This window comes from Diplotaxodon limnothrissa, linkage group LG9 (assembly GCF_057381915.1).
Source record: "Diplotaxodon limnothrissa isolate DT_005_m linkage group LG9, D_limnothrissa_male_GT1.1, whole genome shotgun sequence".
Classification (NCBI taxonomy): Eukaryota; Metazoa; Chordata; class Actinopteri; order Cichliformes; family Cichlidae; genus Diplotaxodon; species Diplotaxodon limnothrissa.
Genome location: NC_140604.1, coordinates 18,754,345 through 18,884,848, shown reverse-complemented (window position 1 = coordinate 18,884,848; position 130,504 = coordinate 18,754,345). Strand labels below are relative to the sequence as shown.

General features: G+C 40.8%; 1 protein-coding gene across 2 annotated transcripts; it reads right to left on the bottom strand.

The window, feature by feature from the left end:
- Nucleotides 1-28,311: 28,311 nt before the first annotated feature.
- On the bottom strand, nt 28,312-125,008 carry gpr158a (G protein-coupled receptor 158a). 2 transcript variants are annotated; one of them, XM_085362815.1, is made up of 11 exons: nt 123,830-125,008; nt 100,435-100,540; nt 77,219-77,321; nt 73,007-73,233; nt 67,779-67,847; nt 46,450-46,559; nt 43,531-43,769; nt 36,882-37,020; nt 32,528-32,633; nt 30,614-30,934; nt 28,312-30,138 (listed from the first exon to the last, which is right to left on the bottom strand). In XM_085362815.1, exons 1-11 carry the CDS (start codon nt 124,705-124,707, stop codon nt 28,312-28,314), a joined length of 4,125 nt encoding a protein of 1,374 aa, XP_085218941.1. In that variant the 5' UTR covers nt 124,708-125,008. The 2 variants fall into 2 exon arrangements, with proteins under 2 accessions (XP_085218941.1, XP_085218940.1); XM_085362814.1 differs by having other exon boundaries at nt 30,788-30,934.
- Between the last annotated feature and the right edge of the window lie 5,496 nt (nt 125,009-130,504).

The window sequence follows — 130,504 nt, the reverse complement described above, 5'->3', positions numbered from 1 at the left end:
AAATGTGATTTCCGACTTTTCTCCTTAGTGCTTTCCCTCAGTTTTCAGATGTAATGTGTAGAAAGAGCATTTTTCTTTTTTGATTTGTTTTCAATGCAAATGTTTTAGGACACTGGGCCAAAGTGCCAAAGAGAAAATGTCTAGTGTCAGCAAAAACTACTCGTATATGACGTTAAAATGATTAAATTCCACAAGGTATTACATGCAGAAATATTCCATCGAATTGTCAAAATCTGTAAAGCCCACTGACTCTGCCAGCAGTCCTGTGAAAAACTAAGCCCTTCCTTACAACTTCCATAGGAATTAAGAGGGTAAGTAGCAGCTAGGTGCTGCTAACTATATGCACGTGATTAACTGATCATCAGCAAGTGCAAGCACTTCTTTAAAAGCAAAGGTTTTGGCAGTTTCCTGGTCTGGAGCAGTCAGGTGTGTGTTAACACAATGCCACAATCTTACCAGCAGTTGATGACCCTGCAAATTCACTCCAAAGTCTGACCTAAGAGCTACATTTCTACAGGCCTCAGTTAGCACATTCAATGTTTAAGTTGATGACAATACAATTAGAAAAAGTTGGACCTGGGCTACAAGTAGTACCAAAGTATTCCAGAGTTAAATGTGACATCATTTATCTGATAGCTAAAAGGTCGGCTGAAATTGGATCAGGTAACAAGGTGAAGGTCCCAAGCACAGAAGCAAAAAAAGACACGCAGCAAGGCATTGCAATGTCCCCGTCAAAGTCCAGACCTCAACCTTATTGAAATGCTGCCACAGGAACTCACATGAATGTCCACAATCTCAACGAACTGAAGCAATGTCATATAGAAGAGTGAGCTAAAATTCAACAATAACAAAGCAACAGACTGATAATGTCAGACAAAAACTATTAATTCAATTCATTTGTGCTCCTTTAAGCAGTTCTTTAAGTTACTGATGCATGAACTATCCCAAATAACTGCCATTTCCATTTCAGTCTGCACCAGATTTAGGGGGGTTTAGTTATTTATTGTTTTGAAACTGAATCTGTATATTCTGTATTTGTTCCGTTGGGAGCAGCGCTCCGGTTCTGAGGCTGGGAAAAAGTCATTATTGTTGGTCTTCATATAACATTTGTTGTAAATAAAATTGATGTGAAATAGTACTATGTTTATCCTTTACAGGAACTAAAAATATGCCCCTAATCTGACACATAAGCTGTGAAACTTATTGCAAGTGCTGCTTGAAATGAAGCAGTTCCTTTAGATGTTGTTTCTCAAAGTTACAGTTCCTTCCAGGGTGAGTAATGGCAACAGGGCTGGGGGATAAAAGAGATAGGGTTGAAGCAGTTTATGTTATAGGCTGTGATCTGAACGTGAAGGTGTTTGCAAGCATCTACTCTTGTGAATGCATGACAACTAGAGCTGAAAGAATTTGCTGTCAGCTTTCACAAAAAATCTCTTATGTGTATATAGACAACTTGTTTTAGCTTCTTTTTCTTTACTTTTCTCATGCTAATGGGCATAAATATAAGGAAATATAAGATGCAAACATGCCACATTCATTCACAGTTTCCAGACTTGTCAAATAAAACTTTACAATAAACAAAACAAACAACAGAAACAACTATAAATAGTAACTTGATAAATACAAGAACAACGAGTCTGCTCCTTTATTGCCACTGCTAAGCTACGCCAATATTTAGTATCTTTACTGGTAGCACAGTTTGTCCAAATGTAGGGAACCCATAAGACACTGGTGGCACTGGTATCAATCTCCCTGTCAGTTTTGTGTTTAATTAATTTAAACGTAGTTTGTCAAGTCCATGTAAAAGCTCTAAAACCACATGGCTGCACTTTAAATGATCATAACCCAAAATATTGTGTTTCTCATTATAAAATGAGAATGACTTGCTACTCAAAAAATTTAAAATAGTTCTCTTTGAAGGTGATCCTACTGAATTGGTGTTTCTTCTGTTAATGACCAGGCAGTGAAAAACAAATAACTATCCATCCACCCGCTTATCCTTTTCAGGACTGCGGGGGGCGCTGGAGCCTATCCCAGCTGTCATAGGGCGAGAGGCGGGGTACACCCTGGACAAGTTGCCCGCCTGTCGCAGGGCTAACACATAGAGACACAGACAACCATTCGTACTCACATTCACTCCCGACATTTTGGTTTAAATTATTGTCATTTTGTATAACAGTGTTTGGGTGGCACTGGGATGTTCTGCCCTGGCTCCACCCATGCATAGGTCAATTACCCGGGCTTGTCCTCTCACACCTGTGCTTCCGGGATGTTTTCCATCAAGGAAGCACATTTAGGAGCTAGTGTGGCAATAGATCTCTGCCTGACCATACTATCCTCATGCGAGTAATTTTCTTGCCTTCTGTCTGCATGTTATCCTTGAGTAACCTATGTCTTTGTTCTCTAGCTTCGACCTGCACTCCAGTCTGAAAAGACCTGTTTGGCTTGGGAGGCCCGCACCTCAGAACATTAACGAAGCAGTGTGGGATCATACTGACAGAGAACAAAACAAAAGGTGCCAACATCCATAAAAGAGCTTTGAATGTGCTTCAAGAAGTCTGGAGAACTATTACTTAATACTGCTTAAAGAAATACCAAGAAAGCTTTCCTAAGAGAGTTCAGACTATGTTGAAGAACAAAGGAGATCATACCAATATTGACTTGTTAGGTTGTTAGAAGAAACTCTGTTTTTACCTTATATACTGTATTTCTATGAGTTTTCAAATACTTCACTAAATTGTTGCACCTATTTCTAGAAGAAATCTATAAAAAAGAAGAGTAGCTTAAGACAATGTTACTGCACATTACAGCACAAAGGAGATCATTAATACAAAGTACAAATAAAAGGGGCCCAAATAAGGAGCCTTGGAGGATTCCTGCAGAACATTTAAGGTAAGGAGGCTTGAGATTGCTAGTACATATACATTGCTTCCTATGGGCCAAATCTGATTTACATCACATTCTTCATGAAAATTGAAAAGTATTGTTGCATCACTCGAAATCACTTCTCTTCACATTTAAACCAAACAGGTAGTTAATGATGAGGGACAGTTGTTGGCGGTTTAATGGGAAAATATTGACCGTAAGACAATACCACTCAAAACCTCGTAAAGGCCCATTTCAGCTGGTTTACTTCAAATGTGAATCAATTGGTGGAAACGCACTCAATGGCACAAACCAGCAAGAAACTTTGCCAGTATACTCATACTGACCCCAATTGCTCATACTTTTCTTTTTATGACCTGAACAGTGTTTACAATTTACACAAATGAATACTAAAAAGCAATAATATTGAGATATTTGGTGTTTGGCACTGATCATTTCCTTCTGTTTTTGTCTATGACCTTTACCAGTGAGTAAATACAACATTACACCTGAACTGTGGACTGCCAGTTACACATCATATCACATGTCTCTTTCTCCATTCTTGTTAAAGTCACGATATCTGAACTTTTATCGGTTTTAAATGCACAATCTGAATCTAAATTCCTCTACCCTGAAGCACACATCATTTCGTGCTCCAACTTCTGCAAGGGACTCGATTTTACTCCCAGATAATAAATCAATAAACCTGTTTTGTAACCCAGACTGTCTCCTCCGCTGACGGGGGAAAAAGCCTTTTGTGAGAGCTGGAGTTATCCATTTAGCTCCCACTGTAGCAAAGCCCACTCAAAATAAGTTGTACTATCAGGCTGACTCACATCGCCTTTCAGGCCGTGACTGCAAATGTGCTCTTTGTCTCCTCGTGCAGAATTCCCCTAGGCTTCCCGTGAGTGGAGGTGTGCAGTGTGGAGTGGCTGTATTGTCATGGAGGCAGTGATTAAGTAGTCTCAGCCTGATTATGTAACTAATTCAGTACTACAGTAGTGTGGATTAAATCCCCTGACTGCTCTCATTTAGTCTGAAACATCTTTTGATTAAACACAGAGGAAATACAGCAGAAATAATAATTAAATGCTTCTGACTTTATTTTCTTTTCCTTGTTTTATTCATTGTTGATCCACAGCTGTAGCAGCAGCTATGTTAACTCTGTTTTTGTTGTTATGTGGGTCTTACAGAGCTTTAGAGCATCACAAGACCTGCCTTTATATGTGCAACAATGGCTACTGAACATTTTGTATTTCTACAGTCATATGGACTGTGGCTACAAGAGCCTCCACACCATTGGTAAGACTTTATGTAACTTTATCCAAAAGTAGCTGAAGAGATTGAGGTAAGCAGCAGTTTGTGGTATACATAGAGAAAAGCAATCACATAGCAATCACACAGCTTTTGAAAACCATGTTTTTAACTCCAACACATCTTGTGCCTCATAATCACACACAATTTTAATACCTTAAATCACGTCTCAAACTCAAGCCTTGAGGGCCAAATTTTTCCCTTTTCAGATTTCAGCCTGGCCTTTAGGTTCTCAATTAATTTTTGCCCATCCTGCTGTGGCTGTGGTTGAATTAAGGGAGGGAGTCCTCTCCACTGCAGCTGCAAGCTAACACGCTAGCTAACATGAAATGGATCCAAAAAGAAAAGGTGATGGTTAAAGCCTCGATTATACTTTCCACATATGCAAGGTCGACTAAGGTCCGTGCAGATGTCCTCATACCTGCCTGGTTTTTCTGACCACGTGGACTTGCTTGCAGACAACTTACATTGCATGTCATTGGTACAATAACTAACGAGCTACGCGTGTGTCCTAGGTGACAGACTTCCAGGTGCCTTTAAAGAAATATAACAGGACCGGCGAGATGTCTGTGTCCATGTCATCAATGCAATATATCAAGGTCTAACGCCAGATTTCTTCAAGACAGAGCTTTAAACAAGGCCTAAGTATCTGCTTGCAATAATGTTTTGTGAAGATAATTATTTTAAAAGAGCTGGGAATTGAATCAATGTGTAGGGAAAGGAAGCTTTAGAAAGTGGCTAAACTATAAAAAGGTATGAAGTTACCACTGAATGTCCTGTTTGGAGTCGAATTTCAAAGTGATGAAGGCAAATTTCATCATAGGAGAGGAAATGATATGATGAGAGAGGGGGAACAGAAAAACTACCAAGCTCACTTGCAGTTTTTATGAATTTATTTGAGTGATTGTGAATTCTACATTATTTATGTAAAAAGGGCCCTCTAAAATGGGTCTGCTGCTCATGGTGACACATGAAGATACTGCAATCCTGAACATGTCTTTTATCCCATCAATAGTAGGAAATAAAAAATAGCGCAGTGGTTGTCAGGTACACCTGTTAATGGAAAATCAGCCTTGATGAGCAAATCATAAGGAGGTCAAAAGATATCAAAGAATGGTAAACTCACTGGCTCTTCTAAGCTCCTGGAGCACTCAAAGCACTTCATTCATACAAGCACCTTTTTTTTCTCTATGTTCAAGTGCTGTTTTCTATCCAACATCCACACTCCGATGAACAGAGGTGAGTATCTTGCCCAAGGACACTTTGGCATGTAGACTGAAGCAGGCAGGGGTCAAATCACCAACCATCTGATTAGTAGATGCCCTGCTCTACCTCCTGAGCCACAGCCAGGAATCATTTTAGGCTCATGTGATGATCCGAGTTGTGATAAAAGGTTTGACATTTTCAGATTTCCAAGTTTACTACGGCAGTCTTAAGTTAAAGGATCGCTGGTGACAGCTGTAATTGTGACAAATTTAGGTGCAAGGTTAATTTGGTGTCCAGGACTCTGTGTTCCCTGCTAATCAATGGAGGAGTCTTAATCACGTAAATTTGCCTGTGTAGTCAAAGAAAGGTTTAGTGGGAAGCATCTGCTGATGGAGAAGTCGCCTCAGGCACCATAGCATTCTGGTTCACAACTGGTTGAGGTCAAGGATATTCACACCAAACGGTGGTCTTATCTCACTACCTCAGGGTTCACATAATAGGTCAAATATCACACTTGTTTTGGTGATTTCTGACAGTGGTGCCAGCAGCTGTAATCCTGCATTCACTGTGCTTACTTTTAAGAGTTTGTAACTATTGGCCTGCATTCTTTACTCGTTCTTTAAAGTGTTTGATATTCACTTTGGCTAGCGTTAATCTTGTTAAAATGACATTAACGCCATAACCGCATTAACGTGGCAAATCTCCGTTAGCGAGTTAGCACGGCGTCAGCGTTAGCGCGGTTAGCTCTATCTAACGGAGATTTGGTGCGTTAATGCAGTTATGGCGTTAATGTCATTTTAACGAGATTAACGCTGACAGCGCTAGTTATGATACAAATACATTTGAAGGCTGATGATTGAGGTTGACGTCACTTTATCACGTAACCTATGTGGTGCCTAATTATATTTCATTTTGTTTTTTGGGGGGTTTATTTTGTGTCTTAGCAACATTTTACAAAAAATACTATGAATTGCACTTTTTAAAATTATGATTTAATTTACTGAAGAAAAAAAAAATCTATCCGGCCCTGTGTGAAAAAATATTTTATGATGGCGTTGCACCAGCAAAGTAAAAGCAACTTTTGAAAAGGAAAAATAAGGGGAATAAATCTCTTTGTCTTGACCACTGTGGGCGGTGGTGGTAAAGCTACGTTTTGTTATATGTGCGTTTTTCTTTGTCTTACTATAGCCAATCATTGCAGAATGGCGCACATAGTCACATATTTCCTGCACGCATGAGTAAGAGTGAGTGACTAACAGTGTGTGAATGAGCTCACATTGGTCCCTGAGAGAGGCCGCCTCGTTCCCATCAATCAGTTGCCTGCATTCTACCTGGAGGCAGAAAACAGTGAAGACAAAGCACACTTACCTTCTGGAAATTGCTGTAATTGAGTGATTAAGACTGATGACGTCAAATGAAAGCCTGAATGAGCGCTCATTCACAAACAAACGGTATGTGGGTGACTCACCAGCATCCTGGCCTTGGGCTTTGTGCATGGCATCTGCATTCGTGCGGTAGCAGCTCCTGGTGAAAGACAGCGCCATGATTTAGAGTCAAACAGGCAGCGTTTGCACCTTTTCTACAATCAGAACAGAATATTGGATGAGTGGACCCGTGTTTGTCCTTTCCACACCAAGGGCATGTTTCTGTTGCCTACACTTGTGCATAAACCATGCCGGCGTTGTGATCGCTGCCATCATCGTACTCATAATCACTGTGGGGATGAGCCGTGTAATAATAAAAAACAATTTTACTGAGATGATTATCACGTAGATCTTTAACTCCATTACTGTACATCACTTACATCCAGGGTTCACTGTCATACAAACACAGGAAGAAGACTTATGTTTTTATCCCTGCTGTCCACTCACCCCTCTGCCTGCTGGACTCTGTTTAACGTGCAGATTTCCCCTGCCCTTTATAAATCAGATCACAACATCGCATCAACTTACAACTTAATATGATCACTACTCTGGAATCAGATAACAGTATACTTAAGGGACAAAGGCAAATGTAATTTTATTAATATTTTATAATTCCTGCTAACAGAGATTTTTTTCCATAGAATTCAATAATTTCTTTTAAAAAAAATGCCACAAAATCTTTTGTTTCTCTGCCAGATTTAAGAAGTTAAAGCTTAACATACTGCAATGTACTATAAATGGTTAAGATACATATTAACTCTATATGATGGAAAATTTCTTTGTTACAGCAATGAAAAATGTATTTAAACATAACCCATTACAAACTATGTTAAATAAGAAGAATAGTATATAGTTAATAAAATAAACCCATAACAATATGAGTGCTTTTAGTGGAGATAGCATCTGAATTTCAGGAGCGGGACCGCTCCTCCTTCACGCCCCCTCCGGCCTCAGGCTATAAAAACCCTCCTTCTCCAATACCTGCTGTTCTCATTTTCATGCCCCACCCTGCCCACCCTTTTTCTTTCCACTCTTCTCCTGTCCTCTCCTCTCTTCCTTTCCTCTCTTCCTTTCTCGTTAGTACATGGGGGGCCCTTCAAGGCCTTCCCCAAACCGCAGCACTTTTCACACTCCTCATCACTCATCGTTACCAAAGATGTGGTCCCTGCTAGTGAAATCAGATTTTTTGATAACTTTATTTGACAAATCAAGATGTTTGTGTGGACATATACTTTAACAATAGTTAGCTAGCTAACTAAAATTATTATCACACATTTATGCAAAGGTAGGACTTATCTTTTTTTTTTTTTAATAAAAGTTAACTTTTTTCCTTGAGTATTTTTTTTTTTTTTTTTACCCTGTTCATAAAGTCCATTCATTTGTCTGTGGTTCCCTGTTCAGCTATGGTTTCTTACTTCCTATTTTATTTTGCTACTTACCTGTCTATACTAATGATTGTCACTGTACTGCAGGGGTGTCAAACTCCAGGCCTCGAGGGCCGGTGTCCTGCAGGTTTGAGAGCTCACCCTGGGTCACCACACCTGAATCAAATGATTAGTTCATTACCAGGCCTCTGGAGAACTTCAAGACATGTTGAATAGGTGATTTAGCCATTTAAATCAGCTGTGATGGATCAACAACACATCTAAAACCTGCAGGACACCGGCCCTCGAGGCCTGGAGTTCGACACCTGTGTTGTACTGCCTGTATTGGCTTGTGCTGTGTTTGATTTGACTTCCCCTTCTCACATAATCTGATTAAAAGCTCAAACTAATCATGTGATCAGTTTAATCTGTACTCAGGTGTTTCTACTTTCCTCATTACCTTGTCTGTCTTTTCAAGCGTCTGGTACCCCAGGTGCTGACAATCACGCATCTGGCCTGATTGATGCTTGATTAACAGCACCTGTGAGCATGGCCTTTGCTACAGCAGTTGTTGTGTGCTCCTGGCATGCCACATTTGACTTATGTGGTTTGGGGACTTAGCACAGGGCAACTTCAAGCTGGTGTGCTGCAAATTCAAGTTGCAGCATTTTTTGGACCTATACTGGAGTCCTAGTATATAGAAGTAGTACAGTATAGATATTTATTTGTGCCTTTGAAGCTCAGGAACAGTTCAAACTGTTCTATGAATTTTGTTTCATAGAACATGGACGTCAGTTCACCTAAATATATATATTTTTTATTGTTCTGCCTTGAGACTGCCACATTTGGGCCTTTCTGGTACAAGTATAACAGTCCATACCTTTCCTATACCAGTAAGACAGCGGTTAATGAGGTTTGTTTGCCAAAGAGCTTTACAGGTTAAGATTATACCGGCAACGTGATTTGTGGCCAAACTGGCCACTCATGAACCAAAATACCTGCCTTCAGAGAAGAGTGCCCGGTTGTTTCAGGTGAAATTAAATACATCCAATCAACAAACAGAGTGAAAAGTGGGCAATGAATAACACACACATGAGCACACACACACGTAGGCCTACAGGACTCCAGCATAAAAATACAAACACTGTGTTCGCAGCTGGAGTGTGTCTGTCCAAATAACAGGAGCAAGAAGGGGAATTTCTCAGAGAAACAGCCTCCTCAGGGCTGAAGGCCTTCCCTAATTGGGAGAGAGGTGTCATCGACCCCCAGCAGTTAATCATGGCACTGTGAGGAGAGAACTGCAGACACGGAGGACTCATCGTTTCTCCCCCCCCCTGCAAGACATCGTGAGTGCTTGCACAGTGTGCTGGGGAAACTCTCAGCTCCTTGTTACGTCTGCCAGGACGATAGCTTACACAGGTTCAAATAATTGTCTCGAGTATGTGGGATAATTACTGTAAAGCTATTTTCTGCTGGGCCATGTCTCTCTACTATCACTCAACTTGGATAAGCAGATATAATTTGGCTGATAAATGTCTAATAAACTCTAGATGTTGGGGAGGACTCCAGAGATTGACAGCATCTTGGGTTTCAGTAATAATAGCATTGATTGGCAATGTTTCTATTTATACTGTATATCATCCTGAACCAAAGCCATTATGTTACATTAGTCATCCGATTTCAGAGATGAGCCAGAACTGGTCTCATCCTGTCAGCTGGGGGAGATAAATTGCCTATTAGCCCTCTGGGTTTATGATAATTTTGTACAATCAATCATAGTGTATGAATAGGTGTCAAATAGAGACTCATCTAACTGGAATAATAAAAGGCTGTATTCATACAGAGTGTCTATTTGTTTTCCCCTGAAATGTGTGCTTATGAGTTGTTCGCTTATACTTTTTAAAAAAATTTTTAAATCAGGGCAGCAAATCTTTCATTGGTTATTAGTGTGTAAAATTAGTACCTGGCCTTTTAAGTGTTCTTGGAGTGCGACTGGACGTTTTAGACTCCTCTCTCCTGTCATTTTTTTCTCTCTTAGACTGGTGACTGGTAGCAACACGTCACAACAAAAGAGGAAAATGTGACACGTAATTTGTGCTTTGCTAGCATGGTCGCAGTAGAGGTAATGAGATGAGAAAGGGTTTTAACTGATTGTGGTGAGATGGGGCAATTTGGAAGCTATTCTGACGAGTGAACAGATATACTGAGCTGGGACTTTCTGCTCTCAGGATTATCTGCAACTGAATTCATCTAGAAAGCAATCGTTCTCTGCTAGGGTGAATTGAGATGCTCAGCCAGCCATAAAACACACAAATAAAGATACAAACTTTGCTTAATTCACTGTAAATATGTCCAGCATGAGGTGATCTGGAGCTACACAGCTTTATGAAATTGATCACTTATTGCAAAATACTGTATAACTTGTTTTTATGGTGTAATTATAGAGTCATTATTCTTGGCATGCATGACAGACTACATGCCTGCTACCAGTCAGTCAGTGCTTAATGGCTTTATATTCAGAAAAAGGTGGCAGGCACTGTAAAAACAAAAACAAACAAACAAAAAAACAGTGTTTGCAGCAATTAAAATCCACTCCCTGTATATAAAAGATGTAAACATTTATGGGCCTGAAAGGTGAAGCGAATGTGAAAGTTAGACCTGCATTCCTTCTAGTGGCCAGCAGAGGGGTGTCTCATCTGGTTGCATATGAAAGTGTGATTGCTTTGATGACTACGGGAAAAGATCCATTTCCTCACTTGATTTATAAACTCAGGTTTTATGCCTGTCATATTTTATGCCTCTCTAATATTATTTTATGTTTATTTTGTAAATGAGGGTCATTATTGGAAAATAATAGATGATAAATCAGAGTTTACTGTAGGAAAGGAGTAGACAATTCATTTTTCCAAGGTATCCCATTAAAAAACTGGTAGGTTTAAAATTAACTTGAACAGTCCCAGTTTTTCCATGTGGCCCTTTGGGGAAATCAATCCCCCAAACCCCTGCTTTGGGTCATGGCTAACTCGTGATTGATCATTTGCTATTGCATGGCAGTGTGGTGTCTTTTTATTTTAATTTCTCTGTTCTAATATCAGATATTTACTCTGTCACAATCTGCACTGGCACATTTTCAGCCCTAACAACCTACATGTAGGGAGTATTATGATGTAGTAGATTGCCTGTCAGTAGCAATCCCAGGCCAGCCTCTGTAATTTGTATCTACAATGGCAATTTTTAGTCTGGTTTGCCTCCGCTGACTGCCTACCTGTTGCCTATCATGCCTACTGAATGAATAAAGTCTGCTTTTATCCTTCACCTCCCCGTCTGCTGAGCCCACTTAGTAAAGAATTATTTTGCAAAGTGTCCAACCCACAGTCTGACATCCCTCCTCCACCTCCTTGTTGGTATTTGTGTGGTTGGTTTGATTCTCTGGCTCAGGAGAGAACAAGCAGATTAGAAGATATCACGAGCTGCTCAGACCTCTGGCTTCTGTATTTTCTAACCTTTCCATGTCTCTCTTCTGCCTTTCAGGCACCTATAAGTTGATTTCAGGTGACGTGCGTCCGCTCAGCCACTCACTGTATTCATTATTGACCTTAATGACTGATCTAACCCCTTAACATTCACCCTTCTTTTTATCCAAAAAGACTAAAAGCTTGGCGGCTTTTTGTTTGTTGGACTCTCACAGTAAAAATAATGTGCATCGGTGATTCAAAAAGTAACTTGTGTGGTCCTCAACACAGAAAATCTATAAAACTACAGAAATGGGCTCTAGTTAGCTGTGGTTGTGGTATCTTTAAAAATGTTTGCACCATTTAAATGTTATAGTCTTGTGTACCAAAATCATTGGATTTTAAATCTGCTGATACTTTTCAAAACATAGCCACAGAATTTTCAATTACTGTAAATTTAAGGGTCACTTTGAATAAATTTTAGGTTCAATTTATCATTTTAGTTCAGTACTGATTAATATGTGACTCCTTTATTTGTCATTTACTTCAGGTTGGTGAATCCTATAAAAAACAAACAAACCAAAGGACAACTTTGTGTCCACAGACGAATGGGGAAACACACAGAGAAACACAGGAACACGAACACTGGTACAAATACTGAGGGAAGACCGCATTTTTCATACATAATAATATAGAGGTTTTGGTAGATTTAGTTTGACACTATTAAAAACACATGGCCTTTTTGGCTCAGTATAAATGCAAACACGGAGTATTTCTCCATAAGTTTAACACATCATGCCAGGAATGAAACATGACAGAACTTAACTGATGAAGGAAATGAAAGAATCTGGTTACAGGACACAGTGTTACCCTCAAATCCAAAGCCTAAGAATTGTGTCACTGGTTTTATAATCATAAGCTATTTCGATGAGTGTAAAATAAAGCATTTTCAGAGGTACTGCCAACCTGCTCAGACATAATCTTTAAGAAAAGGTTTTACAAAAAAAAAAAAAAAAAAAAGCTCTGTGTGCCAAATAAATGAACAATAAAAGAAAAATCTAACCTTAAGAGTGCATCAGGGATCTGCGAGAGTTAAAAGGTCCTTTTCGGGTACATGTTTTGGGATGTATGCAGATGACATCAGTCCTCCAGAGATGTGTCATCATGTGTAAAGAGCTGATCTGTGAGCGTAATAGAGCAGAGTTACATTAGCTTCAAGGTTTTAATGCTCTTTGTTTCCACTTGTTTGCCTCAGCAGCAGTCACATCAGGGCATTTTTTTAAAATAACTGAATGACCCATTCATTACATACACAAGTAATTCAATCGTGATTGTGCACCTGAATGCTGAATTGTCTGTTAAAGCGTCGATTATTTCCCAGTCCTCCTCCCTCTGGGTGTGGAGGTGGTAGTAGTGGTGTTGGCGGCAGCAGCAGAGGAGCGTAACAGGAACGCTCTGTGAGTCATGAGTGCTTACATGAACCAGGGCCTCCTCCAGTGATGAAACCACCATTGAAGCTTGTAACGCTGTGTGGGAGTCCAGACCAGAGGACAGAGGCTTGTGGGTGTGTACTACTGGCTGGGGTCTCCAGCTTATCAAACATCCAGCTGACTGCTGAAATAAATCAGACTCCACGTTAAATAAAACAAAACCAAAGTGTCAGAAAATCCAAAAAGCTCAGAGGTACATTTACCCACTGAAACTCAATAACAAGATTCAAATCCTATCTCAATTCAAAGGTCACTGACCACTCTTGTTAAGGACATTAATGGGGGGCTTTTTTTCTCACTGTTGGTCCCACATTTGTATTCTTGGAGTTTATAGAGAAGCAATGCAAGATTTATGGCTGTAAATAATCTTTATTTATCTTATACTGGGTCTTGTTGCCGCCCTTAGTTCCTCTCCCTTAAGCCATCTTTATCTTAATTGGGTGCTCCACACAAACAGACGGTTTAAACAGCATGTGCTCACAGGATATCATCATACATACATGTCCAACAGTAAAAAATGATTTAGAGCTGTATGAAGTATTATGGAGCGGTATTTCACTCATCTGCCTTCACACAGATGAACTCGAGTATCCTAATTTAGCCCTTAATCCACAGGGTTTAATTTCATGTTGGCCCACACTCGGAAGCTATAACAGCCTCAACTCTTCTAGGAAGGCTTTTTTACAAGATTTAGAAGTGTGCTCATAGGAATTTTTAACCATTTTTCCAGAAGTGCACTTGTGAGGTCAGACACTGATGTTGGATGAGGAGGCCTGGCTCGCAATTCCCACCCTGATTCATTCCAAAGGTGTTCTGTTGGGTTGAGGTCAGGTCTTTGTGCAGGCCAGTCAAGTTCTTCTAGACCCAACTCACAAATCCATTTCCATGTCCTGCTTTATGTACTGATCCACTCTACTCATCCCCAAACTGTTCCCACAAAGTTGGGAAACATGAAATTATCTAAGATTTCTTGGTATGCTGAAGCATTAACAGTTCCTTTCACTTGAACTGAGGAGCCAAGCCCAACGCCTGAACCCACACCATAATCCGGCACCACAGTACCACGCTGGAATTCACTGGGCCCCTGAGACCAACCCATTCTGCCACAAATAATTGTAGAAGCAGTCTGCATGCCTAGACTCTTGTTTGTTTGTTTTTAAAACCTGTGGCAATGGAAGTGATTGGAACACCTGGATTTGATGATTTGGATAGGTGAGTCAATACTTTTGGCAATACAATGTATGTTGTCCTGATTATTTGAAACAGAACAGTATATACATGACAGAAAATACCATATGATAATAGGTCCACTTGGGGTTACCACAATGGAGCACCTTTCTCCATTTCACCCTATACCTAGTATCCTCCTCTGTCACACCAACCCTCCTAATGTCCTCCTTCACTACATCCACAAATCTTCTTCTTTTCTTTCTGGCACTTCCATATTCAACATCCTTCATCCAATAGATCCACTATCCTTCCTTGCACAAACCACCTCAAGCTTGCCTCTTTAACTTTGTCACAAAACTGCCCAACCTGAGCTGTCCCTCTGATCTACTCATTCCCAATTCTGTCCACTGTGGTCATAAATGCTTTAAAATTTTGTTAGGACAGGGAGAACACAGGAGGGTCTTGCCCACGTTCAGGCGCAGGCACCCCTTGTTGAGCCAACCACTCAGACTTTGTGCATTTAAATGACAAAATATATCCTTTATCCTTCACATCTGAATATTGTCTCATTTCTGAAAGCAGTTTGTCTGGGCAGCAGTGAGACAAAGTCATTAATTTACCAGTGAAAAATAAATGGTGAAGTCAAACTCTCCTCTTAAATTGTGTCTGTACTACATGAAGTTCAGTGTCGTTTCAAACTTTTTAATAGGTAACAGTTTGTGTGATTTTATACAGGAATAATGATCACAAAGTCAAGCTCCAAGTCTGGTTTGAGCTTAGACAGGTTTAAAGTCGACAAACTCTTAACTGGACTTACATTGTCACAAACTGAAAGCAGGGACTCAAGCGCAGAGCAGGTTGACGTATCAGAACACGATTTATTTACACACCAGTGCAATACTATATACAGTGACGGGAAAAGTCCAGGGTTCCAGGGGATTAGGGGAAGGCTCTCTCTTTCTCTCTCACGCTCGCTCACGTCCTCACATCCGACTCACACACGTCCGTACCGCGGGGAGGTCACAGGTCCGGGAAGATAAACTGGAATAGGGAAGGGAGAAATCACTCACAAATCACGAAGGTAGGGCGTAAAGGTATAAGACCAAAAGAAAGACTAACGTCAGTAGCTCAATCATCCAGCGATGAGAGGATCTGTGACCCAGCCTCAAATAGTAGATCGGTAATCAGCTGATCGCCAACAGCTGTGTGAGCCAAGGGTGGGAGCCAGCTGTGAGCTCCGCTCAGGCAGAGAGGTAGGGGAGAGAGAGAAAAAGCAAAAACACAAGTGTAGTCTTGTGAGGCCGGCTGGGCAGGCACAGGGACCATGACATACATTTTTTTAGATTTCAGAATATATAAAAGTTTTAAATTAACCTCCTAGGACCTGGTGTCCACATATGTGGACATCACATTTTGGGTTATTTAGACCAAAATACTCAATTTTGCTCAATTTTGCCTGATATCCATTTACGAGGACATTATACTATCAAAATATTAAACGAATATCCTCATATGTGCCTCTTATTTTTCATAAAATCAAAAATAAGGTAAAAAAAAAAATCTGGTAATTCTTTGTTTTTACATTTATCGGGCCCCAATATGCCCAAATATCAAAGAGAAATGAAAAATGCATGCCGTGGAAGAGTTTGGGTCTTAGGAGGTTAATCCAAAATGACGTCCTTCTGTGGTCATGAGCTACAGTAGAGAAAAACCAGATGCTTGCAGCTGTAATTATGTTGTACACATTTTGTGTTTCCACACGCATCTCCCACATTGCTCTCCCCCCACGCATGCACCCCCCTCTTTGTGAGTCATGAGTGCACCACAAGACACGATATGTCCTCAGTGTATTTCCCCCTCCCACTACCCACCACCCCCACCCTCCCTCCGACCCTCCCTCAGCTGTTCCTGCGTCTGAAAGATGGATGAGTCAGCAGCAGAGTATACTTTGGCTTGTGCCAAGCCATCATCTTCCGCTCATCTCCCGTCTCGCCTCCTCTCAGCCGCCGTCCATCTCTACACGCATGCCCCTGCCACGAAAGGCTGTGATTCATGTGCTGTTCACTGTCTATACATAACAGACAACTTAGCAAAGAACCAGTTTTAAGTTATGTTTTCAGATGCTTTGTTAAAGAAATTATAAAAAAAATAATACATTATAATCTTCTTGTGACAAGCTGCTAGTAACAGAGTCTATGAAAAATGCCAAAGGTAACAGTTTGGCAGGCATTAAATAGTATTGTTGCAATAACATCAGCAATGTGATTCCCAAAGAACTATTAGCTTTAAAACTCGTGTCCTTAAAATATTTGAGGAAACTGAAAATAAGTGGCAACAGGTCCTATAGAGGGACAAATCCAAATGTGAGAATTGAATTGGTTCATGCTGTTCTGAGGCACTGTGCAGGGCAACTAGGAAGTGTGTTCCGGACTCTATTTCAACACTCAATTGACAGTCACACCGTCCCCCAGCTGTGGAAACACTCGACAGTCATCCCCATCTCCAAAAGAAACAACCCAAAGTCTCTGAATGATCTTCGTCCTGTGGCCCTCACCTCCCTGGTGATGAAGGCCATGGAGAAGATCATAAAACAGCACATTGTAAGAACAACTGACCCCCTGATGGACCCGTTCCAGTTTGCTTACCGTGCACGCAGAGGTGTCGATGATGCAAAAATCTTCATCTTGGACCCCATCCACAAACATCTGGAGCTCCCTGACTCCTCCGACAGACTTCTGTTTGCTGATTTCTCATCAGCGTTCAACACTCTGCAGCCTCATATCCTGGCCACTAAGCTTTCCACCCAATTTCACCGGAATGATCAGCTAATACTGTGGATATTGGACTTTTTGACCAACAGGACTCAGAAAGTTCGGGTGAACAACTCTCTTTCTGGTCTCCGTTCCATCTCCACTGGCTCCCCCCAGGGCTGTGGGCTCTCCCCCCTGCTTTTCATCCTCTCCACTGATGACTGCAGATCCACACAGCCCAACTGTCAGCTGGTTCAATATGCTCACAACACAGTTCTCCTGTCACTGCTGTCAGGCCCCTCACAACACCATGGGCCCGCTCTGCAGGAGTTTGTAGAGTGGTGTGACAGCTCCAAACTTGAACTGAACGTGAGCAAAACCAAAGAGATGGTGGTGACCTTCTCCAGTAGGCAGAGGGATCTGGCTGCTTCAGTCACCACCACCATCCACGGGAAGCCAGTGGAGGTAGTTGAGGAGTACAAATACCTGGGAACCATCTTTCACAACCTCCTGAAATTCTCTGCCAACACAGAGGAGATTCTCAGGAGGTGCCACCAATGGCTATACCTCCTTAGGAAACTCAACTCCTTTGGAGTCAGCACACCCATCAAGACGACTTTTTACTATGCCTTCCTGGAAAGCATCATGACCTTCTCCATCACCTGCTGGCTCCACTCCCTCAGCGTTCAGAACAGGAACAGACTGCAGCACACTGCATCAGTGTGCTCTAAAATCATTGGCCTGCCTGTCAGAGCCCAAAGACAGGTAGCCAAAATCATCAATGACCATTTCAATGGCTCCCCTCTGGGCGACTCCTCCGCTGCATTTCCTGCAGGACTGAGAGGAGGAGAGCCACCTTTGTCCCCAAAGCCACTCTGCTTTTTAACTCCAGCCGATAAGACCATCTCCCACACCAGAAACATAAACTACTCTACACTCTTTTTATACTACCGACACTTTATTCACTTTTAGTCACTGTTATATGTTAATTGCCCCTTGGGGATAAATAAAGTATTTCTGATTCTGATTCAGGAAGAAGTCAGGAGAGAGGGTAATGAGGGAAATGGAAACACCTAGGGAGACACAGCTGACACAAATGAACATGACGCCACCCGGGAAGTAAAACAAAACACCTTGAATGCAAGAGTTTCAAAATAAAACAGGAAACATGGAGAGACGTAGACATGATAACACAAGCTTGACAACATGAAACACAAAGACAAGAAATACATGACAGACTAACACAGGCAACAGGAAAAGACTCACAAACACAGAGACATAGGTGCAACATAACCTAGACTAAAACTCAACTAAACTCTAACTAATAATAACACAAGAACCTGTTATCACAACTTAATATAATTCCAATGAAACACGAGGAATCAAAAATACAAAATAAACTCAAAATGCTGGGTCACACACTCAGCCCCTGACAATAGCTTTCTACTGTTGCTAACAATAAGAATAAACAAACAGAAAAGAAAGAAAATATGAGTACCTGAAACCACGATGAAAAAAATATAATAACACTGTAGGTAAAAGTGTTAAAAAAAGAATCTAGGTACAGAAAAGCTCATTATCTCAACATGTGCATTCAATATTTTTTAGGTTATCCTCGGATGACTCAAACTGCTTTCTAACCATAATTAATATTAAATGGAGCATCAAGTTCCATTTATCCAGTATCAGCACATCACAGGTTATTTATCATAATTAGTTCTTTTCTGCTCTAATGTTTCTCAATTTTAGTTCCCTGTAGCAGCCTGTATTGATCTTGTATTTATTAGAAAGGCTCTGCAAATGCTCTTTAAAGAGCAGTCAATGCTTAGCCTTTTGCACTGATATCTGACTGCATCTCGTCTTATGGGATGTTCAAAACTGTTGTAGTCTAGAGTCAGCCCTCATTTCTTCCATATTTTGCTTCCATACAGCCAGAGTTCTCCATCCTTTGTGAACATAAAAGTTTCTATGCACATTGGCTTTCTCTCACTTTTAGTCCAGTGCTTGCAACGGATCATTTCAGAGGATTTTTGTTTTGTTTACTAAGCCACTTAACCTTGACCTATGAATCATTCAAGCATAATAAATGCACCGAACTAAAGAGATGAACCTGTGTCGTGTCTACACATAACAGTCAACTTAGCAAATAACTTTTAATGGTATCTTAAGGCACTTTGTTACCAGCAGCCTGTTACAAAGACACATGATTTAGTCCCATTTCTTCAGTCGAATCTATGAAAAATGCCTAAGATAACACAACTGGAAAGGCAGTATTTTTGCACGAGGTGATAAAGAGTTACTAGCTGAAAACCTTGTGCATTTTTGCATGGTGCACAGCATATCCCTAAAAACTGTAAAATAAATAAATAAATAAGTAAATTGGACAGTTTAGTTTAGGACAAAAGAAGAAGTGGGAGGCCTAAAAAATATCTACAGCAGATCTGAAAGTATCAGAAAGTCATGTCCTTAAGAAATCCACTAAAGACCTCAAAGGGCCTGATTGTTGCATCTGGCCTTTCAGCTGATCCATCTGCTGTTTACTGAAGACTCATCAGAAATAGTCTCAGTAGTAGGTTGGCCCAAGAGTTAAGAAGCCATTCTTAAGGAAGAAAAGCTCGAGATATATAAAATTACAAAAGAACTGGACTGAAAATATTATGTTGTTATGTATCTTATTGTGAGATTTTCGGTTCAGATCATTGTCAGTGTGCACAAAGGAAGTCAGGAGAGACGTATCATCGGTAACCATGAGTGTGTACATCCTATAAAACATGGTGGAGACTCTGTCCTGGTTTGGGGCTGTATTTTAATAAGTGGTGTTGGGGGATTTTGTCAAAACTGAATTTTAAACACACCAAAGCACTGCCAAATTTTTTGATTCCCCATGTAATATCATCTGGAAAGCATTTAACTGCAATGGCTTCATTTTCCTGCAAGACAATGATCCCAAACACACTGCCATTGCAGTAAAAGCAGACCTTGGTGGAAAAAACAGACAATAGAACACTATTAGTCATTGACTGACCTCCCCAGAGGCCAGACCTCAAAATTAAAGCAGTATAGGATCATCTTGACAGAGAACAGAACAGAAGGCAGAGGACATCCAAGAACCATTCCTGAAGACTCATTACAATTGTACATAATCTGTTTAGCCTTATATACTGTATTTGCATGTGCATGTGCATATACACACTTGATATTTCATTGAATGCTATGATTTTATGTTGCTTTAAACTAGTGCTGTCAAAATTATCGCGTTAATTGTTAAGATCAACGCGAAATGTTTAATGCATTAAAAAAATTTAACGCTGATTTTGTTTTTTTATTAATTTCCTGTAATCTAAGACCTTTAAATTCATGAGCACCTCTGGAGGAGGGGGCAACAGTGTGCTATGCTGGCGTTTGGCCTGACAGAAATGATTAGAAGAAGAAGAAGAAGTGACACCATGCTACTATCTAGCTAACACTAGCTAACACACGCAAGCATGGACGAGGGCGGACTTTTGGGTGGAAAGTTTCTCTTTAAGAAGTTGCCTGATGGCTTGTTGGACAAAACGAGAGTAAGATGCACAATTTGCAACGCTGAATTCAAGTACCACAGAAGCAGTTCATCACTGGCGTATCACCTGAGAGCAAAACACCCAACTGAATCCACCTCTACGGGACCTCGCCAGTCTACGCTTCAGGAGTATGGTGCTTGTGGACGAATAACAAAAAATGTGAGAGAAAAGGTAACCAATTCCTTGGTTGTTTGGATAGCTAAAAACTGCCGACCAGTTAGCATAGTAGAAGATGATTAGGGTTGCCAACCGTCCCTTAAAATACGGAATCGTCCCGTATTTCGAAACAAAAGTACACGTCCCGTATTGAGCTAATAAGGGACGCACTTTGTCCCGTAATACAGTGAGAATCAAAAGTAGTCTATAACTTTTAATGGAATTAACGCTTTGTTTGAAAACATAATTCCCAGCCCCTCTCCTGCTTTGTGACCAATGAGCTGACAGCACACTTACGAGTATGACAATTCAGATTACCACTCATCTCATTGGTCGAGGAAAGGTCGCTTACGGAGAAAATACCGGAAGACAACAAATGACCACAACAAGAAGCATGGCCAACAGGGAAACAAACGCAGACACTGCGGTGCAAGTCTCGGACGACAGTAAACCTAAAGCTGGGCAGACACTGTGCAATTTTTTTCAGTCACGTTATTCAGCTCCTGCTCAAACTGCACGATTGACTCGCAGTTGGTAGGTCACGATGCAGGTCTCACACTATACCGCCCGATGCTCTGATGCGACCTGAGTGCTCACACTGTGCCTCCATAAAATGAAGGTTATAACAGAAAGTCTGTCGCGCTCTCTCTCTCCGTCTTACACTCACACAGACACACCACCACCATCAACTTTGCTAAATTGCTAATGAAAAACATTGATCAGGCAGCTGTGAATGAGCAGCAGTGTAAATCCAACTATTTTCACGGTTGTTGTGGTCGTGATAATTTTGTGATGCCACATCGAAAAGGCTCGGATGAGCTTTCCAAAGTTCTACAAGTTGTGCCTCCATCGCTTGTGTCCAGATCACAGGCTGCACAGCCGTGCTGCTCCATCTTTTACACCAACGTTTACGTGTTTGCGCGCGAGCAGTGTGAGCGGCTGTGGTGAGACCCTCACGAGCGATTGATGATCGGGAGCTGGTCGTGAGGTGTTAATCACTTCTCGTTACCCCACGTATACTACACGATGCACGATGAAGGCCAAAATCGGTCTGATCACTCAAAAAATCGGCTCAAAATGGGCCTAAAACCGCACAGTGTGAGCCCAGCATTAGAGCAGCAATGTTTGTTCCCCTCAGACAAAGGGAAGAATGGGAAAAGGAAAACACCTGGCTGGAAAAAGTTAATATGGGCATGTGCAGTGAATATCAGCGCTATGTGGCCAGAAGTGTGATAATATAATTTATTTTGTGTAATAAACAACTGCAAGAATAGATGATTACAACAAATAGATGACTAATACATAAAAGTAATACATAGATGAATAATGATGATGAGTTATGATGCGTAATCATGGGAGCAAGTGGGTTTACAAACAGTAGCAGCTGATTAGCATTAGAAAAGCTGAAATAATACCTCAGCTGAAGCCAATTGTACTAAATGCACTAAATGTGCACTGTTACAAGAATATTTTTCTTTCTATAGTTTTCTATTATTTTAAGTTAAGCAGGACAGAGTTCTTTTAAAGAAAGATTTACTTATATTCTCAAAAGTTAAGCATGACAGGCTTCTGTTTAAGAAGGAGACCTGTTTTATCGTGTTAATGTTGTCATTTTGAGCTAAAAATAAATGGCTAAATGATCATTTGTTTCACATGTGTTCATATCACAAAGAATACACATCTACTTAAATCAAATTCAAGTCAAATGGTTAAAAAAATAATTTCACACACAAAAAAAGAGCTAGAAAATTCACCACACTGGGAAGGGTGAAGACAATTGGGTCGCCCGGCCCTGGCCACGAGGTGTCCCTTATTTATTTTTCAGGGAGTTGGCAACCCTAAAGATGATGGACTGAGAGAAGTCATTCGTGCTGCATCAGGAGATGAGTGTTACAATCTGCCCTCGAGAGGAACCATTGTGTCGAGACTGCACACTTTGTATGGGGACCAGAGGGCTCAGCAGTCCAGCAAGCTTGTGCAAGTAAGGAATGTCGCTCTCACCGGAGACCACTGGACTTCGGTGAACAACGATAATTACTTAAAATATAAAGAATAAAAAAATGTAATTGGAGCCAGGCTATTAATAAAGTAATTGAGATTAATCGCAATTAATAACAGAAAATTGTGAGATTAGTTAGTTAATTTTTTTTAATCTATTGACAGCACTACTTTAAACAGTATTAACAGAGCAGGTTTTCCCTTTGGCTTGGGTATGAAATAATTTCACCTTGGCGGATAATTATCTCAGAATAGGAAAATAACAGCACTCAGTTTTTCTTCAGGGGTCTGGAGTCAGCATTTGATATAATCTTCTGTGTCCTGCTTCGTGTAGAGAATGTCCATTGATCTTCATCCAAAAAGACCACAATGAGCCATAAAAGCATTTCAGGGCAGTCGCCAAGAAGCACATACTCTAAAGTGGTTATGATGCACAAGGTCGTTAAATGCTGGACTTTCTCCAACTGTATGTCTGCACAAAGAATAAGCAAATCAATCTGAGACAGGCATGATTATAAGCAGAAATGCATCACGGGACTGTCTTCCTGTAGGATCTGAAGCATTGTAGTGGAAACAGAGGAGAACGCACAGTTAATTTTCATATAAATATTTATTGCAGAGGAGGTATCTTTTATGTACATGCTATCACAATATAACACAATATAAATCTACCAAATATTCCCATATATTGATGCTATAAGCTTGTCATAGAGCAATAGTTATAACAAGCACAATACAGTGGGTTAGAGACAGTATCACTCACTATACAACTTGTAACAGTCCATAAAAGATCAATTTTTTCTTTTCTTTATTTATTTTTTTGTTCTATCAAGGGCAGTGAAACATCGGTCCTACTAATTTCTTGAATTCATGCAGAAGCCACAAGAGCAAGATTTACGACGTTACAGCGTTGAGTAGTAGTAGTAGTAGCGATAGTAGTAGTTGTATTTGCCTTTGTGTGACTTTGTTTGGTCACAAGAAATAGAAGTCAGGTTTAAATGAAAGCAGCTAACCAACAAAAATGCACCATGGTAGAGACGACCCAATTGGAGGACAAAGAAGCTACGGGACATGGCGTGGTACAAGAACAATGGTCTTGGATTTTCACACCCGGGTAAATGGCTGAGGTTCAAATACTCACAGACTCATTGATGAATTCCAGAGAGACGGACAGTAACAAACACTTGGTTATGTATCACACTGTTTAATACGCATACAGCTATGGACTGGCAGAACTGAGAATTCCTGCAGCAAGCACGCTATTGTAAATTAAAAAAGTAGACTCAAAGTTACATAAAACAGTGACTTCATTTAGTGCTGGGATGTTGCACTGTCATTTTTTGGGGTTTAGTTTTAAAATCAACATAAATGACACCATAAAAATTCCTTCTGTTGTTAAAAATGCTAACATATTGCTTGTTTTTGGTTCTTTTTCTTTTTGGGATTAAATTCAACCAAAATCATGGAGCCTCTATTCGCTCCATTTCACTTTGAAATATGAAAACAAACACATCTTTCCATTTTGAAATAACTTTCCTACAGTGACAGTAAAAGAGGCAGCAGGTTATTCTTCTCCCGAGTTCAGTGAAAATGGCAGTGACTCCAAAGTTAGGTTTAAATAAAGAAGGGGCTTTTCAAATGTCGCTGTACTCATGCAATAAAATCCTGACTCAGATGATAGATGACGCTTAACATCTGGTTCATAAAGATCACAAGGATCCATCAAAGGATTGCAATCAATCAGTGCTCTCTGACACCTCCCACAGGCTGGAGGTGGAGGTAATTCTCAGAAAATGATATCAGTTGCTGGATTGTTTTCATTTGAGTTGTGCCAAAGAAATTTAGTAATTCAAGAAAACTCACCGATGGGTACTGGCCTGAATCATAGTCATTACCAACCCCTAATGGGTTCTGAGGAAATTGACATGAACACAGACAATTACAATCAGTAATTCTCACAAGATACCACAATGCACTGTGGATGCTTTACTGACACACAACTGCAAATATAAATGCAGGTATTTTTTTCACTTTGATAGTTTATGGTGACTATTTAGACATTTTGATACAAAACACGGCACATCTCAAAACCTTTAAAAGATTTAGTCAGATTATTATTTGATAACTACCATGCTAAGTTTAATTATGAACTTATTAGGTTGATAAACAAATGGGGGTTCAGTCTGATTTGTATTTAAGTTGAAATGACGCCTAATATGGAGATGCAAAGAAAAACTGCAGCAGTGCTTAACCTTTAAATATAAAAGGTCACACTATTGTCAGTATTTCACATCATTCAATGACAGTTCCTTTATCCAGTTAATAAAAACTTGGATTTTATTTTGGAAGTTATGGCCACTGTTTCTATCATTTAGATAGGATCATACTTGATGAACCTTCATTCATCCCTGTCTGTGTCCAGAGTTTCCTACATTGCAGATTTCAGACTTGATGCTTAATCTGCACTAGACCATAAACTTTGAAACACTATATAAGTAAATAAAAGATGGATGTGAACAACATGACATCACTGATGAAGAGTTGAGTTTGGCATTTCGGCTGCTGTTGGGATTTCTTCTATTTTTTGGAGCCAGAAAGAACCACATGTGGAAGTGAGGATGAAGGTATAAGTCATCAACTTACCTTAACTAACCCAACCTGGTACTAGCGAGCAAAGTCCTGGAAATATTCTTCAGAGACTTTGGTTCATAGTGGCATGATCACACAGTTGCTGTAGATCCATAATGTGAATCTCACCACTGGAAGGTGCGCTATTGGATTAAGGTTTGGTGGAGGCCATTTGAGTACAGTGAACTTAACGTAATGTTCAAGAAACCATTTGAGATGATTTGAGGTTTGCGTTAGCCTACGGGGAGCAGCTATCGGACAATGGGTACGCTGTGATCATAAAAGGATCAGCAACAATACTGGGGTAGGCTGTGGCATTTAAACGGTGATGAATTTGTATTAGAGGCCTACATCCCCCAAGCTATTACAACACCACCAGCATCACCCTGAACCACTGATACAGAGTTGAACCATGCTTTTGTGTTGTTAACTCCAGCTTCTAACTCTACCATGCAAATGTTGGAGCAGAAATTGAGGCTTCTTAGACCAGAGGGAATATTTTTCCAGTCTTCTATTGTCCAGTTCTGGTGAGTCAATGTGAAATAGGCTCAGTTTCTTGTTCTTAGCTGACAGAAATAGCATCTAGGACAGGCTTCTCCAGCTATAGGTCATCGGCTTCAAGGTTAAGAGATGCTCTTCTGCATACGTTGCTTGTAACAAGTGGTTATAAGTATTTTTCTTTCTTTCCTATCAATTCCAAGTAGTTTGGCCATTCTCCTCCGACTTCTCACATCAAAAATGTCATTTTTGCCCAGAGAACTGCCATTCACCGGATATTTTTCTCTGTTTTTGGACCATTCTCTGTAAACTCTAGAGTGGGAATGTGAGAAAATATAAACAAATCAGCAGTTTCTGAAATATTCATCCCAGCTCATCTGACAACCACAATCATACTACGTTCAGTCACTTAAATCACAGATTTTTCCCATTCTAAACTTCCCTATTAGCAGGTCTTTTTGACCATGACCATGTGACTGACTAAGTCAAGATTTGCGCTAATGAACAGTGAACAGTTGAGTGTAAACAAAAACATACCAGCACTCACACTCATTACAACTGTTGTACAGACCTCTTGCATAGACTCTTAGTACATTGAAATGCATCATAATCTATAATATTTGTCAGATCACTCGCACACTGTAAAGTTGGGCATTTTCAATATTCTCAAGGGATTGACTGACTTAAACATAGTGGGCTCAAGTGCAGTGTAGCACACAAGTGTAGCTAACAAAGTCATCTATCGCTGCAAGATCCAGAAAAAGTAGCTATGTCTATGAAAAACGAGGTCCCAGAGGCACAGCAGCATTTCAGGCAGCTCATTTCTTTAACTAAAGGTTACTTTCTGTTGCTACAGCATGGATCTCCACATTTTCGATATTTATGCTAACTGCCCTTGCTGACATGACCCAAAAGCGATTAGTGTCTCCTTCATTTTCAAACAGGGTGTCTTTTGCTTTTAGGCCATTACATTAGACTATAATCTACAGATGCATAGCATGTTAATTTGTTTAATTTTGATGGATGATTATCCAGACTAAGTAATAACTTCCAGACAGTTTTAGCTAAGCCAGAAGTCTCCTTAAAAACCTGTGGGACTATCTGGCAAATTTTAGTGGCCACAACTACTAGACAGAACCCAAGTTTTAATTACCCAGAATGCTTCTGTTATTGTGTAAGAGAAGTTGCTTTCCTTTTTTTTACGTTGAGGCAGTAGGATGGTAAACACAAAGGCAAGAACAGATCTTCTGCAAATTTTTCTGCATCTCATTTGTCCTTTAAATATTGCATCCTCAGGCACACACTTACTCACATTTGGTGCAAGACGAAGATCCAAGCTGGATTCATACACAAAGCTGGTGCAAATAACTTTTCCTTCACTACTTTTGACATATGTGAACATATCTGACACATTCATGTTAACGCTGCTCTCAAATATCACCCTTTAGCTTTTGAAACTATAAAACAGGGTCTCAAAAAAGTGAACTGAAAACAACATTATAGATTTGCCAACACATTAACTGTTTTAGTAGACAAACCGGTAGGCTTCATCTACTCTCGATACCTGGCTGTGCATGCTGTTTATATAATTCACCATCACAAAATGCTGAAGAAGAAGACACTCGCTTCTCTTCAGACTGATACAAGACAATGCTAGTTAGATAGGCACATACAGTACATCTCCGCAGACTTGGAAGCATTTTAATCTGCTGAGAACTACAATTAAATAGATCTAAACAAAAAACAAACAAACAAAACATGTCTGAGTTTGGTCAGTGTGTTATATCGTGTGTGATATCATGCCATGTGGTTAAAAATAAGAAGACAAAATGTACAAGTTGGACATAACCTGTCCTCAGTTCTTAATTTGTGAAATTGGCTAAAGTGCTATAGACTGATTTCTTTCCTACGCCAAGGACAAAAACTAATAAATTAACTTTAGAGCTTCGAGACCTGCATCCCTCTTTGCAACTGTTCACTTGTTCTTTGGCTTTCACTTTCCCTGTTATGCAATTCAACCTTAATTTTATACTTTCTTGTTTATACACATCAATATTTGTCTCTACAGTCTCGTCCAAGAACTAATCATAGCAAAAAAAAAGTAAGAACAGCTGACATGGTGAACATGGATGTTTAACATTGCTTATGAAGTGAAAAGACTGAATTAAAAGTTGCATAATTAGTCTACAATTTCTCTTCAGGAGTGCCCTGTAATAATCTGGAATGCTCATCATGACTTTTTTTTTTTTGTAGATTTCACTTTTTTCCAAAATAGATAAAACAGGAACAAAACCTTGGAAAGGAAGGCAACTTGTGGATCAACTTTGCTTCCAAGTCACCGTACTAATAGTAAAAGGTGATATTTAACGATTTCAAAGTGGAAAAAAAGTATACATCAATAATTATAATATATCAGTGGTCCATTAAGGTTGAGTGTCATGCTTTCTTGCTCGACGTACTATCCTCAAAGTCCCAGGGACAAACATCTGCCTTTTTAGCAGCACCTACAGGCCCCCCTTTAGGAGTTGGTTTGCTCTGTTTCACTGCAGAAGAACTTTTGTCTGTATCCGTTTTTTCCTCAAAATCCCACGGACAGACTTCCGCCTGCTTTTCTTTGGCTGCTCCAACATTAGCGCTTTTCCTTTTTTCTACCAGCAGCATTTCCTGGTGACTCTCTACATCCCACGGGCAGACCTCGGCCATTTTTTGCTGGCCGACATGTTTCTCTGAAGATTTACTCTTGTCCTTCACCTTTGTTCTGCTTTTCTCATCATCAGTGTCTTTTGATTTTTCTTGGTCAACTGTTCTTGTGAAAGGGGGCCCTTTCTTTTTAGAAGGGGACTCCTTGGTTTTGGGTGCTTGTGAGGGGCTGGGTATCCTCTCTGAATTTGGAGCAGCTGCACTGTTGTCGAATTCCCATGGACAGACGTCGACTTTTGATATTAGTGGCTGGAGTGATCCTTTAGGTGGATCTCTCACATCCATTGGAGAGGTTCCCTTTTTCTGCTTTGTCACGTCTGGTGAGTGAGCTGACTCTGTTGGTTTTTTCAGCTCTTCGAAGTCCCAGGGACAAACATCTGCCCGATGTGTTCTGGAGCTTTCAACTGAAGAGGGAGGCTGCTGGGCTTTAGACTGAGACATCGATTGCTTCGATGGTTCCGCTTGACTGGCTTGAATCTCACCTCTGTCTTCCCATGGGCACACCTCTGCTCGAATAGCCGATGACCTCTGAATCTCCTTTGGGTGCCTGCCACTGGATGGAGAATGATCAGAACCTTTCTGCTTCTGAGACTTGGCTCCTTTCGTGCTACCTCCATGAACAGTTGTGGTTTCCTTTGGTGCAATAGATACATGCTTTTGAACCTTATTTTCAGATGGAGTTGGGAGATCTTCCACCTCCCAGGGGCATACTTCTGAGAGATCATAGAGGTCTTTTCCCTTAATGGGGTCGGAGCAGATTGTCGGTTGGCTGCCACTAACTGGCTGTTTCATGATTATGCCTTTTGTGGTGCTTTGTTTGTACTCGACTGACTGGCTGATAATCATCTTGAGTTGGCATTCATTTTCTGGCTCTACATTTGCCTTTGTGTCTTTGCTCTTTGGCTGACTCTTCTTATTGCTTTCCTCTGTACCCTGGGTCTTTCCAGTCAAGCCCAAAGTCTTCTCTTTGGCACTAGCAATGACACTGAGGGACTTCTGCAGCATGGAGGCTCTAGGATGAATTGGTTTCTTGTCTGCAGAGAGATTATGGGCGCTTGCTGACTTGCATACCAAGGGAACTGATTCTGTAGATTCACTGGGGGCGTTTATGTTCTCACTGGATGTCTTCTTGACCAGCTTCTTGCCCATAAGTGTATCCAGGAGGGACCCTTCAGCTGTGTTCTCATCAATCTTATCATTTACAGTGCTGCTGGAGTCCTCATTCTGGTCCCGGACGTGATCATAGCTACTGTGTGACTTCTTCAGGGAGAACACCTTGTTCTTCAGTGTCTCTTCCTTCGCTGGTTTTGCTGGGTGAGTCGTATCCAAGGGGGTTTTCTTCAGCATGGAGATGCTGTTACGATTGCTGCCATGCTCTCCCGCCTCCTTCTCTTCACGGCTGCACTGGCGATGCACAGACTCGGGAATCTCTGTGATGCGCCTCATCAGCGAGCGACCTAACCCTTTCTTAGAGCTTCGCTTTTTCTGGAAATGAGGGTTGTTTGCTAGCATCTTCTTCCTTTTGTAAATCTCCAACTGGGAGTACAGTTTCTTCAGCTCTTCCTACACATCAATGATAAGACAGATACAAAGTTATAAGTCTTTTTTTAAAGACATTAACCTGGCTAAATAAAGAAAACAAACAAACAAAGGTCGCGCTCAAACACTGCTACAGAAAAGCACACAATCTGCTGCACAGAAAGCATGCAGTACTACCTAATGACACATGACTACAAACAGTTTTTAAATAATGCATTACAGAGTATCACATGCTGAAAAAAAGCAAAGACGGGACAGTTTAGGACAGCATCAAATAAGAAAACGGAGTGTCTTTTAGTGTTAGGTCTGAAACAGCCTCTAAGCTCAGATCCTGAATCAGTTGGATTTCAATCTGCATTTCCCTCCGTGACAGTGAATGCTCTCAAACACCGGATGTCACCATAAAACCCCCTCTTCTACATTATAGGCTTAAGGTACCCAAATATTTTGGTAGAGAGACTTCTTCAGCTCTAACAGACAAACAGATATCTCTGCTCACGTTGGCACGTTTTTCCCAAAGGCTGTCGCAAGACCTTATGCCACAGCCATTAATAGAATTGAGATGGCCCATTTCGTCTGGTGTCTGCAATAAAAAACTGCCATGGCTCAGTATTTTTGGAGGATTCAAAAGGTGCACAATGGAAATGTAAAAGTTGGTGGAAACACCCCTCACCCTGATGTCCTCAGGGTCCAGGCTGTGCTCGCTCCATGCTGACGTTATGCTGCTGTTGAGGTACGATCCAGAGCGACCCATGTCCAACTCGTCCTCATAGGCCTCAGACGCGATATCATCTCTCATGTGGGTGCCAGCAAACAGGAACTGATGGAGGGCGGTAAAATTGGTCAACACTGATTGTTTCCATTACATTTCTTAAGCAAGGAAAAGCAAACAATGCAGAAATCACAATATACATATATAGCTTACTTACTTAACCTAACATTATTTAAGAAGATGGAAACAGTTCTTTAGTGCATTACTATGTATTTACGTGTCTATATAGCAAATATAAAACATTATATTTTACTGATGAAAATAAAGACCACCATGAAAGATAATTAATAAAATAAAAAGTAAGAATAAAAACAACAATAATAACAATATCTTAAATTGGAAATGCCTAAATCCTGGACAGCATCGAATACCAAAGGAGCTAAATTACAAGTAAAGCAGCATGTAAGCACAGGCTACATATGAAAGGTGAAGCCAATGGAGAAGTGCTTTAAATCTGGGCCAGTGGGGGCAAGTTGAATGGCCAAGTTAAGGCAATTTACTCATATACAGTAGAACATTTAAATGAAACTTAAGTGCTGCACAGATTCTTCTTCTTCTTTCCTTCCCTTAGGGGTGTCCACAGGGAATTGTGGACCCTATTTCTAGTGTCCTCCTCTATCACATCACCCCTCTGCATTTCCTGACTGCCAGATCCATGTTCACCATCCAATAATCCACTATTTCTCCTCTGCACAAACCTCTAACTTTGTCTCCAAACTGCTCAACTTGAGCTGTCTGTCTGATGTAGTCATTTCTAATTATGTCCCAATGAAAGTCTCAACATCTCCAGCTCTGCCTCCTGTTTTTGTCAGTGCCAATGTCAATGCCATGAAACATACATCATAGCATTCTCACTACTGTTTTGTAAACCTTCCCTGTCACTCTTGCTGCTGCTATCCCTCAGACATAAATCACCCCCAACACTTTTTGGAGCTTAAACTTGAATTAATAAGAACTTTAAGGCTAACTGACCTAGGGAGCATGACATCTAAAACTGGAAATAAGCCCAACAGATACTCAGAGTGCTTACTGCTGATTTGTTCTATGAGTACACACTATTTTAGGCCCCAGTCACATAAGTCAAGAGACCAGTCAGCGACTCCATAGCAACCTTTGGAAAAATGCATATACCCCAGCTGGTTGCCGAGTGGTTGCTGCACCAAAAACCTTGCGATTTCATTGGTCGCTAGCAGTTTGCCAAAATTGACCACAGTTTGCATGCAAGACACTGACTCATCTATGGCAATCTGTTAGCGACCAAAGCAATCACAAGCAGGTTTTTATTACAACACAAAGTAAAAAGTAAAATAACCTCCAGTAACTACTCACTACCTGGTTGGTGAATATACTTTTTCACCCTAGCGACTTTTTTAGGGCAACCTCATAGACTAAATCTATACAAGTTGCTACACTGTGAGCATGGAGGGGTGCTTGTGATTCAGAGCTTCTGAAACTGAGGTCTCACAGTGATGGTTCACAAACTACAATTATTATTGTAGGGTCTTTACTTTGCAATATAAAGCGTCATGAGGCGACTGTTGTTGGGATTTGACGTTATATAAATAAACTTAAATTCAATTAGATACTACACCCATCTTTTCCATACATTTGTGAATGTATTGCATACATTGAAATGGTTACCTTAGGAATGAGTAGAAGACCCAGGGTGACAGTGACAGTTAGGTGAGTGTGGGTGAAGAACAGGAGCAGCATCCAGTCTGGATGCAGCTCAGGAGCGAGAGTGAACCTGTAAAAATAAAGACAGACATCCAGATGTGAAGCTGATGTTAGTCAATATCATTGACTGCCGATAGGATTTCAGTTTCTTATATTCTGATATCTATAAAGCTGTTCAGCATCACTATTCAACCTGCTAAATCTCATCACATAAACCAGGAAAGTATTTGGACACAAAGACACGTCTTTATTATAGTTCATCAACTTTAAAGTGTTCATTCACTAACTGAAGTGAAACCTGCATCAAAGCTCTTGGATACAGATGGATGTGGAAGAGAAAGCTACCACCAGTGCAGCAGATTTAGCAGCAGTGTCTGTCTAGTCGTCAAATGCACTCCTGCAGTGTTCTACTTGGGTGATCCTCGTGCCAGCAAGGACACAATATTTTCCTCATCCGCTCAATTGGATTCACAATAAAAAGGAGTGACCTTCATCTGGTCAAAAGATTCAGTCTATGTGTACATCAGACGGGAACACACTAGGCTAGCTGTGCTGCAGCAGTTGGAGGAAAATAAGATAATTACCATCTGAAACAACAGTGGTGAGAGGAGTAGCTCCAGCCTGTTATTTAGAACGAACTAACAGGCTTTCAGCACAGTGAGACCTCGTGTGCACTAAGGATATGAAGGCATGTCTTGTTAGATGCTAATTCCACCACTGGAGAGCCTCTAACAAGCAAATGTCATGTAGCAGGCTCATTACGCTGCTGAGGTTGGCAAATGGCTAATTAACAAACAGTTACTGTGGTAATAGCTGTGAGGCATGAATGAAGGCAAACGTCCAGCATATGAAATGTCTCGAAGCTTTGAAGTCTTCTCTCCTTCGTGTTTTGTGATGAGTTTGTGTGCAGATGAGGATTTAATAACTCTGGCATGCTGTTTCCTCTCAGCCAGCAGCATTTCACTGAGCGATCTCCACCACTCCTACGACTCCAGCGGTTTCATTCCAGCATCCCATTTACCTGGACCTGGCTTATACCTGAAGATGACCACAGCCAACACGGAAGCCTGAGCTTTAACTGGTCACTATGGGATCAAATAGCAGGTTCTTCATGCAACATAAATGGATGGCGGTTGCCTTTAACTAGCCCCGGTGCACACTGGAGCCCCAGGTGGCAACCAGACGGAATTAACCCACCACACCAGGCAGTTCTCCAGTTTATTAAGGACCTCATCTGGCCATTTTCTGCAGAGGAAAGCCTCACAACAATGCTCGAGAGGCTCGTTAAAAGAACTGGCCAAGCAATCACAAGAGCCAGATGTTCAAAAAGACATCAGAACACTTAAAAACTCGCATTTCTTCCAGTAAACTATCGATCATGCACAATTTATTGGTAATGAACGATAATAAAGCTACCAATAGTTCAAGTAATTGATGCTGTCTTAGAAAAAAAAAATCACCCTGACATGGTTCATTAGTGAATAATGTGATGTAGCTGAGCTCTCAATTAGGGCGGCTCGAGCTAGGAGCGGCTGTGGCAGTGTCAGCTGAAACATCTCATTTATTAAAACTGCACATTGCAGCTACTTGACGTGTAGACTGGAGGGAGAGGGCTGATTTCACTATGATCAAAATTAACTACGAGCTGAACAGAACAGTTGAGCTAGCGTACACGGAAATCAGGCGATCTACTGGAGGATATAAACATCAAAATGACAACCTGAAGACAGACTATGATATTAAATATGGAGCCAGTACGTACTGGGAATTTTGCAAATTTAAGTGACAACATTTGCATGCTGAACACAATGTATCTATTAGTAACTATGCTTAGAGCGCTATGTGGGTGGATTCGAGCCTTACTGTTATTCCAGTGTTAAGGTTCTGATTTTTGTGTTTGTTAAACTTGGACTTTGCTTTTGTTTCCTTTATTATTCCATTTACGTGTGCACACAGAAAGGTCCTGAGCTGGATTTGAACCCAACACCTTTTAGCTGTGAGGCAAAAGTGACACAGACTGCCATCCAAATAAAACAGACAAAACAAACAAAAAAACCCACTTCTTTATCTTAAATAAAAGTGTCTCTTTTTCTTTTAACTGATCCTGTCAGTTATGTTACTGTCAGTTATCATCAGTGTTAGTCATAAAATAAAAGTTGGAGCGTATTTCAAGACAGAGGATTATTACCCAAAGAATCTCTAAATTCAGTATTGTATGGGGTATAACAGAATATAATTTGTGATGCTCAAAGTGTTTTGGTAAAAATTCTAGACAAATTTATTACATAAATAAATAGAAAATCAGTTTAAAAAGTTTTCAGTTTGGATATAGCATTATAACAGATGATGTAAGCTGTAGGCTTCTTACAGTATAGCACAGGTGGGGGAGTTTACTGCAAAAAACTGTCTGTGATGAGTCAGAAAACACAGCCTGACTGTGCAAACAGCACAGGTGTACCTGCGTATCTGCTGATACTTAAATGTCCACCTTTAACAAGTCTCACTGGACCCCAGAGTAGAGCCTTCCCAGTTTCATTTCAAGACAAGCTTATGCTTCTTCCTGCTCCTTTTTGAACATGAACGTTATTTGGAGTTGTGGTTGCTCGTTTTCCTTTTGTTTTGCTTTGTTCATTTGTCTCTTTTAATTCTATTTTGTTGTACTTTTTCAACATGTTCAAAATAAAGATTCAATCAATCAATCAAGACACCTCACAGATTTTTCTATCACACCACTGTATTCTTGGTTTGCATTTTGGGTTATTTTTGTTAAATAAATAGATTTTGCTCGGTTTCAGCCCTCTTCTCTTCAACTCTCTGTAGCTTTAAATTATTTGAGCTGCTGCTGCCCATTTCCAGAAGAGGGCAGTACCTTTCCTGCCATTACCACAAACAACCTGAACCAAAAATGCAGCAGAATAATTAAATTCTGTGCCGTAACCTCAAAGTGTCTGAGAAGAGCTGCTGGTTTATACCAGGTCTGTACATATGTACCAAGAATCTGAACAGACTGACTACTTTACACAAAGCAAAAATGTTCTTATGCAGTACTGATAACATATAAGAAATTTCTAGCTGATTAAACAACCTTTCCCTCACTAGTCTGCACCACAAATACCAGCTGGTTGAGTAAATAATTACTATTTTACTCATGTGCAATAGTTAACTGTTCTCAGATGCTACACAGCAGTATGTGATTTAGAAAATGAACAGTTGTATGCAGGCTGTGAGAGAACAAGCTAGTGTATAATCACTGGAGTAATGTGCCATGAAGTACAGCACAGGCGCGTGGATGCTAACCTGCAAAGAAAGGAACACTTGGCAAACTAATCTGACATCATGAGTATGATGATTTGCAGTACAAAGTGCCGCACTGTTGAGTGACATTTAAAATATGATTTGATTATTAAAGAATGTAATTAACAGTTTCAAGTGGTTTCTAAATATAAGCACTGTTTACACAGCCAATTTTTATCCTCATCCATTAGATTAGGCTACATGTTTAATGTCTTTCGTACTATTGCTGGTCTGCTGGCTACCAAATGCAAAGCAAACTTTCCCCCTGAGCTAAGGGTGGTCCACACACGGAGCGATGTGGTGATCAGAGAACATAAAATGCCAAAGATGTTCAGCAACTTCAAGCGATAATAGGAGAAGTGAGTGGGCATGAGCAAATGCAGCAAATACCAACAATGGCGACCCCCACATATGTTGATCGACATATGAGGGGGTGGCAAATAAATTAGAAGGTTACCTAGGCAACTGAGGGCTGAATTGTCCAAAAGCAACCAACCATTGAATGACCAACAGGATGAGGAGGCATGTAACTGATAGCTGGAAAATTTGCCATTTTGCACACCTTCAAGGCTTCATCTATTTTTCCCGTCTCTGCATAAAAGTGAGCTGTGGAGCTCCGTTTCTAATTGTCATCATGGGTTTTTGCTTTGCAACATGATGCAAATTTGAGTTGAAAAATTTTAACCTGCGCAAATGCGGCTTCGCCTCTGTTTGCATTGCCCAGTGTGAATTTGCATCAAATCACCTCATGGGATTGAAAACATGTTCGCAGTTTGAAGGTTTTCAGACTTTCTGATTTCTGTCATGTCATTTCCTTAAGATTCATTCTAGCTTACTCGATGTGCTATAACCAAGAGACTATGTTGGCAGTTCACTGACCTTATAAACAAACTATTTATCTCATATAACTTTTACTAATTTTCTGGTACGATGCAATAATACGATAGAATATATTTGCATTTTTTTTTTAAATTCAACAAAAAAAACCTCATGGTGCCAAATCACTAGGAGGAGGAGCTCTTACCTGATGATGTAGAATATAGCTGACAGCACAAGCTCATTATGAACAGCGATGGCCATGTAGCGAGGCTCGTGGAAGGCCGACGGCACAGTCCTCACGGCGTAACACAGATAGACCGCCCACAGCAGGAAGAGGAACTCGGCTGGGAAGCGAAAAAACAAAAAACAAGCTGTAAACACAGCGAATGCTCTGGCCAAGAAATCATTTCAATGCGGCACACGCTCCTTACATGGGCACCAACCAACCAGCCACTTCACACTCCAGCGCACACATGGAGCTGCCACAGATGGTTGTAAAACACACGTATACAGGAAAGTGGCCTGCTCGACAGACTCATTTGCAACAGCTGTGGTTGTATTCTCAGGGCATTAAATGAGTCCCCGTGCACCTCCGCGGCAGCCTCACATAAGGTTTCCAAGGTATCCAGCTCCGCAACTGTAAACACACCAGGTTGCTGCCTGTGAGGGCAAGTGAATCATGTTTCCTTACAATAGGAACAACAATCACTGCAAAGTGACTCATTACTGTAAACGCCTCCCTGTCTGTTGGACTTCTTTTTTTAAATAATTAGATCTCAAACTTTTATTTTTGTAAGTAAAACTATTTACTCGAGACAACAATAGAAATAAATTTGTTTTCTCCGTTCCTTGAAATAAAATAGCGAGTGAGAGCAACGAGGGAAATCTAACTCTTTTTTAATGGTCTATTCAGAGCATTTGTAAATTATTTATCAGTAGTTCCAGCATATTAATCCTTCAAAATGGGCAGATTTGTTCATTTTTTTGTACTTGATTTTTTTTTTTTTACAGCGTTAAACAAAAAATGTTTCTGGTACGTTACCAACTAAAAGACTTCACTCACAAGTTTAGCTACCTCAAAGCCTTTTCTTTCTTTTTTTTAACCATATATTCTGTTATAGAATATAACTTCTATAGAATAACTTTCTTTTTTTGTAATCTATCATGAACCTCCATACAGTTTAGAGTGGGCTTTGTGAAACCGATTATACAGAGGATTTGCAGACAAAGAACTGCTAACCCAATGACATTAACTCATCCCTGTGTATGAACACTTCTAGTGAAACTGGGACCATTTTCCTTCAAAATAAAAGCTGCACCTTTTAAACTTCTACTTTGATGGGGAGCCTTCTCCATTTCCAGTTTGCGTTGCACTTTTGCTAACTACAATCACTTGGGTAGTAGTTAGCAAGTATTTGCAGCCAAGCTGTTCGTCGCAAATTACAGGTGACCAAGGCAACCTACTAGCAACCAAAGCAATCATAATGAGCTTCTTAGTGCAGCATATCATATTCAATATGTTGAATAACGTGCACGCATGATATCACATGAAGAAAAAGAAATCTCTCTAGGTTGTATGGTGCAATATTTTTAAAAAATACTTACTACTCACTACTCATGTACTAATTTCTATAGTGTTTCTGTGTTCTATGATATTTAACCTTGCCATGGGTGTCACAAGAAACTAACTCGCACCAGCATGTGATTTACAAGAGAGGCTGTGTGAGGGATGAGGAAGAGGAGTGTGCAAAAGAAGTGTGTTCTCTTACCATGACTGCTGATAACTGCTTTTTTACTGTTTTCATGTTTATAAAGTTAGACTGCACAAGATTAATACAAGAATCTCAGTGTGCCTGTACTGTCCTCTACCTCTGCACATGCGAGCACATGATAACAACTACTGAAAGTGCAGTTTTGCTGCATGCTTGGGTCTTAACAATTCGTCTTTATTCGATAGGAGTTCATTTTTTATGGGATTGTTTCTGCGCAGAAACACAGCAGAGCAGAAAATACTACAATTATATCTCTTGCTGCGAGCAAATGCAGGTGTGGATTTCTAAATCTGAAAGTGTCATGGTCCTGGGCCGTGTTGGCCCAGTATTCTTAGTTCTCTTGTATTTTTGTATTCAGTTCCCTGTTTAGGTTCTGTTTCCTGAGTTGCCCTGTTATGTGGTTCCCTGTGTGCTTTCCCTTTGTGACTCTCACCCCCTGTGTGCCCCTCTATGTATTCATGAGCCCTTGTCCCCTTTCGTGTTTTATTCCATGTTTTCCCCAGCCTGTTATGTCTGTGCTCTCTCCTCCTGTCTGAACCTCTGTACTTCCTGTTTTACTTTGACAGTCTCTCGTCAGTATGCGTCATGTTGTGTTCACTCCTGCCCTGTCTCGTTATGATTATCTGTGTCAGCTGTGTTCCCCGTGTGCTCCCACTTCCCTCGTTAACCCTCTGTGTATTTATGTCTGCGTCTCCCTCAGTTCTGTGTCGTAGTCTCCCTCATGCTGCGTGGATTTCCCTGTGTCTCTCTCCAAGTATTAGTTTATTGTGCCCAGTTTAAGTTTTGTATTTTCCTGTCATCTTGTCAGCAATAAAGCTGCCTTTTGAGTTCATCCCTTGAGTCCGTGAGTTTTGCGATTGGGTCCTCATCCTGCCTGCCACACAGCCGACCATGACAGAAGACTACGACCAGTAATGGACCCAGCAAACTCCGTTCGGAACCGGCAGCGTGCAAACTCCGCCTTCCCTAACGAGAGGAGAAGGCAGGAGGCTCGGCACGCCCGGGAGCACGAGTCTGCCTTTCATGGGACTCTATGGGCGCTAGGTGGGCCGCGCAGCGTCCAAATGGCAAAGGCTGCTGCTTTTTCCCCACACCGCCCCACGGTAAGAAGAGTTGGAGGAGTCAGCCTATCGCCTGCCACAACTCCTCCGGCATTTTCGACTTCTGGTTCGCCTCTCCGGTCGCCGCCCACGTCCCGCGCAAAGAAGAGGGTTACTCGGCGGTCGGGGAGTGGTTTTGAGCCGACGACAAACGGCCTTACCCCGCTGCAGGCTTTTGCGCTCTACCTGGGACTTCCGCGCTCAGAGCTGCACAAGCTCCCTGTCTCTCCGGCGCAGCCTGGTTCGTCATCGGCTCAGCCAGCCGACATCACCGAAGTGCCTGCGCCCACTGCCTCGGGAACTCACGGCACAGTTCCCGGGAAAACACGACGCTCACGCCGTCGCCACGCTAAAGCTACTGAGCAAGCTCCGGTGGTGAGTGAATCTGACTGCTTTTTCCATGCGAGTTCCAAGCCCGACCGTCTCGGACAGTATTCGTTTTCTGAGTCCGCTGTTTTTCACGTCCGTAACTCACCAGAGAAGAACAAAAAGGTTGAATATGACTGTGTTTCTAGGCCTCATACTGTTTCTACGTTCGCCTCCGCTTCTATTACGCACGAGACTGACTTCATCACCACTCTAGAGACTGCTGTTCATGCTAAATTAAAGAATCCTGGCACTATAAGCCCCGTGCGCGTCATCCCTGAGGCCATTAACTCTGGGTCTGTTAATTCTGGTCCTGCAGTGCCTACCCTCACGCCCGTGTTTGAGAGCGACTATGTTTCCTTTGCTCCTCCCAGGTCAGCAGCAATTAACTCACAGACAGATTATTTCACCGTAGAGAAGCAAAAGACCGTTTTTGAGCCGCATACTTGTGAACAGCACTGTGAAGTTAACAGTTCTGCGGTCTCTGTACCTGCTGAGTGTGAGACTGTGAGTGGTGTGTCTCCACTCCTGGACTATGCTGCTCCCCAACCTGTATATTTAGAAACGGTCTGTGTGAATGCTCCTGTGTCCATAACGGATCCCTTTGTGCCCGGTATTGCAGACTCTGACTCTGCTAAACCTGGATCTTCCTGTGCAATGACTGTTTTAGAGACTGCTACTCCTAAGATGGACAGCTTAAGGCCTACAGAGTCGCTAGGAGTGGCCCGCCATGAATCTCTGTTCGCTAACACTGTTTCTAGCTCCACTAACTCTGTTTTCCCTGTGTCTGTTTCTGCTCCTGAGCTCAGCTCTCCCGCTTCAGTTTCTGTAACCAAGGCAGCGTGGGCCCAGCCTTCCCTAGCTCCCGTATCAGTTCTTCGGGAGAGGGTAGCTGAGGTCCAGCTGGTCCCTGCTTCTGTTCCCAGACTGGCAGAGGCTCCTATCATCCCGACACCCGTACCTGCTCCTCGGGTGGGGTTGATGGACACCCAGACTTTGCCTGCTCCTGTTCCGGTTCCCCGGGTGAGGTCAGCCGTGACCCTGCCGACTCCTGCACCCGTCTCAGTTCCTCGGGTGGGAGCGACAGAGGTCCAGCTAGCTCCTGCACCTACACCAGCCCCCAGGGTAAAGGCAGCCAGAGCCCAGCTCGTCCCTGCACCCGTATCTGTTCCTCGGGTGGGGATGGCTGGTGTTCGGCCAGGCCCAGCACCCATTCCTGTTCCCCGGAGGAGAGCAGCCCAGAGCCAGACACCTAATCTACCACAAGCGCAACTCCCACTACAACTGGCATTGCTGTCCATAACTCAGTCAGTGGCTCAGTTATTAGCACAGTTTCCTGTTTTGTCACCAGTTCAGTCTTTAGCACAGTTAACGGCTCCATTACCCACTCAGTCATCCGCTCTGTTACCACCTCAGTGTCTTACTCCATTGCCTGTTCAGTTAACGGCTCAGTCATTATTAGCTCTGTCATTACCTCTGTCACCAGCTCAGTTCATAGCACAGCAACCCGCTCAGACACTGCCAACCTCAGCTGGAAGCCTTTGTGAGCTTTCTCCGCCAGCTGAGGACTGCGTGGTGCTGACAAACTTTGGACAGACTGTTTGCCCTGCACAGCCCCAGCCGTTGCATCCTAAGCCGACTGCGTGCCCTGTGCAGCTACAGTTAGCGTCCCCTCAGCCAAAAGTCTCTACACCTGCTGGCTCTGCATCCGTCTCCGCTGGGGGTTCAGGGGAACCCCTCCAGCCGCTCCTCGTCTCCGCTGGGGGTTCAGGAGAACCCCTCCAGCCGCTCCTCGTCTCCGCTGGGGGTTCAGGTCAGCCCGGCCAGCACCTCCTCGTCTCCGCTGGAGGGTCCGAGGGGCCCGTTCGGACGTGGTCTGGTCCGGCCTCTGCATCAGCTGCACCCACGCCCGGTCCGGCCTCTGCATCGCCTTCAACGTCGCCCGGTCCGGCTTCGGTCTCTGCTTCTGCTCTGCCTGCTGCGGCTCCGGCCTGTGCTTCGCCTGGTCCTGCCTCGCCTGGTCCTGCCTCGCCTGGTCCTGCCTCGCCTGGTCCTGCCTCGTCTGGTCCTGTGCCCACCAGGCCATGGCCAGCATGCCTAACACTGGAGAGCCGCCGCTGCATTCCATGCAGCCGGCCCCCTGAACTGTTTCCACGTCGTCGCCGTTGCCTTCCGCACGGCCGGCCCCCTGAACTGCACTGTGTTTTGGGTTGTTTTTCTTGGGCTCCGGTGTTTGCTGTGCTCCTTTGTTTTCTGTTCCGTGCCCTCCGTCCTGGGCCCCCGCCGCCCGCCCTGGGTCGTTTTCTGTTTGGTTTTTTGTTTTCCTGTGTTTGGGCTGTCTGGAGCCAGCCCTTAAGGGGGGGGTGGTGTCATGGTCCTGGGCCGTGTTGGCCCAGTATTCTTAGTTCTCTTGTATTTTTGTATTCAGTTCCCTGTTTAGGTTCTGTTTCCTGAGTTGCCCTGTTATGTGGTTCCCTGTGTGCTTTCCCTTTGTGACTCTCACCCCCTGTGTGCCCCTCTATGTATTCATGAGCCCTTGTCCCCTTTCGTGTTTTATTCCATGTTTTCCCCAGCCTGTTATGTCTGTGTTCTCCCCGTGCTCTCTCCTCCTGTCTGAACCTCTGTACTTCCTGTTTTACTTTGACAGTCTCTCGTCAGTATGCGTCATGTTGTGTTCACTCCTGCCCTGTCTCGTTATGATTATCTGTGTCAGCTGTGTTCCCCGTGTGCTCCCACTTCCCTCGTTAACCCTCTGTGTATTTATGTCTGCGTCTCCCTCAGTTCTGTGTCGTAGTCTCCCTCATGCTGCGTGGATTTCCCTGTGTCTCTCTCCAAGTATTAGTTTATTGTGCCCAGTTTAAGTTTTGTATTTTCCTGTCATCTTGTCAGCAATAAAGCTGCCTTTTGAGTTCATCCCTTGAGTCCGTGAGTTTTGCGATTGGGTCCTCATCCTGCCTGCCACACAGCCGACCATGACAGAAAGATTTATTGCATCTCTGTGGGTGTAAATTATAAGCTGCATTCAGGTGGCATCAGAGTTGCCCCGCACTTCCATATTGCCAACCTATTTTTACCTTCTAATAAACAGAATGAAAATGTGTCCTCAGTATACAGTAGCGCAGCATGGCGGCCCGGCTGGGGGTCCATCTGTTTTCCCAGAACTCTAAAACGACCACAGCGCTCTCTCATGAAGCCTGAGTCAGCAGACATACACCAGCATGCAGACTTGCTCAAAGTGAGATGCTGCTCTCAAAGCATCTTTGATTTCTCATCTGTCTTCATCTGCTGCTGGTTGCCCTTCCCCTCCTGTGTACAACACAGGAAAGCATCCAAAAGCGTAGCACCAGTAGAGAGGATTAATGTCTTCTTTTGGGAAACATTTCCAAATGTACATGGAAGGGAGTTGTCTTAATCATCCAGCTTCACCCCATCACTCATTCTTCCCTCATCTCACTTTCAACTCCCATCGCTATCATGCCTAACAAATCACTTCTTAATTTCACGTGTCCATCAAGTAACCCACGTTTCCTCACCACACTTACCCACATGCAGAGTGCAGCACACTTAAATCTACTCACAGCGCCCTGCAGAGGCAGAGGGCAGTAACGGTACTTACCAACAGCCATCATATAGTCCCAGCGATCCAGGAGGCACATGCTGAACTGCAGCCCATTGGGCGTGTAGCCCACCTCGATGAGAGCCAACTTCCTGTCCGGGTTCTGACAGACAGCAGATGTCCAAGCCACCAGGAACCAGCAGACGATGAGCAGAATGATGCCCAGCAGACGTAGCACTCGCCAGCTGGTCATATAGGGGATCCTCTGGGCTGTACGGGACAGGAACACCTTCAGCACCCTGTGGAGGGAGAAGCTCACATTGAGACTGTTTCACAAAGTTTCATGTAAGCCTGTCGTCATTTCAAGTAAACAGAGTATCCATGAGAGGGAAATACCTCTACACTCAGTGTGCCTTGAGTGTATTTATCTTTTTATTTCCCATATCTGCTAGAATTTGAAACCTTCTACATGCAAAAGCTTTAAGCAAAAAATACATCACAGCTGCTTTACACACTGGTTTATTAGTCTATGGCAATATTAGTATCGGAAAAATATTGCTTCCACAATATGACATAAATACTTAACAGAAAACTAGTATTTCAATTTTCATAGACTCTTATTAAGCTTTATAGCAGCCATTCCCAAAGTCAAGAGTGCTGCGGCCCACTTAAAAACCAGAAAATCCCAAGGGGCCCACTCATTCTTAAATCTTCACTTTAATCAAAATGCAAGAGAAAGTGATGTATTTCCTTGAAAAGTTTCATTCCAAAAAACATAAACAACGCAGGCTGTTAAGGCTATAAATTGTTGATGCTACTTGGGTGTATGCAAAGTGTTTAGGTCAGTGTGTGACCCATCTTCCTCCTTGGACACGAACTTCACTCACCTGTGCCAATAGCAGTCACTGAACTGAAACTCTCTGCTGTGCTATTGCAGCCTTTCAAAGGATTTTTATTGTGTGCTGCTGTGTCCAAACAAACATGCTGAAAACGCCGACGTCAACTCTGTGATCAAAAGTGGGCCTGGCAAAAAATTAACCGTGATGGTGGATGCTGATGTAAAATATTAGTCTAGTCATGCTGTCTCTTGCGAAATGAGAAGTATACGTCATATTACTTTTTTTATATGGATGAATTTACCTTTATTAGCACCATTTCCTGTGAACTGGCTCCAACATGCTCAGAATCGATGATTTTCTCGACCATATTAGTTCATGAAATTTAACCAAAACAGTTTATCTGCCTTAAACTTACTAAACATAACAAAAAGAGCTGAGTAGGGTTGAGCGATAGGACGAATATATCAACTATCGACGATAGGCTAAGGCCATTGGTGATCGTTTTTACAAGGTCGATTTATTTATTTATTTGCCCATGAGTAAGTTTGCTAATAATGATGGAGCTAATAGAAGCAGTCAACAGAAAAAAAAATAATAGCACTGTTTTAACAGCACCCTTTTTCATCTGCGAGCAAATGCACGCTCCTAAATTCTGTGCGTGTTGATGGAGCTGCAGAAGTTGGTGATAGCCTTGCATACTCAGCCGCATGGTGGACACGTACACGCTTATGCAAGTTAGTCGTGTTTGAGTACTTTGTTCACACTATACGTCTGCACAAGCGGCACACCGCTTTGGTTACATCCTTAGGTTTACCTCTTTCATCCCAAATTGGCAACTTTATACTTTTTTTAGTGCTGTCAGCATAATCACGACTAACGCGATTAACAATTAACCCATCTGGAGCACAGACAGAGTCAAAGTCCCTGAAATGTCTCTGTCAACGCATTTCAGGCAGTTTGTCCAAAGTTTGTTCATTCTGCACTCCAGATGGTTTAAGCGCGTTAAAATTTTTAATCGTGATGACCACATTAACACTGACATCCCTAATTCTTTGGGGAAATTAGTTCATCCATGTTTGGCCTTCTGTGTTGTAAACAGCAAATCAGTCCGTGCATGATTACATTGCTCCGCCCATCAAAAAGTCTGCGCATACGCGAATATATCGTCGATCGACGATTATTGGACTGACGACTGTCGGTTGGAAATTTTTTACATATCACCCAACCCTAGAGCTGAGTGATCAGAAAAGAAAAAAACAAAGCAAACTTATTGTTTGTCACCTCACTAAATGGGTGAAATTTTACACTATTTATTAAAAAATGCTAATATGTTGCAAACTTATTTAAGGGCTTTGGTTTAAAAGAAAGTGTGCCTTGAGGTATGATTAAATGACATGTCAAGACTTTTTCCTGACTTCCTGCAAAGCAGCGCAGCAGAAAAAAACTGCTAGCCATCACATTTGCAGCACTTATTCCACCTGCCAAATCCACAGACTGTGGAACATGAGTTAAACTCTGCTCAAACACATCACCGGCATAGCTATTCTTAGGCTCTGCCCTTCACGCACATTGATGAAGTGTCCACTGCTCTCTCCACTAATGAGCCCCCCATCAAAAATTGATCTGTGCAATATGTTAACTTGCACCTCTAAGGGTGAACTGGGCCCCGGCTCGTGTTAGCCACATCCTCTTAATCAGTATCTCCATTAGCGCATTTTGACAGATTCACCTGACAAAAAAAGGCCCACAAATGAAGAATTTCATCACTGTCACTTTAAATACAGTGGACCACCCTGTCTCATTAACAGCTATTCACAGCTGGAGAACTCCCCCCCAACACCACTCCACTGCATCCTCTGGCGATGCTTTCTGTCCCTGAGTTCTGCTTTTGTCTTTTTCTCAGCAACTGTCATTCAGGACTTTGTTAAATATGGAGCTCATTTGGGGCCAATGCGCTCCGTGTTTTCTTAATTACTTTACCACTTAATGAGGCAGTATAGCCTGGTGATGAAGTAGCTGAAAAACACGCTGCCTTGACACATCACAGGACTCTTTATCAAAGGATTAAGAGGTCAGGTGTAATATAATCTGATAAGTGCTTCCAGGGATGGATAACAGTGTCGAACTGTGGGTGAAGTACCTGTACAACTTAAGAGTCAGCATCCCGTAGACGGTAGCGAAACCCAGCAGTCGAACCCAACGCAGAAGGATGCAACGGAAAACACTGGGCTGGAAGTAGAGAATCCCAACCTGGAAGAGGACAGAAGAAGCATTAAACAACAAAGGTCGTGAAAAGAAACTGAAAAATAAATAAATAAATAAATAAATAAAAGAGCCACCCAACTGTGAGTGTTTTTTCTATCTAAATGATAATGGGCCCTCTTTCCCTGGGAAATTACATTTAAATTCGTGGGAAGCTGCTGCCTCATTGTGCTCTCAGTGGACGTCTCTATAAACAGTAAAGTAATCTTATTTAAATGTTGGTTTTCTCCAACTGTTCTCCTTTGGTGTCGCACAAGTGAATGAGTGGGTTTATGCAGTTTAGTTTACTGTACATCCTATCGCACATTAAGTCCCTCTATAATCAGTTACTTGCTTTGTTTCACCACAGAATCTACTCAGGAAGCTATTTTGCTTGTGTTCTCTAAACCTTTTCTACTTCCTCTGCCACCTTTCATCCATCAAAGGGAATTTAAAATACAGCAAAAGTGACCATCAGTGTGTATCGCATACACTTGGACTTACTTCTAGGACTCTCAAGGATCAAAAGTTTTGACCGTACTAAAATTACTATGGCTAAACAGCTGCTGAGCTTGCTTCTCAATAATGAAAAAGTAACATTTGTTGAGCACTTTTCTAGTCTGATTGAGCACTAAAAAGTACCTAACAGATACAATATGTACAACAGCTGCAGAAACAACAAAAGGTTTGCTCCACTAAAAGGTATAAGATAGCTTTCTTAGAACAATACTTTAAAAAGCTTGTTGGTGTACGGCAAAACTATGTGCCAATGATCAGGTTCCCTTGATGGAAAAATAACTAAATAAATAAAAACTTCAGAAGGTTTATGGTCCAGGTATGTTGATATACAACCTATTCAAGAAGGGGCAGTGTCAAACAGAACAATAAGTGGACACGACCACCAAAAATGAAATCCAGAGGAAATGATGTGCTCACAGTTGCTATGAGACAGTAAAGCATAGTAACTAACTAAACGAATATATAACAAAGATATAAAATATAACAAAATAACTACAAATAGCTGAAATTATAAATATTCTAGTATTATTAAATATGCATGCAGTGTTACTGTATATGCATATCGTAAAATTAAATATGCATACTTGACTTACCATATTGTCAGCACCCTGTGAAGCCCAGTAAGTAAAGGAGCTTAAGCTCGCGGTTACATCCAGTAACTACTATTTTATTATTATTTTCACTGTATATTTTTCCCTTTGACACATTTTAAGGGTATGACCACTCATTTGTAATTATCTTACAAGCTTTATTAACAACCATAACAAGAACAATGTTGACACTGCATATCAAGGCTGAAAATTCCCTCCACATTGTACATGGATTGACCCCAACCATAACCTTTTGAGAAATGTCACTAAAAGATTTAAAAAAATCAAACCAAACCAAACACATAACACAAAGGAACCAAGCTAATAAATTAATAATGCTAATAATTTAATAACTCAATAGAAGATTACTTAAAACACTGATTATATTTGAATCTTGTGATTTGCCAGACATCGTTTTATGAGCAAGATAAAGCAGTGTGTGTGTGTGTTATATGTGCATTCAGCGCTCTATCTCATTTATAAATAATTATTTCAGCTTGGCCAACCTTTGGTAAAAGTTTGAGCTAAACTTTGACCAGGCTGGAATTGGTTGTCACTACTTTTTAGTGTAATTTTTAATTTTCAAGTGAAAAACAAAATGAAAGAGACTATATTGAGGGCCGGTATGAATATCACAGTGTTGTTGGTGATTTGATGAATTTAATGTCTAGCTCTTCCAGTCTGGCGGAATGAAACTCATCCAGGAATAGTCTCCCAATCTTTAGGGATTTAAATCCGCATTCCTCTCTTTAGTGCATTGTTTGAACTCCAACAACAGTGACTCAGCTCAGATAATCTTTGAAAGAAACCTTCTGTTAACAGGATAACATCATAATGAGTGACTGACGCTTACCGCTTCGCTCCTAAAATGCCTCACACACATCGTCAGGGTTCAGCCGGTGCTTTGATATTGTTGCGAGCATACAAGTAAACAACCCTTACACTACAATGATTGCATAATAGAGCAATTAGGAATGAAAAACAACTGACATGTTCTGCACATAGTGTCTCAGATATAACACTCAATGAATAAATGTCTAAGAAAGAAACAGGTAGAGAAATTTCTAATAATTAGCATTATTTTCTCCAATAATTATAACTATAGTACAATTAATAGTAGTACTACTGATGCTGCCACTATTACGGGAGGTGAAACCATTTTGGTAGAGTCATTTTCATGAGAAATTTACCTTTTATACATCAAAGAGAAAATCCATGAACTGAATTAGTCATAACAGTAAAGTGCAGTGAAAGCTTGCCCTTGAGACACAGAGCGCATCCTCCTATGTTACATCTTCACGAGTAGATTCTTCTACAAGGACCTGAGCATGCTAAACAGTGCCCATCCATGCTGGTAAAAAAACGCTGATGGTCTTCCAAAGACATAAAAAGAGCCAGAACAAACAGAGAGAAAAAAGAAACAAACATCTGAGGCGACGTAATTATCTGTCCGTTGCAGATGTGCAGAGATTTCCCCTGCGGGATTGTTAATGTTAATCGGATTAGCTGAGGCATTAATACGTTCCCTCAGGCAGCGGCGAAGACGCAGGCATGTGGATATTTTTGCTCACTAGGTTCGAGTCAGTTAAGGGACACAGAGGACCCCACGGGAGGAACGGTGGCCCACATCTTCATCAGCTCACAGAGTCTGGAAGACCAACTGGAGAAACTTCTGATTCAAACAAAGCATGAACAGTTTGACTCGATTTTGCAAAAGGAACGTTGTGCTGAGGAAATAAAGACTTAAAGAGTGCTGAGCTGTTCATTTTCAATACATACAAGGTGCTTAATACTATGTCTACTGTCAATATGTTTTTTAAAAGCCTTTTTTTTAAACAGGTGGGATTAACATAAATATCTAAACGATGTGTGACTGCTCCTCAATGCGTTACCTTTTTCACAAAATAAAGAGCAGAGGAACAGGAGCTGATAAAAAGATAGCCAGGCTGCCGCCGAGCAACTTGCTGACGCACGTTTGGCTCCACGGGGACAGGAGAGGGCACAGGAACAGGAGTAAAAATGCACAATGGGAAAACACAGCTCAGGACTCCCTTTTAGATAAACTACCAAATAGCATCTGAATCTCCATCACGTGCCAGTTTTAAGACTGGTGTTGTTTGTGATGAGACGGAAACGGGGAGGTGTTATCCGCCACATTCTTCCCTTGAGGGCTGGCTTTAAATGATCTGAATAAGCTGTCATAAAAAACTTTTTTTACACATTTAGCAGTCTGAGCTTCTCTTTTAATGGTGCGATCTCACCTCTGGTTATTTTAATGGCTCACAACAAGAAACAAAAAGTGATGGATATGTACAAACATTTAAGACATCCTTTTCATCCTTCTCTCCTGCAGTCGTGAATTGGATAATGGATGGATGGTGTGTCGTGTTCATCTTACTACAGTTCGAATGACAGATGATGAAGACATTAAAAGGTAATACCAAATCATTTTGATGATCGCTGCTGATACAAACATGGTGGAGAGGTCTAGTTCAATGACTTCAATGACTTCTGGCTTCATCGTACTTCCTTTGACTAACTTTCAAAGTGGTCACACCCATTACTAAAGTATCTTTTTGGATGATTTATCCAATTAAAAATAAGAAAACAAACAAAAAAACTACTGGTAGTGGTTGATGCTGTTTAATGCTGTCTAGCTCAACATTTTGAGGACTTCCTTTTGGAGCCACCCTCATGTGGCCATTTAAGGAACTGCACTTTTTGATGCTTCTCACTTGGCTTCATTTTTCAGCCTCAGAGGTGGTCACTTGTCCACACGTGTCTTCAAAAATTCTCAGACCAAAAGGCAAAAATAAGTCGCTATTGTCAGACATTACCATGACCCTCAGGTTTCATGATGATCTGCAGAAATTACACAATCAATTTATGCTGGCACAGTACTTCCCATCAGTAAGGTTTCTGGGAAGTTACTGGCCCCGATCCTCAGACAGGTTTCTCTTAATGTTAGTGGGTATAAAGAGTAAGATCAGTTTCTGCCCTCCTTCTCTTTTGAAACCTTCCATTAATAATCGATGTTAAGTGCTGGGAATACTGGATTCAGCGTTGTGGGGAGGGGAAGGAAAAGGATCAAATGTTATTGGTGAATATGTGTGTGTGTGTATGGTGTATATGCATGCAAGTGAGGTACAGTATACCTATCTAATGGACATCAATATCAAGGAGACAATTATGAACTAATATCAAGCCTCTATCTCAGCCCCATTTGCCTTGTCGTTTGCTTACAACATAGCAAAGGCTTCAGCTGAGCTGAGCAGTCCACTTTCCAGTTTTACTTTTTTCATTTCTTGAATCTCATCCTATTGCTATTTGAGATTTTAAAAAGTGCTAGTTCTTCTGTCAGTTTGCATGCAACAGATTTTGCAACTAGTAGTGAAGACATTTAGATAACGTAGTTTTTGTTTTGTTTTGCTTTCAGGCAGGTAGGTGAATATGTCCCAGCTGGATAAACGCCTAGATCAAGGGTCAGCAACCTTTCACACCCAAAGAGCCATTTGGACCCGGTTTCCACGCAAACGAAAACACTGGGAGCCGCAAATACTTTTTGACATCTAAAATGAAGATAACACTGTATATATTGTTTTTTACCTTTATGCTTTTTGTGAACAACTAAGGTGTGTTGCTTATGAAATCCATGAAGTGCTACAAAGAAAGTTACATTTTATTTATGTAATTAACACATTTTGAACTCTTAAAGAAATATAACCAAAGGAAAGACACCCAGCTGAACTAAAATGATCCATGTAGCAAACAAAAACTGTTGTGAGCCGCCACCCTTATATTGCCTTTGGGCTTTTGGAGCCTTGACCTGACTTTTAAAAAATAATTGGAAAAAAGCACTATGCTGCTAAAAGATGAAAAATAGATATTTGCAAAATTCTGCCTAAATATGTATTTTACCTGGTTAATGTGTGTGGTGGGGCGTGGTCTACAGAGCCGCTGCAGGGGAGGCGGACGCACCTGAGCGGCACCCGCAATCACGCCTCGCCGCCTTAACGTCTGTGCTATCTATGCTGTTGTTGGTGTGTGTCGGGCTGTGAGCTGCAAAGCTACAGCCGGCTGTATGCGTACAGCAACTGTGTGTGAAAAGGGGTCAATAAAGAGATTCTGAAAAGCGTGTTCATGGAAACATCGTCGGGTCTGCCGTGATATGTTTACAATGGGACTTCTGCTCCTGAACCTCTGTGCACAGCGTCTGCAAATCGGGGCTTTTATCTTTACGCAGGACTGTAAGCTGTCATCTGTGAGGCGTGAGCGGTGTTTGTTTTTAACATAGTTCACGGTGGAGAATAGCTGCTGACATAATGTGGATCCGAAGGTCCATAATTGGCCTACCTGGGGTTGAAAGTCTCGATAAATGCACGGCGGGTACACCGGCTTCCGCAAGTGTGATGCTTATTTTGAGCGATGAAAAAATAATAGAATATATTTGTATTTTTATATTTCAATATCACAATAATCTTCCAATTTAGAACTACAAGTTAAAAAAGAGAACTAACATAAATAAAATACACTTCAGCTAAATACTTCTAATTTATTTTCCCAAACCACACGGAGCCGCACTATAAGGACTAAAGAGCCGCATGCCACAGGTTGCCGACCCCTGGCCTAGATGATGAAGTTTTATCTGCTGGCCTGGTCTCCAGGCTCTGCAGACACCTGACTTATCACAACCTGGTTCTGCACCTGCTCTCTAAAACAAAGTCTTATCATGTGGAAGCTACAACACAACACAAAGTGTTATACAGACATATACCTGAGATGAGCTTTCATATGCAAATATAAATATTTGAAGTTGTAAAAATGCACAACTGAATATTTTTAAGAGTTCTGGAATCTTCTATGTCACTGAATTTTGACTTAAATTACAAAAATCTAAAATAATTTGCTGCTACCTTTTTTAAACAACAAATATTCTTGTTATGTGTTATTATCCTGTTAACCAATTAATAATAACTAGGAGCAGTTGGATATTATGGGACATACACATATGCTTGCTTACTAGTTTGGTCACATAAGTAGTATGTAAAAAAAAACAATAACAAAAAAACAAAAAAAACAAAAACAATGGTAGTGTCAACAGCTAATGCACTGAGCTGCTGCCACTGGAATGGCTGATTGAATAGTTGAATTACTGAGCAGTTCAACAGGTTTACTTTTCTGTGCATTTTGTACCAGTGGGTCAAGCATCTCTTTGACATTTTCCTTTTCAGATGAGCCACAGTACTAGCTACATATCCAGCATTGCACTAAGTGAGGATGTACAACTATTAACAAAATAATCAACTTCTGTCGGAGTAAAGTTTAAGTAGCTGATTCCCACTCTGCTGGTACATGACATGAAAGAAAACAACCATGGAGGAATCGCTTCCATAGTTCAGTTATAGCATTTCCAGAAACAAAGGCATCTACTGTATTGAAATTTATTTGCTAGTGTTTTGTAATATAAAACATTGTAAATCTGAATGTTATTAAAATACTCAGACAAAAGAGAGTTTTTAGGGATTAATGTTAAATGTTAAGTTTCTATGTTATATGTCAGGACAAGTTATTGCAATTTTATTGCAGTGTTGAGGCTGTCATATTCTTCATAAAGATGAGTGTTAATATTACCCAGAATAATTACTTAATCTAAACTGAACAAGTAAATCAGATTTAAAAAAAAAAGTCTGAGAAGTTGAAAAGTCTTACCTACACGGTATTTTTGAAAACACAGCTTTTTCTATCCGTTTGGGCCTTTTGTCCACACGTAAACGGCGTTTTGGATTACTGAAAATGGAGATTTTTAAAAACTCCTGCCAGGGTGGAGATTTTCGAAAAACTCAGTTTATGCGTTTACACGTGGACGAGGAAAACTGAGATTTAGTCACGCAACGTCAAAGCTGTGCGCCTTTTTTGACGCTGTCCTTCGTCACGTTATTGTTTACCTGAGATGAATTTCTACAATGGCGGATATAGACAAAATACTGTTGCTGATAATCTTAGAGATCTTAGAGATATTTTTTCAGAAATGGGATTTGGGATTTTTTTTTAAACGAAAAGGAAAAAAATCTCAGTTTTCCAAAATACCTGTGTATGTTTGGACGTAGCCTTAGTAAGGGCAAGGTATGGAACGCCAGGACTGCCATAATGAATTAATTAAATACACCATTAAATAATTAATTAAATGTGGCAATAATTAATTAAAATTGGAATTAATTAATTAAATAAATAGTTATGACACATGTAATTAATTAATTATTGACACATTTAATTAATTATTTATGTATTTCACATTTTAATTAATTATTGACACATTTCATTAATTATTGACACATTTAATTAATTATTTAATGATATATTTATTTATTTCATTTTGGCAGTCCTGACGCCTGGCTCTCATCATGAAATAATTTTATCTGTCAGCCTCACCCATCAAACTCAGGGGGCGGGGTTAACGCTGATCGAGTCAAAACCATTGCTTTGGCCTGGTGGCCATTGTTTCTAGCACACAACAACCGGCATGTGGAAGCTAACAGAACTGAGCTTTGAAAAACCCTGTTTGTGTGTTACCAAATACCGTTTTAATATTTTTTTAGCCGAGAATGTAGTGGTTTAATCTTCATGTGTCTGATCGGTTTGTCAAGATACAGCCTCTTTGCAAAAGTGCTTCGATGATTTCGGAGATGTCGTCCCAGTCTCACGGCAAAGCGTGGGATAGACCCGCTCGCCTCGCAAGCAATCCCACCGACAAAGCGCAGGCCCCGGTACACAGCTGTAGTAACCCCCGCTGACTTCTTTTACTGAGGTTATATTTATCGATGTTTTATTTCCTGATGTTCTTATGTGTCCTACGTGTTTCAGTCGCCAATTCTGAATTATAACTAACATTAAAAACATGTTTAAGGAGGAGAGAGAGCAAATAAATCTGTTTAACATCTGATCTTTGGGTTTTTGTTCAGTAATCAGCGTGACCTGTGTATAAACACATAAAAGAGATAACGTTGGTGTTTCCGTCATGTAGTAACTGCTGGCTTTAACTGTACAAAGGTTGTTCGACACTATGAAACACATACAGACTTCATGATGTTCGGCTAATATTTTTATTGTGAATATTAATCATGCTGACCTCGCTCTGTACACCACGCAGCGAGGTCAGCATATCCACGATATCCTCAGCTCCATGAGTTAACACAAAGTTTCCCAGCTGACTATCTAACTGCCAACTATTCCAGAGACGTGAAAATATACAGCATAAAGAAAAGTGTAAGAGACTCAGCAGCAGATTAGAATAACAGTTATACATTTAATAAATCACCAAATGAATCCAAGAAACGAGCAAACCTGTTCCGACAATTTGAATTTGTATTCCCTCAGCTGCAGACTCGCTGTTGTTTAAATGTTTGAAAAGGAAGATTAGATATAAAAAACGTCAAACATAGACTCAGTCTGCCTTCACATTTGATATGAGGCCAGCACGTATAGTGGCCTCAGCAGGCTATTACTGAAATACACGTGCTATATCATAAACTATGATATAAACAGGGAGGTCCTATTAACATGTTTAGTTTTAAAGGACACCTTCCTGCCTTTAGTCTCATTCATGAGCAGTATTAGTTTTCTTCTAACATCCAGAAGTCTGCACAATGTGTTTCATAGTTTGTAACAAGCCTTTGACAGGTAAACATAACATGACCGAAAAAGAAAAAAAAAAAGAAAAAAAAAAGAGAGAGAGTGTTGACATAAGAAGAGAAAATTCTCTCAATTATGGAGACAGACAAATGGTTCATTTATGTTTGATGTGTGTTTATTCCTCCCTAAATATCGTCGGTGAAGTTCGCCATGCATGTCAGATTTTCCTGCGCATTTTTATACCTCTGCCAACAGAGAGAGAAAAAAAATCACATTCTAACAGACAGCTGGTGCTTAGAATACAGTTGAATAACTATTAAAAAACAGATGATATTTAGATGATAGTTCAGTCTAACAAATGTGCCAGTGAACCATTAAACGTCTGTGAAACTATGCAGTTATGAAACGTAACTTTAACCTCAGCCAAACCGATTTGCTCAGTTGTAAATAAAACAGCGAAGTAAACGTGACCCGACAGACAGAACCTGAGTGAATGAAGTCCAGCGTTTAACCACTGAGAGCTAAAACTCAGCTGAGGTTTGAAAGCTGTGTGCCGGTGATTGGACATCAGCCGCTGATAAAGCTGTTCGCCTATAAAGTGCTCTGTAAGGAAACGAGCTCCAGCAGCTCTGCGCTCGGGGAAAACACTATATTTACTTATCTTGTGCAGAAAAATGCGCTGACATTGCGTTATATCGAGCACCGGCTGCCCAGTTAAACTGTGACTATCACCAGGTAACTAGGCGTGTTTCTTGAATTAGCAGCAGGTGTTAAACAGCTGACAGATGAGGAGGAGGATGCATGCAGGTAAACTGAGGGTCTGCTGAGCTGATCGCTGGTTTCGTGAGAAAAATGTCAGCTCGTTCTTTATGTTACAGAAGCACAGAGACACAAGACCAGGCGGAAAGAGACGATCGTTCGGTGAAAATGAGAATCTGCGAATGCAACATGTGGAACACGGAGAGTGGAATATGTAAACAAACCGGTTAACGTAACCCCCTCGGTGCACTCTGCATGCTAACTGTTAGCAGAGCTATTGAAATCTCTGAAAACATCTGAGCACTTTTGCAAACATGTTCTATGTTGACAACCTGACCAGACATACGTCGCGACATTCGCGGCTAAAACACTGTTAAAAGTGTAGCTGGTGACAGAAAAACGGGGTATTTTAAAACTACACCACCACCATTGCTGCTTGTGATTTGATCTGCATTCTGGGATAACTGGCTGCCCCAAGTCTACACAAGCAATCGATTTTCTAGGATCGATCTGTTTTGACTTACTTTGCACGGCAACCAATCAAATGTTAGAGAAGCTGCATGGGCAGCGTTAACCCCGCCCCCTGAGTTTGATGGGTGAGGCTGACAGATAAAATTATTTCATGACGAGAGCCAGGCGTCAGGACTGCCAAAATGAAATAAATAAATATATCATTAAATAATTAATTAAATGTGTCAATAATTAATTAAAATGTGAAATACATAAATAATTAATTAAATGTGTCAATAATTAATTAAAATGTGAAATACATAAATAATTAATTAAATGTGTCAATAATTAATTAAAATGTGAAATACATAAATAATTAATTAAATGTGTCAATAATTAATTAATTACATGTGTCATAACTATTTATTTAATTAATTAATTCCAATTTTAATTAATTATTGCCACATTTAATTAATTATTTAATGGTGTATTTAATTAATTCATTATGGCAGTCCTGGCGTTCCATAGCAAGGCAGATGATTCACAACAACTACTAAAACAGTTTTTTGAGTTTTTCACTTACGGTGGACGAGGTTATGGGTCTGCTTTTGAAATGAATTGGAAGAGAGCAACCTTATGGTCAATGCACTGTGTTTATTTGGATTACCTTTTGGTGCAGTTGAGGATATCTATATTTTATTCTTTCTTTTCCACTTAAATGTTGATGGTATGACATTTAGCACATTTCTCCTAAAAGCCAATTTAGAAAATTATAATGATTAAATAGAAAAATGATAAGAACTGACAATAGAAACAGGCATGGGACGAAATATATGATATATTATTATATATTATATCTATGTTGAACTAAGAAGATCTATGTTGAACAGTAAGGAGCAATGGGAGACTGAAAGTGCAGACAAACATGACACAAGCAAGACTCACTCACTCACCCACTTAGTGATTCAATCAACACTCAGTCACTTAATTTGCGGTTATCTCTCATTCCTAATCATCTCTCATTTCAGCACCCACCAGCTGGCTTCCACACTGAGATTCACTGGGTTGGTTACCCACCAGAAAGTGTCCCTGTTGATAGGACTGTGACGCAAGCCGGCCAGCTGTGGTGTGAGCATCAGCTTTCCAGGGAGCTATTGTGATGTTGGCTACTTTAACATTCTTTGAAGTTTTGTTATGTGTCACCGTTTAAAAGCTGCAGATAGTCTGTGTGATATTTGTTCTTCAATAAAATCCAAAGAATTTAACAAAGGATTTGAACTCACGTGTGAGGTTAACTTTTGCAAAAGGGGCTATAATTTGGGGTTAAACGGGAAGAATGTCTTGTTATTTTGAGTAGAAAAAACGCAATAGGAGAAAATGAATCTGCAGGTTAGAAACTACTTGAGAAGTCTTGTTAAAATGAGACAAAAACAACATTATTATGTAATATGTCATTACTACCATTTGTACAGGTTACTGTACAATAGGTTTTGTGGTACTCGGGTTTTGCTTTTGGATATTTAGACCTTAATGTGACCTTAACTGAAGAAGTCAGTTTTATCCTGTAAATGTAAACAGAACCTGTCATAGCAAACTTTTAACACAAACTTTAGCACTTTTCATTCCCCGAAGGCTTCATGTAAGAATGGCTGTACACCCACAACAAAAATATGACACCCAAACTAGATGCGCCACAGAGTGTAACAAAAATCATTTAGTGCTAGGACGCTTTGGATAATTAGCTCTCGCTGCAGGGCAAAAAAGAGATATTCAGCAAATAACACTTAAAAAAGGAAGTGGATGGATTCTTTTATCAGACTAATGCAGTTAGAAGAAGCACTCCGAGAAGCAGCAGTGTGTAATTAAGTTGTTATGTGCAGACAATAAAAATGCAAATGCATAGGTGCAGGGTGTTTGGTGCAAAAGGTGAAAGCTTTAGGGATAGATCCACCTTCTTGTGAAGGTCAGGATGCCACAGGATATTGATCGCAGGGGACGACAGACCTCTCCCTTTGTGCCATTAAATCAGTATACTGCTTTCACTAAAGAGCAGAGAGCAAAAATTAACTGTGGTCTGTTTTCTTATGTTTTTAAAATCCTCTGTCTTCACAAAATAATGGCTGCTTAAATGCAGAGACAAAATTATTAGTGAGCTGAGTTCTTATGAAGCATTTAGAGGAAGTTTTCAGGTTATAGGGCAATGAGCTAAAAGACACTAAGGTGCTCTGTACCTCACAGTAACTCACACAGTCAACCAACTAAATGATCACCATTTTTCCTGAATGAATGTCTTTTGTCCTTTCTTCCTCCCTTCACCCCCAACTGCTCACGGCAGATGGCCGCCCCTCCTTGAGCCTGGTTCTGCCAGTGGTTTCTTCCTGTTTAAAGGAAGTTTTTCCTTCCCACTGTCGCTAAAGCGCTTGCTCATAAGGGGCCATCTGATTGTTGGCGTTTTCTCTGTAGTATTGTAGAGAGGTGCTTTATATTACATTACAATATAAAGCACCTTGAGGCAACTGAAGCTGCCCAAAAAAGTGATATAACTCAAAATTTTGAGTTAGTATCTCATTAGTTATAACTGTAAGTCAAAATTTCAACATACTAACCTGACATTTTCACTTACAGATGGAAAAAACTATTAAATTCCAGTAGTGGAAAAAAGCTTCCATATGTGCTGGGCTCAGACCGCACAATATTCTGTCTGTTACTGTTATGGTCTGTGGCACTCGTGGGCTTTGTTGAGGGTTGTTTCACGTTTAAGTGCTCCTAGTTTGTGTTTCATATTCTTAAACTCTAGATTTCTAATTGTTATTATTAAGCTGAGTGGGTCCTTACTTCAGTTCTAGTTTAGTATTTATGGAGTGTGCTATTTAAATTTAGTTTTTGTTGTGTTTTCCTGTTAATTCCTGTTTGTCATTTAACCTGTGATAGACTGGTGACCTCTTTATGGTGCTCCACAGTCTGCATACGAACCTGAATTGGATGAGCATTTAAGAAAAAGGATGAATGGATAGACATTTTGCCCGAGTGAGACCTGTGAGGACTACGACTAAAGCAGATATATAACCTGTCGTTCTCCATAGTTATTACATTAAATAAAATTCAGATATTTGTATTAGAGCTATGGCTCCATTCCCAGACCTCCTGTCTCTCCAGGAAATACCTCAGCACAAACTTGAGCAGATATCAATCACAACAGACGCCATCGGATGCAGAATGAAATATGCGCTGGGAACATGGTATGTTGCAAACCAGCTTGCAGAGCACAGCAACTTTGCATAGCTGAAGCAGGTTAATTAAAACACTATACATGACTGTGTGTAAAGGTATCAAGAGATAAGAGCCAACCCATCAGCTGATGTTAATCTCACATGAAGATTAACCTCCTAAAACCCAAACTCTTCCACGGCATGCATTTTTAATTTCTCTTTGATAAATGGGCCGATTGGGACCTGATGAATGTAAAAACAAAGAATTACCAGATTTTTTTAACCTAATTTTTGTTTCCACATATGAGGATATTTGTTTAAAATTTCGATAGAACAGTAGCAGTATAATGTCCTCGTAAGTGGATATCAGGCCCTTGTAGAGTAACATTGAGTATTTTGGTCTAAATAACCCAAAATGTGATGTGGACGCCAGGTCCTAAGAGGTTAATGTTAGTTTTTGAGCAGTTTTACTGTAGTCACAGCAGTGTTTGCTGAATCATTGTTAGATAGCTTCATACTGTAAAGGTCTTACTATTTATTAACAGATTTTAAAAAATAGCCTGCAACAAACTTTGCGTAATACAAAATTACAGTTTGAATTATTTTCAGGGTTGCCAGCGATGACGGGTATAAGAGCAACATCATCCTAATGGAGCACTTACCGAAATGAAAGTGCAGAAATACAACATCATATATTAGTCATCTGTCAATTATGGAGTATAAACACATCACAATTTAGGTTCAAAAACGACTAACACCAAGCGCTAAAAACATTAGCCAGTTCCAGTCAAAAGAACAGACAGTGCCGAATTTCAGCCTTTTGTTATCACAGTTTCTTTGGAAACTGCTACCAGCTAAAAGGGAGAAAAATGACTTTCAGCCATTTAGTGTGTCTGTCTCCATCTGAGTAGAGAATGGGATTGTGCAGCCTCGGGAATCATTCTGTCACAACAAAGCTCTCACGCTACTTTTAATGTTTTGACATGAAATGGTGACAGCCATGCGGTCCGCCCATGCCCCACTTTGTCCGGTCATCATCTCCTGCTCATTCCCCGACCCTTCTATTTCTAATCTACGAAACACCTTCAGTATGAGAGAGTGGGAGGGAGCTGCGGTGGGAGGTGGAAGCAGAAGAGAGGTGGAGTGTTGTAATAGCAATGGATCCATTTTTATATGAAAGCTGACACTGCCACATGGGAAGGGCAGCTTTCTGGAGGGAGGTAATGGTTTCTTCTCCTCCCGCCGCTCCCTGAGGTGGGCTGAGTGTAAATTACATCCAGCTCAGCCTCTGCTCAGTCAAGACTGGAGCTGACTTGCACCCACCTCCCACATTCCCTTCCCTTCTCATCACCAGTTACAACCTCAGAGAGAGATATTCCCATCTTGCTAGGACACAATGAGACATATCAGAGGAAATAGCCTGCCTGCATGTCATACAACTCTCTTTTTTTCCCCACTCTCTCATAGTTCTTGTCTCTCTGCTCAAGCAAGTAGGAGCACTTGAGCTACAGCAACGCATCCTCAGCTTAGTCTCTGTATGCTCTGGGAGACTCTGGATTTTTCAGAAGGAGGAAAGGAAGTAGAGTATGAAGGGAAGGCTGCACATGCACAAAACAACTCTCCAGATCCACTCAAGTCAGATTGAAAGTGTCAGAGCAGCTTGGATGGCAGGCAGAGCAGAGAAAGGCAGACTAACGGGTGGCAGACTGTGTTTCATGGCCTGTCAGGTCAGGATCCATTATCCTCTGGCCATACTGTTTCTCATTAGCCCCCTGATGCGCTGTGAAGGCATGGCTTCGTCCTGCCATGCATGGCAAAACCCCTAAGTTGGAATGAGGCAGCACCTTGGCCCTCCTTGGCACAAAGACAATGCCGAGATTGGACAGGTGGAAAGACAGGGATGGGGAAAAGGGAGTAATACCCAAAAGACCAGTGGTGGAAAACATGGGGACTCTATAGATTCTCTACTTTGCCCCAACCAAACGACTGAGCAGAAGGTAGAGGACTATAATCTCTTCTATTATGGTTAAACACATTTTTCTTTTTCTTTTTTCTTTTAATATTTATTTAGTCAAGAAGTGAAACTCTTGAGACACTCTTTTACAACTGGATTGTGAAAAGCGTTTGGAACTTTCACAGTGAGGATTTGGCAGATTTTTTTTAAGTAACACCCCAGTCACATAGGTCAGGAGACCAGTCAGCAACCACAAGTTGTTGAAAAAAAAAGTGTTTTCCCTACAACGGCTTGACAAGTTGTTGTTGACTGTCACTAGATGAAATTGGTTGCAAGAAGGTATACAGTGCTACACCAAAAACCCTTCTTGGATTTGATTGGTTCTCTAGCAGATCGCTAAAGTTGTCTATAGTTTGCATTCGAGATGCCAACTTGTCTGCAAATACTAACTGAGTAGTATTGAAACTGAAAAGTGCAGTGCAAACACTAAACAAAGACCCTTTGTCTTTGCTAAAGTAAATGTTGCACCTTTTGAAATATGTTGGTTGCAGAGATAAGGCACAACTTTCATTCTGAAGATATACATTCTCAACCAGCATGGCAGTTTCACTCCTGCTAGTTAGTGAAACTTGTAGTTTTAGTTTGGTAGTGTTTGCAGATAAGTCATCCCCTTCCTGTTCCAACATGACTGTCAGTGCACAAAGCCAGGTCCATAAAGACCTATATGAGCGACTTTGGTGTGGAACAACTCGTCTGGCCTGCACCTGAAGAACACTTTTGGGATGAACTAGAATGGAGACTGCGAGGCAGGCCTTCTCGTCAAACATCAGTCTCTGGCCTCACAAATATACTTTTAGGATAAGTCCAAAATTGCCATAAACCCACTCGTAAACCTTGTGGAAAGCCTTCCTGGAAGAGTTGAAGCTGTTATAGCTGCAAAGATGGGCTGACATCATATTAACTCCTATAGATTAAGAATTGGATGTACTTATGGACTTTTGGCAATATAAATAAATATGAAATACTGGTGGGCAGTAAAATTAAAGTAAAGTGGTAAACACAGAATAGAAAACAACAGAAACTCATCAGCTGCCTGGTTATTTAGAAGGGAAAAAAAGAGGAAAATCTAATTAAGACATGATCTCTGGGAAGTGAACTGACCAAAATCAAAAATAGTAAATTTGATATTATCGCTTTATTACCACTTTTACATATGTGTTAACATTTATGAATGCATGAGCAGCAGCGCAGGGGGTGTGGGAGGAAGAGAGCAACAACGAGGGCTGTCTCTGGGGAAGACTGCAGTGGAGTGCACACAAGAAGGGCTGGGAAGCCTCATATGATGCATTTACATGGATGTTACTGGTTATCTGCAGTGCTTTGTTATTTTTTTCCACCAATGGGTGACTTGGGTTTCCTTGCATTGAGTGGGTAAAGGAATCAAGGATGTGATTTCTGCAGGGGAAACCTTATTTTTGGCAAAGGTGATTTCTAATGTGTGTGCATATGCATGTGCATTTTTTCCATAACTGACTACAGAGATGTGGAAGAATTAAAGGAAGTAGATTTAATTCAACCCAAGTAAATAACCTGAATTTGATCATGAAGATATGTTTGTTTCTTTGGATCAGTAGTAGCTATTATATGAGCTTTAGTGTCCCTTGGCCTTAATTTTTCACATCTATAGAGCTCAGTAGGGATTGCCCACTTTTTCAGCATCCCCAGTCCTAAAAGTAAATTTCCCATGAATTCGATCATAGGAAAATAACGGGCCAAAAATAATGTCTAAAATCTCCAAAACTGTTAATTTGACGTCCTTTAAGTTATTAGGTAATTAAACATACTACAAACATAAGCCAGGAAAAGAGTAGGCAAGTACTGAATATTTGACATCACAAGTACTGAGGTGCATTGCTAAGAGCAACAGAAGCTAGAAGGTAGATAGAAAATAACAACAAGTGAAAGAACATCAACACGGATTAAAGTGACACACAGAAAACATGAGTAAATGGAGCACAAGTGAGGCAAATGTGGAAGAGTCTCTCTCTTCTGGAAGCTGTAGAAAACTAAAATAAGTAAAGTCATGTTCAGTAAAGCAGCTTTCTGTATTTCCATGTCTATCTCCCTTACAAGTCAAGTTTCCTATCTGAATGTGTTCCTGGCTCCACCTGAAAGGAAAACGCGCCGATCCAAACAGTCACTTTGCTCCAATCGAAGCCTCACCAACAGCGTCAATAAGAAGCCACAAAGACGCAAACTGGCAAGCTCATCCAAGGATCACATTGTGATTCACAAATGCGTGTCCATCTCTCCATCTCCGCAGCCAGACAGAAATAGTCAGTTTTGGCACTGCCATAGTTTTGCCTCTTTCCCTCTGCACTGTCTGTCCCTCCCTTCTCCCCTTTCATCTCAAAGCAGGAGGGAGTGGGGGGGGAAACTGAAGTTATTGCATGTGACACACCCAGGAGAGAAAAAAGGGGGGGGAAATCGCATTACTTCACAAAGCTGAATGCCACAGGAGCAGAAAGAGATGTAGCTCTCCTGCTGCTTAATAACAGTGGAAATATTTAAAATAGGAGCAGCGGCAGCAACGGTGGAATATTTCTGAATCTATATTTAGATTGGGAGTGATGTGCCTCGCCCTCGCAGCCATGGCTCATGTGGGATTCACAGGGGAGACATGGAAATGCATCAGGGTGGAGATCAATCTAGCATGCTGCAGAGTAAAATGCAGAAAGATGTCTTTCCCCTTGCACGAACACACACACACACACACACAATCGGGCCAATATATCATATATTATCAAAACAAGTTCTGTCGTGTTCAGGCTGATGGCGGACGATCAAACTGAATCCTCCTGCATTTATTCCACAAGAACATTTCAAAGTATTGTAATCTCTAAATGAGGTAGGATTTACAGAGTGAGCTACAAAGTCAAATTCCTTTGTACAGCCTCTTTACAAGCCATCTATTTTTAGCTTCCGCTGCCATCACTACTCCAGCTGGATGCAAGAATATCATCTGCTATTCATTCATTCACTAACCAATAACCTGACTCCCGGGCTTGCTTTCACTCGCAGATTTCAAACATTATTACTTTCCAGGATCTTGTCACAGCAAATTGCATTGATTATTCGGCTCTACATCAGTTGGCTTTAATTACATTTACTTTGCATTGCTTCGCTAAGCATATATCTCCACGTGATTGCGACTAAATTACAATTAGCCAATGCCCCGTGCTCCTGGGAGAAAGACATAATGGTGGTTTCATGTAAATCAATGGCATGTGGGTGTTCATCTGCAAAAAATAATGAGGTACTGCAGAAGCTGGCTGAACAGTGTCACTGATAAACCTGAATTGATTTTCACTGGTATAGATTGCATAACACTGTTAGACATAATTTTTTTGGTAAGTAAAATAAAGAAAGAGCCTTAATCTGTCGCACAGCTTACAGCTTCAGTGGATATTTTACATGGGTGGAATTACATTTATTCTTATTTAGCACTATTCAAAACTTATACCACAAGTGACAATCCAATATGTTTCTTATTTTCTACTTCAATTTCTCCCTGAATTATAAGAAATCCATTTCCAAAGCCCATTAACACACTGAAGAAGCTTTAAATCTTAAAATAGGATCATTATGTTTATTTATATCCCTTAGTTGCTGTCACATTGATACCCTTTTACAGTCTAAGTTGTTCATTTTAAAAATGGACACCATTTCAAACAATCAGGTCAAGAGAATTCCAGTGAGCCAAAAACGTCTAAAATCAACGTGCTTAAAATATGCAACGGGGGTTAGAGACCATCTCAATCTGACTCTGAGTCCTAAAACTAAAAACCCCTCCAATCAAAAACCAATAAAAGCCACAATTTCAACACAGTGTTTATGTCTGTGTTTGTGGGTGACACATATTTCTTAAATAAATCATACAAAATATACTTTGTAACAGAATCAGTTGTCTCTCCACTGAGCTTCTAATTACTTGGAAATACTCAAATGTTTGAAAAAAGCAAAACCATACCAGGTACACACACTGAAAATCAAAAAATCAGACAATGTCCAAAAAAGCCCTTTAAAGGCCTCTGGAAAGCCTGAAAAATTACTGCTCTAGACTACTTTAAAAATGAAGAAAAAAAAAGTGACTCCTTGGAAACAAAACATAAAGAAGAGAAGACTTTTGGACAGTACTGTAGGTATGGGCGAATCAGTATTGACACCAGCATTGGTAATCCAATTGGACTGAGGGGACCAACATTGTTATTTCAGCTTAGACATATCTGAAGTGAACATCTGAAGCCTCAGTAAACTACCAGCATAAAACAGTTTTCAGCCAGCTGCACGTTCTGGAGTGTCAGACCAGATCATGGAATACCAGCAGCTGCAGTCCGAGACTGTGGAGTTAGATCCTGCCACAGTAGAAAACTGATGAGTTCACCAGTGCTAAAATACAAGTGTGGGGATTGCCCAATTGTATATTGATCCCATCAGTGTCTCAAATGGAAGTAAATCTATATCTAATAATAACATAATAATAATATATATTTAAATACTTGGTGTCTAGTAATATATTTAGGAAGCCGGCCCAAATAAATGTTAAATATGTATATACTAAATTTTACTTATTTAGTTGTTTTTTTCCGTCAGTGATACAGCTAAACAATTTAATTCATATTCATGAATATGACCATGTATCTGTTCGGTTTGTATCTGTGAATTTTTATGTTATATTCATTCACTGATGCAGGTATATATTATAATATATAAATGAACATATTTCAGCTGTTTACTTATCATTCTTTTGATTGGGCGCACAGTGCAGTGTTTTTTTTTTTTTTTACTTTATCAAAATCAGTGAGGTCGCATGAGGAAAAATATCAAGCCACCCTTGCTCTAAATGGTCAGTTTTGTTTTATTTTATTCCTATATCGCTCTGGGATTAGCTCGTTTCCTTATATGGGCATTTCTGAGACGTGAAGGCGTGGCTTAGTTTTGTTTGGAGAAGCCAGGCGAGGGGCTGCCAATTAGAAGATACTTTCAGGAGGTGAGGATTAAAGAGACAGGAGCCTGGTTTTGTTCAGACAGAGAATGAACTGCAGGACTGTATATACTAAAGATACAACAAATTTTAATGTTAATTGTTAACTGTTAATTATGCAATGACGCTGCAGCAGATTCCAAGATTAGAAATATGGAGGTGGAGAAGAACACAGTAGGTCTTCTTTGAAAGTATCTACTCAATTATTTGATTCCTTGTGTCTTTAAAGCAAAGCGATTAAATGTATGTGTGAAGCAAAGAAAAAAGAAAGAAAGAATTGATCTCTAGATTGATGGATTAATAGATCAATGAATCGGTTAAAGGGAGAGTGCAGCAGGGGTTGGGTGTGGCTGACGTAGCAGAAGCTCAAGTACTAAATAATGAATTTAAAAATAAAAATAAATCTTGAATTCAAGACACTATTAATGATAAGTTTAGTTCAGAACTAAAGAAACTGGATCAAATGATGGTAGTTTGTGTTAAGAATAAATATAAATAATAAAGTCTTAAAAAGGTTACAGTAAAAATAAATTCTGTGTGCTGGTTTTAAATTAACACAATGCGTATGAAGCAGCGTGAGTGGCTGGTCAACAGATGGTAGTGTTGACAGGCTGCTGGGTTCATTGGCCAGCTCTGTGTACAGTTAGCAGGGGGTCACCAACAAGCCCTGGGATGTTAGTCTCTGCCAGTCCCATTTTATCACATGCACACTTCGGCTGTGAAATCCCTGCTTATCACAGCTCCATTCAGCTGCCACCAAAAAAGCACCTGAACAGTATGATTTATGAACTGGGGTTTGCACTGTCTGACAAGGCAAACAATCCCACTTTGTGCCGCTGCTGCAGATATGAAACTTTGTTCTCAGATATGTGATTTTGCTTTAGATGAATGAGCGACGGTGTGAAGTGAAGGTCGAGCTGAATGCCAGCCTTCAGTCAAGGAGAACATTTTTATTTTCAGCTCAAAGGAGCATGGCATGTAGATTATCAGCTAACACTTCAAAAAATGATTGCATGAAGAGATCCAAGGCTGCACGGCGACACATGCACAAGCTCACAAGAGTCTCAGGCTTACTGGAAAGTAGAGAAGCAGAGCCCCGCACAGGATGGCCTCCAGCAGGACAAGACCTGATGCTCTGATACTCTGTGGAAACACAAACACACAACAATTATTAAACTTCTGATTTATCGACCATTTAATATATAAGAAATCTGAGCACAAAATAGGAATAATATGTTTAGCCAACTGGTATCAAAGACATTCACAAGCTCAAGTTGTTCATCTTTTACTAGTACAGGGTGGTGGGACTAGTGGTGTTGTTGTAGCCCCAGGGAGATCAGTCAACACATCAAGCTATGATTATTTAACTTGAAATCTGTATAAAGCAGAGATGCAGAGAACCACAACAGCAGCCAAGTCCTGATTCTTTTAGTACCTGTGCCAAATACTCTCAGTCTGGTGACGAGAAAATATAGCAATAGCAAAATCAACTTGTAGCAGTGGACAGAGCAATATTAAACCATTAAACCAACCATTAAAGGATAAGGCAGCTCAGGAGAGACTGTGCTGGTGGAAAATTGTCGTTGGCCGATCCTCCAGGAAGGACCAAAGCCTTAACTAACTATTACTGAGGTTTTATTGGGGCCTTTTCACTGAAGAAAAATCCACCAAACAACCACATTTCAAAGCCATGCAATGGCAATAACACCAAAACAGTGATGTCAAAGAGACTCAAATGCTACATAAAGAGCAATTGGGCATCAGTTCCCTCATCTGCAAATGGTTACTGGACTTCCTGACCAACCGCCCCCAACATGTCCGGCTGGATAACCACTGCTCATCTACCATCACAATGAACACCGGTGTACCACAAGGCTGTGTGATGAGCCCTTTCCTCTACTCCCTCTTCACCCACGACTGCAGACCTGCTGATGGTTCCAACACCATCATTAAGTTTGCAGATGACACCACGGTGATTGGTCTCATCAGTGACAACGATGAGGCCGCCTACAGGGAGGAGGTGGATCGTCTGGCTGAGTGGTGCGACACAAACAACCTGCTGCTTAACACCGAGAAGACCAAGGAGCTCATCGTGGACTACAGGAGGAATGCTGACCCACATCCACCCATCCACATTAAGGGGACGGCTGTGGAGCGTGTGAGCAGCTTCAAGTTCCTGGGAGTCCACATCTCCGAGGATCTCACCTGGACGACCAACTGCTCCAAGCTGGTCAAGAAGGCTCACCAGCGCCTCTTCTTCTTGAGGACTCTGAGGAAGAACCACCTGTCCTCAGACATCCTGGTGAACTTCTATCGTTGCACCATCGAGAGCATCCTGACCAACTGTATAACAGTCTGGTACGGGAACTGCTCTGCCTCGGACCGGAAGGCGTTGCAGAGGGTCGTGAAAACTGCCCAGCGCATCGCCGGAGCACCACTTCCTGCCATAAAAGATATCTACAGGAAGCGGTGTCTGAAAAGGGCTGGGAAAATCATCAAAGACCCCAGTCACCCATCACATGGACTCTTCACCCTCCTGCCCTCTGGGAGGCGCCACAGGAGCCTCCGGACTAAGACCACCAGGTACCGGAACAGCTTCTTCCCCACAGCTGTCAGACTCCTGAACTCTGCCTCCTGACATCTGACCCACGTTAAACTCATGGACTGAACATACACACCCCCACAATGGACAACTGTACCCTCAAACACATAATAATAACATTCTATTCTATTCTAATTGTAGTGTTGGGTGGTTTGTCACTATGACCAACTTCAATTACATTACAAACAGATTGCAGAAGAAAGTTTTTCAGTTTTTAATATAAAAACATAAATGGACAGCTTTAATTGTGATGTGTGTGTACCGTAAACAGAAATAAACCAAATAACATGTACAGAACTGCCCACTTTTTAAAAGATATAACAGAAACAGGGTATCATTTAGGCGATTCTGTAAGCCAAAAAGTTTTTATTCACATTAAAAATGTATCACACAGCATGTCAAAATACTCAAGGCTGATTTAAAGAGGATGGAGGTTTGTTCCTTGTTACTTGAAAGAGGAGAAGAGCAAAGCAAAAGCTCCTCCCTTAAGCACTTTTTATAGAAGCATCCACCATTTGCAGGCGCTTTGTGTGCACCTCTTGTGTAAGATATTTAGCAACATATCGTCCTCTAATTGACAAGGCGCTTGAGGGGGGCTTTCAGAGAGCAGAGGACAGCTGTGCCACCCATTTAAAGATACATGCAAAAGAAAGCAAAAGGGCTCTCTTGGTGCACCAGATAAACTTATTTAATTAAATTGCATGAATGTAATTGAAAAGTCTGCAAAGAACTTTGAAACAAAATCTTAAACTTAGTTTAATGACATTAATTGGAATTATATAAGTAGCCTTTAAATTATGACAAAGCCCTGGAGTACCTGAAACATCCATCTGTTTTAATAATGGGGATGATCCTTTGATGAACTCTAGCCGTTGTAATGGCAGAGTCCTCGGGTGTGGAAGACAGAGCAGCTAGAAGTTCCTTTGTCAGGAATGTGGAGCATCTTCAGGCTAAACCTCAGATGTTTGATGCTCAATTCAAAGCTAGTAATTAAGACACTTAACTGACAGAAACAACGGGAGCAATGGGAGGCTGAAAAGTTCAGAGATTTAATTAGGTAGACGTTAAACTAAAGAAAAAATGTTTGAAATATTAACCATACAAAATCAAGTTTTGTGTCTTGACATGAATATATATTAATTTTTTTGTTCCAAAACACGAGACATTGTACGGTGTATTCAGGTAACACTGAACAGTGGGAGCAGTCGCAGTTTTCCCCATATGGTATCTCACTTTTTCTTATCCTGGAAAAGTACACAATACACACCCCGCCTCCTTCTGTTTTTTGTGGGAGTTTTTTCTTCCCACTGTCGCAGAAGGGTTACTTGATTGGGTTGTCTGACTGTTGAGGTTTTCTCTCTAACATTGTAGGGTCTCACACCTGAGTTGGCTCCTGTAGTGAAATGAACCTGAATCTCCTGTTTGTCTGCTATGGTTTGCAGATCCCAGCAAGTGTAGCATCCTGAGTGTGTGTTGAGGTAGTTCTGTGTTTTGAGTCGCAAAGCTTTTGAATATTAGTATTAATATATAAAACACTCTGTTTCTAATGCATGTTTCATTTTCCGGCATATTAGAGCAGCGATGCTCAGACACCATCAACAAATTGAGTTGCTAGACTGATGAGGAATCTGTGTCATCAAAGTGCTGCTTAGTAAATGACTAAAATATAGTCTTGCTGATAACTAACAAATGTAACTCAATGCCCTCCACAGCATTCTGACGCTAGTCTAATTCTGGTACTTGAAAACTCCAGGACTGATTCCTGGAGGATCGATCTCTGTCTCTCTTCCACAGCATGTCTTTTATCCTGTCGTCCTTCTCTCACCCCAACTGGTCGCGGCAGTTGGCCGACCCTCGCTGATCCTGGTTCTGCCGGTGGTTTCTTCCTGTTACAAGGGAGTTTTTCCTCCCCACTGTCGCCAAAGTGCTTGCCCATAGGGAGTCATATGATTGTTGAGTTTTCTCTGTATGCATTATTGTAGGGTCTACCTTACAACATGAAGCGCCTTGAGGCGACTGTTGTTGTGATTTGGCGCTGGATAAATAAAATTGAATTGAATTGAGTTGAAAAGCCAAATCCCACTTTTAAAAAAGTAGTTACGTAGATCCAAGAAACAAAAGAATCACCAAAGAGATGCTACGAATTAGACTGAATTTGTAATTCGTGTAAGTAGTATGTACTACTTCATGTACGGAAAGTATAGACTTAGAGAGGGTTAGAGTCAGAGGTTACGGTTACATCACAATAACATGAAAAAATGAATGAGCTCTTTTGATCAACCACAAAATTTGTATAGGTATCCTCACCCAGGCAAAAAAAAAAGGACAACCGTTGTATTTGAACCCAAACCACAATCTTTTTCTAAACTTAACAGAATAGTTTTTTAAGCCTTTAAGTCCATTTAAAATCTCAAACCTGACTAAGTCTCTAAATTCCTCCACTACCAGCACATCCAGCCTGTTTTCTTTTTTTTTTTCACTTTTTAGATAGAAATTGAGATCTAGAAAGGCGATACAGTAGATACAATGAGATGAAACTAGGAGGAGGATGATCCACTGTGGCGACCCCTAAAGGGAGCAGCTGAAAGTAGGTATGGGGCTTGTCAAATGAAAAAGCTCATTCAGGCAAAGAAAAACCAGACAAACACAAAAACAAAAATAAACGTGACTAATTCGCAAACTCATGCCATGCTCGAGTAAGAAACGATTAAAATACAGTATTCTCCACGTCTGCTGATCATTCACTCTCTGTGACTGATTATAGCCGGGTGGCTGTAGCTCAGGTGGTAGAGCAGGTCATCTACTGATCGGAAGGTTGGTGGTTCGATTCCCGGCTTCCCCCTAGTCTGCATGCCAAATATCCTTGGGCAAGATACTAACCCGAAATTGCTCTCCGATGCATTCATCGGAGTATGAATGTGTGTGAATGTCAGTTGTGCTTGTGCGAATGGGTGTGAATGGGTGAATGCACAAGTTGTGTAAAGCGCTTTGAGTGCTCAGAAGAGTGGAAAAGCGCTATATAAGAACCAGTCCATTTACCATTTACCATAGGACCCCACCGTACCACAGGCAGCACTCTTGCATGAGCTAAATCTCAATCTTTACTTTGCATCACATCTTACATTCATACTCTTCTTTTTAAAGGTGCATGGTCTCAAGGTCATGTAAATAATGTAAAACTTAGTGAAGTTACTAAATTAAGCAGGGGATTTCAACCAGGTGTCATCATTCAAATATACATATAAACCACGCATCATAAGTAAAAGATTAAACAGATTGAATGGTGAGTGGTCTGATGTATGAATCAAAGTAAATGTGCTTTTGTGTTTGCAAACTTTGGTCGTGATCCAAGGTGGTGATTTTGACTTGATCTGAAGTGTTCGATTCATTTGAAATCATTTCAAAGCTTTATTGTGACCACCCACATTTGGAACTACTGTTTATTAGTTCGAGCGGGCTTTGATGACCATATGGCCTATAAAACATCAAACATGTTGATGTGATGTTGCAATTGTGAATTAAATTAGTGTAGATCTCTCTTATCCACTGTTGAGTCACAAAACTTTAGCTCTTCATGGCATTAATGACTACATTCTTGGTTTAAAACACATAAATATGATTATATTAAAGAAGAAGATGCCCTTTAATACCAATTCAAGATGGCGTATCTGGAAAATCATTGTTTTATTATAACACCTACCTTATTCCTACGAAAGTGGTATATAAGGACCATGCTAATGAAGACGATCAGCATGCAGAGGCACTGGAAAGAGACCACAGCCATGCGAAGAGCGCCATCCTCTTGTACCACACAGGGGGTGTCATCTTTACAGTAGGCACAACCCTGCTGGCAAGGCAGGCAGTCACTGGAAGATCCCTCCTCTGTGTTGGGACTGCTATCTGCAGGTTTTCCCTTCCTCCCCATTCCTGTCAAAGAAAACATTGAAAAGAAGAAGTCCCAAAATCTTAAATACTCAAAGAAACAAACACTAAATAAAAACTCTCACAGGCTGATTTCATATTTTTTGTGTGTTCCAGGACAATTATAGCTGCATTTTTAATAATAATAAAAAATAAATAAACGGCCCGAAATACTGACACAATAACCCCGCCAACAATTTTCTGCAACTGAAGTTCATTTAGGCTAAAGTAGCACATAAATTAGTGCATTTAATAAAAATTTAAAATACTAAAAAATATCTGAATTCAAGAGCACAATGTGCTGAATAAATACATTTCTGAAATATTAAATGCAATTCCAACAGCTAAAAGTCACGGATAAATATTTATTGGATAAAATGACAAATAATTTTAGCTTATTCAGTTGGCTAACAATAGAAATGAATTATGAAATATAATGAAGTAAACGTTGTACTCTTAGTTTATAAAGCAAAACAAAAGAAAGATCAACAGTTGAAAAATGCTAGAATTAATGGTGGGACTGATAAGTTGTTAACTTAAAATAAATGAGCTAGATGATAAACTGTCGTGTGAAAAAGAAAGTACGCACTCAAGTTTTAAGTTTTTACGTATCAGGACATAAAAAGAGATCATCTGGTCCTTAAGAGGTTCAAAAACTGGTTAAATATAACCTCAGATAAACAACAGGGCAACATATTACACAATGTTACAGAATATTTAACAAAAAAATGAATGTGTGAAAAAACTATGTACACCCTTCCTCCATCCATAGGAATCAAGAGGGTAAATAGCATTTTTGCTAATCAGATGCAGATGATCGTAAACAAGTCTGAGCAGCTCTATAAAAGTAAAGAAGGCCATCATTGTACACTAAGAAAGATTATTCACAAGTGAAAAACATTCAAGACAGTTGCCATCTCTTACCAGGAGTGGACATTCAAGAAAATTCACCCCTAGATCAGACTGTGCAATGCTCAGAGAAACTCCAAAAACCCAAGAACTACAAAGCTTTGTCCAAATTTGTTCATGCAACATGACAATGATGAGCAAATCTACAACAGAACAGCTGGAATAGAAATCAAGGTAATGCCATGGCCTTAAGAGAGCTGTGCATAAACAAATGCCTTTAATAGAAATTATTTAATAGAAAACACATAACAAATAGAATACCCATACGCTATAAAATAAATCAGAATATAAAAAAGTACATTTATTAATATGGTAACACAATCTGACAGAGTTAGTTAGCTAGAAACAGAACTAGAAAATCAGTTTGCCAGTTGGTTGAAATTTTTTGCTAAAGTTGAATGAATGAATTTGAAACAATAATCAATAGTGTAGTTAAAATATTGGTTGAATGGTTTGATCGCTTTGTTATAGGTAAATATAAAGATAAAAGACTGTAACATCTACTTTCACTGAATTAGGTTTTACACAACTACCCTTGACCTGTAAATCTGTTTGATTTGTATATGTGTTTTTGTTTTTGTTTTTACTCAATAATTTGACATTCGACATCATATTTTGAAGAAGATAGGAACAGATGGTACAGCAACTGTCATTTAAATTTTCCTTGTTATTGAATTTTCCTCCAGATCTGTCCAGATGAAGTGCGTCAGTGGCAGAGTGAATCCCGACTGTATATATACTCTTCTTCGTCTCTGACCTTACAAGAAGCCATCGACACTGTGTCAACAAAAGGGAGATGGATCTCTGTGTGTGAACATGGAAAGTCAACACTGCTCAACCCTGTTCAGTCACAGGCATATCATACAAGGCTGATGACTGCAGCTCCCTAATAAAAACACACACAAAGACTTTTTTTTAAAAACTTTTTTGGTTTATCCTACCAGGACCAGAGAAGCTGTGAAATGTTTTTGAATGAAGCGTAGTATAAACTAACTATAACCACTTCAAAAGTAGCTGTTTTTTATTTGCTCAAATACATTGGTCACATTGGGAAGTAGCAAAAACTTACGCAAACTTAAGAAAAAAACTCTCTCTCAGGGTAAAGTAAGGTAAAAAAAACAAAAAACTAAACAAACCCAGGGGGACAACAAGGAGGAAGTGGACTTGTTATTGGCTTGTATAGAAATCCCCTGAGAGATGCCCATGTGGTTGGATAGATAACACATTTTGGACTTATAGAGCTTTTATAGAGGCTTTATTGGAAGCAGGCATTGTCTCAGAGATTTGCAGGGATTTTGCCTTTAAAAAGAAACTGGCCTATTTTTCAAAGCTATGACTCGGCACATCATTGATCCCTTCAAAAGGAGTACTTATCTCGGTAGCATTGAGTCATTTCCTTTAGCTCATTCTCAGTGGTTTGTTGCTGCTACGTTTGAGTGACAGTCAAAGGAAACGCAGCTACAGTAACCTCTCTCCCATATTTATATGCAAGATACACAATGTAAGATCACTGTGAGAGAAAGGGAAGAGAGTTGCACAGGCTTCCTCTGCAGGAGTGTCAGTGATGTCCCCTTGTGGATTAACAGGCTTGTTATTGGCCCCATGGTGGGCCAAACTGCAGCACAACGCCTCGCTAACAGGCTTGCTTTTCCTCTCTATTGCTGGGTTAACAAAGATGCACACACACTGAGCTTTCATGCAGATTTGAACACTTGCACATGCAAGTTTGTGTGCCTTCGCAGCACAGCAAACAACACAAATTGGCTAAATCAGACAGAACATATATTTAGCTCTCTGTGCACGAAGTGTGACGTTTTAGAGTAAAAAATGGATGCAATAAGATGGTGGAAAAATCTGAGTGAAGGAAGGTAAGGGGGAGGGAAATGGATGAGAATGGGGGTAAAATTGAAACAGACGCACGAGAACACGCTGTATGAGGTTTGAGTGGGATGAGGCAGGAGGGAAAGTGGATTGAAATGAAAGTATGGCACAGAAAGTGATGGAGGGCAGGTGAAAACCACTGGGGTTCTGTGTCTGCAAAAGCCTTTTTTAATTAACTCACAGCAGACAGAATAAACTGGAGAAAGTCGCTACCATTAAAAAGATATTTCCCTTCTCGAACCAGATTAGCCTCCCCAGGTACTGGGGCTACTTCAATTTTCAGACAGGGCGGATACGGTTATCGCAAATAGCTGACGGTCTTCGTCATAAAGTGCAGCTTTTAGCAGAGTCAGAATTAATAAAATGAACTTATTGTTAATTCATCTGCTCTATTTTAGTGAGAGAAAAAAGGATGATTATGTGGAAACATTTTAAAATTTCCAAACATTTGCTGCCCAACTGCTTGAAAAATCTGATGCTAAATAATAATTTTTTACCTTTGTGTCTCCTGTGCTTTTTACTTCCTGTTCCGCTAATTACCCGCTCTCACCTGCCTCTCATTGTGCAATCAGTCCTGTGTGTCTACATATAATCCTCCCTTCACCTTCATCAAGACGTCAGTTTTCCCCCCATGTTTTACTGGTTCTTAGTGTCTGGATACGCCCTGTTTAGTCCAGTGACTGCAGTGGACATTGTTTTTTTCAGATTTTTGCCAATTAAGGCACTTCTTTTTCATTGTTATTCCACCAAACTCTACATTCTGCACTCAGCTCTTCTCTTCACCTCAGTCCAGGACAAAGGTTTTAACTGTGGACGTTGCAAATCAAAAAGTACGATAAACACAACTTACCAATCCTTCAGTTTACTCACATTTGTCAGATCTTTCAGCCACGTTTCATGGACTGCTGTGGCGTTTAGTCAGTAAGAAAATTTCCAGACAATTTCCAGAAAATATTAAATGCCATCAAAATTTTGATATGCACAGAAGTAACTAATATATTTAACAAAGGTGAATTAAAGCCAGGGTATAATTGGGCACATACTGGCTATAATGTACGCACTTCCACCTGTGATTTCCCTGCTTTAAGTCGTAGGGTTGTTCATTGTTAGCATGTTTAGCAACACTTAAACGCAGCCACATGAATAAAGTCTGCATACAAAGGAACAATCATCTTACAGTGACTGATTTGCCATTACTTACTTGTAAAACCATTGACAGCTACTCTGTTGGGATGATAGAAACCTTTCCTGCAGTGGCACTTGTACTTGTCCAAGACAAATCCGTGACCACGGATCGGCAAACACTGAGAAGAGAAGACCAGAGACAAAAATGAGTGCAGTTTAAGCTAGAATAAGTTTTACAATCAACAGCGTTTAATCGTGACATCTTGTAATGCAGACACAGACGTGAAAACTATTAAAATATGTCAATACCAAAGCAAAAAGTAAAGCCCGCAAACCACATTCAGCAAACAGACTGAGATCAAGTGCCTTGCGGGAGGGACACGGGTCTAATTATTTAAGTTGTGAGATTCCTCTTTCTGTCTAACTGTGCCTCCTCGTCTCTCCATATTAAATTAGTAAAGCCTCTTCCATTTGATTGAACGTGTGATAGGAAGTAGACTGAGAAGAGCAGAGAAAAACACGAGGGGCGTCAGGGGGCACCCTTGGCAGACTTTGTGTGCTGTTTGCCAAATTACAAGACATAATTAATAGCTAAATTAAGAACAGACTTATTTGCCTGATTAGAGAATCGCCATTAATTCTATTTCTTGTGGGAATGAGATTTCATCATCTCCCCAGTACAAACACATTTTCCCCTCTCATTCTTGCTCTCCTTCAAAAACTCCTTTACTGTTTTTTTTTTATTTTTTTCTCCACACAACGTGAACATGTTTTTCTAAACCAAGACGATAATGACTTATGAATCCAAAGAAACGACAAGAGGCCCAGAATAGCAACGGTACTTTAGCTGACACTTGACACGCTATGAAGTGTTTGTGACCTGACTGAGAGATCTAGAGGAAAGGCCGGTGGCAACGTCAAAATGAAGCACCAGTCACTGTGATGCTCTTCACAGCGGACTGGACTCGGCATGTCTTGAGAGGCTGCTATTTCTGACTGTCTCTCAAGGTCCTTGGTGAGGGCTGAATGCATTTTTCAGTCCGAGAGTGTGCGCTCCTCAGTCGAAGCCTTGAGAGGCCAGCCAGGACTCAAAAGCCCAAGGTAATTACCAGGTTACTATTCAGTGGACAACTTCCTCAAGTAAATTCCACTGAAGAGGCCAAAGTATATGAAGTGACTCTTCACTAATCTGTCGAAGACGACTTGTCGTTTTAGTGGTGAGACCCTAGAAAGACCCTCAATCTGACACCCGTGAATCTGATTTTCCTCACCACTGTACTCAAACACTATATAATACCCACACGGCTCGTAACGAAGTAGATGCTTATTTCAAGACATACCCTCTATGTCACGTATCTGTCAAGTATTGGCGGAGAGACGACCCAAATGCAGGTAAAAATCATTAGAGAGCATGTCTTTATCAGCTAGAAAAACACACGGTCCGAAAGAGAAAACAAAACAGAATCACTGGGTGCTGTCTAGTATTTATAAAATGTCCTCCCACTTCCTTTACCCAAATCCATTTACCTGGAAAATGTCAAGAAATGTATAAAGTTATATGCACATAGCATTATATTTTAGTATATTATAGTATATTTATATTTTAGAATCCTTAACAACATGGCGACAAATCTCATCTGTGTTGCAGCATCAACAGAAAATGCACACCCTGCGTGATCTCACTTTGTTGTTTGAGCCAGGCCATATAAACAAGAACCACCAGTGAAAAACGTCAATTTATCCCAACAGCTGGAATTTTAAAGGAAAAGGAAGACGTGCTTGGATGAGGAAATCAATTAAAGGCAATCCCAAAGACTAAAAATACAATGACAACCTGAATCTTCAAAGATGACAACAATCTGTTTTGATAAGAAGCAGAGTTATTGACAGGAGCCTAATGTTCATAGTTCAGCTGTGGGCTTAACATAGCGACTTGTTGAAGGTTTATTATGGCTGCCAAACAGTTAGGAACCTTTCTGGGCACATTTGACTGTTTGAAACAAAAATGAAACATAAGCAAAAGCAGACAATCAGAAAGGAGGGAAAAGAACAAAAGCAGGAAATAAAAGAGCTGAGGAACCAAACCTTCAAAGTAAAACAGGAAGTAACCAAAAGATAACTAATTAACCACAAGGCATCACGACAGATAAAGGGGAACGCAGAAAGTAGAAAATAACACTAGAGACAACCGAACACTAACAGAACTGCTGACATTTTGTTATATATTTTATGCTATTAGTGTCACATGCTTTGAATATATTCCCCCATCATGCTTTTTTAAGCGCTCTTCCACCAGTCATGTTCATGGGGAATAAAAATGCCCAGAGTTTTTCTTTAAAATAAGTTTTACAGTAGCTTCTGTTAATTTTTGTTTATGCACAGACTGTGTATTGAAGGGTGTAGCCACAGTGATATGATTCACTGGTTTGTGAAGCTCCATCTGGAAGCCTTAAACTAAGTATTAAACACTCTGTTTTGAAAACAGACATATGAAGCTAGAGCTGACTGTCAAACTACAGTTTGACACTGCATGCTCATACCGTAGCAACTTCTCATTCAGAAAGTAGCCATGCCCGAAAGCATTCCCTGCTGCTGTCATCTGGTTCTCTCTGAAGAGCAACGTTAGTTACCCAATAAACATCATGTTATATTTAGTAAGATTTGAAACTAGTGACCACAAAGAAAATAGACCAAATGTTCATTAGCAAAGTGTTTAGTGTGGCTATAGAACACGTGACCATCAGTCTTTATGTAGCCAGAGGAGTTGCCCCCAGCTGGTCAGCTACAATAGAGGTGCGACTCCTTAGCCATCCTTTATTTACAGTCTGTGGGTTTGTTGTTATACTGTTGACTAAAGGATATTTTAAACCTCACTAGAAATAAATTATTTTATAGTGAAAGGCAGGTATATTTTGTAAAATTTAGTTACAGTGAAGATCACACAGAATTATCACCCAACCTGCACAGCATTTTAGCATCTTTAGCTCAGTGTGGTTGTTTAGTGAGAAGTTCTAGAGGTCCATCTGTGCAGCTCCAAAGAGTGTATGAACAGAGTTAGTGACTTGTTGTGTTTCACGTAAAGAGTGCTGCAGGAGCTTATGAATCAGTTTTGGAGTTAAGTACATCAGGTCTGACTCAGAGAAGTGACTCCAAATAGTAAATGGTAAATGAGTAATTATCTTAATATGCCACTCCATTATCTTACAAACTTGTTAACTTGTAATAACATATGCAAACAAGAGCACAGATACTCTAGAGAACAATGAGGGAGAAGAATATAGTTCATTATTATAAAAGTCTTACAGATGCAGAATTTGATTACTTTCTTTTGTAAAACTGCATTTTACTGATACCTTGTTTTGTACTTAATAAAATCGAGGCTTATGCAGCTTATGGACCTGATTTTTCTTTGCTTATTATTGGCTTGAAATGACAGCCAGAGGTAACTGCAAACTGCCAAGTCACTCAAAACCAGAGACTCAGATTGGACATTGATGAGTAAAATGAATGAGCGCATAAATAAGGTGCTTAGGAAGCTGTTTGGATTTCACTGGATAGTTTTAGCTCCGCACTGTCTAGAGACCAAAAAAATCACAGAATTGAATCTGTAAAGCAGATGATTCGCCATATTGGCGAGTTGTCCATCTTTCATCTGAATCCACCTGCTCTTGCTTTAAATGAGGACTGTGGAACAACAAAAAGTCTGGTAACTGATTTCCCCACTGATTCTCCAAAAGTCACTACCTCAGGACAGGTTCATCGTGCTACAGCTACTGCCTGCCACTGTTAATATTCCCACCTGATGGAGACACTAGGGGAAACTGTCAGAGACAGGTGTGTGTGTGTGTGTGTGTGTGTGTGTGTGTGTGTGTGTGTGTGTGTGTGTGTGTGTGTGTGTGTGTGTGTGTGTGTGTGTGTGTGTGTGTGTGTGTGTGTGTGTGTGCCAGCATGCATATTTTTAGTGTGTGTGACAGGGGGAGCCAGGAATAGCCCTGGCAGTACATCCCATTCCTGCCTGCTGTGGTGACTGATGCAGGGGCTCAGATGTGGAGTTTGTTGAAGGGAGAAGCAGTCCACCTCTGAGCTACCTGCCATCAATCACATGTGATCTCAGGCAGAAGACTGGTACATTTCAAAGGACTGTAAAATGCAAAGCCACAAGAAATCTTTCATCTTAAAAAAACAAGATAATGTTCTTAGAAAATTAGTCATAAAACAGTAATTGTATCTTTTACATTGTTTTATGAACCATATTGACAATAGGTACAACTGTTCCTCTGCTCGTTAATCCAAATATCTAATCAGCCAATAGCACGGCAGCAAGTCAGTGCAATTAGGCATGTAGACATAGTTAGGATGTCTTACTGAATGTCAAACTGAGCATCAGGATGCAGCAGAAAGGTAATTTAAATGACTTTTAAACAGCATTTCAGAAACTGCTTATTTGCTGGGATTTTCCAACACAACCAACTTCAGGGTTTAAAGAGAAAATATCCAGTGAGCAGCAGGTCTCTGAGCTAAAATGTGTTATCAGTCAAGGTCAGAGTAGAATAGCTAGACTTCATCAAGCTGAAATAACCACTCGTTGCAAACCAAGGTTTGCAGAAGAGCATCTCTGAATACATAACCCATTTAAAGCTGAAGCAGATGGACCACAAGCAGCAGAAGACCACACTGGGTGTCACTCTCTGCACAACCTAAGCCCAAAACTGGACTCTCTGATGAGCTGATGACCATGCCACACATGTCACACTGTACTCAAATGGCCTTCACGGTCACCAGATCTGAATCCAGTAGAGGATTTTTGGGATGTGGTGGAACAGGAGATTCGCATTATCACGTGCAGCCAAAAAATCTGCAGCTACTGTGTGAAGCTTTGATCTCAATATTGACCTAAATCTCTGAGGAATGTTTCCAGCACCTTGTTGAATCTATCCAATGAAGAATCAAGACTGGAGGGGTTCAATCTGGTACCAGCAAAGCAGCTGTGCAGCAAGATGCAGTAAACACTTTAGGTTTGCAAATAATGATGAATATTGTAAAATATTAACATGGGGCTATAATTCTTTCCCTTATATACACTGTTACAATGGTGGACGCTCACATAGAGTAAAGTCATCCTTATGAGTAAAACTGAAAATGAGTGAAAATGAACACATCTTTCAAAATGTTTTATGGAGATGTGCACAATTCTAAGTTACCAAGAATATGACTTTTAGCAAGAAACAATTACCTGAGCCTATCACTGACAGAATATTGTCTAAGATCAACGCAGTATATTTGAAATTTAAGTCTTGGAACAATTAGTCAAATTGAAGATCATCTAGTTAAAATACCAAGCATTATGTACATGCATCTCATCAAATGTGTTTGAAATGTTTTCGAGTTTCAAGGGTTTTTTTGTGATGTAGAACGTTTTATGATGTAACTGACTAAACAACTGATTGCTGGAGGAAAGTATTTGCAGATAAATCAATAAAAGGAGGCTTTCAAATATAAATATATCACTGCCATTGTCTATTCTGCATTCTGTTATGTAGGCTAAATCTTCTCTGCTTATAAAACAACACAGTGTTATGGTATTTCAAAGGAAGCACACACAGGCAGTGACCTACTTCTATATGCATGACATCTTCTATTAATTATGGTCCAGGCAGGGAAGCTGCAGGAACCCTATTGCAATTGTTCTGATTTTTCTTCTGTTGCTTCTTCTCATTTTAATTTATATTTCCCTGCTAAACGTGGAGCTTCAGACCAGGAAGCACGAAATATAAAGACAGTATTGCAAATTCCAGCCATGTAAATAATCAAATTTCTATTTCTGAAATTATCCCAGAATAAGATGTAAGTAAATAGATTTATTCTTTACGACAGTTGCGTGTATAAGAGACGTGCAGCACTTGTATTGTAGTGAGTGCCTCAGACACTCCAGGTTTATCCATCAGCGTTGCTCATTGTTGTTTACCTCCCAGCTGTGGCAGCTGTCAGTCACGCACACTCTGACACGCTAATTGTCATGGTGACTTGGTGCCTTTGTGTTAGAGTGCATTGTGCTCTCAGACCAACATGGCCTGCCTTCAACAGGTACGTACACACAACTGGCGGCATGCTTCACATCCACACTCAGACTCCCTATCTCTGCGCTGCCTCTAACAGACGACATTTTAATCATTAATGTCTGATTTTTTTGTGATAATTTTAATTCAAATTTGACCTGAAAAAGCACCAAACAGAAATCCATTTAAGCTCAGCTCAAGCTTTATTTAACTTGAATAATATACCTTGGAATATTACTCTTGACTTGGACACAGAGAATTTGTGGTTTGTTTCTTATTAAGGACTATTTTCAATAGTTTGGATAAACAGCATCGCTTCTGATTTCTTATGTGGCTTTATGTGGGATGATGTTTTAGACAAAAGAACACCTCCAGCAGTTTCTGTCCTTTCCTGTTTCAGCACGACAATAATGCTCTCATGCAATAAATAAATAAATAAATAAGATTTTGTGTCAGAACCTCTGTCCTGATACGTCCTTATCAACCGACACCCAGCCTCTCTAATGCTTTTGTGACTCATGGGATCAAATTCCTGCAGCCAGGATCCAAAAATGTGGAGGAGAGCCCAAAACCGGAGGAACCAGAAAAGCAGAGGTTTACGCACTGGTGGATGTTTCCGTGGTAACTTAGTGTATTAAAATCAATAGAATCTAAGCGTCTGCTCTGTGGTGGGGGTCTTTTGTCAAAGATAGTTACAGTTTATTTCTAAAATTTATCTTTTTGCCGCCATGTTTCAGATTCATAGCAGTGCACAGCTGCACCTGAATCCATGTTGATCTTTTTTTAATGACCCTGAAAGGCCTCACATTGTATCTCACCTTTGACCTGTGCATTATCAGTGAATAGAGAGCATTATTGAACTCGAGACTAATTCATTTGGGCAAAGCAGGGTCAGATAACAACACCACTTCAATTGTATTCATTTCAGATCAGGCCACTTCAGGTTTTAAAATGGTTTTTACAAGTAAGTTATTATCATTATTGTGGCTATTACTGTCAGTGGATTTATAACATTAGAACCATCATTTTCCATACCCATGGCCTCTATTTGGCATAAACAAATCCTTATGGTCCAAAACCTTTTTAAATTATTGGCACAAAAAAAGAAATCATACAGTATCGTTTGTTGATACTAGATTTTTCTTTGGTAACACAATTTTTCTGACTTATTTACATTTCTGCAATACCAAAATCAATCAACATAATTTTATTTCAGGGTTTTGAGTTGCTTTAGGATGTTTGGACGTGTGTTGATGATTAGTTGTTTAGTCTGTTTGGTTTCTCTCTTTTTGTTGCTCAAAGTAATCTTGTATTTTGACCACCAGTCAGTGTTCACAGAGTCTGAATAATTGTAAGATCATAGAGTGGTGGTCCTGAGACCAGGAGGATGTCAAGAATCTGCAGATCCATCTCTTGCATTTAAGGTTATACTAAAAGAAGCTTTAAGCTTTTACTCTTCTACTGTTCGTTTTTTGTTTTATCTTTGGGTTACTTTGAGTTTGTTATCATGTCTGTGTTTAGTTCTCTGAGTATCCCCCCTTGAATACTCATTGATGCTACAGCATCTCCCTGTTGAAGTTATGGTAAATGACAAATGGACTGGTTCTTATATAGCGCTTTTCTACTCATCTGAGCACTCAAAGCGCTTTACACAATTTGTGCATTCACCCATTCACACCCATTCGCACAAGCACATTTTTCTAAGTGCTTTATAGCTAACATTCATACACAATTTGGGGTTAGTATCTTGCCCAAGGATATTTGGCATGCAGACTAGAGGAAGCCAGGAATCGAACCACCAACCTTCCGATGATCGGAAGGCTGGTGAGCTACAGCCACCACTTATGGTTGTTATTCATTTCCTGCTTTATTCTGTTAAGTAGTTCACTCTTTTATCTTGTTTTTGGCTTTACTTCCTGTTAGTTGATTGTCTTTATTATATTCAGCTGTGCCTTGTTCACCACTTCCCTAATCAGCCCTCTGTGTATATACAGTCCAGTCTTCTGTGTGGTGTTTGTTACGTTCTCTGCTTTGTCTTCATGTTTTCATTGTTCCTTGTATTCTTTGAACTGTGGTTAGCTGACACTTTTCATTATCGCTTAATAATGACGTTTGGTTGATTTTTATTCTGTAAAGTTGCATTTTTAACACTGTCACACAGTTGGGACTTCATTGACGGTGACAAACGTTAGAGCACTTACATCGTCTGCACATCCAAATCTTGACAAATCCATTGTAAACTTGTTTTTTTTTTACTATTTAGTAGGTACCAAAGAAGAAGAGGATAGGTCTGAGAAGAGATAGGGTTAGCTGTAACTATTAAGTAACTAGAGTAATTATAACAGTATAATATTGTGTACACTTTCAACATCTATTTTGTCCAGGCAAAGTCTTCCTCCCTCACCTCTGTACGGCATAAAGCATGAAAGTAAAAAAAACAAAAAACAAATCTAAAATCAAGTTTATCTTCTCTAATTGATGCAGAGGCCAGGAGTCTTCTACCTGAATGGGAAACCAGAACTACCTTAATTTTGTTAGCTAATTAGAGCCTGCCAAGGACTCTTCCTCATTTTGAAATAGCCCACGCTCTTCCAGTCCAGCATAGCACCTAATCAAGCACTAATTAGCCTCTGTAGATATTTGTAATGATCCTGCAGTTCAGCAAAAACCCAGAGGAAAATTTTTTTATCCAATCATTGCACACTGAACTATAGAATACACAGAAAGCAGGTTAGGCGGAGAAGGACGAGGAGGAGGGCAATTTATCCTGTTTGCATGTGTGTGCAGAGCAGGCAGTAAATTATCAGCTCGAGATGTGTATGCAGGCACGAGGGAAATTAGACGATGCATGTTTGTTTTTATTTTGAAGGAAGTTGTACGCGGTGTGCTGAACACTCAGGCATCCTGTTGCATTTCTCACCCTTCAGTGAGAGCTCTGAAAAAAAAATGCATGCAAGTGACTTCCCATCCAGTCTCTTGTGTGGGTCGCTTCCCACTTGCTCTTTAAACCTTCTGTTTGCATGGGGCAGCTAGTTAGAAGAAAGTTGGCTTGAAGGGGTCTAAGGAGGTTGGACTTCTTTGAGTTTCGTGAAGACATTTCTCATCTGAGAAGCTTCTTCAGTTCTAAAGGTTTGAAAAAAAGTCATGAGTTATTTTTGGCTTATGTGATGAAGCACATAATCAATAGTGGGTCAACAACCCTTTTAAGGGACAGCCCTAAGTAGGGTTTAATACCTGGGACTCGCCACCATTTGGCTTTAGAGCTGAAACTCTTGGATGAGAGGAGAAACCTTGTCATGAAACTTAAAGAAGTCCAGTCGCTTTCTTTCCAAGCTCCTTAGATTACCATAACCTGGATGACTGAGAACCTGCACAAACATTTTGGCATCAAGAGAGGAGAAAGCTATATGAGATGGCTTGTTTTCAAGCAGCAGATGAAGTGAAGAGCAGCAACGTGGCCCATTTTAAGATAAATAAGGATTATTTTGATCGCTAAAGATCATGCAAAGTTACTTATAGAGCTAGAAATGAGCATAAACAGTCCACTTTAATGATGAGAAGATAAATTAAATTAGAGTAGCAAGAATATAGTTCACAGATTTTGTAGCTGTCTATTTTTTGTGAGAGAGAATAACACAGAGGTCAAAAGAAGAGAGTGTCTGACGTCAATTTTTATTTTCGCTTCGGGCTAGTATTGTACTTTTTTCTTCTTCTTCTTTTTTTTTTAGCTTTTAGGGCAAAGATGGGGCAATGCATCTTGGCACTGGTTATGGCTATGAAATTTAAGGCTTGTGCAGACTCACCAGCAAACACAGAGGCAGTGACACTGCAGACTGCTGGATGACTGTGGCTCCCTGCTCAGAGGGACAGCTAGACAGGCAGCCAGGCCTTTAAACGAGGTCAACTAGCAGGAGTTTAACCGGAGCGGAGCTGCACTGACAGCAAGGCCTCGCTTTGGGTACAGTCCAAAGACCAAAGCCTAAACACCAGCAAGATAAACAGTCTGGCCTACGGGGAGCTTAACACTGCCATCAGAATGAGACGAGTAAACACATAGAGCTTCTTAGTGCACACAATAGACACTGCATGGATATTGCTTTCATAATCACATTTGCAGCTTATGTATGTGTCAAAACAAACTAGCCAGGCAAATTTATCCACACTGTACAATGCAAGTGATTCTTGCAACTTGCAGCAGACCGTCCACCACACGAACACACACATAAGCACTGAAAAAAGAACTCTAAGCATCGTCAGTGGGCACAGGGACAGAGGTCATGAATGCCTGGGATGTCTGCTGCTTTTGTTCATTGATATATTTCAGAGGCTGTTCTGTACCTGCCTTAGCTTGTTAGCTGAGCATCTCTAGTTCATCAGGCCTTCATTTGAACTATTATAATTGAGTGAAATGTAATTTTTCTGTGTTGTGATTTTTCCGATATTCTCTTAATACAAGGCTGACAGGCAGCAACTGAAGGAATGTGAATAAAAGCAGTGAGAATCCTCAGGCACCCTTTGGCAGACCTAGATGAGGAATTACATTTCATCGATATATTAGGATCTTTCAGGAGTAAAAGACGTGGGTGAAAAGAAGCCTGCTGCCAAGTCATTGTCACTGCTACTACCTTATCTTTTTGCCCGTGCACCCTCACTGTTCTTTTCCCAATTTTTTTGTTTGTAGCCACACAGCTGCACTCATTTTACATCCAATCTCATGGGTCCCTAGACAAATGTTTTACCTTTACTTTCAACCCATCTCTTATCCTCTCTGGGCCGACTGTTTGCTTTCTGCGTCAGCTGACGCCGTGCTGCTACGGCTGGGTAGAGCGGATGCAAGACTTTGCCCGGGGGCAAATGTATTCAACCCTTCAAAGTGTTTCCACGTAAATTCAGAGTTCCAGGATTATTCACATAGCCAATTAGTGCGACAGCATTTAAAGAGGCCTGCACTGCTGGGGGCAGGGAGCCACAGTTAACACCAGAAGTATCTTGTGATCTCTCCTCACTGTGCATTATGGCCAACAGCTCTCTACCTTGATGTTGTCATCTTGAACACCACTGAAGCGAAAACACTGTGGCCCACAGAGCATCTTATTTGTGTCCAGTGGGGAGATTAATTTTGTTCATCAGCGGTTTTATTTATCCTGAGTTAACAGGATATCAGAAAAACAAACAGAATCCTCAATATTGAGGATATGGGTTATTTTTAATGTTGCATGCTTTTCCAAACTGAATACTGAAAACAGAAACTTCACCATTTAAAATTTGCAGTTTAAAAAAAAAAGAGGAAAAACTACATATGGGGAAAAACTTTACTTTCCCTCCACATATATGTGGGGGAAAAAGTAGATTTTCCCCCCATAAACGATATTATTTCTTAAAATAAACTGTATATGTATGTAAACAGACAGTAGAAATTACAGTATTACTATATAAATATTGTAAAAATAGAGAATCGCTACATACACACTATAGAAATGACATTATTGCTCTCTGTGTAGATTCTCAGTCAACTAAATCATGGTCATTCAAGGAATGTGAATGTTAACGTTAGATATAATACTGTATGCTTTTTATTGTGTTGTCCTCTAAAACAAATAAAAAAAACTTGAATAAATTACAATATAGTCACTGAAATTTTTACAGTAAAGAAATTGCAGCCTTGCTTCAAGTATTTTAATGTAAAAATGTGTGTTTTTCAATATATAGTGTAATATATATTTTTTAAAAAGTGCTTCCAGAAGGAGCTTTGTAAATATCTGAGGAATTATGAATCATTTGAGTGAGTCTGTTTGTTCTGAGACCCAGTACTCATATTTGTGACTATATTAGTTATGTTAGATCCTTCTGTTAAAGTTTATGTAGCAAAGGAATTCTTTTTACAGAATATGGGTGCTAACCTTATGCCCACCCTCCAACAGTCTTTTGCTTGGCCTATACCCTTCAACTTTGCCAGTATGGGTGATCCTACCTGGTATAACTCTAAGGATCACTGATGCAAGCTCCTTGACCAAAACAAGGTGGTGACCTAACAGGGGTTAGGAGGAAGGGCCTTCAACATCTTGGAGGCACATGATACTGTGTAGTGAAAGAGTTCTTGGAAACCAAAGGAGAAAACATCCACGCAAATACTTCTTGAGGTGAATAGTTAGGAAGAACAGTTGAGCAGTTATCCAATTCAGGGTCCCAGGTTAGAGCCTACCCCAACAAACCCAAACATGCATGTCTTTGGTTTGTGGTAGGGAGACGGAGTACTTGGAGAAAACCTATAGACACACAAGCACAGGGAGAATAAGGAAATCACAGAAACTGAAAAGTCCTATAACTGAACAGTTATATCAGTGGCTTGTTTCTACCCCCTGAAAAGCAGCATATACATGTTCCTAAAACAGTCTGGATTCGGTGGCACACCAACCCCTAAACGTCAGGCAGGAGTTTGAGTCATAGTTTTAGGTTTTGCTGTTTGGGTATTTGGGAGAAAATTGTAATTTGGCTTGAAATGCCCTTTATACAACATTAAGCATGTATTTAAAATCTAAAGTCTATGTTACCCATTTTGACAACAGTGCACAATTTACATTGCACTTTTTCAATGTGACAATAGGTCAGTACAATTTCAAATACAGCTATCAGTCTCATGAAACTACTTTTCCAGCACAAAACTATGTAACACTCCATCTGCAGAGCTGCAGATGGATCTAAATCGCTGTTCATCCTTAAGAAACTCCTTAATCTTTCTTTTAACAGTGGAAAGAGAGTTGAATTATCTTTTACCTTTTAAAGTTCTTCCTCCTTACAATGATGCATACCTCACCAGCACAAAAGGATTTCCAGACTTCCTTTCTATCTTATCAACTCTGAAGCATAATCACAGCTTTTGCTGAGATCACTGTAGATAATTATCAATTACCCTGTAAATCGCGTCCAACATACTCTTTCAACAGCAACAACAAGAAAGGAATGTAATTAATTAAAACTTGCTCCTCTTCACCGAGAATGCACAGGTTGAAAGGACCATGGCCCGTGTGACACCATTCCTGACATGTGCGTCTTGAGGGAATCTCTGCCCCACAACGATGCCGAGTCTCTAACACCAGGGGAATTCCCAAGGTGCTAAAACAACTGCTTTTTTTTTTTTAATCTTACAATACACGGGAGGCCTGCAGATGAAGAGGGAAGCGTTTTTGCTGAATGAGTGCAGAGGGAACACTTGGATGGGAAAGCTGTCAGAGAAACAAGCAGATAAATGTTGCTCAGCTAATGTGGATCACGTTCCCACAGGGGACTCTGGGATTTTCCTGAGTGTACGCCATGTCGAGTGAAATATGAAGATCCAGTGGAGAAAAAAAGGACATGTTTGGATGTAACTCAAAAGTAGGCCATGTAAAGCGCCTTTACTGACCACAAAAATACACCAATTCTTTGCACAGCATTAAATATCCATGTCTTTATATATTTTTGGAGTGTCAAAAAAATGGATAAATGGAATATTTGGATATATTACCAGTTATGACCAGCAATAATGTACTTAACCCGCCAAAAAACACTTAAAGTACATGTTTTTTTCTGTGCTCCCAAGCCCCTTGTCAGGCTTAAATGAGCAACAAAACTATTAAATTACACAAATTGAATATAAACTAAGATTTAATTGCATGTTTAATTGCTCTCAGTGTTGGGCTGAACAGGCATTTTAGCAGGAGAAAAGTAGCAACACTAGTTTTTCAATTACGGTGAATTTTAGGGAGAAAAAAATGGCAATTTTGCATATTCGAATGATTGCAAGCACAAAAGACAAGTCATTATGGGACAGAATGAGGTCTAAAACATTTGCATGCAAATACAACTCAAATCAATCTTATTTGTGACACACTGACTAATGAATGTCAGTGTTTTAAAATGAGCCCCATCAGTTTAACCCGTCATATGTCATTTTTAAACGTTAAATGAATAGATGAGCCAAATTAAGGGACTGTATCTCATGTTTTCAAGTAAACTCTCCCAGTAGATTTGCATGTTCTTTTGCATCCACTGCCATGCAAATAAAGGGCACGTTATCATAGCTGCCAGTACAATATGCAGCCTTTTTCTTGCCTGATCTTGGTAAGTTATAGTCCGGCTGCAAGGAAAGATTGCTAGCCAATGAGATGTAAATCAGGGAAACAATGCGTGACATGGATGGCTTGTGTTGTACTGTTGGGGCCAATCAGCTGTTTTCCTTTCAAGCTTGTTGGGACTGCAGGATGTGTTTGCATTAATCGTAATGTTAGGATAGAAATCTGTTCATGCTGAAGAGAACAAATATAGTATGCTTGTAAAACCACTGCAGGGCCAAAAACCTTCCGAGTCTAATGGCCCATTTATGCTCGCCACATCAGTCGCTTCACACGCAAACAGTGATGTCGCCACAGTTATGTACCATTTTTACCAGCACTAGCTGCACTATTCTCGTAAATGATAGGTTTCACCGCCTAAACAAAAACTCCACATCAGCGTTGGTATTACTAAAAAACAGAACCAGAAGCAAGTACAAGGTTTTTGTTTTGTTTTTTTAGAAAGCTTAGTCTTTGAAACTCTTGCAACATCTTCCTCTGTATAATCTATGAATCATCTTTGATTGTGTACTGAGATCATTAAAATCGCAGGAAAAACCAACACTGTCTTAAACGTGTGTCATCAATACACACGAGGTTGCAAAAAAAGTGCAACTTGTGCCAGCGATGTGATCCGGCACTATTTGCAAGAATGATGAGCACAAATGGGACAATTGTTCTCCCTCCAAAGTCTTGACAACAAGGACACAGAAAATTATCATTCAAACGGACAAAACTCAAAAACTACTTTTAAACTTTCCTATTAAGGTTAAGGTTAGGGTGATGACTCAGGGTGTTTTCATCCCTGCTCTGTTTAGTCCATCTGAATCAGACTCTGGTCTGTTTTCCTCTTCCTTGGAACCAGACACAAGCCTCCTCCTCAAAAAACTCCAGTACAGTTTGTTTATGGTGAGAATGTGATTGGGCATCGATCCAAACCAACTATCAGCTGCAAGTGGGAACCACTGGTGTATTGTAGCCATGACGTTAAATATTTATTTTGGGCTATACTAGGAAAAAAATGTTGTGGAAGAAACCAATTAAATCTGGTCTTTGCATGGTTAATTATTCATTGTTGGACTAAAACATGTTGGTTAGTTTTTAATTTATATTGTGGTAAGTTTGGGAGATTGAGAGAGACAACGCGGTCATAGTGGATGAGCCCCCAGGAAATAAATGGAAGCCACTGTAATGTCCTAATGTGAGGACAACATATGTGTAGGACAGGGGGAGGGACAGAAGGTGAGATAAGACGGAGCAGCAGTTGTTTAACACTGATGCCGTTATTAATTCAGCAGTGCTGGGTGCACGGCGGAGGAATCAGCATGTGATTGAGATGATAACAGGCTGGGCCAGGACAACCTTGTGATCCAAGGTCAAGATGAAACAGTGATTCAACAGACAGAGCACAAATAACCATTTCAGCTTTTCAACAGCAGACAGAGCACCACAGTGAGGCAAAAATAAACCGCACATGCTGCTGAGTGCATAAAACACCCTGAAACGTCACCCTGAAACGTCACCGAGGCAGCGGTTTGGTTTTCTGAGTGCTTTCATGGATGTGCTATGTATGTTTTGAACAGGATGGTTGATGCAGCGCGTCCAAATGGAAAGCTTTTTTATTTATTTATTTATTTGATATAATAAAAAGTTTTGTTGAAAATCCTGTTCCATTTAAATTTCTTGTCAAAACAAGCACATACAGCAACTTGAATTTCTACTTCAGTGTCTGGAGTGAGATATCTTTAACAAAAAAAGTTAAGATAGGAAAAAGCAGAGTTAGCCTTTTAAACTGGCTGACTAATTTAGTTTAGTTTATTTCCTTTTTTCTCATATAAAAAAAATAAATGTAATTAAGTAATATATACTTCACAGCTTTAATTTTAAATTAAAAATAATGAAACTCAGATACAAAAATATTATAATACACCAATATAAAGTTTGAGTTGCTGTCATTACCTTTGCCAAGGAGGTTATGTTTTTGGTAGTGTTTGCATGTCATGCTCAAGAACTAAATAAATTCTGGTAAAACCTTGTAGTGGTGTAGAGCAGAGTCATGGTAACAATCCAATACAATTTGGCTTACATCCACCGCAGTCTTCAAGATGAACTTGGTGACTTATTGCTTGAAAATTGACAAAAACCCTTGTAGACTGGATGACCCTTGAAAGTATGGTGTGTATTGTTAACATATAGAAAATACCATATAAAGATTTTCAATATCATGTCACATTTGACCTCTGACCTCTCCTTCAAGGTTGATAGATTGATCTGAAAGTCAGAGTGCTATATAGAACTATTTATAATGTTAATAATAATGTTTAAATACATTTTACAAAACAATAAAATAAATACTTCATTATAAAAGTAAATCAGGTGTGCTGAAATCTGTTTCAACAAAGCAAATAACAAAACTCTGCATTTTATATTTTAGTCGAAACAAGTGCAAATTTAACCTCCTAAGACCAGAACTCTTTGATGGCTATTTGGGCTGATTGGGACCTGATGAATGTAAAAACAAAGAATAACCAGATTTTTTTTTTTTTACCTAATGTTTGTTTCTGAGAAAAATGAGAGCCACATATGAGGACATTCATTTTAAATTTTGTTAGAACAGTGGCAGTATAATGTCCTCGTAAATGGATATCAGGCCCTCGTAGAGCAAAATTAGGTATTTGGTCTAGACATCCCAAAACGTGATGTCCACAAATGTGGATGCCAGGTCCTAGGAGGTTAAAATGCATTTAAAAAGAACAACAACAACAAACAAATATGTACAAAATGCAATACTATTCCTTTAAAATGAAATACTGCCCAGAGACTGAAAGGCCTTGGTGGAGGTTTATGCCCTTGGAGTGCTTTTTGTGGAGTTTTTGTGTGTGTTTGTATTTTAGGTTTTTCTTCTTTCTTTTTTTTACTATTTCCAGTTAATAAAACTGAGTGAGAGGTTACTCATCTTACTCAGCATCCCTCAAAAAGAAACGGCACAGAACAGAGTCAGGGTTTCTTGTTACGGCGGGTGGCGTAATCATTCAGGTAATGTGTCACTGGCTTTCACAGGCTACGATCCCCCTGGGCCCCACCACTTGTTCCCAGCAATAAGCTAATTGATTGAAACATTCATCATCATCCACAGCCACATTCTCTTATGAAAGCTGACCCCAGGGCAGCAAAGTCCTAGACTTTTGGAGAACATTGAAACGCAGTAATGGAAGTGCCATTAGTGAGAGATGCGAGGAGGAGAGACGAGAACCCCAACAAGAGTGTGTACACTTTTTCCACAGGAAATGAAGGTAAGATTGGGGTTGATCATCCGTGGGCTTCGCGCTCGTCTCTGTTCATTCGTGTAGTTTCATCGTGATTGGTTTAAGTCAGACCTGCATCTCTAATCAAAGGAACTGCAGTGTTTGCTCCTAGCTAAATAAATGCAGTCTATAATTAAATTGATTGCTATACTACTTTTTGACAGCAGTACAGTGACAAGCCTGCTCCTGCAAACTGATGGTGATGTATGTGTAATGCCTAGCATATAATCTTCTGCATAGAAAACCCTGAGCTCATTGGCAATATAGGGAAACATCACTTGTGCTATTTTCCTGCACCAGTAAATGCATCATTGCACGTGATTAAAATATCACCGATCAATGATAAATAAATACAAAGATGTATTTTTATGATAAATAAAATGAAATATTAAAATATTAATACTTCATTATTTCGAATACTGTTTCCTTTCCTCTTTTATGTCTATATTTCGCATTATGGTTTTAAGTGCTTGAGTACTGATATTTCCTGAGGCAATGTGTGTATAGTAATGTACTGTACGGTGCAAAAGCCATCCATCCTTCTTTAGTTGGCACTATTACAAAATGCCCAAGATAGCATAGCTTGAAAAGGCATAGTGCAGCATATTTGCACCAATGAGGTGATTTCCAAAAGGCTATTAGCACTGAACCTGGTATAGTTCAGCATGGTGTGCAATGTGTCTTTAAAAATTTTGAGGAAATTGGCCAAAAGAGATGACAAAATAAGAAGTGGCAGGCTTAAAAAAAAATTCTGTCTACAGCAGAAGAACGGTATCTGAAAGTCATGACTTAACCCTTTAAGACCTACCATAGAACCAAGTCCGCCAGAGCTTATATTATATTTTTGGTAAATGGCCTGTATTTATATAGCGCTTTACTAGTCCCTAAGGACCCCAAAGCGCTTTACATATCCAGTCATCCACCCATTCACACACACATTCACACACTGGTGATGGCAAGCTACATTGTAGCCACAGCCACCCTGGGGCGCACTGACAGAGGCGAGGCTGCCGGACACTGGCGCCACCGGGCCCTCTGACCACCACCAGTAGGCAACGGGTGAAGTGTCTTGCCCAAGGACACAACGACCGAGACTGTCCAAGCCGGGGCTCGAACCGGCAACCTTCCGATTACAAGGCGAACTCCCAACTCTTGAGCCACGATCGCCACGAACGATTTATATGCTGTAGTGCCATTTTTGGGACCATTTCAAGTTGCTATACATCAATACAACCGTTATAGCCCAAACTTAAATAATATGTATGCATTAAGTGCATAATAACTACATAAATTGCAAAAAAGTGCAATAAACTACAAACAAATTGAAAATTGTTTTTGTGGGGTTTTTTTTACATATATTTCTAGTTAGAGAAATTTAAGAGGTTTATCCCTCAAAACTGTAAATACAAAAAAGTTGCACAAAATAGTTTCCCACCACAGGAAATTCATTTTGATTGTCTTCATAGTTTTATTTTGAGATACACCAATTTTTATATACTGCAGGAAAAACGAAGAAAAAATATTATAATGCAAATTTACAAAAAAACAGCATGTGCATCAAAATAAACTATTTCCAGCAGTGCAATTTTAGTCCTAAGCATCCCTGAAACTATTCAGGAAAGCATAAAGTCAAACATGACTTTAAAAAACACCAGCATAGGCTTATAAGGCCCCGAAGGTAAACTACATTTTCTGCGAAAATGACGTCACTCCCGGTTTCGGGCAAGTAATGGCAGACATAGTTCGCTCTGACGTCTGTTCCAACGTAGGAAGTGTTATGAACAGCTGATCGGATCGGCAAAGCGTGTTTCTGGAATATAACCGAATAAGAAACCGTGACCTAGGGCAAGCTGATGGCATAACATGTAAGTACAACTCCTCTGGTTTCATATGCAAAAAAACTTATTGTGCTAGCTTACGTGGTTGCAGTTCTATAGGGATTTAAAAATAGTTACGCAAAACGGAGCGTGCCCACTCTGACCGGTTTTAAAGGGTTAACAGACCTGACAAAGGACCTGAGAGATGCATCTGACCTTTTTAGTTGATCCATTTAACCTAAATGAGATTATCCTAATGGAAGAGTAGCTGTCAAGAAGCCATTCTTATGGAAGGGAAACGGGAATAATAGTCGAACCCAAAACTGGATTGAAAATCAGCAGCAAGGGGTCTTTTTCTAGGAAAATACAGAGAAGGTGTGACTTCAGCCTTTTTCACAATCTCTATGTAGGAATCCTGTGTATTAACAGGTTGAGCAGGTTGCTATTTTGTGAGTCTTTCATATCACTCAGTTGCTTCCCCAGAGATTATGTCATACACAGTTCAACTTCAGCTTGCACAGCAGCTGGTGACATCTTGATATTCATTTGTCAAATAATATTTTTTCCAACAAAATGGTATTGTTTAATGATTTCACACACAGTTTAGAAATCTGTAAGAAATGGTGAAATGAAAATGAAGTTGTCCCGTTGGGCAGGCCAGTGCGTTTGTGGCATGGACCCAAAAGCAGACACGGAAGAGACAAAAACTAAGGTGTAACAAAACGTGAGCTGTTTATTTGGCCAAAAAACGTGAATACAAATCAATGCAGAGCAAACCGGGACGAAAACTAAAACTAAAACCTAGACTGGGAAAAACTAAACTATGACAACTATGACAATAAGACATGATCATGATTCTGAGCAGGTAAATATGAGAAACTATGAGACAAACATGAACATAACCTAAACAGAATCATGAGATTCCTGAAGACATGACATGAAGAAACGAAAACAGACACACCAACACTGAACAGAGGAAGACAGAGGACTTAAATACACAGAAGGGCAATGAGGGAAGTGGAAACACCTGGGGAGACACAGCTGACACAAATGAGCAAGATGCTACGGGGGAAGCAAAACTAAACACACTGAACATGTAAACACAATACTTTCAAAATAAAACAGGAAGCATGGAGACACATGAACTGGGATGCAAGTTGCAAGCCTGACACAAGAGACAGAGAGAGGGAAAGGGACACAGAGGAGAGAGACACAGGGGGAACCTATATAGACAAGGAGATAACACATGACAAACAGAAAAAGACTCATAAACAAGGAGACATAGGTGAAACACAAACAAGACTAAACACAACAAAACTAATAATAACAATACAAGAACTTAACATATTTCAAATATAACATAAGAAATCAAAAATACAAACTAAAGAATCAAAGACAAATATTGACAGATTTTAAGACAGCATTGCCCTCAAATAACCACAGGCTTTGGATGCTGTTGGGGTTGTTGTATTTTTCCTGTCAATAATCTGAGCTTCATTGTGCTTTGCCTTAGTGTGCGCGCCTGTTGGATCAGTCATCCATGTCATCTGCCTCCATCTGAGTTTGGGCTGCCTGTACGCTCGGCTGGACAAACAGCAGCTTGAGAGGAAAGAGAGGCCTGGAAATCCGGCAGGGCGGCTGGAAGCGACTGCATTTTATCAAATTCAGTTGCTGGAATGGTGCCACTTAAGCAGCTCCTAAGATGCAAATGAAAAACAGCGGATGCGCGACGCATGGAAGTTGTAGTTGTTATGCAAATAATGATGGCGAGATGCATGCATAAAGGACACTAAGTAGTAGTGACGGGTTTGCTGTAAATGCTGCTATAAAGAGCATCTGAGGGTGGAAAAGAAATGTGAATGCTGCACATAAATAAACAACCCCAACACCATCATAACAAAGTGCTTTGTTTCCAATAAAACAAAGAAAGTACGCCTTACATGGATCTTAAAATGGTCCCAAAGAAACCCATTACACATCAAATTGCTGCACATAAAGAGGGAATACCTATACAGCTTAAAAAACAGTCAATAAAACTAAATGAATGCCTATTTGCAAATACAGGGGAACCCTTTTAGTGTTTTTTACAGCATTACCACACAAAAAATCCTAAAACACTTGATTACACTTCAGTCATGCTTTCTATGCCTCCTCTATCAGCCCCAAATTGCCTGTTCATGCACTTTAAGACCAGAAAGAGGCTCTAACAGACACAAAGATTTTGCTTTTTAGTTTCTTGCAAAACATATGAATTACAACCCCTGCATTCCACATCAAAGACTAATAATGTGGTGGCTGCAGCTGCTCTTGCTCTTGGTCAGCGTACGTCCACATATACAGTTGCTCTCCCTGTCCACATAGTTTATCTAGCAGGCATGACAATAATGAGCACCTCCGCACGATAAAGCTGTCAAGCAACACAGGACACATCCTGTAGTGTGCCACAACCACAACAGCTTTCATCATTCGGCTCTGAGCAAGCACGCTCCTGACATGCTCCCGCGGTGTGAGCACACATTATTCCGCAAACCCGGCTAAAATCCATGCCATTAACCAAGCATTTCTCTCCTCGCAGTCACCCGACACAGAGGCACTATGTCAAATGTCTCTGCCATTGACTGTCCACAGAGAGGTGCAAGTGCTCAGACAAAGAGAGTGATTAATTATTCAAAGAGGCTCACTGCAATCCATTACATCACATGCATTATGAAGCAGCCTGATCTACGGCACCTCTTCAAAATCTATCAGTCTTAAGGATGAGGCTGAAACGCACAGGACACTACCTGCTAGGTAGACAGCAGGACAGGTAAATAAAGGGCTGCAATTAACAGCAGGAATAAAAATGTAATGACCTGCACATAACATGGCATTATTAATTATTTAATTAGTGAAACTTTAAATCTTTACTTTTGCACTTTTATTTTCATACTTTTCTCATTTTAAACTGGTCATCCACTAGGTTATTGAACCATTTTTACCAGCAATAACCTAAGTTTAAATAGGTAATCAATGTTCTGTTGCATGACCCACTTTCAGCTGTTGGACGGATGGTCTCATATTTAACTCCAGAATAAGTGCCCAGTTCACATGTCTGCAAAACCAGCCCATCCCTCCACCACCACGCTTGACTAGCATAAGATGTTTGGTTTTCTCTAAACACGACGTTGTGCTTTTATAAACGTGCTCACACTGATGCAGAGCTAATCAAGCTAACTTGAAGAACGTGGTGAAATTAGAAACTAAAGATCAAAAAGTTGTCCAAAACAAGCCAAGTAATATGACTATCTGACCCAAAACCTAACTTCAGTGTTTAATGATAATAGTTTTCAAAATGGTGAATGTGAATGTCTGACATTCTCTTAAAAATAACAGTACTGAGAATTTTATCATCTTTTCCAAGTAGGCCTTGAGACAAGACGTTTTTCATTTTAAAAATGACCAGAGCTACTCTGCCAATGCTGAACATGAGTATAACCCTCCGTCTCAATTCCAGGCACCTATACTTAGAGTTAAATATATTTCTTGACCCTGGAAGGAAACCCTCAAGATTTGAACCAATAGGGTCTGTGTACTTTATCAGTTGGCTAATGACTACAAAATGACTTGGCTCATCTCTGTCTACCTAGTTTCACGCAAAGCTGTGCATTCAGTGTCAGACAAACACATCATATTTCATGACAACGCAACCTTGACAGAGGTAATAGCTGAGACGAGCTGCAGCTGCCTTTGACAAAGCTTCATGTGTGACAAAAACATAAATCTTCCCTGCAGCCTTGGCACGCTGTGGGATATATTCGCATAGATAAACATCAAGTGATGCTTTGTATCCACTGTACACTTCAGTTTAGTGGTTATATTGTTAGCAGTATCATTTAAGGTGAATCGGATCCCCACATTTGTCACAAGACATACAGATTTACTGGTTTTCCACTTGGAGCCTTGTGTAGATGTGACACAGTAGGTGTGGATTACAGTTCAGTTTAACTGAGCAAATCAATCTAGCCCCTATGCTTGGCACACTCACCTCCATAGTGGTCAGGTTGCATCGATGGGTTCCAGCAAACCAGCCATCAGTGGAGCACTGGTCGATATCAACATCCTGTAGATTAATGTCCACTCGAACCACTCCCCTGCAAGATGGAAGGACATTAAAAGAGATCTATTAGGGTCATTTCTACCTCCATGTTTTTATTCTTGGACTCAACTAGAGCTTTACATGATTTTCTAACATTTCGCGATTTGATTGTTATGGTGAACAGCTGTGGAATTGAAGCACTTTGAAATTGTATCATTCTTTCTTAAGCATATTGTATATCAGAAAAGTTGAGTGTGGAGGTTTGAATGCAAAACAAGGCCATTAGTTCAGGCAGAAAAAGTTCACGACATAAATGTGAAAACCAACACACATGAAAAAAGATCAAGTGCAAAAAAGGAAGCACAACAGACGCTTCCCTGTGACGACGGGACTATTTATACACACAGGTTTGATTGGACAGTAGAACACACGTGGTATAACTAACAAAGGACATGACAGAAAACTCAATCTTCAAATAAATCAGAAAGTAACAGAAAGAAAACAAAGAATCACTGAGGGAACTACTAAAAGAAACAATGAAATGAACCAAAACACAGGATGTAAAACTGAAACTTGGCATTACAAAAAAACACAAGAAACAACAGGAAGCAAATACTCAAAAATGGACACAAAAAATAAAGCTTGTAATCTGCTAGAATAAAGAAATCAAAACAAGAACCGAAACATTCAACAAACACAAAAATCAAAACTTGAAACATTTGGAACAACAATAAAACCTCAAGTCTAAACTCAATTATATTTGCAAGGAAATCAAAACCCGAAAACAACAAAAAGACCACGGAGTAAACAAAGTGTAGTAAAGCCAACTAAAACCCGCTGTTGAAGAAAGTCAGTTACCCTTTTGTTGATTTATTGATTGAGTGATTGATTGATTTGTGTCAGACGGGATTTTTTTGGATGGTTTTCTAAATAGAAGCTTTTCAAATTAAAAGAGTTGAACTGAGGAAGGTAGATAAAGCAAGTACATTATGAGCTGTATGTTATTGTCTGATCTACAAATTTCACTTAAAAGTACAGTAAAGTTACACCAGCGGTCCCCGACCTTTTTAGCGCCACGGACCAGTTTATGTTTGACAATATTTTCATGGACCGGCTTTTAAGGTGTTGCGGATAGATGCAACAAAATAAAACCAGTACCGGTACCAAAAAAAAGGAAGATTTATTCATAACACATGGGAAAAGACCCAGGGAAACTGAGTTAACGATAAGGATTCTAAAGAATAACGCTAAAAAACGATAAAAACCCTGAAAACCATAAATTTCACACGCGAGGATTAACTCTCGCGGCCACTGAGCCGGTACCGGTCCGTGGCCCGTGGGTTGGGGACCGCTGAGTTACACTACCTTAAAATCCTCAACATGTAATTGCACAAACCTGTACTTGGAATCTTAACTGAAATTTTAATAGGTTCTAACATGTTATAAAGCAAAAACAGACATTTGTCTGCCTCATGTCTCATCTCTTCTTCCTAAGAAAGAAATCAGTCTGACAGAGATGCAATTAGCCGTGCACTACATCACAACGAGACACTCTGCAAGAGGCTGGACTCTTTGTTCCGTTTCGACCAGCTGAGCCAGGCAGGACCTTCTAATGGAGCTGTTGAGGATTTAGACTTACTTAGCTTTCTGAAGCTCTGTGAAGAGAAGGTCACTGTATGTGATTTTGAAGGTCAGCCCCTTTGATTCTGACAAATCTTTTCACTGGTGTGGCATATGTCCCTTTCACAAGTGCAGCTCACAGGACAAGCCAACAGACAGTTACATAATGCTGTATACTATATGCGTAACTATACAAGGAAAAAAAACTAAACAAGCTTGACAAAATACTTCAAATCCACAAGAAACTCTAAACTATCTCTCAGCGACCTCAGCCCACTTACAGGCTTTCTCTCTTGGTAGACTTAAAAATGGAGCACAGCCCGAGGCAAGTGTTGTTAGAAAATCTATACCGACTTTAAACTTTATGGAAGACATGCTCTGGAGAGTTATAGCTCAGTAGGACGAGTGTCATGACACCAAGATAATGTGCACATATGAAAAAAGGTATTTCTCTGATCCAGCATTCAGAGCCTTCAAGTTTCTCACACACAACATTTTACATAAACGCCAGCCGACACAAGAGGAAAAAAACCCGAGTGTTGCCGTGTAGCTTTCGAACAAAATCACCAAATATACACTTTGTTATTTGATCAGGATGAATATAAACACAAACCCTGCTCTGAAGTGAGCGGGCGAATCAGCGCTGTTATCTATTTAATCAGGCAAAACCTGCAGCTGCTTCCCTGCAAATAAATCAGCGGCCGACTTTGCACTGACCTTTAACTCCTTTGATGCCCGTTTGAACACTGACATTCACACTGGGTTTATTTTGTTATAGGATTAACAGGAAACTTTGGTCTCCCAGTTTCCAGGATTTGTGTTTTGCGTTTAAAGGAAAATTAGATTTTAAACTATTGACCCTGACCCTGAACTAGTATGGATATACATCATATACCACCGCATTAATCACCTAAGTCTAAGTTCTCATTGTCATCGAAATACTAACCCTAACCCGTAATCTGACCTTAGGCAATTAAAATATGTAATTTGTATCTTTTTTATACTGACACAACATCATATACAACATTTTTTTTTCCAAAAAAGTCTGTTTTGCCTTTCTCCTGAAACGATGGGATGGTTTGATCAATTGCTCGAATGATGTAGAAAAGTGCTACAAAAGTGTCAAAGTGGTTTCTTTGTCATGGTCCTGCGGCCATGACTCAGTGACTTTGTGTTTGTGTTCTTTATTGTTATTACTTTCATTATTATTCGTGGCTGTTTTGGGATGGTTTGTGTTTTGGGATTTTAGATACTGGGTTCTGGGTTTGTGCTCCCTCTATTGGTCCCTGGTGTTAGTGTTCCCCTGTCTCGTCAGGTTAATCAGGTCCAGCTGTGTCCCCCACCTGTGTGTGATTTCCCAGTGTCTCTCTGTGTACTTATAGTGTGTGTTTTCCTCTGTTCCTCGTCGCGTCGTCTGTGTTCATACTCTGTGAAATCCCCTGCGTGCTCTCCCTGCTGTTCTCCCTTCATGTTCAGGTTTGCTACTCCTTGGTGTAGTTTCTCCCAGTTTAGTTCATCCTTAGTTCTGTTTTGCCATCTCCACTTTATGTTTGGTATTGTTAATAAATCGCCCTCACGTCTAAATAAGTACTGCATTTGAGTCCTCCTTTCCACTCCTCACACGGCCACTGACCCGAACCGTGACAGTACGACGCGACCACAAGATGGACCCAGCAGCGCTTAATCCGTCTAAGGAGCTACGGGAGAATCTCATCGATGCCACACAGGAGCTCATCGACCTGTGGCTGGAAAACCCGGGTGGCAAGTCCCAGCGCGCTATAGAGAGGCGGCTACAGCGTCTTGTGACCGGTCTCCCATGGCTTCTAGGCTCGCTTTGTCCGTGGGAGCGGGAGTTTCTCCTTTTGGATCTTGGACTTCACCCCCCGTCTGCATTCACTTTCGAACAGCCCGATACGGTGAGTGAGCGGGACGCTTTGGCTTCCCCAGATTCCGGGACTTTGTTTTCTGGGGCTATTCAGAGCGGGATGGGAGACAGTATGGGTTGCTTACCTACCTTCGTGGTAACAGATCCTTCCCAAGTGGGCGTCTACAAACCCTCTGCAAAACTGACGGACTGTGTCTCTGCCGCTCCTTCTGAGCCAGGACTTTATCGCCATTCTCCGGCTCAGTTCTGTGTCCAGCCACAAGCTTCCCAGTCTGTAGCTCAACCGTTAGCCTCGCTAAGGGCACAATTACCTGTTCTGCCGCCGCTCCAGTTAGCCACTCAGCCATCACCACCGCTAGCATCGCTACAACCCATAGTTCAGTTAATGGCTGTCACAATTTTCACACTGTTTTTCCACCGCTGTTTCTGAGCAGGGAGAAGAAATGTTTCACAACGGACCTGTTCCTCAAAAGCTGGCAACATTAGTGACCGTTACTCGCTCCGGGGCTTCCCCAGAGGCTGGGTTACAGCCCTCAGCTTACTCTGGACCCCTGGAGGCCGAGATGCCAGCTGTGAACTGCACCGGGCTGTCACTGCCTGAGCAGGGTCAGTGCTCTGCGCAGCTGCGGCCCTCCTTATGTGTGCCAGAGGCCCATGTGCCTACTGGTTTTGTTTCATGTGTGCCAGAGGCCCATGTGCCTACTGGTCTTGTTTCATGTGTGCCAGAGGCCCCTGTGCCTACTGGTTTTGTTTCACGTGTGCCAGAGGCCCGCGAGCCTGCTGGTTTTGTTTTTAGTGTGCCAGGGGCCCCGGTGCCCACTGGTTCTGTGGCTGTTTTCGCTGGGGGGCCCGAGGAGCCCGTCCAGCCTCCTGTTTCGCCGGCTGGGGGGCCCGAGGAGCCCGTCCGGCCTCCTGTGTCGCCGGCTGGGGGGCCCGAGGAGCCCGTCCAGCCTCATGCCACGTCGGCTGGGGGGCCCGAGGAGCCCGTCCAGCCTCATGCCACGTCGGTTGGGGGGCCCGAGGAGCCTCACACGGCCACTGACCCGAACCGTGACATTCTTAATGCAAGCCTCATTTGTCTATTAATACACATTCATGCTCAAGTCTCTTTTTTATGCCAAACCACTTTTAGTATTTAGTATATTGCCTAAACAGGGTCCCGTTATACCGGCGGGCCATTATTATAACATTATACTACGGGCTTTGTACACTAAAGGTGACATCATCACACCATGAACTCCAGCTTTACTTTACCTACAGCAAAACGTCAGAGGTTACAAAAATTGAGTGGTGCACAATCAGCCAAAACTTGGCTCATTTGCAAGATCAAGAACATCCACATTAGAGGAGCCAATGTTCAACCACTAACTTTCTGATTAGTAAATGCCTCAATCTTCCTCCTGAGCCACAGTCAAGCCCAGAGTTCATCAGAGAATTAAGACAACTTCCATCCATCCATCCATCTTCATCCGCTTTATCCGAGGCCGGGTCGCGGGGGCAGCAGCCTAAGCAAAGAGGCCCAGACCTCCCTCTCCCCAGCCACCTCCTCCAGCTTATCCGGGGGAACACCAAGGCGTTCCCAGGCCAGCCGAGAGATATAATCTCTCCAGCGTGTCCTGGGTCTGCCCCGGGGCCTCCTCCCGGTGGGACATGCCTGGAACACCTCACCCAGGAGGCGCCCAGAGGGCATCCTTGTCAGATGGCCGAACCACCTCAGCTGGCTCCTTTCGATGTGGAGCAGCAGCGGCTCTACTCTGCGCCCCTCCCGGATGGCCGAACTTCTCACCCTATCTCTAAGGGAGAGGCCAGCCACCCTTCGGAGGAAGCTGATTTCTGCCGCTTGTATCCGCGATCTCGTTCTTTCGGTCACTACCCACAGCTCGTGGCCATAGGTGAGGGTAGGGACGTAGATTGACCGGTAAATTGAGAGCTTCGCTTTTACACTCGGCTCCCTCTGCACCACGACGGACCAGTGCAGCGTCTGCATTCCTGCAGCTGCAGCCCCAATCCGTCTGTCGATCTCCGGCTCCCTTCTCCCATCACTCGCGAACAAGACCCCGAGATACTTGAACTCCTCCACTTGGGGCAGGAACTCATCCCCGACCGGAGTGGGCACTCCACCCTTTTCCGGCTGAGAACCATGGCCTCAGATTTGGAGGTGCTGATCCTCATTCCCGCTGCTTCACACTCGGCTGCGAACCGTTCCAGTGCGAGCTGGAGGCCATCACCCGATGAAGCCAACAGAACCACATCATCCGCAAAAATCAGAGATGAGATTCTGAGGCCACCAAAGCGAAAGCCCTCCGCCACTTGGCTGCACCTAGAAATCCTGTCCATAAAAATTATGAACAGAACCGGAGACAAAGGGCAGCCCTGGCGGAGCCCATCACCCACCAGGAATGGGAACGAGTCCGACTTATTGCCAGCAATGCGAACCAAGCTCTTACAGCGGTTGTATAGGGATCGAATGGCCCGTAGCAATGGGCCAGACACCCCATACTCCCGCAACACCTCCCACAGGACACCCCGAGGGACACGGTCGAATGCCTTCTCCAAGTCCACAAAACACATGTAGACTGGTTGGGCAAACTCCCATGCACCCTCAAGTATCCTCGAGAGGATAAAGAGGTGGTCCAGTGTTCCGCGACCAGGACAAAAACCGCATTGTTCCTCCTGTATCCGAGGTTCAACTAGTGGACGAACTCTCCTTTCCAGCACCCTGGCATAGACTTTCCCAGGGAGGCTGAGGAGTGTGATCCCCCTGTAGTTGGAACACACCCTCCGGTCCCCCTTCTTAAAGATGGGGACCACCACCCCGGTCTGCCAGTCCACAGGTACTGCCCCTGATCTCCACGTAACATTGCAGAGGCGTGTCAACCAGGACAGCCCTACAACGTCCAGAGCCTTCAGGAACTCGGGGCGGACCTCATCAACACCAGGGGCTCTGCCACCAAGGAGTTGTTTAACTGCCTCAGTGACCTCGCTCCCGGAAATTGGCGGGTCATTCCCCTCATCCCCAGACTCTGCTTCCTCCTCGGAAGACGTGTCAATGGGATTAAGGAGGTCCTCGAAGTATTCCTTCCACCGCCTGACAATTTTCTCAGTCGACGTCAGCAGCGCTCCGCCAGCACTATACACAGTGCAGGTAGAGCACCGCTTTCCCCTCCTGAGACGCCTGACGGTTTGCCAGAATCTCTTCGAGGCAGTCCGAAAGTCTTTTTCCATGGCCTCTCCGAACTCCTCCCACACCCGAGTTTTTGCTTCAGCCACTGCCCGAGCTGCATTCCGCTTGGCCTGTCGATACCTGTCGGCTGCCTCCGGAGTCCCACAGGCTAACCAAGCCCGATAGGACTCCTTCTTCAGCCTGGTGGCTCCCTTCACCTCTGGTGTCCACCATTTGGTTCGGGGATTACCACCACAGCAGGCGCCAACCACCTTGCGGCCGCAGCTCAATGCAGCAGCTTCGGCAATGGAGACGCTGAACATGGTCCATTCGGACTCAATGTCCCCAGTCTCCCTCGGAATGCTGTTGAAGCTCTGCCGGAGGTGTGCGTTGAAGATCTCGCGGACTGGGGCCTCTGCTAGACGTTCCCAGCACACCCTCACTACGCGTTTAGGTGCACCAGGTCTGTCCAGCGTCCTCCCCCGCCACCTGATCCAACTCACCACCAGGTGGTGATCAGTTGACAGCTCAGCCCCTCTCTTTACCCGAGTGTCCAGAACATATGGTCGCAGGTCTGGTGATGCGATTACAAAATCGATCATCGACCTATGGCCTAGAGCGTCCTGGTGCCACGTGCACTTATGGACACTCTTATGTTCGAACAGGGTGTTCGTTATGGCCAAACTGTGATTAGCACAGAAGTCCAATAACAAAGCACCGCTCGGGTTCAGATCAGGGAGGCCGTTCCTCCCAATCACGCCCCTCCGGGTCTCGCTGTCGTTACCCACGTGAGCATTGAAGTCTCCCAGCAGGACAACAGAGGGACAATTAAGACAACTTGCCTAATAGAAATCCCCCTAATTCTGCCAAAATAACTATGACACCATCAATGAAATCACCAACAACACCTCTGAATTTCTTCTGTAGTATCAGGCACCTAACCTTCACAGTAGATGTTTTTAAGCCCTGAAAGTTGTATGGTGTGGTGGTCTGAGAAGTTAACCTCTTCAAATCTTTGTCATGGTCCTCTAACCATTCCTGAAGAATATTTGAAGTGCGGCAGTACGCCTCTTCCATCAGGAAAATGCACGCAGTCTGCGTCAATGCTTAAGGAGTTAATATTAGTCAGTAAAATCTACATAAACGTTGGGAACCAAGCTTAGCCAGATGAATTGTGACAACCGTAGTTTCCGCCATTGCGTCTTTGTTTTGATATATATTGTGCATGCATAAAAACACATAACAACAAATTATATCTGATTTCATATAAACACTGATTTATTTATCATTTGCTGTAGAGTGCACATGTAGTTCATTTTTGTATCTTTAACATTTTAAAATGTCATTATCTTATTTTACAAGCTTATTTCTGATGTGTATCAGCGCAACACCAATGCTGTGTCTGGTTCCACTTGGTAAATGGACTGGTTCTTATATAGGGGTTTTCTACTCTACAAACCTTATCCAATCCTATCCATATTCACCCATTCATACAAGCACTGTTTTCTACGGTGTTGTTTTTTCTTCTTCTATCTAACATGCAGACTGGAGCAGCTCGGGGTCGAGCCACAAACCTTTCAGTTAGTGTATGACCTGCTCTACCTCCTAAGCTATAATCACTTTATAGCAAAGATACCCCACAAGACCTTTTGGGTATGCTCTAAACCTCAGCTGTCTACACGTCAGAATTTGGCTTTAAATTTTAACTGGCAGGAGCTATGCTAGCAAAGCTATTCACCTCATCTATTTTAGTGTTGTGGCTGATTGGTGATTCATGACTGAGATCTGTTTCAGGGTGTAGATGATGAAAGTTTCAGCTGATCATTGGCTATTAAGGCTTTAATTAGTGCCCAATGATTTGTTAATGCATTTCGCCCCTGGTGCCACTTTGTTAAAGTGTCATGGTCTGGAGAACACTGTTATCTGCAGCCTGTTTTTAAATGAACAACCCTCTTCACATCTTATTCAACTTGTTTTTGTAATTTAACGTTAATAATAAGGCATTTTGACTGATGACAAACCTGTATGTAAAAGAGTTGTTGATTAGATATTTGGTACGATTCTGTGGTTTCCATCATATCATACAGTAGAGTTGCACCAACCACTAATGATCAGAATCAGAATACTTGAATAATCCTTAAGGAAAATATGTGGGTTACAGTTGCTCCAACACAGTAAGAGTAACAGACTAAACTAATTAAATAATACGATATATTATAAAGGTTACAGATCTCTATGTAGTTTAGATTGATGACTAATGTAAAATTAGTTATGGCTTCATACATTAGCAACCTAGTCCTAGATGGCAGTTAGCATACTCTGTGCTCACATGAGCTGGAACTCATACAAACACCTTGTCCCATACTGCTCAGTTTTGAGACCAGGCAAAAGTGTGGTTTCCATAGTAACACCTTGGTTGAACCATGTCTTGCTGTAACTAAACAATACACAAAACAGCAGGTGGCAGAAGATGCCGTCAATGTTGACATATCACTTTTTGGGGAGAATAAAAGACAGAGTTCATGGTTTATGTAATTTAACAAAAAGACAAAAAACTAATGACAGAAAGCAATAAAAAAAAAACTGCACCTGTGACAAACTGAAAGTGGGAGAAGCAGCAGGTACCAAAGGAAAGGCAAAATTTACTGATCCATAAGCGTTAAAAAAAACTGTGGATATTTCTGAATGTCATAGCAGAAGAAAAGACAGGCAGAACTAGCAGCTTTATCACAGGACTGTAACCGGCTTACAGTCTTATTATTTCCATCTGTGTGTTTAAACTGTCCACCTGTTCACCATATAGTGCCCTATATCATGCCCACACCATTTTATAGTGGTGCTCAAAATCTCATCTGTAAACTTCCACTGTAGTGCACTACAAAATCATCACACGTACCACGCAGGTTCTATTATGCTTTTGTGTGCAGATGCAGTTCTTATCATTTTTATTTAAATGCTGTGGGGAGATAAGTTTCAATTGCACTGTGCAATCATTCAGACATAGCAATCCTGAGTTATCCCTGGCCCCAAGTATGATGCAGATGTTCTGCTATTGTTTTGGTGACAGATATCTGGAGCAAATGTATCATCAGCTGTCTGCACTTGTTCCCTAGTTAGTCCAAACGCCATATGAGTGAAAAACTGGACAATTCAAACAGAGCCAGGCAATTCTTAATTTTTGGTTGGCTGACTTTGAGTGGATAGAAACCCAGTATGTACAACATTAGCTACCCTTCAGTTCCCCCTTTCTCATGTTAAATCTCTTCCTCATGTATGACCTTTGCTTGTTTCTGGACTTTTGTAAGTCCCTGGCTGGAAATAGTCGCTTCACTGACTTCTTCACTGTGAGAGCGCTGCCCGTTTTGGATGAAAGATTCCCATTGTGTCCCAGTTTCCTGCATCTGAGTCCTCGAACACAAGAGTTCTTCAGCACACACACACACACACACACACACACACACACACACACACTTATTTGAAACAATACAACATGAAATGAAAAAAAAAATCAAAGAAATATCAAAAATAAACAGGAGGGAATATTACTACACATTAATAAAACCATCCTTAGAACATGGTATCTAATATTGTATCACAACAACCAAATCTTTTTTAGCCTAATATTGAGAAATGAACTTACTATGCTAAATAAGAAATTAACTATCCCTCCCTCCATTTTCTTCCACTAAACAGATTCAGGGTACTCGGGGACAGAAGGTCACCCCACCTGTCATAAAGTAAGACAGGTGCATATCCTTGTAGTTAGTGGGGTAAGCTAAACTAAGTCAAACTAAAGTCCATCATGTAGATAAATCAAATTTATTTAGGGAATTATCTATTTGTTGTTATCTATTTATTTGGCCACGTAAACTGTCATTGGTAAACATGACAAGTGATAATGCCAAGGCCATCTTCAAGCCTTGATGGTTTCATTTAATGCCGGGATTCCAAACAAATCAAATTACCGCAACTGACACACAGTATGAAACATTGTGGAGGCTCAGCAGGCCTACAGCAGTCTTTGTCCATCTGGTAATCCATGCTAAAGTGTTATCACTTATTTAGCATAGTAAGTAAAAGCTCCAGGGTCAAAACAAGCAGCTAAAACTTGGGGATGTGTTGCACTGGTGTTTCCCTGTGCATGAATAGACTAGTTGTTTGTCCCAAAAAAACAAAATAAAAAAATATATTCATGTTATCAAAATAGCAATAAAAAATAATAATGTACACGCATACACAAATACTGCTGCTCTGGCATGTTCTCCAGGTGTATAAGAGGCAGTTTACTATTCCCGGTTCCCAGTGAACACCAGGTGAGTGCAATGCTCTCTTTGCCTGTACCTCTGTTATTAATAACTGCTGCTCTGGTCCTGCCTTGGGGCAAACTGACCTCGCTGCTTTCTCCTGCACTGCTGGTTGTTTCGTGTGAGAAATTACATGCAATTCTCTGTTATATAATAAGGATTGGAAATGTCGCACTGAAACACAGCAGACGCACAAGAATACGCCGATTTGTTAGTGATGGAGGAGTCATGAAACCGTTAGTTTCAGTGGCAACTGAAGTAATAACATTTGCTTAGGTTTTGCATTTGAAAAGTGAGTCTGCACAAAGAGGAAAATAGTCTGCAGTCGGCTTCTCTTTTTTTCCCCTTCTGCTCCCAACTCCCCAGGCAACCTTTAGCTTCCCAGTCAAAGAGGACATATGGTGTATAAAATGGCTTTTGGGGGGAAAAAAGAAAGAAGAAAATGTTGGAAACGGTGGTGTTGACTGGGTATGTGCTGCACAAAGACTGGGTCGTAATTGAGAGCAGCAGCGAGGAGCATGTGGCAGAGCCATCATGGTGGCCATCAAGGCCCTCGGGCATAAAGACAGGATTATCACAGAGAGCAAGAGATAGAGGTGCCCAAGGAAACAGAGTGCTTTCTCCTTTCATCCTCCATTCTTTGTGGGTCTAAAGGCCAGGCCAGCAAAGAGAGGAGCATCCCACCAGCAGGAGTCTTTCTGACTGACTCTTTCTGAGCTAATGTTAGCTGCACAAACATTAAGAAGCTGACTGTAGATATATCTGCATAATAGCTTATATTCACAAAAGGATATTCATCAAAAGATGCTTGCATTGAAGGCCTGCTTGTGTCCTCTTTGTTACAAGTCAGTCTTAGATGTATTCATCAGTGAACACTGAATTTCATACGCTTTGAGCTATAGGTCTCAAAGCAGAAAATAGACTCTGAAACTGATTAGCCTGTTTAGTCACAGGACAGGATGCTGCAATATATAACAACTTTAGCTAGTTTAGGGCCTTACACAGACCTAAAACAAACCTACTTTAAAAAAATGTTTAGTTATGTTAAAACAATGGGAAATTGATAGACTACCAAATGTGAAATGTTACTTATACTTAACAGCTGTCTGGTGTAAGTGTTCATTGCATATAAGCACTGCGATACCTAAAATCACAGGTGTCGAACTCCAGGCCTCGAGGGCCGGTGTCCTGCAGGTTTTAGATGTAACCTTGATACAACACAGCTGATTTAAATGACTAAATTACCTCCTCAACATGTCTTGAAGTTCTCAAGAGTCCTGGTAATGAACTAATCATTTGATTCAGGTGTGCTGACCCAGGGTGAGATCCAAAAACTGCAGGACACCCGCCCTCGAGGCCTGGAGTTCGACACCCCTGCTTAAGTCTTCAGTTTACAGTTACAGCTAATTTCTCAGTTTCCAACATCCTCTTATTTTTTCACTCCTATTCTTTCAAATACTAAAATTTCTTTGTTTGAACATTTTTAACTGCTAGCTAACATTTTTTAACTAAGTGTGTAAAGAACAGTGTTGGGACTAACGCGTTATTAAGTAACGCGTTACAGTAACTACGTTATTATTGTGGTAACGAGCACAGTAACTAGTTATTATGCCAAAATCAGGAACGCGTTAGTCGTTACTGGGATTTAGATAGGGTCGTTACTCGTTACTTCGTGTGGTGGCTATCGCGGAGCTTCCACAGATTCAGTAACATTAGCAAGTGGTGGAGGCCAGCAGGTGGATGAAGGAAAAGGGACGCAGAAGGAAAAGAGACCCGAGGCGGCCGCCGGTCCAAGTGTGAACTGAACTTCAGGTAAGAAGTTATGACCTGCAGTCTCTTTGGGTCAGATATAAACCAAGTTTAGGTGGAGTTTATTTTCGTTATTCTGACTTTTTCCGTACTGCGTGCAAGCTAGCATGACGGAGTTTCTATACAGCTGGGTGGTGCTATGAAGTTAATGATGTTGAACTTTATTTTGTTCATAAGTTATTAGAGTTGCCAACCGTCCCGCCTGGTATTCAGAGAAAATATTACGTGTTTCTTATTGAGGTGAAAAGGAACAGTTTGTCCCGTAAATCAGCTACAATGAAAAAGACACAAAGCTGGAGTTTTCCTGTGTCTTTGCTGCACAGCTGCCTCTTCTTCTTTCATTCTCTCCCTCCCTCTCCCGTTTCTACTTCAATCATGAAACTGATCAATGATCAGCTGATCGGCTCTCTTGTTTGTTTATCGCTCACTTTGCACCAGAAAGAGGAAACCAGCGGATGTCGCGCTAAACAACAGCAGCACTTTTAAGCTTGATCAGCTGTTGTTAGAATTTATTTAATATTAATTTCTAGTATCAGCTGATGTTTGCTGGAGCCACAGCTGTAAAGCTGCTGGTCATGATATGGTTTGGTTATCTGGTGAGAGGGAAACATGAAGATGAAACCAGGAGATGTCCTTACTGGATCATCAGAGCTGAACAGGTGATGGAGAAACAGGTTTACCTTTTAGGTGACATGAATGAGTTGAAGGGAAGTTATGAACTGTTTCTGAGAGACAAATAACCCCAGGATCCTTTTTTAGGTAGCTGACAGCTGGTAACTGTGCAGGGGCGGGTCTAGCAAAGTGTTGCCAGGGGGGCAGGTAGGGCATTAACAGGGAAAGGGGGGCACAAAGAAATACTTTTCTTTCTTATTCTCATTTAAAATGTCTAGCTTTTAAAAAATAATTATCTGAATCTTACAACAAACAATTGATAGATTGATGCATATATACCATCAAAACAGTGTACATCACTGTCACAACAGTGTTTATTTTCATTCAAAGGCTTTATGATTTTTCCTATAATGGTGGGCCAGTCTCTAGTCAAAATGCCCGGGCCAATTTTCTGTCCCAGTCCAGCCCTGTATGCAGCTCATCTGCAGTCTGGTGTTGCCTACATCTTCCTATTCAGAAGGCAGAATTTCTGAGTTCTGAGTACAATCGAAAGCACCACGACTGCAGTTTTTGTGTTGGATGTAAAAGGCGCACATGACTCTGTGACGTAGGCTAGAATCATGGCAGCAGTCAATGACGGTCCAGGCGTGGAATTTCTCTCGTGGAAATATGAACATTATCTTTTCCTTTCTATTGGTAGGTGGCACAGTGCACTTGTGGCAAGTAAGCAAGCTAGAAGACTGGCAAAGTTATGAAAGAAACACATTAACAAGAGAATTCTGAGTAAAACCAAAGTTACTTTCCCTAGTAACTAGTTACTTTGAAAGTAACGAGTAACTTGAAGTAACTGAGTTACTTTTGAGAGAAGTAACTAGTAATGTAACTAAGTTACTTTTTTAAAGTAACTTACCCAACACTGGTAAAGAATAAAAAAAACATATTTAATATATTTAAGTCTCTTCTTTTCATTGTGCAGGGTTAAAATTTCAAATGTTTACTACAAGCTCCTCCACAATCAGAAGCTGAGCAATTACATTTGGCACATGGGTATGATGTCATCACGTTGCCTATCAACCACTTACTAAAATGCTAAAATGACCCATTAAGCTGTGTACACACTAGAAACGATTTCCTTATCACACGCTGCTTTGAAGTTGATGGTGCCATTCCAGGCTGTGGTTGCCTATGTGATCCTCTCACATTTGTTCTACCAAGTAATATGTCAATGAACATTATTGTTCTCTCGCACTGGCATTTGCTTCAGTTACTCACCTTAAAGTTGTGAAAAGTTTATCTTAGGTACTGCCCACTTCTCATCATCAGCAGTTATTTGCCCGTAGTGAGTTGAAGTTGCAGAACGTTATTCACTTTCTATTCACGTTCTAGAAGATCTCATTTACGCTCTTCGCTGCCTAATGCCTCTGTAGAGAGGCTTATCCATGATTTGATAGCTTAGCACAGCTAACTGTTGCCAAAAAATTCAAGGTCAAACTCAAGACACAAGAATTGGGGTTCCAATATCTACCCTTCTCATGGTAAATACAAGCCAATTGGAAGGTACCATAAATTCATAAAGCACCTTGTTTCAGATGTGTAGACACTATCCCTTCACTATTTAGATCACTAGCTAAGAAGCTAAGAAGCTAAGAGCTTCTTAGCTAAGAAGCTAGTGATCAATAGTTTAAAAGTTTACTGATTGTTTTAAAACTGCTTTATAGACAGTTATCTGGACAGTTATTGTACAGTTGCAAGGTTTATTGATAAAGCACTGGTAATGGTTAATAAATACTGTACATCACATCTATACGCATTGTCGGATGCTTGTTATGACATTATGAACAATGCTGGGCATCCTCTGCACATGGCCATTAACAACCAGAAGAGTCTGTTCAGTGACAGGTTGCTTCTCCCCAAGACAAGAACTAACAGACTTAAAAACTCCTTTGTCCCACACGCCATCAAACTGTTTAACTCCTCTCTGGAGGGGAGAGGGAGGGGAAACAGGAGGACAAAGGAGGGGGGAACAACTAAACTGTAGTGCCTCTTCACCTCACTGTACAATACCTTGTGCAATACTTTTTGTAAATAGTCAATGGTGCAATAGACCTCAATACTTGAAATGTGCAATTCACTTGTATTTTTATTTTTATTCCTATTTATTATATTTATCCCCTTCGTATATTTTATTTATATTTGTCTCTGTATTTATATATGTGTGTGTATGTGTGTGTGTGTGTGTATATATATATATATAATATTCTGTAACTCTGAACTTCTGTCGGTGCTGTGCTTTTTGGAAATCGAATTTCCCAGAGGAACCCACCCGAGGGATTAATAAAGTTCTATCTTATCTTATCTTATGAAGCTGAAACTGGTTCTTGTAAATTAAGTGATATTTAACCTCCCAGTTCCCTAGCAAAAAAAATAAAAAAAAATCAGTGTTTGATTATTCTGTGGAGGTTAAAGTCCAATGACTTAATCGGTGGGCATGCTGTACACTGCCTTCTGCATGCTCTATCCACGTGGCACCCTCACCTAATGTAGGTAAATATTTTGAGTATTTTTACAAAACACATCTTGAGCAGACCTGTGCTACATGTAACAAAGTGCAACTTTGAACGATGGAAGTATTCACATACTGTCTGGAACTGAAGCAAAACATTCCCTTAAACCAAAGTTAATGCAAAAGAGATGAAAACACAAAAGCTTAAAAGTCATCCTTTAGCAGTGTAGCCAAAGGAGTTGCAAGCCTGCATGAACTTGCATGCACATATCTCCTACTCCGGGTCTCGACAAGAACACGGTGCTGTCCTTTTAGGAGGGCACAATTTGTGCATTATGCCGTGGAACCATCACAATGCAGGAACCCGTGCAGCTTTCTCAAGGAAAAATGTCCCTTACGTGATGGAAATGCATTAAGCTAACAGGACACGTAGAAAATGTGAGTCGAGCCGCCGGGCACGATGCTGCTTGTCTACCATTATTTCAGTGCAACCTGGGTTATTTTATTGAGTCCTGTCTCTGGTCATCAAAAAAGACACAGCGCCTGCGGGGAAGTGGCTGTGACAGAAAGTGAATAAAGACTGCTTCTTCTTCAGAGTGCTGGCACTTTCTCTTATAGTCGGTACGCTCGTGTCATTAAAGGAAAAGTTCACCCCAAAATCCAATTTCTGTGTATTTTTTTCTCCCTCTGGCTTGTAGCGCTGTTTATCCATCTAGATTGTTTTGGTGTGAGTTCCCAGTTTTGGAAATATATTTGCTGTAGAGATGTCTACCTTCTCTTGAATATAATGGAAGTAAATGACTCTTGCCTTGTGGTGCTCAAAGCAACAACAACAAAATACAGCTGCAGCGTCTCTTTCCATAAATCACGACCGGATACTTTATAAATATATTGCAGGCTGAATATAGGAACTATTTTTTCTAGTGTCCACATTCACCTTTTTTTAACTAACCAAGTCATAATTTTTGGAAAGAGACATTGCTGCTGAGTTTTTCTAAATGTATTGTTGGTTAATCGACTACCACCAATGCCATGTAATTCTCCTATATCTCCATAACTGTGCAAATCACACCAAAGCAATCTAGATTCATAACCAATGCAGGAATAGTTTGATGAATTTTGCAGTGGACTGCCCCTTTAAAACCCTTCTTCCAATGAACAAACCAAAGTAAGACGGAGGTATGTTAGCGATTATGAATAAATGATGATAAATGATCATAAAGCATTTGAGCTACAGAACAGATTTACTGAATGAACTACTCAGTTCTGGGTACCTTTCTTTTCTATGTAAAAATATGTACCAAATTGTACAAACATGAACATTTTCCTGACAGACAAGATGAAACTGGAGCGATTCTTCCATGGCAATATTGGAGAGATACACCAAAGGACCAGCTGCAGCACTTCTGTGTATTACATATCACCTATCCTAAAGCTGAATTTCCTTCTATTTGTCGTCTTCGCTGAGGGTTATGTTGTCATTGTAATTGTCATGTTTATTATAAGTTATCTTCTGTAATATCTTCCTGTATTTTTGTCAATTTATGGAATCTAACAACAGTCCAAATCTTTATAAATTCTCCAAACGCAGCACAGCACTCAGTCCTTACTCTGTTAGACCAGGTCATTAAAGATAACCTTACATAGTTATTAGCAAAAAACAAATCCTACCAAACAGCACTCTTTAATACCTGAGTAGCTCGATTTTCCTTAATGTTGACATTTACTGGCTGAAGGCTTTGACAGGCCACCTTACTGAGCAGCGGAGTCCCACTGACGTCAGCAGTAAGAGAAGCAGCGCCTCGGGGATATTTAACCCCTGCTTCCTCCAGGTCGCACTCAATGGAAAATCTACAAGGTCGGACTCGTTTTTGCTCATCGGGTTTAAAAGCTTCCTTCTGTGTGTACAGTTTAGTTTTCTCCTTGCTGGTATGCTTAGCTGAAAATCTAATTTACCTCTTGGATGCACTTTTTTTTTTACTCCTACCACCTTTCATCTCAGTTTAGCATCAAACATTATTGCATTTAGCCTCGGGAATTGTGGGATTTGGATGGAGTCCATGGAAGCAGATGCTGCTGCTGGCTCCTCCTGGAGCTCCAGGCCTCCCACTCTGTTACATGCTGGGTATCACAAAGCACTCGGGCTGTCCAGACAGAGCTGCATTAATAGTAAAATGAGAGGCAAAGCAAAAACGTAGAGGATCCTGCACATAGTTAGAACTTATTTGGCCTTTTTGAGAGATAAGCTGAAAATGCATACTTTTCACCATTTAGTTTTGCTTTTAAGCTTCATTTAATCTTGCTTATTCCTGCTGCTGCCGGTGAAACTGCCTGAGCTCCAGCCTCAAAGCAATTAAGGTCTGTGTTGTGAAAGGTGAGCTTGAAGTAATGCGCCTGCCTCACTTTCCTTCCCTTACTTTCTTTTGTTTGTTCTAACACTTTTTTCTTTATTTGTGCCTCTGCTGTCATGAGTTTCTATCTGAAGTTAGAGTGATCTGCCAATTAGGACTACAAAGTGTCATCCTGAAGAATGTCTGAACCTCCACCAATGGCATTCACACGCTCACACACACAGATACACACTGCACACTTGGAAACAGCCAATCCTCTCTGTGCGGGCTAAGCTGTCTCCCCTGTGCCTTGAGCGCAGCTGAAGAGACAGACTGGAAAGGAAAGAGACGAAGTGCGAGAGGTGCGATTTCTTGCACCTTCGCAGAAACAACAGGTCGATCTATCGCAAACGAACGTCCGCACACTTCTGCTTCGACAAGTCACATAAGTTGTTTAGCACCTGCACGTTCAACAAGCAAAAGGGGCGACGTGGGGGGGGGGGGGGGGGGGGTAGTCTCGGTTTGTGTTAATTTCCATATGCCAGAGCCACGAAAAAGTCCAAACGAGTCACCTTGCTGCTTGCAACATCATCACCCTAAAGAGGAAGTGACTGAGGCTGGAAATAAAGACAGCCCGTGCAGGGTTGTTGTTCTACATCTTTCATTATTAATTCATTGTTGTATTGATTGTGTATTCATCTGGAGGGGAAGCGGAGGAGAACTGATGTCTGAGGCAGCTATATTAGCCAGCACTTCCCTTCCTCTCCTGTTTCTTATCTGGCAGGCTGCTGAGGCGCTGGGAGGATGCAGGGTGAGCCGCCTGCTACTCTGATACAAGCGTCAGAGGAAAGATACAAACCTGGAAAAAGGGCACGACAATGTGGAAAAAAAGAAGAGCTTGACCAGAGATGGGCAGTAACGCGTTCATCTCGCGTTACTTGTAACGCGTTACTGTAATCCGATTACTTTTTTGAGTAACGAGTAAAGTAAGGGATTACTATTGCAAAGAGGGTAATTAGATTACTGTTACTTTCCCGTAAGCACGCTGCGTTACTGCGTTACTAAAACCGTGATTTTCTTGCGAGAGTGTCTCATGATAATGACGTAAGCGAGTGTGACATCGTGGCAACAGCTGTGTGCAGATCAACAATGGATAATATATGGAGTGCGGGAGAGAGTATGAGCATGCAGCGTTTAAAGCGTGGAAGTACTGACCTTACTTTGAGTTTGATTCTGTAAAAAGTGACAAAAACATTGGCGTCCGTTGTTCACTGCGTGGGAAGAAAACCCCTAAACTTCCGAGCAAGCACCGAGTAATGTGAAATTCACAGAGAAACTCGCAGATTCTTCAACTGACCAGGGTAAACCTCCGCCTACCCCACTCCTGCTGTACAGGTGAAAATAGAGCAAAAGGACCGCTAGTCTTTGATTTTATTTATTTTCTTCTGTGTTTTACTTGCATTTATTTGAAAGACTGAGTGTAAACACAAAAAAATATTTTATTTTTTGTGCTGGAATGTGCAGAAAATAGGTTTAAATGTTAAACTAATTTCTTCCAGTCAGTGAATGTTGCATATAATTAAATTTTTGCTTGATGCATAAAGTTAAAAGATTAAAACTAATAAAACAAGTTTTAAAAAAAGACTTTTCCATTTGATTACATTTTGTATGATGGATTATGCAGAAAAAGTAGAATTGGGCTGAAAGATCTATTTATCACCTATTCATGTTGTAAATCGTGTTTTTAAAAAGTAACTAAGTAACTAAGTAATTAATTACTTTTGAAAATAAGTAATCAGTAAAGTAACGGGATTACTTTTTGGGGAAGTAATCAGTAATTAGTTGCTGATTACTTTTTTCAAGTAACTTGACCAACACTGAGCTTGACTGTGCAAAATATGTATTTCAAAGCCAAGTGGTACACATGAACCAAGCTGACTGTCAAGTTTTTCAAGACCATGCCAGTGATTAATGAGAACAGCATGTCCTTTCTTAACAATTTTAATTTCTTTCTAACATTTGGGTCAACAGGAGAGAGAGAAGGAAACCAGACAGAAAGGGTAGTGAGAGGTTCAAAAGTTCTACTGCAATATTTCTCCTAGGACTATTCATCTCATCTCCATGTGTCCTGTTATATTTCAGGTTGAATCAGCACACATTTGATGCAATCTTTGAGATCCTCTCATGGCAAAAAGATGAGATTTGGTGAGTATTGACTTCATTAGTAATGGGGTAGTTCAACACTTTTACACAGTGTATACAAAGCCACTGCAAGAAGCCAATGAACCGGACTAATCATAAAGGTTGAAACCACTAGCCTGGGTCTGCAAAATTCATCTGAACCTCACTGAATGCAGCTGAAAGTACACAATTGATTAAAACTGCTTATGTGGCTTGATTTAATATGGCTTGGTATCAATCAGAAAAGCAACATGCATTTTTGAGAGAAGACTATTCTCACGTCTGTGAAGGTTCCCAGTCATCCAGGTCATCGTAGTCAAAGGAGCTTGCAAAGAAAAGCGTCTGGACTTCTTTAAGTTACTTGAAGACGTTTCACCTCTCATCCGAGAAGCTTCTCGGATGAGAGGTGAATATTCTCACATATTTATGTTCAGAGCAGGAGAGGAGAGATGAAAGAACAACAGATCTTATGCAAATGTTAAGGACTAATACTATTCCTCCCACTTCATCCTGCTTGGTAGCTCAGATCGCAACCTGATTTACCTAACCCTCTACTGTGTCCCTCTAGTCAAGAAGCAGCCTCTGACCCCACGGATGGTGAGTATATGGTCATAGGATGCTTTTGTGGCCCTGCCAGGCCGCTCTGAGGGGAATGGTTGGCCAGTCCTCTGTGAGTCGTAGTGAGAGGACATTGATGGGAGCGTAAAATTGATCAGTCTACATAAATTTCTGCACCGACTCCATAATTCCAAAGGAACAACAACAAATCATGTGTAACAAAGGACATCAAAGCACTCCTTAAAAAGAAAACGAGGACCTTCAGAGCTGGCAGTATGGAGGAGAGAGAAGCTTAAAGTATCCTAAAGAAATCCATCAAGAAGGCATGGACAACTACAGGAGAAAACTGGAGTGGAAAATCCAGCAGACCAACATGAGGGCAGTCTGGAGTGGCATGAAGTCCATCATTGGTTTAAGACCAACAAACAGCGCTGCAGTTGAAAACTGTGGAATTAACCAATAGACTAAATCCGTTCTTTAATAGCACAAACCTATGTGCTTTAACTTTGGAATATTTAAAGCTCCTTAGTTTTTCTTATTTTTACTCTTTTTTTTTAGGGAGACTTTACTTTTTATTTGAATATTTATATTTAACTTATATTAGTGTCTGAAACAAGTCTGATACCTCAGTGGAAAATAAGGACACAAAAACTAAAAAGCAGCCTAAGGAGGCCACTTTTGGACTGCAACTGACTGTAGCAATGGGGTTTTGTAAAAAATAAATAAATAACAATAATAATTAAAATAATAAAAACAAATACGATATACTGTTCACTTTCAGTCTCTTTAGCATTAAGTGGTTCTTCGCTGTTTTGCTAGCTGCAGTGAAATGGGAAAATCCAGCTACTGGCCATAATTTTAGGGTTTTTAGAGCATTTTCTAAATGAGGACTGTGTGGGGGAGAGCCTGTTTGAGTCTGGTGCACCAGACAGACAAGCTGAAGTCCGACACTCTGATTTTTAATCATCAGTTAGGGTGTAGTTAACAAATGGCGTGTAAATTAGCCTTTATACATGTAGTGTTTCATGTCTACTTTAAGAGTATGAGGAGATATTTAGAAGATTTTAATGCTCCAAGAACCAAGAAAAGCACTAAAATGTAAAAATTCTGATTGGTAAAACACTTAACTGTAAATTATGGTATAGATTGTACTCTCCTGTTTCTTTACTGTTCTTTACAGACAGCTTTTCAGGGATTTCACACAATACAAATACCTATACATCGCCTGCAGTGGGTTATGGAGAAGGCTTCAGCTGAACTGGTTTAATAAAAATGTCTGTAACTCAGATCCTTTGGGGACAAAAAATCTCCAAACAAAAAGTCTGGTTTCACTAATAAACTAGAGTTGGTGTGTCAGACAGGTTTGACTTCAGGTTGCTTTAGTGGGAGTCTGAGCTTTGCTGTGAAGCTGCTCTGAGAGGATTTAGTGTGGGATAACACCAGGTAGCTGATAGCCTATTACAGTATAATCACTGAAGGTTTTTGCTCATTTGCAATCCGTGCCAGCCTGTGAGCAACTAGAGTGTATCAATGAAAGATTCATTGAAGGCAGTACAAACACAACTAGTGATCTGGATTAAATATTCATTGAGGAGATGTTAGTCGGGATCCTATGGAGCTTTAACACTTGACTCTTTCAGTGCATGTCACTATTGCTGGAATAAAACATGGCTCATTATAGCATCGAGCTGCAGCCGAGGAGGTTTTATGGTTTGGAGAAATTCAACCAAATATCCTCATCTGCTGCTGCTGCTGAGCTTGTTTTTCTTACGGAACTCATTGCAGATTTAACAGCCTCCTCTCTTGAAGAAGGTAAAAGAAAGGGCACAAGGCATTTCCTGAGTGCATCCCCTGTGAGTTTGAAAAATGAATTAGGGCCTGCAGCCAGAGGTTTCCACCGCTGTTACATCCAGTAACACCCTGGGTTATTTTTAGCATCCCGCCGTCTTGTCAGACTGGAGGAGAGAAGAAACCCCCCCCCCCCCCCCCCCTCATGTAACAAGAGGAGGCTAGTGGGAAGCTGTAAGGCAGGTATGATCACCTTATAAAGCTTTATCCAGGTTTGGAGATGTAGTGGAGGGTAAGCTCACCTGAGCACACCTTTAGGTTGACAAAAAAAGTCATTGTTACATAAATATATTGTTCTGCTGAAAAAGTGAAGGCGCTGCACATTTGTGTTAGGCTTTGGAAATGTGGTTATATATATATATATATATATATATATATATATATATATATATATATATATATATATATATAGATAGATAGATAGATAGATAGATAGATAGATAGATAGATATGAATCACTTTTAGACTTTGTGTTGCATATATATTGTGTTCCTCCACATCATAGCGCAGGTTTGGACCCTCTGTGCTTACCTGAATTCAGGAGCCAGGTTGGATTTCAGGCCATAGAAGGCAGCAGATAAGGTCAAAAGCCAACGGGGAACAAAATTCCCATTCTCACACTCCAAGTAGGGCGCAGACCATCTGACGTGCGTCTTGTCCGGAATAAAACTCTCTCCTCTTTTCACTGAATTGTCCACCGATCTGAAATCTTGGCTCAGCGCTCTTTTATGGAAATTGGGGTTCTTCCTGTCTTTTATTTCGTGGTACCACTCTGTCTCTGCCGTGCGGTTGTGCAGATGTCGGTGGGCCATGCTGGAGAGGTCTTGGAGTACTATTTCACCGCCGGCCCTGGTGGCTTGAAGAAGCACCGAGGGCCCCGGGAAGGATGAATCCCCGCTAAAAGTAACAACCGCCCGGTGAATCTTGGCGTCTCCCTCCAGTATACTCCTGACTAACGCGTGGTACCACTCAATGTCTCGCCGGAGGTTGTGCTCCCTGGACCTGTTGGCTTGCAGGATCATGTTGAGGAAGTTTGTGGCGTGCAGCACCGTATCCAGCACGCTGCTCATGGAGTAATGCGGGGTAGCGTGTGACCTTCCCCGCAGAGAGGTGAGCTCGTACTTTCGCGAGCAGTTGGCATGCTTTAAGGTGGTCGAGTCCCCGGTGTGTAAAAAAGCCGTGACGACCCTGGGTAGAAGCTCGTCTGTCTTCTGCGGCAGCTCCGCCGTCTCCCCGGCAGCGTGATGAGGCGCACGGAGATGCGCCAGCTGCCAGCGGTGCGTCTGAGCGCCGTGAATCGCCTCCCGTGCCCCGTTATCCTCCCCGTGCCCTGACCATTCCGCGTATTTATGGTTTGATCCGATCACAAATCCAACTTGCAGCAGCAGCGACAGCCGGAAAACAGCCATCTCCCTCAAGAGAGCGACCACAGATGTTTGGGGGATTGCTGCTCGGAATTAACAGTGTCGTCGGGCGAGTGTGCTGTAGAAAAAACACAGAGAACCTATCAAATTGCCCCGCTAAACCATCGCTTCACCACTTGTAGGATATTCTTCTGAGCTCCACGCCTCTGTTCTTGAAATCACAAAAAGAGGGAAACCCGCCAGGAACCCCTTCCCTCGTCAAATGCCTTCTCCTTCCTCACAGATGCCTCATACAGCTTGTTGATGTTGAGTATCCGCTTGCAGCTGTTTCCCCCCCACCTCTCTCTCTCCCTCTCTTTCACACACTGTAGACAAGACTGTGTTGGCTTTGCTGTGCCGCGGACGTTCTCCTTCTGCGTGTAGGCTACACAGACTGAATCAAAACGAGGAGGAGGGAGGGGTAAGGGGCGGTTATTATTATATTTATATGCTTTTTTTAGGAGGCACCGAGTCGAGGAGCTTCTCACTTGGATGGCAAACGCACTCCGCCCTCTTCCGACCACAGCAAGCATTAAGCAGGCCTATAAAAGCCACGAAGAAGCAACATCAGGATCCGTGCGCTTTCAAAGCCCGTCGTCTTCGTCGTCTCATAGGGGCTCCAGGAGCGCCATTGATCCGCGTGTGGCCGCTTCTTCTGTCAATCTCGGAGCGGTGTTTGGTGGAGCGGTGAAGGAGCTGTCCGGCGCTGAAACCGATGAAGCACTGAAGGAGCTGTCCGACGCTGAAACAGACAAAGTCACCCTCAGCCGATTTATCACAATCAAGCACTTAATTTTAGATCAATTTTCGGAGACTAAGATTTTTTTTCTATCATCAGTGAGGGGAAAGCTTTATTAAATACGATTTGATTCATGATTGTAAACTTTTGGAGCAAGGTGCAGACTGGATTCATCTTTTCTTTCTAAATTTCTGCTATCTTCAAATCTGAAAGCTGAAATGCTTCTGACTAAGAATTTATCTGCGTTTCTCTGATTTTCACCTGCTTCCACAACAATTCACCTGACCTTCACATTTAAAAATATGCTGGTGTATTGTTGGATAGATGAATAAGTGCACCACCAAATCTGAAGTCATTTGGATGAGAGGTTCTCATGTTTTGGCTAAAGGTTTTTCTACAATAGAAATTAAAGCCAAGCCTCCAATCTCAGTTTAACCACAACAACAACGTGCTGCTCACTTAAACCTTGTGATGATGCCTGTGTTGGCTTAAGACTTTCTTTTTTGAGTTGTTTTCATCTAATATATGATTGTGTGTTTTCTGATTGGTTTCATTGTTGTTTATATGCCTGCAGTAATCTTTCCAAGGAGCCCTCTGTGTATAAATAGTCCTGTCTTCCCTTCAGTATGGGGCACAACATGCATCCGTCATGCTCAGCTGTTAGGTTTCCAACTGTGTGATCTTCAGTTTTTGGATTTACTTTGTTTCTGAACTTTGTTTATGGTCTAAAAAAAATCCATGCCCTCTTTATCACGCCTTTTGGTCCAAAACTGCACTGTTGTGCAGGGAAGTAAGAGCAGGTAGAAAAGTTCTGACTTTTCCAACATTTTGTCACTCTTTTGTTCTAAGATTCCAACTGGTTCCTCTAAAGTACAGCTGGTATGTTTGGGTTTAATTTACATAAAAAGCCAGTCTGTGTCACTCATTGTTAATATTTAGACAGGCACGCACAGACACACACAAACACACACACACAGTGAATCTATCCTTACCGCACTTTTAAAGCAATAATTTTGTGTTTACCTACATTTGATGAGTTTAGGAGATACGACTGAATTGTAGGTACAAAAACTGACCACAAGATAACTGTGTTTAACTTTTGGGGGGCAATAAAATGTCCCCAAGCTCTAAAAACTCTATATTTGGACAATTTCCTTTGTGTGTTCCTCAGTCTGTTCCTCTCAGTCTTTTCCTGACCTAAAATGTAAAACAAACAAAAAAAATGTAAAAACAGAAAGAAATTAGAAAAAATACACATTTTGGTTATGTAAGTTGAATGAAAAGCATTTAATATTTTCTGCAGTATTTCTGTCTTTATTTCTGTGACACAGTGGTGCAGAAGGTAACAGCAAAAAGATTCTGGAGTTGAACTTTCATGAGATCTTCAGTCTCCCTGCGAACCTAACATGCATGTCCAAAGCCTTGCATGGTATGCATACTCAAGACATCACTGAATGCACACATTAATAAGGCATGTAGACACACCTATCATTCACATTGGCATGCAGTAAAATCAAATGTGAGATCAGAAAACCTTTGAAGCTTTGGTTAAAATTAAAGAAGTGCTATGCAAATACCCGTTCACATTTGAATAAATAACAAATATATGTAATATATAAATTAATGTGTCCCCCTGCCTCTAATTTTACCCACTTTTTAAGAGCTTTGATTAACATTATGGTACAAAATTTTCACCAGAGGTTCAAGTGCAAATAAGCATCATACAGTAGTAGTGCTTTAGCATGTAACACCCCAGTTACATCTCAAAATATATAATTAGGTGCTGTATTTTATGAGAGAATAAGTTATCTTTTTTTGCAACATATTGTTTTTTTTCTATAAATTCTAATAAAAACTAGTGTTAGACATGTAAAAGTGCACTAACAGATGTGGGATTTTGCTACACAGGAAAAAGAGGAACATGATGAGTTTTTTTATGTTATCTCCAATCCCTCTTCTTATCAGTTGATGCTCTCACATACACCCACACTCTCTCCAGCTCTGCCTTCATCCTGGGTGTAGGGCCATCTCATGTCATGCTGTGCAGTCCAGAGGCATCTCGCCTAGGAAGCAGGGCGAGGGAAGACAGGCATGACGGAGGGTGACAGAGCTGTGCAGCAGCCATGAAAGATGCAGAAAGTTAAAACCAGAAGACTTTTCTTTTTTGGGGAGGGGGGGTTAAGTTCTACTTAGAGTAAAGCTGAATCCAAGGCTCCTTACTTCTCTTCCTTTGTTAAACTCTCCATATCTGCAAGTAAAGAGCCGACAACAAGACACCGGCAGCTACCGTTGCAGCACCGCTGTACACAAAACACTTGCTCCTAAGCAATCTGATTAGCATTCACTCTTTACCCTAGAGTGGAAAAAGCAGTAAGAACCTCTTTATTCAGTTTATCTGTCCCAATTCAGTGTGTTGTTTTATTCTTTGGAAAGTATTCAAATAAGAATACTCACAATTTACATTCTAATATTTAAAGTTTATATGCACACTAAATGTTAACCTATCTGCAGCAACAAGCATGAAGCATATCTATAATTAAGTTATTTCCTTTCTGTTTGGTCTCCAGCGGTTTATAGTTCTGTGCAAAATGCTACAAATGAATGCAACTGAAACAATAGAAAAATTCTAAACATCAGTCATGATCACAAGGATGGTGGTGGTAGCTTTGGTGGACATAACGCTTCCTTTTGAGGTGTGAGCCATCTGTATGGGTTCTTGCTTTTAATGCGCTGCCAGTTGGAGGCCATTATGATGAATATGCCACCAACACCACTTCCTGAAACTGAGAAATTGTAGTGCAGCTTAATTATGGACAGTTTGGAATAATGTGACATTTGAATGGCATGTAAATGAAGTAAAGGGTGGGGGGGGGCAATTGTGGCAGCTTTGCAATTTTTTTTGAGTCCTGATTGCTTCTGAAATCTATTTAATGGTAATTCAGGGCACTATTCAAAGCCACATACTGGCAGCGGTGGCTCAGGAGTTAGAGTCATCCACTAATCAGCTCCTCCAGTCTGCATGGTGAAGTTTCCTGAAGCAAGAAACTAAACCCCAGATTGTCCGTGATGTATCTATCGATGTGTGAGTGTGATAAATAAAGGCCTGTATGAATGAGTGGGTGAAAGGGGCTTGTAGTATAAAGCCCTTTGAGTGGTTAATAAGAGGGAAAAAGCACAATATAAATGCCACTCTTTATTGTCTAACCAGGCAGCGATAAAAAGAGTAGAAAAATAGACATTCACGTTAGTAATTCATAAACATTCATTTAACTTTTGCAGCGATTTATCCAGATAAAAGTCATCTTATCTCTCTGATTATCTTAATGCAAATAATGGCATTAAGATAACTATCAGGATTTCCTTAACTGGTAGGTTTTAGACAACATCACACGCTCGCCTGCCTTAATTCGTCATGGCATATATTCAAGGTGCTGGAAACATTCCTTGGAGACTTTGGTCCATACTGACATGATATCATAATACAGTTTGATTTGCTGGCTGCATTTGATCCATCGTGCAACTCTTCTATTCCTTTACATCCCAAATAAGTGTCTTTGTGGGTTACTTTTGCCTTCCTCAATTTTAAACAAACCATAAACACTGCAAAGTTTTTGTCTCAAGATTTTTTTTAAATTACATCTTCTCACTAAATGCAGCAAACGTATTTAAAAAAAAACATAAAACTAGTTTGGTTTATCAATTAGTAAAATTACAAAAATAAAATAGTCTCTATATTGACGTTTCTAACGTAAAATAACAGAAACATTTTATTTACTTTTACACAGAAAAAATATAAACATAATATCCTAAGATGCTTTCTTTATTTAAAAGATATAACTACTGAAAACTAGCTTTATGCTGTACAAACATATCAAAAATGTGATGAAATTAGTGTAAAATAACACAAAGAATGACAGAGGAAAAAGGAATTTTACTGTAATTTAACATTGGTTTGTTTATTCATTAACAGACATGTTGTGAAATTATAGAGGTTATCACCACAAAACTGGTGGAAAAATTGTATCAATGTTTTTTTATGAGTGTATAAAATCTGCAAGTATTGTGTCAAAAGCTATCATTACGCTAATTTCACAGTTGATGTATTTCATATTACCAAAATTGGTAAAAGTTTAGTAAAGTAATAACAATAGAAACTATTGAACCAACTCTTCCCTCTCATGATATTAAGAGGAGAGCGGACTTGCTAGCAATGCTAATGGCTGAGGTGATGTTAGCCGTTTTAGCTTTTCAGCCACCTGTACAAAATAATTAGCATTAAGCAGTATGCCTCTTTGGATTTAGACAGATTTATCTATTTACCTATTTAAGTGTCCCCTGTTCCCACATTTGTTATTCTTTCTCTCGGCAGATTCATTATGACTTGTTGGTGTCAAGGGCTAGTGAAAAGGTGAGTTTGCACCATATGCGTTTTAGGGATGTTCAGAAATTACACTTATATTTACGTGAAAACCCTGAAAGATTTTATATATATATATATATATATATAATGAAATTTGAAAATATAGAATGAAACACTTGAGTATATAGAATGAATGAACCTCATGTTTAGAGTTGAGGTTTTTCTGAATTTTCTGCCTTTACAAAATGGCATCAGCTGAACTATTTCAGTATTTTGAAGATTTTGAGTCTATATTGCGTCAACTTGAAGATCACATTTTCATTTCTAGCTCCCAGAATATTTTTTAAGGATTTTTTTGTTAAATTTTTTTTCTTTTTTTTTACGGTGCACATTGTGAGATTTTGTTTTAATAGTTCAAGACCTTATTATGCAGGGGGGTGGCTCTGGCTCAGGTAGAGCAGTTTGTGTACTAATTGGAAGGTTGGTGGTTCAGTCGCTGCTGCCCCAGATACTGAACCTCGAGCTGTACCCAGTGCATACACAGGAGTGTGAATGTGTGTGAATGTTAGACAGAAGGCACTTGGACACAGAATAACATGCTTGCGTGAATGGGTGTGTGAATGGATGAATGCGGTATGTTGTATTAAGCGCTTTAAGCGCTCAAGTAGACATAAAAGTGCGAAGAAAAGCATTATATTAGAACC

What these genes read in the sequence shown, in the direction of transcription:
- gpr158a (XM_085362815.1), bottom strand. Translation starts at nt 124,707, where the DNA reads ATGGCTGTTTTCCGGCTGTCGCTGCTGCTGCAAGTTGGATTTGTGATC. An exon ending in AGCTGTCAATGGTTTTACAA is followed by an intron (nt 73,234 to 77,218) that starts GTAAGTAATGGC and finishes TTTCTTTGACAG; the next exon opens with GAATGGGGAGGAAGGGAAAA. An exon ending in GCTATATTCTACATCATCAG is followed by an intron (nt 32,634 to 36,881) that starts GTAAGAGCTCCT and finishes TTATTTTTACAG; the next exon opens with GTTCACTCTCGCTCCTGAGC.